This window comes from Giraffa tippelskirchi, chromosome 9 (assembly GCF_054371585.1).
Source record: "Giraffa tippelskirchi isolate mGirTip1 chromosome 9, T2T-mGirTip1v1.2.pri, whole genome shotgun sequence".
NCBI classification, from domain to species: domain Eukaryota; kingdom Metazoa; phylum Chordata; class Mammalia; order Artiodactyla; family Giraffidae; genus Giraffa; species Giraffa tippelskirchi.
In genome coordinates this window covers 87,563,493-87,707,671 of record NC_137283.1, presented here as the reverse complement: position 1 = coordinate 87,707,671, position 144,179 = coordinate 87,563,493, and the positions used below count along the sequence as shown (strand labels likewise).

Here is a 144,179-nt window from a genome sequence, read left to right as displayed (position 1 = left end):
AACACTTTTGCAATTGCATATTCTGTTTTCTGTAAACACAAACAAGAAAAGCAATTTCTTAATGCAATGCAATCAATATCCTCCAAAGATTTTCCAGTGTTCCAGTGATGAAATGCTTTCTGCATGCATAACTCAAATTTAACAATTTCTAGTCATTATTTAAATGAGAAACTTGAGTATGTTAACAATTTAGAAAGATATTTACATAAAAAGAAATCATTTCGACTTGATAATTATCTAGTCCATGAGAAAATTATGGGGCACTCCTCTGGGAAATACAGAACAGAACAAATGGAAAGAAAAAGAAATAGAATATAATGGAAATTTGGAAAACAAAAAGAGGAAAGCATGTCATCTGAAAAAGGACAAGTTGCCCTGATTAATGCAATAGCTTTTGGCTAGTTTGTGAGAGAGAATTCTGTGCCTGTTGGACCCAGGTACCTATTTTGGGGGACAGTTTTAGAACTAAACAATTCCCCCTTGGGATTCTTGACACTTTTGGTGATTTGGGGATAAAGTCAAAGCCCTAAGGTTATTAATGCCAAAGTGTAACTAAAAGTGGGGGTTGGGGAGCTGCTGCTCAAAAACCATTAAAGAGACTAAGTTGGTGGAAAGGGAAGTTTGCTTTATTTTGGGTGCCAGCAACTGGGGTGGGGAAAGGCAGACACCTGTCCAAAAGCTGACTCTTCACCTTCCCCCAACCCCCGCCCCGACAATCAGTGGGCAAGAGCTTTTATAGGCTGAGGGAGGGGTCTACATGCAGAAACAGCACAATCAGCTCTGACAGTCATCTTGAAATTGGTCATCAGTGGTCTGACCAGTGACATTTTGATTGTTTTAGGTACAGTTAACCTTCAGTTCCAGGGTCGGCTTGTTTCCATTTCTTTGAGGCCAATTCTCAGTATTGGGCTTCCCTGATAGCTCAGTTGGTAAAGAATCTGCCTGCAATGCAGGAGACCCCAGTTTGATTCCTGGGTGGGGAAGATCCCCTGGAGAAGGGAAAAGCTACCCACTCCAGTATTCTGGTGCTTGAGTGGCTGTGAGGAGATACCCCACATCCAAAGGCAGAGAAGCCCCAGCAAGATGGGAGGTGGAGCGGCAGCTCAGCAGTGCTAGAGCAACTTTGAGGAGATACCCCACATCCAAAGGCAAAGGAGAAGCCCAAGCAAGATGGTAGAAGGGGCGAAATCGCATTTAGAATCAAATTCCACACCCACCAGAGACACTCAGAGGGCTCAAACAAACCTTGTGCGCACCAGGACCCAGAGACCCCACAGAGACTGAGACAGAACTGTGTTTGAGTGTCTCCTGTGGAGGTACGGGTCAGCAGTGGCCTGCCGCAGGGGCAGGGGCTCTGGGTGCAGTAGACCTGGGTATGGCATAAGCCCTCTTGGAGGAGGTCGCCATTAACTCCACCATAGAGCTGCCAGAACGTACACAGGACTGGGGAAACAGACTCTTTGAGGGCACAAACAGAACCTTGTGTGCACTAGGATCCAGGAGAAAGGAGCAGTGACCCCACAAGAGACTGACCCAGACTTGCCCGTGAGTGTCCAGGAGTCTCCAGCAGGGATGTGGGTCAGCCATGGACTGCTGCAGGGTTGGGGCAGTTGCTACTGAGTGTAGCAGTGCATGCATGGGACCTTTTGAAGGAGGTCACCATTATCTTCATTACCTCCACCATAGTTTGGCCCCAGGTAAATAACAAGGAGGGAACACAGCCCCACAGAAAATTGGATTAAAGATTTAATGAGCATGGTCCTGCCCATCAGAATAAGACCCAGTCAGTCAGTCTCTCCCATCAGGAAGCTTCCATAAGCCTCTTAACCTTCTCCATCAGAGGGCAACAGAGTGAAAACCACAATCACAGAAAACTAACCAATCTGATCACATGGATCACAGCCTTATCTAACTTAATGAAACTATGAACCATGCCATGTAGGGCCACCCAAGACGGACAGGTCATGGTGGAGAGTTCTGACAAAACGTGGTCCACTGGAGAAGGGAATGGCAAACCACTTCAGTATTCTTGCCTTGAGAACCCCATGAACAGTATGAAAAGGCAAAAAGATAAGACATCCACCCCACCCCCCACCCCCACCCCCCCCAGTTCGGTAGGTGCCCAATATGCTACTGAAGATCAGTGGAGAAATAACTCCAGAAAGAATGAAGAGACGAAGTCAAAGCAAAAACAGCACCCAGTTGTGGATGTGACTGGTGATGGAAGTAAAGTCCGATGTTGTAAAGAGCAATATTGCATAGGAACCTGGAAAGTCAGGTCCATGAATCAAGGCAAATTGGAAGTGGGCAAACAGGAGATGGCAAGAGTGAACATCAACATTTTAGGAATCAGCAAACTAAAATGGACTGGAATGGGTGAACTTAACTCAGATGACCATTATATCTACTACTGTGGGCAAGAATCCCTTAGAAGAAATGGAGTAGACATCACAGTCAACAAGAGTCCAAAATGCAATACTTGGATGCAATCTGAAAAACGACAGAATGATCTTTGTTCGTTTCCAAGGCAAACCATTCAATATCACAGTAATCCAAGTCTATGCCCTGACCAGTAATGCTGAAGAAGCTGAAGTTGAACAGTTCTATGAAGACCTACAAGACCTTCTAGAACTAACACCCAAAAAAGATGTCCTTTTCATTTTAGGGGACTGGAATGCAGAAATAGGAAGTCAAGAAATACCTGGACTAACAGGCAAATTTGGCCTTGGAGTACAGAATGAAGCAGAGCAAAGGCCAATAGAGTTTAGCCAAGAGAACTCACTGGTCTTAGCAAACACCCTCTTCCAACAACACAAGAGAAGACTCTACACACGGACATCACCAGATGGTCAATACAGAAATCAGATTGTATTATTTGCAGCCAAAGATGGAGAAGCTCTATACAGTCAGTAAAAACAAGACCAGGAGCTGACTGTGGCTCAGATCATGAACTCCTTATTACCAAATTCATACTTAAATAGAATAAAGTAGGTAAAACCACTAGACCATTCAGGTATGACCTAAATCAAATCCCTTATGACTATACAGTGGAAGTGAGAAATAGATTCAAGGGATCAGATCTGATAGAGAGAGCACCTAAAGAACTATGGATGGAGGTTCATGACATTGTACAGGAGGCAGGGATCAAGACTTTCCCTAAGAAAAAGAAATGCAAAAAGGCAAAATGATTGTCTGAAAAGGCCTTACAAATGGCTGTGAAAAGAAAAGAAGTGAAAGGCAAATGAGAAAAGGAAAGATATACCCGTTTAAATGCAGAGTTCCAAAGAATAGCAAGGAAAGATAAGAAAGCCTTCTTCAGTGACCAGTGCAAAGAAATAGAGGAAAACAATAGAATGGGAAAGACTAGAGATCTCTTCTAGAAAATTAGAGATACCAAGGGAACATTTCATGCAAAGGTGGGCACAATAAAGGACAAAAATGTTATGGACCTAACAGAAGCAGAAGATATTAAGAAGAGGTGGCAAAAATACACAGAAAAACTATACAAAAAAGATCTTCATTATTCAGATAACCACAATGGTGTGATCACTCACCTAGAACCAGACATCCTGGAATGTGAAATTAAGTGGCCCTTAGGAAGCATCACTAAGAACAAAGCTAGTGGAGATGATGGAATTCCAGTTGAGCTATTTCAAATACTAAAAGATGATGCTGTGAAAGTGCTGCACTCAATATGCCAGCAAATTTGGAACACTCAGCAGTGGCCACAGGACTGGAAAATGTCAATTTTCATTCCAGTCCCAAAGAAAGGCAATGCCAAAGAATGCCCACTCTACCGCACAATTGCACTCATCTGTCGTCCCCTTCTCCTCCCGCCCCCAATCCTACCCAGCATTAGGGTCTTTTCCAATGAGTCAACTCTTCCCATGAGGTGGCCAAAGTATTGGAGTTTCAGCTTCAACATCAGTCCTTCCAATGAACAGCCAGGATTGATCTCCTTTAGGATGGATTGATTGGATCTCCTTGCAGTCCAAGGGACTCTCAAGAGTCTTCTCCAACACCACAGTTCAAAAGCATCAATTCTGCGGCGCTCAGCTTTCTTCACCATCCAATTCTCACATCCATACATGACCACTGGAAAATCAGCCTTAACTAGACGGACTTTTGTTGGCAAAGTAATGTCTCTGCTTTTAAATATGCTATCTACGTTGGCCATAACCTTCCTTCCAAGGAGTAAGCGTCTTTTAATTTTATGGCTGCAATCACCATCAGCAGTGATTTTGAAGCCCCCCAAAATAAAGTCTGACACTGTTTCCACTGTTTCCCCATCTATTTCCCATGAAGTGATGGGACCAGATGCCATGATCTTAGTTTTCTGAATGTTGAGCTTTAAGCCAACTTTTTCACTCTCCTCTTTCACTTTCATCAAGAGGCTCTTTAGTTCTTCTTCACTTTTTGCCATAAGGGTGGTGTCATCTGCATATCTGAGGTTATTGATATTTCTCCCGGCAATCTTGATTTCAGCTTGTGTTTCTTCCAGCCCAGTGTTTCTCATGATGTACTCTGCATAGAAGTTAAATAAGCAGGGTGACAATATACAGCCTTGACGTACTCCTTTTCCTATTTGGAACCAGTCTGTTGTTTCTATTTCTGCTTTATTGACTATGCCAAAGCCTTTGACTGTGTGGATCAGAACAAACTGTGGAAAATTCTGAAAGAGATGGGAATACCAGACCACCTGACCTGCCTCCTGAGAAATCTGTATGCAGGTCAGGAAGCAATAGTTAAAACTGGACATGGAACAGACTGGTTCCAAATAGGAAAAGGAGTATGTCAAGGCTGTATATTGACACCCTGCTTATTTAACTTATATGCAGAGTACATCATGAGAAACGCTGGGCTGGATGAAGCACAAGCGGGAATCAAGATTGCCGGGAGAAATATCAATAACAGATACGCAGATGACACCACCCTTATGCCAGAAAGTGAAGAAGAACTAAAGAGCCTCTTGATGAAAGCGAAAGAGGAGAGTGAAAAAGTTGGCTTAAAGCTCAACATTCAGAAAACTAAGATCATGGCATCCAGACCCATCACTTTACAGCAAATAGATGGGTAAACAGTGGAAACATTAAGAGACTTTATTTTTTTGAGCTCCAAAATCACTGCAGATGGTGACTGCAGCCATGAAATTAAAAGACGCTTGATCCTTGGAAGAAAAGCTATGACCAACCTACACAGCATATTAAAGAACAAAGACATTACTTTGCCAACAAAGGTCTGTCTAGTCAAAGCTATGGTTTTTCCAGTAGTTGTGTATGGATGTGAGAGTTGGACTGTAAAGAAAGCTGAGTGCTGAAGAACTGATGCTTTTGAACTGTGGGTGTTAGAGAAGACGCTTGAGAGCCCCTTGGACTGCAGGGAGATCCAACCTGTCCATCCTAAAGGAAATCAGTCCTGAATATTCATTGGAAGGACTGATAATGAAGCTGAATCTCCAATACTTTGGCCACCTGATGTGAAGAACTGACTCACTAGAAAAGACTCTGATACTGGCAAAGATTGAAGGTGGGAGGAGAAGGGGATGACAGAGGATCTGATGGTTGGATGGCATCAGTGGCTCGATGAGCATGAGTTTGAGCAAGCTTGGTTTTGGACAGGGAAGTTGGTGATGGACAGGGAAGCCTGGTGTGCTGCAGTCCATGGGGTCACAAAGAGTTGGACACGACTGAGCGACTGAACTGAAATGAACTCTAAACAACTTCCCAGGTGTCATAACCCAGCTCTGGGGCCTCAGAATGCCCCAGAGCTTGGAATTGGGGACAGTCATGTCCCCCCTCCATCGTGCTGTACCACTGTGTGACCTCTCTGTCTCTCATTTAGCGACAACTTGGTTAGTGCATGCCATCAAGCCCAGTCGCCAAGCAAACACTCATTCAGGAAACAAGAAGCCAGTTTGCCTTTTAAAAATAAGACTGCAGATCTTAAAAGTCATTCTCTAGGCTGGAGAATCATTAGAGACTTGTGTTGTAAAAAGACAGGGTGCTGGAGGGGTCCCCCCAGTGCAGACAGTGAGGCAGTACATTACCTGTGTAGGATTTAAAAACAATAGTAAACTGCATCTGAAGAATCTGAAAAAGAATGGATATATGTATGTGTATAAATGAATCACTTAGCTGTACCCCTGAAACTAACACAATGCTGGAAATCAACTGTACTCCAATATAAAACAAAAATTAAATTTTAAAAATTTAAAAAACAGTAATAAATTATCAGTCACAGTGCTTTTGATCATCACCATATATCACCAATTCTAAACAACATTAGTGACAAAATATTTTGCTATGTAAGTATCTTTTGTTGGTCTAAGTTCTAAACAATTATGATGCTTGTGTGCTTCAAACGAATATATTTTTATTGCTTTTTTTTTCCCGCCCCTGGCATATGAGATCTCAGTTCCCCAACCAAGAATTGAACCCATGCCCTCTGTAGAGGAAGCATGGTCTTTTTTCACCCCACTTATTTGTATTTTTATTCATCTGTTCAAAAAATAATTGAACCACTACTATGCGCTAAGCACTAGCGATTCACAAATAAGTTAAGATTATCCTTATGTACAAAGATCTTACTACAGAACGTCTCTTCTTAAATATTTGCGTTTCTGCTGAGATATATGATTGATGACACATATAGGATACATTCCCGTGGCTGATTTACAATTACAGGCTACCAGCTACCATTATTTCCTTCTTCACAATATGAGTTGACATGAGAATGTAAGTGGCTGAAAGTGTTATTATAAAGGTTAATCTTGAACCCATACTGATTAGTCTATTCAAAAATATCGGGATCATAATTACAATCAGTAGCAATATTCTTCACATATACCTCAGACATGATTATGACATAGAAGAGCTGATAATAGATCTAAATAATATAATCTAAACAAAAGACAGCTATAGACAAAAGGCAATAACTTATACTCCTTATTCAGAGTGTACTTTAAAAAAAAATTTTTGGAGTATACTTGATTTACAACATTTTGTTAGTTTCAGGTATACAGTAAAGTGAGTTAGTTATACATATACCCGTATCCACTCTTTTTAGATTCTTTCCCCATATAGGCCATGACAGAGTACTGAGTAGAGTTCCCTGTGCTATACAGTAGGTCCTTATTAGTTATCTATTTTATGTATACTAGGGTGTATATGTCAATCCCAAACTTCCATTTTATCCCTCCTCCTCTTTATCCTCAGGAAACCGTAAGTTTGTTTTCTACACCTATAACTTTATTTCTGTTTCATAGATAAGTTCATTTATACCCCTCTTTTAGATTCCACATATAATTGATATCATATGTATTTGTTTTTCTTTGTCTGACTTATTACACTCAGTAAGACAATCTCTAGGTCTATCCATGTGGCTGCATATGGCATTATTTCATTCTTTTTTATGGTTGAGTAATATTCCATTCCATTTTTTGGGCTCCAAAATCACTGCAGATGGTGATTGCAGCAATGAAATTAAAAGACGCTTACTCCTTGGAAGGAACGTTATGGCCAACCTAGATAGCATATTTAAAAGCAGAGACATTACTTTGCCAACAAAGGTCCGTCTAGGCAAGGCTATGGTTTTTCCAGTGGTCATGTATGGATGTGAGAGTTGGACGGTGAAGAAAGCTGAGCGCCGAAGAATTGATGCTTTTGAACTGTGGTGTTGGAGAAGACTCTTGAGAGTCCCTTGGACTGCAAGGAGATCCAATCAATCCATCCTAAAGGAGATCAATCCTGGCTGTTCATTGGAAGGTCTGATGTTGAAGCTGAAACTCCAATACTTTAGCCACCTCATGCGAAGAGTTGACTCATTGGAAAAGACCCTAATGCTGGGTAGGATTGGGGGCGGAAGGAGAAGGGGACGACAGAGGATGAGATGGTTGGATGGCATCACCGACTCGATGGACATGGGTTTGGGTAGACTCCGGGAGTTGGCGATGGAGAGAGAGGCCTGGCGTGCTGCAATTCATGGGGTCGCAAAGAGTCGGACACGACTGAGCAACTGAACTGAACTGAATATTCCATTCTATAGATATACTGCATCTTCTTTATCCTTTCCTCTGTTGATGGATGTTTAGATTGTTTCCGTGTCTTGGCTCAGTGAGAGATTTTATCTTTTTGGGCTCCAAAATTACTTAAGACGGTGACTGCAGCCATGAAATTAAAAGACACTTGCTCCTTGGAAGGAAAATTACAACAAACCTAGACAGCATATTGAAAAGCAGAGTCATCACTTTGCCAACAAAGGTCTGTATAGTTAAAGCTCTGGTTTATTCCAGTAGTCATGTATAGATGTGAGAGTTGGACCATTAAGAAGGCTGAGTGCCAAAGAATTGATACTTTCAAATTGTAGTGCTGGAGAATACTTTAGAATCCCCTGAACAGCAATAAGATCAAACCAGTCAATCTTAAAGAAAATCAGCCCTGAATATTCATTGGAAGGACTGATGCTGATGCTGAAGCTCCAGTATTTTGGCCACCTGATGCGAAGAGCTGACTCACTGGAAAAGACCCTGATGCTGGGAAAGGTTGGGGGCAGAAGGAGAAGAGGGCAACAGAGGATGAGATGGTTGGATGGCATCAGTGACAGTGGAAATGAGTTTGAGGAAACTCCAGCAGATAGTGAAGGACAGGGAGTCCTGGTGTGCTGCAGTCCATGGGATCACAGAGTCAGACACGACTTACTGTCTGAACAACATCAACAGTGTCTTGGCTATTGTAAATAGCTCAGCAATGAACATCACGGTGCATGCATCTTTTCCAATTATGGTTTTCTCCAGATAAATGCTCAGAAGTGGAATTGCTGGGCCATACGATAACTCTTTTTAGTTTTCTAAGGAACCTCCATACTGTTTCCATAGTGGCTGTACCAATTTACATCCCCACCAACAGTGTGGCAGGGTTCCCCTTTCTCCACATCCTCTCCAGCATTTATTATTTGTAACGTTTTTTGATGATGGCCCTTCTGACCAGTATGAGATGATACTGTATTATAATTTTTATTTGAATTTCTCTAATAATTAGTGATGTTGAGCATATTTCCATGTCCTTTTTAGCCATTGTATGTCTTCTTTGGATAAATATTTAGATCATCCACTCACTTTTTGATTGCGTTGTTTATCTGTTTGTTTGTTTTTTCATTGAGCTGCATGAGATGTTTGTATATTTTGGAGATTAATCTCTTGTTAGTTGCCTCATTTGCAAATATTTTCTCCCATTCTGAGTGCTGTCTTTTTATCTCATTTGTGGTTTCTTTTCCTGTGCAAAGGCTTTTAAATTTAATTAAAACTTAATTAAATCTGTGCCCTCAAACCTGTGCCCTCTGCAGTGGAAGTGCAGATTCTTAACTAGTGGACTGCCAAAGAAGTCTCTATTATTTATCTCTTAATAAACATTTATTCTGTGTGGAAGTTAATTTGAAGAACTCCCTGTTAATCAGCTGGCTCTCAACATACAGGAATTCTATTACTTGCATTCTTTCCAAGAGTAAGTTCAATTTATTTTAAGGTTCAATTTTGTCATAACCACTGTGGTACTCCATATTCCTTCTTTCCAACTAAATCCTTCTTTCAGTGATTCAAAGTTAAATAATGGTAGTTTGGGATTAATATATACACACTACCATATATAAGGTAAATAACCAACAAGGATCTACTGTATAACACAGGGAACTATACTCAATATTTTAATAAAATTTATAATTTGTAGTAATAATAAGAGAAAAGAATCTGAAAAGAAGGTATATATGTATATATAACTGAATCACTTTTCTGTACACCTGAAACTAGCACAACATTGTAAATCAGTTCAATTCAGTACAGTCGCTCAGTCGCGTCCAACTCTTTGCGACCCCATGAACTGCAGCACGCCAGGCCTCTCTGTCCATCACCAACTCCCAGAGTCTACCCAAACCCATGTCCATCGAGTCAGTGATGCCATCCAACCATCTCATCCTCTGTCGTTCCCTTCTCCTCCTGCTCCCAATCCTACCCAGCATTAGGGTCTTTTCCAATGAGTCAACTCTTCCCATGAGGTGGCCAAAGTATTGGAGTTTCAGCTTCAACATCAGACCTTCCAATGAACACCCAGGATTGATCTCCTTTAGGATGGATTGATTGGATCTCCTTGCAGTCCAAGGGACTCTCAAGAGTCTTCTCCAACACCACAGTTCAAAAGCATCAATTCTTCGGCGCTCAGCTTTCTTCACCGTCCAACTCTCACATCCATACATGACCACTGGAAAAACCATAGCCTTGCCTAGACGGACCTTTGTTGGCAAAGTAATGTCTCTGCTTTTAAATATGCTATCTAGGTTGGCCATAACGTTCCTTCCAAGGAGTAAGCGTCTTTTAATTTCATTGCTGCAATCACCATCTGCAGTGATTTTGGAGCCCCCCAAAATAAAGTCTGACACTGTTTCCACTGTTTCCCCATCTATTTCCCATGAAGTGATGGGACCAGATGCCATGATCTTAGTTTTCTGAACGTTGAGCTTTAAGCCAACTTTTTCACTCTCCTCTTTCACTTTCATCAAGAGGCTCTTTAGTTCTTCTTCACTTTTTGCCATAAGGGTGGTGTCATCCGCATATCTGAGGTTATTGATATTTCTCCTGGCAATCTTGATTTCAGCTTGTGTTTCTTCCAGCCCAGAGTTTCTCATGATGTACTCTGCATAGAAGTTAAATAAGCAGGGTGACAATATACAGCCTTGACGTACTCCTTTTCCTCTTTGGAACCAGTCTGTTGTTCATGTCCAGTTCTAACTGTTGCTTCCTGACCTGCATACAGGTTTCTCAAGAGACAGGTCAGATGGTCTGGTATTCCCATCTCTTTCAGAATTGTCCACAGTTTATTGTGATCCACACAGTCAAAGGCTTTGGCATAGTCAATAAAGCAGAAATAGATGTTTTTCTGGAACTCTCTTGCTTTTTCGATGATCCAGCAGATATTGGCAATTTGATCTCTGGTTCCTCTGCCTTTTCTAAAACCAGCTTGAACATCTGGAAGTTCATGGTTCACGTATTGCTGAAGCCTGGCTTGGAGAATTTTGAGCATTACTTTACTAGCATGTGAGATGAGTGCAATTGTGCGGTAGTTTGAGCATTCTTTGGCATTGCCTTTCTTTAGGATTGGAACAAAAACTGACCTTTTCCAGTCCTGTGGCCACCGCTGAGTTTTCCAGATTTGTTGGCATATTGAGTGCAGCACTTTCACAGCATCATCTTTCAGGATTTGAAAAGCTCAACTGGAATTCCATCACCTCCACTAGCTTTGTTCGTAGTGATGCTTTCTAAGGCCCACTTGACTTCACATTCCAGGATGTCTGGCTCTCGGTGAGTGATCACACCATCGTGATTATCTGGGTCGTGAAGATCTTTTTTGTACAGTTCTTCTGTGTATTCTTGCCACCTCTTCTTAATATCTTCTGCTTCTGTTTGGTCCATACCATTTCTGTCCTTTATCGAGCTCATCTTTTCATGAAATGTTCCTTTGGTATCTCTAATTTTCTTGAAGAGATCTCTAGTCTTTTCCGTTCTGTTGTTTTCCTCTATTTCTTTGCACTGATCGTTGAGGAAGGCTTTCTTATCTCTCCTTGCTATTCTTTGGAACTCTGCAGTCAGATGGGAATATCTTTCCTTTTCGCTTCTCTTCTTTCCCCAGCTATCTGTAAGGCCTCCTCAGACAGCCATTTTGCTTTTTTGCATTTCTTTTCCATGGGGATTGTCTTGATCCCTGTCTCCTGTACAATGTCACGAACCTCTGTCCATAGTTCAAAGAAGCAAAAAGAAAAAAGAAATTTTAATTCATTAATTTTAAAAAATCAAATAATGATAGCATAGCAATTGTGAAGAGAAAGAAATACAGCTAAAGAACTTCAATTCCATTATTTTATGCAGCCACTTAGAGTTTTTATTTTGTTTGAAATGTATAAGAGTAAAACTGCGAACTGCAAGGTATGATATATTTGGTTGGTTTGTGTAAATTTCAGTTTGCACCAGGGAATATTTTACTGAATTTGATTGCTATCTTTAAAAAGTTGAAATATAGTCTTTTTAAATTGCTAACTAAGGAATGAATCAAGAAAATAAAACATTAAATCAATGGTACTGATGAAGGAGATAGATGGGCTCCAGATTAGATATTTATAACTGGTCTCCTGCTTGTGGGGGCATGAAGAAGTGGGCTTCAGGCTGGATACTTACAACTGTTAGCATTTCTGAGACAAGAGATAGGTGGGTTCCTGTTAAAGCATTTACAATCAGCCTCCTGTTTGCCCTCTGAAATGGAAGTAACAATAGAAGCAGGTTAAATAGCCAGTGTATGTCTCTTATAAATACCTTACAGTAATCATCATGGCAATAGTCAAAGTAATATTTTTGGCAAGGACAAAGAGGGGCAAAACCCTGTTTGAGTTAAAGATTAAGGGATCTCCAGTCCCCCCTTTTTTAGGACAAGCGAGACACTACACATGGGCAGAAAGGCTCCTTGTGGGTCAAAAGTCAAGGAGTCACTCCAGGCCATAGTGAGTCTTGCTCCTCCCAGAAGCCTTCACTTTGAGATCCATCTTGGCTGAGGGATATGTGCACACCCAGGGGAGGGTCCCAGGGTTGGTCAGGTGTATTAAAAAAAAAACAAAACTGATCATTGGCCTGATGGAAGAAAAAGACCCAGAAGAGCTGACCTATCCAAGTGACTTAATTGCCTCTTTACTGCGCTCATCCTCATGAGGGGGCCACCCACAGCCTTGCTCTCCAGGTGTGCATCTTTGCCTTGCTTCTGTCTTAATTAGACAAACTATTTCTCTATGCGCTCTCCCACTTGTTGTGCTATGTCTCTAATAATAAACTCTGTACCTACATTTACAGTTTCTGCCTCCATGATAAATGCATTTTTCACTGGAGGCAAAGATACAGGAAAAAATAGCTTCCAGCCTCTAGCCCTTGCTGGTCTGGTGGCTAGGATTCCTGATTCTCATTTAGGCTACCCAGGTTTAATTTCTGGTCAAGGAATTAAAATCTCACTTCATGTCACCGCTCACTGCTGCCTCGCTGAAATCAGTACCACTTACTAGAGGCAGATATTTTAAAAGCACAGTGCTTAGGAATCATTGTTGCTACTACTCTCCATGTTTCATACACTAATCAAACTTGCAAAATGGTCATATACATCCATACTGAAGATGGCAAAGTTGAAATAAAAGAGTCATTCTTGGGTTCATCTGCTACTTCTGGAAAACTCATTGTTGAACCCACAGGAAGAGATGTTGAAACAACTGAATGGTGACAAAGCTGAAACTATGACAAATACAGTGGTGTCGGGCATCAATCAAAAAGCTACTCCCAATCCTGTATGTCTTATGTAAAACACTCTGAGCTTTTGCAGAGTTCTCTTCTTTTGAAAGTGTCATGATTCTTCGTGAGCTTTGGAAAACATTGATTCATTCATTCAGTTTCCCCCTCACTGGTGGAAAACACTGCAGAGTATATGTTGAACAGTGAAAAGACCTTCTCAGACTAGATGTCACACCCATTATGGATCTATACAGTCAAAACAAGTTTGAAAAATTGATTTCAATCTTCAAAGTACAATGCAATCCAAAAGAAAACGTGGACACAAGAGAATTAGCTTACATTTTCTCTCTGTTGCATGAAATTTTTTTTCTGAGTTACCTTTTTTACTAATGTGAAGTGTTAGATGAAGTTAATCAGGCCTTAAAATATTTGCAAACAGCCCAAATCAACCTTGAGTAACATATAGTGAAACAGCAAGTTTTAAAATGATTGCTTGAAGATCAACATCCAGAAATTCTGAAGAAGGCTGTAATTACACCACATTACATTGAAAGGAACAAAAGTCAACCAAAATGTTATCAAAGTGAAAACATCTGAGCTAAAGCAGAAGCAGAAAGAAATCGTACCTGAATTACAAAAATCAGCTATCATAGAGGCAATTGTCCTTAGGCACTGGAATATTTTTTTAAAAAATGGGTAAACAAGCCTCATCAGAATCTTCTTCCATCCTTTGATGCCCTAACTCAGCACCCCTTCCCATAAGGGGTAAGCTGGTATAGAAACTTTTACCCTCAGGTGTCTCTGTAAAGTACTCCCACGTGTATAATACATTTTTGTTCCTGTTAATCCGTCTGTTAATTTTTGTCCTGTTAAGTTGCCAATTAATTCGCGGGCTCCTGACCATACAGTCCTAAGGGGGTAGAAAAAAAGTTTTCCTTCCCAATAAGATATAAGAAAATTGATGTTTACATAGAAAAAAATTAAAATTTAAAGAAGAATGCCAGGAGGAATAGCAAGAGATGCTAGTCTTATATTACTAGAATATATTAAAAACAGCTAGAAAAGGTCCATCTAGTCAAAGTTATGGTTTTTCCAGTAGTAATGTACAGATGTGAGAGTTGGACCATAAAGATGGTTGAGTGCCAGACAACTGATGCTTTCAAATTATGGGGCTGAAGAAGACTCTTGAGAGTCCCTTGGACAGCAATAAGATCAAACCAGTCAATCCTAACAGAAATCAACCCTGAATATTCATTGGAAGGACTGATGCTGAAGCTGAAGCTCCAATACTTTGGCCACCTGGTACAAAGAGATGACTCATTGGAAAAGACCCTAATGCTGGGCAAAACTGAGGGCAGGAGGAGAAGGGTTAGACAGAGGATGAGATAGTTGGATGGCATCACCAACTCAATGGACACAAATTTGAGCAAACTCCGGGAGATGGTGAAGGACAGGGAAGCCTGGTTTGCTGCAGTCCATGGGGTTGCTAAGAGTTGGACATGACTGAGCAACTGAACAACAACAATAAAGGATTGAACCACCTCATTGTCTACCAAGAACTGGACTTTTGTTCTAAATTGAAGGATCAAATAGCCTCTCTGATTTTTTCAGAAGAAATAAAAATATGAAAGTTTGTATTAAAAAAGATGAAAATGTATGTTGAATTTACTGGCTGAAGATATTGTAATGAAAAGGTTTTTGATGGAGATGTCTGGGGAGTATGTAATTTCCTCAGTTCTGTCTCACTGCAGCAAAAATTTGGAGTGACAGATGGACCAGTGTTACAGCTCCGTGTTACAGCTTAACTTTATTTGGCAAGCAAAGTAAAATACATCCTTGAGGTATGAGGGCGGGCTGACACAAAAGAAGAGAAGAGAAGACAGAGAGAGAGAGAGAAAGAGAGAGGGGCTCAGTTTTTGGCTCTTCTTTTTATATGTTTTTTTCTCCTCACCCTGAGCTTGCCCCATATAAATTGGGCTAGCCAAGAGGGCTGTTTGCTTTACCTGAGGTTCTCACTCAGGTCCTTGGACCTTCCTTTGTTCTATTTTCATGGGTTTTTTCCTTTCTTTGTCTTTGAGTCACTGATATTTTGGACTCCTTTTTCCTATTCTAGCTACCTAACAGAGACATTTGAAAGCTGCCAGAATTAAGTCCAGAGAAACAATGACATGCGCAGGACTCCAATTTTTTGAATTTATTGTGAAATGCAAATTTTACAAATCTCTGCCAAATTTACCCTTTGCTTAAGACTTTTCACTCTTATTTGTATATGTAATGCACCATGTGGAAAAGCTTTTGAAATTAAAATGAATAAAAAGTAGTTTTTCAACCAATCATGAGGGAAGATAGATGGACAAAGGCAGCAAAATATGAATATGTGAAGAAGATCCATTTTGAAAACATGAAGGCTTGAAAATAGAAACTGCAACATTATTCATTACTGTGCTAGACCAATATAAGGAATAAATTTTTCCTTTTTTCAAGAAATGTGTTAATAAAATTAGAATACATTAAGCTATTATTTTTTACCTTTATCTGCAATATTTTGTTAATTTTTTATGTTTTTTTTTTCTGGCATGATTGTAGTTACAGAAATTAAGGACACACTTTTCACTGTTTGCATTTCTTTTCTGTCCGTTATTATGTGCTTGTTTCAGCCTGTGATAATTACTAAAATAATTTTAAGATAGAGGGTATGAAGAAACTATCAAATACCTTAGGTGACCTTTAGATGTACCACTGCTTGAGCCCCCTCTTCAGTTTCCCCCCACAAACTTGCCTCCCATCCAGCCTCTCCTTCTCCCTCTGGGCCATCTCATCTCAATCACAGAGGCTGAGGTAGAAATGCAGGCTTTGAGTCATTAAGGAAAATCAACAAACCACAAACCCCCTCCAACATCCCTAATCATTCTTTGAGCTAGAATGTCGGGTACTTAGTACCATTTGTTCTCAGAATTGCTTTTCTCTTCAATTCTGGAAAACAGGAAAGATTTTGATCAGCCTTCACACTACCACCCATTTTAAAATAAATAGATCAGTTCTTAAATCAATTTCTTCTGTTGAACTTGATCGTACCAGACTGGCATTGTTTAATATGAATATAAAATAATTTTAGTTTAATGGGATAATTTTGAGACTTTCCCTAACAATTTTTTTAAAAAAATTCTCATCTTTAAGTATCTGACATCATTTAGACTTGTTCAGTTCAGTTCAGTCGCTCAAGCAATCTGGATTCCAGCTTGTGCTTCACCCAGCCCGGCATTTTGCATGATGTACTCTGCATATAGGGAGAAGGCAATGGCACCCCACTCCAGTACTCTTGCCTGGAAAATCCCATGGACAGAGGAGCCTGGTAGGCTACAGTCCATGGGGTCGCTAAGAGTCGGACATGACTGAGCGACTTCACTTTCACTTTTCCCTTTCGTGCACTGGAGAAGGAAATGGCAACCCACTCCAGTATTCTTGCCTGGAGAATCCCAGGGACGGGGGAGCCTGGTGGGCTGCCGTCTATGGGGTCGCACAGAGTTGGACACGACTGAAGCGACTTAGCAGCAGCACTCTGCATATAAGTTAAATAAGCTGGGTTGTCGTGGTCTGGGTACGGGTTGGAAAAGAATTTCCTGACATGAGACAGAATGAGAGGGAAATTAAGTTTACTAGAGTGAGAGATGCTATTAGAACAACAGGCCAGCTCAAGGGGGAACCAACGTTGAACAGGGGTCCTTAGTCCACTTTTATACCCAGGGTACAAGGAGTGGTGTAGGGGTCTTGCAGGTCATTTGCTGACGGGATGAGTCACATATACTGGGTAGGGGGCGGGGCGGGGAGAGCAAGGCAAATACCTTCTCCCTATGGGGTAGGAGGGGAGACAGGTTATACTGTTCAGGAGGACCTGAAATCCATTAATAGTTACAACATAGGGGAGGGAAGGAAAATAAGGGTCTGGTTTTTCCGTTCCTGCATTCCGAGACCCTCCTTGGTTTTATCTGCTCTTTCGTCCTTGGGTCACCACAAGGGTGACAATATATAGACTTGACATACTCCTTTCCTGATTTGGAACCAGTCTGCTGTTTCCTGCCCAGTTCTAACTGTTGCTTCTTGACCTGCCTACAGATTTCTCAGGAGGCAGGTCAGGTGGTCTGGTAGTCCCATCGCTTTAAGAATTTTCCACAAATATATTTCACAAAATAGAAAGGTAGAAACATTTAAAATATGTGATCATACCCCTTTAATGCACAGGAGAAAAAATCAGATGAATTCACTTCTTTGCAGCTGCTGCAATACTGACAGGATCTGTCGGTAATGGAAACTTTGTTTTTCTTCCCGGTTGAGAAAGACAAAAATTGTCCTGATATGCATAGCCAGTTATTTTGCAAAAAGTATACTTACTACATTAAGTTTAAAATTTTGAGACTATGTTTCATAAATCCTCTCCGCAATTGTTCAGAGCTGCTCTCAGGCAAGTCATCTTCCAGTTTCTTATCTGCGTTTGTTTCTCCAGGCTGCAAAAATGAGAGTTTGAGGGCAAATGATCTGTGTGGTTCCCTCCTGGGGAGAAGTCATCAGTGCAGGACCGACTGAACGTGAGCAGCGAGGCTGTGTTCCTTGGAGGATGAGCCAGAAGCCTGGGCAAACGGAAGACGGCTTTTGTTTCTTTTTCTTCCTGTAATGGTTGGCGATTTAGGGTCTTGAGATCAGTGTGTATTTGACTTTTCTCTGTGTAAGCAAAGCCCTTCAGGTACAGCTCTTGGAGTAACACTGCAGAAAGGGAAAAAGAAAAACAAACAAGTCAAGCTTGTGTGTCTCTCACTTTGTAGTTTGTTTAGTGACTTCTCTACAATATACACTGCACGTAAGAAGAAGGGTTTTTGAACCTCTACTCTCCATTTACAGAGAATATGGGTTCTGGTTCACTGACACAGAGGCAGGAAAGTTACTAAGATGAATTCAGTCAACATAATTGATGGCTTCCTGAGAAAACCTTTAAAATCATGCATCTTTTTTCTTTTAACAAGAGAGGCTATCTAGATCTGATTTTTTTTTAAAGTCCAAAAATGTTTAAAGACTGGGACTTCGAAGGAAGACAGCTTAATCATAATGGTCACAGTATGGTCTCCATCTAAACAATAAGGTCATTTAATTGGGCCATACTACCAGCATTAGGAAATTTCCTTTTTAGCATTCTTTGAAATAGCAGTACTTCAGTAAAATACACTGGGACCTGAAATAAATATTTTCCCAAGTAATTAAGTTTGGCTTCCTGTCCTGTAAGTCCCAGACTGCTTGGGTTGGGTGTCTAAAACCTTTTTGAAATGCCTGTAGTGTTCTCCCATTGTAAGAAAAACAGCTGTGAAACTCTAAATAGATGCTCACTAGAAAGAGAATACTGGACATGTCAGTCTTACTAATGTATGGTTAATGAAGTTGACTAAGCCCACGACTGGATTTTGTCTTCTCAACAAACTTGCCAATTCCATTCTTCCCAAAACACAGGGCTAGGATGAGCTAATTAATCCTCATGCATTTTCTACTTTGGCAACTATTTTGATCAAAGTGTGTCCTTGTCCACGCAGGGCAACTCCTTCCCTGGAGTTGACAAAGAAACACACAGAGGAAGTGGCTAATGGCTCAGTGGTAAAGAATCCTCCTGCCAACACAGGAGGCGTGGGTTCTATCCCTCATCCAGAAAGTGTCTACATGCCACGAAGCAGCTAAGCCCATGCCCCTCAACTACCGAGTCTGTGCTCTAGAGCCTTGGAGCTGTAACTACTGAAGCCCATGTGCCCTAGAGCTCCACAATAAGAGAAACCACTGCTATGAGAAGCCCTGGAACCTCAAAGAAGAGTAGCACATGCTCGCTGCAACTAGAGAAAAGCCTGCACAGCAACGAAGACCCAGCACAGCCACAGAAAAGCTAAAAAAATAATATTTTTTAAAAATAAATTAATTAACAAACACACAGAGGAAAAAAATTCTTTCTTTCTGCTAAATTAGGACTGCCAGGGGACAGGTTCCCCTGCCACAGGAGATCAGTAGGAGAGGACGACCATGAGTAGAAGACCCGAAAGCCAGATGCGAAGAAAGAATGGCCCCAGTGACCCAGGTTCGTCTCTTAGCTCTGGTTCCTGAAGCCCTGCTGCTAGGTCTGTCAGCTACCACAGGAGCTCATCCAGGCTACCTGAGCAGTCAATCAGCTCTCTCTTTTTTTGTTTTGCTTAAAAATCATTTGCTTCTGGACGTCCCTGGCTGTTCAGCGGTTAAGTGGTTCAGTGCATGCTACCATGCAGATAGGCGTAGGTTCCATCCCTGGTGGGCAGATTATGATCTTACATGCTGTGCAACTCAGCCAAAAAATTTCAAAAACAAAAACAGAATCATTTGTTTTTGCGACTTGCAACCCCGAAGTCCAGACTCATACATGAGCCATTTTTACAGCATTCATTTTTGCCCTGTTTTTTAAATTTAGGTTTTAGTTTACATACGGGAACGTGCCTAGAGTCATGTAACAACCACTGTAACAGAACACAGAACAATTCCATCAGGCTCCAAAATGTCTTTAAGCTCATCCTATATGGTCACTCCCTGTACCCAAGCCCAGCCCCTGGGAATCAGCAATCTGTTCTGCATTCCAATAATTTTGCCTTTTCCAGAATGCTTGGAAGCATAGAATATGTAGTCCTTTGTGTCTGGTTTCCTTCACTTAGCACAGGAATTGGCAAACTTGTTCTGTAAAAGGCCAGGTAGGAAATAGTTTTGTGAGCCATATGGTCTCTATTGCAACTATTTCACTCTGATATAGTAGCATGAAAGCAGCCACAGACAATACATAAATGACTAGGTGTGGCTGGAGTTGGCCTGCAGACCAAATAGTTTGCTGACTCCTGACTTAGCATAGGGCTTCCCTGGTGGTTCACTCAGTAAAGAATCCACCTGCAATGCAGGAGACTACCTGCAATGCAGGAGACCTGGCTTTGATCCCTGGGTTGGAAAGATCCGCTGGAGAAGGACATGGCTACCCACTACAGTATTCTTGCCTGGAAAATCCCATGGACAGAGAAGCCTGGAGAGATACAGTTTATGGGGTCCAAGAGTTGGACATGACTTAGTGACTAAACCACTACCAACTTAACATATTGCTTTCAAGATTCCTCCATCATGTTACCTGTTTATTCATTTTGATTGCTGAGTAATATTCCATTGTGCGAATGTACCACAGTGTATCTATCCGTTCAACAATCAAAAGACACCTGGATGGTTTCCAGTTTTTGGTGATTATGAATAAAACTACTATCAACTTTTGCATAGCATACATGTTTTTGTATGAACTTGTTTAGTTTCTCTGGGGTAAAATATCCAGGTGTGAGATTGCAAGGTGGTTTGGTTTTTGTATGTTTAGCTTTTATTAAAAAACTGCTAAACCATTTTCTAGAGAGGATATACCATTTTGCATACCCTCTCACAATACATGATGATTTTATCTGCTCCTTGTCTTCCCTAACACTTGATACTGCTAGCTGTTTTCTTTTTTTAATTTTTGCCATTCTAATATATGAGTGTAATAGTATCTTATGCTTTTAACTTGAATTTCCCTGTTGAGTATCTTTTTAGGTGCTATCCATCTATCTTCTATGGTAGAATGTTTACCCAAATATTCTGCCCATTTTTAAATTGGGTTTTTTGCTTTCTTGTTATTGTTGAATTTTAATATTTTTTCTTATATTCTGAATACTAGTTCTTCCTCATATGCAATTTGTAAATGTTTCTCTCAATATGTTTCTTTTCAGTCTCTTGAAAGTGTCTTTCAAAGAGCAAGTTTTAAAATTTTGATGAAGTCTGATCATTTTGTTGTAGTCATGCTTTTGGAGTCATATCTACGATTTCTTTCTCCAATTCAAGGTCACAGAGCTTTTCTGCTATCTTTTCTTCTGAACGTTTTACAGTTTCATATTTTATATTTAGAATCATGATCTATTTGGTGTCTATTTCTTTCTTTATGGCTGGACAACTATTCTTTCTCTGTTTAATTGCCTTTGCATTATTGCTAAAAGTCAGTTGACTATATTTGAGTGAGTCTATTTCTGGACTTTCTGTGTCATGGAACTACACGTCTATCACACTATCTTAATTACCGTAGCTTTATAGGAAAAAAATCTTGAAATCAGGTATCATTCATTCTCCAACTCTGTTCTGCTTTGACAGAATTATTTTGGCTATACCAGTTTCTTTGCCTTTCTATATAAATTTTAGAATCAAATTTTTGCTAACTAAAGAATATTCTGTCAGAGTTTCTATTAAGATTTTTTTGTATCTATAGATTTGGCAAGAATTGACTTCTTAATGATATTGAGCTTTCCATTAACAAGGCATATGTCTCTAACTATCTAGTTCTTCTTTGATTTTATTCGTCAGTATTTTATAATTTTCAGTATGGAGAAACAGTGTATGTTTTGTTGAATTTATACTGAAGTATCTGTATTTTTTGGAAAGAATAATTTCTTAATATTACTAGTATATAAAAATACAATTGAGTGCTCGCTTTGGCAGCACATATACTAAAATTGGAACGATACAGAGAAGATTAGCATGGCCCCTGCGCAAGGATGACACGCAAATTCGTGAAGCGTTCCATTTTTTTTTGAGAAAAAAAAAATACAATTGATTTTTCTGTATGAACCTTGTATCTTTGAAATGAACCTTTGAAATGGTCATTTGAAATGACAACCCACTCCAGCATTTTTGCCTAGGAAATCCCATGGACAGAGGAGCCTGGTGGGCTACAGTCCATAGGGTCTCAAAGAGTGGGATATGATTTAGCAACTGAACAACAGTAACTAAGTACTGCTTTAGTTAAAGTTGGAAATTTTGATCTTCATTCAGTTCAAAATATTATATAACTTTGAGGTTTCTTTTTTGACCCATGTATTATTATTTAGAATTGTGTATTAAATTTCCAAATATTTGGGGATTATTAAAAAATCTTCTTCTTACTGTCAAATAGGCACATGAAATGTTACAAAACCATCTAAGCTTTCATAAAATGAAAAGTCTGAAAAATTGTGACAACAATTACTAACACATGGAAATGTTAAGAGTAGACAAAACTGTTAGTCACCTTTAGTTCTCCTCTCTTCTTCCCCTGCCGTGTTTTTATACTTTAGAAATTTAGGTAAATGTTTTCATACAAACGTTTTCATACTCGATATATGGTTAGCAACTTGCTTTTCCCTTCAGTTTAGCCTGAGGTTGATACCTGCTGTTTCAGTTTATTCACATGACCAACTCTATTGTTAGCCTTTGAGCAGTGACTGATAGAAGCATTTATTTATCCATTCTCCTCTTGGTAATGCTGTTTCCTGACTGGTGCTATTGCCAACAATAATGTCTTGTTTGGACCATCTTGTTTCATATTTTTTTGTTTATCTTCATTTTTATTTTCTTTAGTTTTCCCTCTTTCGATTTGGAAGCCGTGGCTTGCATTTTATGCACAACAAGTTACCTTTAACTTTTAAATATAAATATTTAACTATATATTTTTCAAACAGTACTTAGAGTTTTTCAGTATTTTGATTATTTTCCTAAATAGGATACAAGCCACAGCATGCTTCAGCTGTCCAGTGAACAACTCCTTCCTTCCTGTTATTTTTATCTTTTAATTTTTTGACACAAAAAAACAGTAGAAGCTGTATTTTCAGTAGCTAATTTAAGACCTACTTTAATCTCTTTTTGCAATGAATTTTGTTTCTTGTAATTCAAGACGTAGGAATTCATTTCTTTTTGAACAGTGCATTCTTTAAGAATCCTTTAGTGGGGTTATGGGTTAAAAAATATTTCGCTTTGGTCTGAAAATGTCTAGTTTTGAATTTCATTCTTGAATAATAATTTACCTAAGTTTAACAAAATTCTAGGTTGATAGTTATTGTCTCTTTCGCACTTGGAAGATATTAGTGTATTGCCCTCTGTCATTCTTTGCTGCCTGTAACAAATACGCTCTCAGTCTAATCATGACTTCTTTGTCATAATGGCTAACACTCCTCAACTGCCTGCTCTGTACCAGTGTGCTAAGCACAAATAGGAACGTACACCTCACAGCAACCCCCTGAGGCAAGCATTGTTAATATTTTTGTGTTATACACGGGGAAACCAGAGCACCGAGAGTTGAAGCATCTCGATCAGGGTCCACAGGCAGTTGGTGGTAGAGCTGAAGAGTGTATTGATCTTTCTCATGCTCAGTACTCTGAATGTGCTGTGGGGTTAATAAATTGTGTCCTTCAACGCTGGAAAATCCCCCATTCAAATCTCTTCAAACATGTGTTTCCATTATTCTCTTTTTGTTCTCTTATCAAGTTTCTGTATTGATAAAGCTTGAGCAGGTAGTGCACTGCACAATTCCAGGGGCACCATTCACATCAGAGGTTATGAGCCTTTAATGTTTAACTCATTTCAGTCAATTAGCATAGAGCCTGTTTTGTCATTTCTCAAAGAACTGATGCTTAATTCAGCAATTTTTACTACATGTCTGTAAAATGGCAACTACCTACGTACTTGGTGCTCCAGAAAAGAAGACTGTTTTTGATGACAAATTGCTAAGTCATTCAGAACTGTCTCAAATTTTAAATAGCAATAATAAAACAATATGTGTGTGTGTATGCTCAGTCATTCAGTGGTGTCCAACTCTTTGCCACCCCATGGACTGTAGCCTGCCAATAATGATGATTATAATGTTAATGATAAAACCTTCCTCATGTGTCACGCTCCACCATCTTAAAAATGATTCACGTCCATTATTTAACCTGATTCTCATTGCAATCCTGTGATACTGGGATAGTTTGGGAGTATGGTATCATCACCCCCATTTATTAAATAAGGAAACCAGATCTTAGTGAAACCAAGTGGCTTACACAAGCTCACAAGGTTACAAAGCTTTGAATGATGATGGGACTCAAGTCTTCGGAGTCTAAAACAGCACTCACAACACTCTCAAAGAAATAGTGATGTGTCGACTTTTCTGGTGGTGCAGTGGATAAGAATCTGCCTGCCAATGCAGGGGCCATGGGTTCAATCCCTGGTCGGAGAAGATTCCTCATGCCTTGGAGCAGCTAAGCCCGTGTGCCACAACTATTGAGCCCGCATGCTGCACCTACAGGAGCCCATGTGCCTACAGCCTGTGCTCTGTGACAAGAGAAGCCACCACAGTGAGAAGACTGACCACTGCAACGAAGAGTAGCCCCTGCTCTCCACAACTGGAGAAAGCCATGAGCAGCAACAAAGATCCAGTGCAATATATATATATACACACAAAGAAATGGTGTGTGTAGTATGGTCCAAGACCAAAGGAAGTCCTGTGGAAATCAATGAGGTCTATTGTACCACCCTTAACTTGTCATTACTACTATTAACTTTACCATAAAATAAACCACATTCAGTAATACAATTAACTATGGTATAGGGTAAAAGCTTTTGATGTGACATACAATTATTTAACATCAATATCACCCAGAAGTTTCCCATGACTGAAGGACAAAATCTAAGCCCCATAGCATGCTACATCTTGGCTCCTCCTTACATTTTTTTCTGGTCTCTTTGCTTATTATCCCTGTTCCATAACTTTTCAGCATTCCTGAACATCTCAAGCTGCTTCAGAGTTGATATTTCTCTTCTGATTTCTGCATCCTCTGCTCCTCTGTTTAGCCATGGAGCAGGAGACCACCTATGAGATGAGATAGTCATGGATGAGATCACCTTTCTGTGACTTCTTTACCAATTTCTTCTTTTCTGTGCCTGCATCTCTCCCTCTAAACTATGAGTTGCTAGAGAGTGGGAGCTAGTTCTTAGTTGTCTGTGAATACACATTTCTCAGCACAGCACAGTGAGTGCCTAACATTTTGCAGATGAATAAATTAATTGAAACACAAAAAGTAATTCCAGATACAATAGTTTCACGGTTTGAGAATCCTTTCATATGTAAAATACCTAACCTTTTATTTTCAAGCTCTCTGAAAAAATACTAAACATTGCATTTATATATGTTAAAAGAATAATCAGCAAATTAACTGATGAATAAATGACTGGATCATAGTGGTAAAATAATGCAATATCTTATTGTGTATTTAATAATAACTTTCACTTTAAAATTTAACATAGTTTCGTGTGCAATTAACTCTTAACATTTACTGACATGTAAATCTATAAGCTCACACATTTAATCTGTAAAATGAATGCAACATCAAATGTTTAAAGTTTGTCAGGGAATCTGAACAAAAAGGCACGAGCAAATACAATTTGCCATGTTAGATATTGATTTCATCATTTCTGACCTGGGACTATAAAATCAATGTTTAATATGGCAGCTGATGATGAATCTTGGGGGCTAGATGAGCTTCCTGTGTGTATTCATTCTGATGATAAGTGAAATAAAAAGGATCCACTGTGAATTACGTCTGCATCGAAGTTGATTAAACCTGCATGCGCAGTCACAGCGTGACTGAAATATCGTCGTATCCATGATGAGTTGCCCCTGCAGAGGCTGTTTGCCTTGAGGGAGCAGCAGGCAGCAGATCCTCCACAGTTCAGGGATTTTACTGCTTATATACGATTTCAGGCAAGTGCAACAGAAGATGCTCAAAATAAGGGCAGCACTGGAAAGACAGCCAAGCCATAAACGACAAGTTGGTTGTTTCAGAGACCCCAGGAACAGGGCAGTTTGATAAGCATTAAGAAAGGAGCAATGGATGCCTGGCATTTCATTCCACCGTCAAAGCCAGACTAGAGAAAAATCTTGTCTTTGCTGGGTTTGTAAGCAGGCTAGGAAGGAGAAAGACAAGCAAATATTCAAGGAGAGAAAACTGGAAAAGCACTCTTTTCACAGATGGCCCAAGTCCACTATGCTAGATTAGAAGAGCAGTTTAAGAACTAGAGAAGGAGGCGTGACTGCAGGAAAGATAATTCCATCATGATGTTGTCTGTGCGGGTTGACTTCACTTTTCATTCAACAGATATTAATAAGGATCTTGTTAGGAAATATAGAAAATGCAAAGGGAACAGGTCACATCTGTGCTCAGGTGGCCTTGCTTGGTTAACAATGCCCTTTACCATTATGGATGTGATTGTAGTTGGAGGTTACAATGAAGAACATCTTGTTCTTGCATGAACACATTTTCCCAGAGTCCAGTGAATTCTTTATTACACCAGATCCCATTGTTATTATGTCATCTTAGAGACATTTACTTTGGGAGGTGTTTAGCATCTTTGGGGCCATTAGAATGTTGTTTGGGGAGTGATTTCTTCAAGTGCCTGAGCATTAGGATCTATTTCAGGAAAGGGTAAGAGTTAGGGGTGTTTTATTTATTTATATGCTCAAATTCGGCAATTTATTTCTACCCTAAACCTTTTTGTTAATATGGTATTTTCCCAGGTCATTTTAGAAATTTCTATGAGGCATGCCCATTAAAACTGAATCTTACTTCCTCAGAGGCTAGATAAAGTATTAAGTCTAAGTGTCAGTTACTTGAGTTTACCAAATGGCACTCCTGCCAATGCAGGAGATGTAAGAGATGCAAATTCAATCCCTAGGTCAAGAAGATCCCCTGGGGAAGGGAATGGCTACCCATTCGAGTATTCTTGTTGGAGAATCCCAGGGACAGAAGAGTCTGGCGGTCTATAGCCAATGGGGTCACAAAGGGTTGGACGTGACAAAAGTGACTTAGTGTGCATGCCTGTTAGTTACTTTTACAGTCTTGTCAGCTTTTATTCTAATATAATCTTAAAATGAACATAGATTCAGAAGCTCATAGGCTAAAATAACTGACAAAGAGGAATTGCAGGATGGTCTGCGTTTGTGGGTTTTCAGAAGAACTGGATGTTAATCACTTCACAAGCTGACCTGAAGGAGAAAACATCAGCAAATGTGAATACAAAGCATTTTGGGGGTCTTTTTCTATTTTCTTTATTTTTTAGGTTTATTTTTGGCTGTGTCACATGACGTGTGGGATCTTAGTTCCCTGACCAGGGATTGAATCTATCCCCCTGCAATGGATGTGTCTTAACCACTGGACTGCCAAGGAAGTCCCTGTTCTGCTATTTTAAATAATTCTCTGAAAAATTATTCTAGGCTTCCTAATGACAAGTGGCCTTTATCAGTCTTGACTGTATTTTTTCAATTATTTGGCATTTTGAACAAGCACCTCACTTTCCATTATGTTACACTTGTTTAATTCAATTCAATAAACACTTTAAAGCTTCTACTTGTACCCTTTTTAACTGAGAAATGTGTATCCCAAGGGCCGCGTGCTGGAAAGTCTAACTAGCTAAAAAGCAAAAACTGCGAGACAGTTTCTAGAGTCTAAATTTTACACAGGAGTCAGTTTAAACATTTTTTTCATGAAAATTACTAATATTATACGATAGATTTGAATGTAAAATTTACTTGAATTTTTAAGATAAAGCACAGCTTCAAAGAAATTTTATCCTAAAGCAATATGGAGGCACATACTCCTTTGCTGTGAGTAATACCTGGGGGGAAATGTGAGAACGTTCTATGCAAGACAAGGAATTAGTCCCGTAGCACTGAGCAGTACAAAGAGTCATTTCGTTTTAGTCTTGGAGCTTATCATTAGGAGGCAGAAAATACATTGACAGTGAACACAAACAGAAACTGTGAAAAGACATGAGGGAAAGACCAGTGTAAGTGCCATGTAGGTGTGAAAGTTTGAAAAGCCCTGGAAATTCTAACAGAATTCCAACAGGTAGAATGTTGTTGTTGCTCAGTCACTCAGTTGTGTTTGACTCTTGGAGACCCCATGGGCTGCAGCACGCCAGGCTTCCCTGTCCTTCACTGTCTCCTGGAATTTGCTCAAGCTCATGTCCATTGAGTCAATGATGCCATCCAACCATCTCATCCTCTGTGGCCCCCTCCTCCTCCTGCCTTCAGTCTTTCCCAGCATCAGGGTCTTTTCCAATGCATCAGCTCTTTGAATCAGATGGCCCAAGTATTGGTAGAATGTGGGGAAGGGCATTCCAGGTGAAGGGATCAGCCTGTGCAAAGGCCCAGAGGCATGAACCAGGATGGCAGATTTAGGAACAAGAAAATGTGTCACTCAGCTGGAATGTAAGTACAGGACACAGGAAAGAAGGTGTATTGAAAGTTATGCTTAAGTGTGTTTTTTCTGTGTTATTTCAGATAAACCAACATCTAGTCTTTAAAGGAATCTTCCTGGGAAGAATTAACTTTGTAAAGTAAAAATAATGACCCCCATGTATCTGCAAGAAGATTGGATTTTTATTGTATTTTTTAATTTTAATTTTTTTGCCCATGCCACACAGCATGTGGGATCTTAGTTCCCTAACCAGAGATCAAGTCCTCAACCCTTGCCTTGGAGGCTCGGAGTCCTAACCACTGGACCACCAGGGGAGTCTCTGGATTTTTAAATACATTTAGAGAGGGGCACAGCTGCATATTATCACTTTTATGACAGGGTAGGTGAGCATGATTTTTTTCATTTACCCACAGAAGGATTTTTCTTTTTGATTTCTGAATATAGTGATATAGTGCCTACCATTGCCATGTGGAGTGCCAGAGCTAACTGCAAAGGATGCCTCTCTCCTCTAAAAAAAAAGAAAAAGAAAACCTTCTCTGAAAGAAGACTGAGCAGGTCTGCTGTCTTCCTTTAACCAATACTTCTCATCTGAGGCCTGAACTTAAGTGCACAAGAAAACCTACTTACCATGGGGCCACAAATGACAGGCAATAATTTCCAATATTCCCACAAACTTGGAAAAAAGCGAATAAATCACATTATTTAACTCAATACCCATTTTTCCTCCCAAGAGTTGGAGGACTCCCCTGGAGGCTTTCCCTTCCTTTTGCCCTCACTCAGAAGTGTAACCTTCTATTCCTATGAATAATATTGAGAAAGTTTATACATTGTGAAAAGCCAGGAATAATGGTCACAGTTAAAACTTCTCCTCAAAGTGAAAAGAACAGCTGCTGAGATGGAAAATTATTTCAGTGTTGAGAAGAATATTAACACTGACCCACATTAAGGTCATAGAAAGCAAAATAACATAGAAAGCAAAATAACATAGAAATAGCATAGAAAATAGCATCAAAAATAGCATAGAAAGCAAATGACATAGAAAGCAAAATAAATTCGGATCTGGTCAGAAGAATTCCATGCTGCCTGAGACAGATTGAGAGGGATGAGGTAGAAAGACCGACCAGGCCAGAGGACAGTGTGTATGTAGTGTGATGAGTCCTTGTTATGGTCACCGTGGCCAGCATCTATGCACCAGCTCCCTGGGGTCAGAAACTGAATTTTTCCAATGCTCTCAGAAATATCAGGCTCGAGTGATATGAGAAACAAAAAGCCAAGCAAATCCTTTTATGTGACAATGTCAATTTATTAGTACAGAGATCCATGGACAGGACAATCCCTGGTCCTACATTTCTGTCACAGGAGAGCCCCCTTTGCCACCAGGATCTGGGGAGGATCAGAAGGATACTTGGTGAGCATAGAACTGGAACAAAAGAAGGTGGGAATCAGAAGGCTGAGTCACTCAGGTCTCAGCACAGCCTCACGAAGGAAATGGTCTCTGTTGCTCGGGAGGAAGTGTCGTAGTGATGGGTAGATGGGCTGGGGAGTCAGATCTGGGTTTTGGCTCAGCCCAGCCATTTACCAACAATCGCCCCTGGAGAGTTAGGCAGCCTCTTTATTATTCTAGTTTATTTATGCTTAATTGGAGTATAATTGCTTTATAACACTGTGTTAGTTTCTGCTGTACAATGAACTGAATCAGCTGTATGTATACCTATATTCCTTCCCTCTGAACCTCCATCCCTCCCATCTAAGTCACCACAGAGCAATAAGCTGAGCTTCCTGTGCTTTATAGCATGCAAAAATACAATAGTCAAGACAAGGAAGCAATGTAAATGTCCATCGACAGATGAATGAATAAAGAAGATGTGATATATTCATCAGTTCAGTTCAGTCTCTCAGTCGTGTCCAACTCTGTGACCCCACGGACTGCAGCACACCAGGCTCCCTGTCCATCACCAACTCCTGGAGCTTGCTCAAACTCATGTCCATTGAGTCGGGGATGCCATCCAACCATCTCATCCTCTGTCATCCCCTTCTCCTCTTGCCTTCAATTTTTCCCAGCATCAGGGTCTTTCCCAATGAGTCAGTTCTTCGAATCAGGTGGCTAAAGTATCAGAGCTTCAGCTTCAGCATCAGTCCTGATATATTCATACAATGGAATATTACTTGGCCATAAAAGGAACAAAATTGGGTCATTTGTAGACATGTGGATGGGCCTAGAGTCTGTCATATAGAGTGAAGTTAAGTCAGAAAGAGAAAAACAAATGCTGCATATTAACACATATACATGGAATCTAGAAAAATGGTACAAGTGAACCTATTTCCAGGGCAGGAATAATTATGTAGACATAGACAACGAACATGTGGCCACAGGCGGGGAGGGAAGGGTGGGACGAACTGGGAGATTAGGATTGACATACATACACCACCAGGTGTAAAATAGATACCTATGCAGCTTCTCTTAAAGCTGCAGTTCCATCTGTGAAATGTTACATGGATAGTAGTGATCGATATTAATAACCCTTAGTGAGCACTCTGGACCTGGCTGTGTGCTCACCGCTCTGCAGACTTCTCTCAACCAACAACAAGCCTCAGAGGTGACTGATGAGGAAACCAAAGCCTTGCTGCTCCCTGCAGAAACAGTGATAGGCCAGCCCCACTGTGACAGCTCTTAAAACTGTCCCATTTCATGGTGAAGGGCTTGCTACTTCTGCAGGTTTCTCCTGGCTCCCAGAGGAGAAGTGGGTAAACTGCTCTCTGTTCCCTCTGACCCCTTGACTCCTGGGGGCCCCTGGGGTCTAGAAGGGAAGCGGGAATCCTAGTTACGTGATACCAAGGGAGGAGGGGGGCCAGTGGGATCTTCCAATCTAGCTTGGGCTCCTTGTCTCCTAAAACAGCTAAAATCAAACACTCATCACACCGAGACATACAATTTTTTTCTGTCCCACCCTTCAAGTCTCCATCTTGCCCATGAGAGTGGTTCATATTTCTTTCTTTTTTAATTGGAGGATTGCTTTACAGGGGCTTCCCTGGTGGCTCAGACGGTAAAGAATCTACCTGCAATGCAGGAGACCCAGGTTTGATCCCTGGGTCTGGAAGATCCCCTGGAGAAGGAAATGGCTACACACTCCAGTATTCTTACCTGGGAAATTCCAAGGACAGAGGAGCCTGGTGGGCTACAGTTCACGGAATTGCAAAGACTGAGCGACAACTAACACTTTTTTTCTGCTTTACAATGTTGTATTGGTTTCTGCCATACAAAAATGTAAATCAGCCTTAAGTATACATATATCCCCTCCCTCTTGAACCTCCCTCCATTCCCCCACCCCCCTCCTATAGGCCGTCACAGAGCACTGGGCTGAGCTCCCTATGTTATACAGCAACTTCCCACTAGCTGTCTATTTTACATATGGTAATGCTTATGTTTTATTGTTTGTCTCTCAATTCATCCAACCCTCTCCTTCCCTTGCTATGTCCACAGGTCTGTTCTCTATGTCTGTGTCTCTATTTCCACCCTGGAAATAGGTTTATCAGTACCATTTTTCTAGATTCCATAATATATGCATTAATATATGACATCTGTTTTTCTCTTTCTGACCTACTTCACTCTGCTTAACAGGATGTAGGTTCACCAATCTCCAGTTCAACTGACTTGAATTCATTCCACTCAGGTTAATACTGATATTACTCATGGCTGAGTAATATTCCATTATATACATAAATATATACACCATGTATACATATACTACAACTTCTTTATTCATTCATTTGTTGAAGGACATATAGGTTGCTTCCTTGTCCTGGATATTTTAAATAGTGCTTCAATGACCATTGGGCACATATGTCTTTGAAGTACGCTTTTCTCAGGGTGTATGCCCAATAGTGGGATTGCTGGGTCATATGGTAGTTTTATTCCTAGTTTTTTGAAGAATCTCCATACTGTTCTCCATAGTTGCTGTGCCAATTTACATTCCCTCCAACAGTGCAAGAGGTTTCCCAAAGCAAGGGATTAATCTCCAAAATGTACAAGCAGCTCATACAGCTCAATATTAGAAAAACATACAACGCAATCAAAAAATGGGCAAAAGACCTAAACAGATATTTCTCCAAAGAAGACATACGGATGACCAATAAACACATGAATAGATGCTCAACATTGCTCATTAATAGAGAAATGCAAATCAAAGCTACAATGAGGTATCGCTTCACACCAGCCAGAATGGCCATCATCAGCAAATCTACAAACAATCAATGCTGTAGAAGATGTTGAGAAAAGAGAACACTTACATTTCTTTTATTTACATATTTTTACCCTTAGTTTGTGCAATACTTTTGACTTTGATTTGTTGACTGCGTTCGTTCCTTCCTCCCCTCTGGTGCATCCTTATGTGTCCACTCACTGGCCAGCCCTGAACGGGCTTGTGCCCCAAGCACCTTTCTTCTTTGCTTCCTCCCCTGGCTACAGAAGAAGCTTGAATACCATTATATTTCATCCACTTCACCCAACCCACAGGAATTCTTTACTGAGTGGCCAGAATAACATCATTTGCCAGATCACGTGTTTTTCTTCTCTAGGCAGTGTGGAAAGAACACTGTCAAGGTCTTTAGAAATGTGCATCGCACATCCAGAGAAGAATATCTGGCCAAGGTGGCATTTAGTCAAGAGAGCTTCTGACCTGGTCTTCCCACCTAGGGTACCAGAATCTGAAGGGTCATGATCGCTCATTATAGAATACAGGTTTTATTATAATTCAGATAAGGCAAGGTCAACAGATTGAAACAAGTGCCATGGAAGAGAGAGTCTGTTAAACTCATAGATTCTAGGAAGAGAGGACATGCCATGTCATGAGGGGCCACACAGGAATGCACCAGATTAAACCAGGAGGCAGAGGGAGCCGGGGCGAAATGTGGGCACGAGCCTTTATTTTAGTTCCTGTGAGAAGAAACGGGTGAGGCAAGCTGGACTGGCTTAGTATTCACTAGTTGGGATAATATTAGCAGACTCTGAGGGTACAGGGGCCATCTCTGGTGTCTGACACCTGACCCTGGGGTGATTAAGGCAGGTGGGTAGTGGCCCAGAGTGTGAGACCCTGATAAAGGAGGAGCTTGAGGGGCACGGGCTCTGGATTGGCTGGTTTCCCTAGGAAAGGTGCGTTCATTCACAGGTGAGTTGTTTACTATCTCTGGGCAGTCCCACCAGGGTCAGCAAGGTCTCAAGATGTCAAAGCATCAGGAAAGCAAAGGTCTGGTTAATACACCAACTAAGATCAATCAGATACAGACTTCGGTACTAGAGACGCTCATTAACGCAACCCTTCCTAGAGCTCACAAAAGGAGTAATTGAGGATAACTTAATGAAGACCATGTGGAATAAGAAGTATAAACACATTACTCTGAATTAGCTTGGGCATAATTCTTCACTGCAAACTGTAAGCTCTGTGCACAGCGGTGTTTATAATAACTTCCAGCGTGGTCTCATGGCGAATTCCTAGAACCCTTAGGGGCATGGCTAGAGGAGGTGTTTAGCCTTCTATCTGACTTACCTCAGTCCTGATATTTCCTCATATGCTGACCCTCTCTTTCATGATTCTCACTGTCGTGTAGGAACGCTCATTTTTTAGTATTCTTCATAGCTAATCTCACAACTTTTTATTCTCTTGATCTGTAAGCATTGAAAATTTAGATTTTAGGAAGGCAAATTTTCTCCAATTGTATTTCTACAACTTTGTGAGCCTGTCACTAACTTAAAAAATATTTTTCAGGACTTTCTCATGAAAGGCCCATTGACAGTTACCTATGTGAGAATCATGCGGATATGCAGGTAGAATTTCATTGTTTTTTTTGCTAAGAGACTTTTCATCTAATATTTGATCATGAAATAAAGTAACATTTTCTTCATAATTCAGTGCATCTGTTCATTCATTGTCCCTTCAAGTTTTCTGTCTCATGTTTAGGTTTAATCCATTTGAAGTCCACCCTGTCTGGGTTTCTCCACAAAGTTCCATTCGGACTATCTGGTTTGGAATTTTTGGGGGTTTCCTGCATCTGAGAATTTGAGTCTTTCCACAATTTTGGAAATTTTGAGTATCTTTTTGGATATTTCCTTTCCTCTATGATATTCTCTTTTTCTAAAACTCTGGGTTGAATATAGTTAAAACTTCTTACTAGAGACCTTTCTTTTATATCTCTTGATCTTGTTTATCTCTAATTTAATTGAGTAACTTCTTCAGATCTATTTAGCTTCCAGTTCACAAATCTCCTTTATCTGTGGAGTTTCTCATTTCAATAATTATACATTTTTTCATTTTCCACAAGTTTTATTGTTTTTTACCCTACCCAGTCATTTTGTAAGTCTCTTTGTCCCACTCATATTCTCAATACTTTTCATATAACTTTAAGCACAGTAATACTTTATATTCCAGTATCAAATATCTCCAATACCAAACCTCTACTTCTACAGTTTGCTGTTTCTGCTAAATCTTGGTTATGGTAGCTTATTTCCTCTTGCATTTAAGAGGTTTTTGATGAACTTGTGTTTCCTGGAACGTCTTCTGTAAGGATTTTTTTGTGTGTTGGGTTTACAGCTCTTACAGTAGAGAACAATACCATCTCCTACTATTGTGACCTTGTTTGGAGCAGCTGGTCAGAGCTAATGCCCACCTCTGTACTGGCTCAGTCTCTCCAGGGCACCTCTATTCCATGAAGGTTATCTGGTCACAGCATCCCGGGGAGAGAGTAACTTTCAATGTGGCACCTCCGCAGTGACTGAAATCTCAAAAGCCAGGGAGTAAAATTGAGGAAAATGGAATTAACATTTGTTAGGTGATTATTGTATGACAAGATCCAAAGGGGGTAGTTTCTTATTTAAAGCATTTTTGTTGTTGCTGTGAACCATTTTTAAAGGCTTTATTGCATTTATTACAATATTGCTATTGTTGTCTTTTATGTTCTGGTTTTTGGGCTTCGGTGTTTATGAGATCTTAGCTTCCCGAACAGGGATCAAACCCACACCCTCTGGGTTGGAAGGCAAAGTCTTAACACTGCCTGTGTGCATTCTGTGCTTAGTCTTTTCAACCTCATGGACTGTAGCCCTCCAGGCTCCTCTGTCCGTGGGATTCCCCAGGCAAGAATACTGGAGTGGGTTGCCATGCCCTCCTCCAGGGGATCTTCCTGACCCAGGGATTGAACTTGTGTCTCCTGCATTGCAGGTGGATTCTTCACCGCTGAGCCACCTGGGAAGCCCTGTCTTAACCACTGGACCAGCCCAAATTGGTTGCCTATGTTTAATCTGTCTTTTAATCTGGAAAGTAGCTATCAATATCTCACATTTTGAACCCCACACTCCTACCACTTGCTAAGTGACTCAAACAACCAGGAAAGACTAGAGATAACTGGTGTCCTGAAGACGCTGGCCCTCTTAGGCACCATCTTGTTTTGATTCATAATTTTGGAATGAATTCCTACACTAATTTAGTCTCTAGGGTTATAGACCCAAGCTTCTCCTAGATCCATATGGATCTGAATACTACCCTCTCTAGCAGAATGTTCCAAGTGACGTGGTAACATAGATTCCAGCTTGCTATAGAACACAGGTTCATTATATCCTTGGGACGGTGCCAAAAGTTTGGCTTCACTTCCAAAGGGACTGTGTTTATCTACAGTGATTAAAAAGTATTCCTTGACATTTTTGAGAAACGTCCTAGCACTATTTCAAAACCTTCCTAATCCAGGTAGATCAATCCTCCTGTGTACAAACTATCAATATTTCCATAGGATAGTTTCCATATGGATCATCCCCATGTTAACATATTAAAGCAGTATTTAAAATGAAATATTTTGCTTAAACGGAGAGGTGTTAAAAACAAAGACCAGCTGTTGTGTCTATGAACTTGGTGAAGAAACAGCTGGAATCAATATAGCATTTGGACACATGGCTGAAGATGTGTTCTGTGTGAGGAATATGCCCTTGGGGGAAAAAAGCCTTTGTCTTTGTATGCAACTGAAGTGGAAAATAGAAGAGAACCTTGAAAGCCAGGGACTTTCTTCAGTTACATGACAGAAGTGAAGAGTGAAAGCTTCAAACATTATTGATTACAAGGCAGCCATGATAAACCATGGAATTTTAATTAAATCTTGCACACTGGCAGTGAAAGCCCAGTCCCAGATTTGTGTTAAGTTTTAGGAACTGAGTATTAACAGAGCCTCGAAGGGAACCTTAGTGGCCTGCACATGGTAGATTTGTGCTGTTCAGGTTGATAGCAGTAGCCATGTGTGGCTGTTTACATTTAAATTAATTTAAATGAAATACAGTTTAACATTCAGTTCCTTGGTCTTTCTAGACACTTTCAAGTGCTCAGTAGACACAGGTGGCCACTATGTTGAGCGGTGAACATTTTCCTCATGGTGGAAAGTTTCTTTAGACCGAACTGTATTAGACATTCAAGAAATAAATTTGATACACAAATTGAATGAACAAATGAATGCCCAAAGTTCAAGAGGAGAAAAAAGGTACCACTTTGGTAAAAAGTTGAACCTGTCCTCTTATGTGCTGTATGTGTTCAGTCATATCTGACTCTTTGCAGCCCCATGGACTGTAACCCGCCAGGCTCCTCTGCCCATAGAATTCTCCCAGCAAGAATACAGGAGTGATTGCCATGTCCTCCTCTAAGGGATCTTCCCGACCCAGGGACTGAAACTGTGTGTATTGCCTCTCTTGCATTTGAAGCTGGATTCTTTACCACTAGTGCCACCTGGGAAGCTCCCAGTCTTCTTAAAGAAGACATATTTATTGGGGGTGGGGGTGGGAATAGAACTCAATGGTGAAGTGATAGAACCACCTTTTAAGAGTATAATGTCATGGGGCTTCCCTGGTGGTCCAGCAGTTATGGCTCTGTGCTTCCAATGCAAGGGATGCAGGTTGGATCCCCTGTTGGGTAACTGAGATGCCACATGCTGCATGGCCAAAAAATTTTTTTAAAAAAAGTATAGTGTCATGATCCTATTAGATATAGCTTAGGCTTGTGGCAAATTTCTCCTCTGAAATCCTCAGTAAAGTCTGTTTTGTTCAAGAAGGCCTCTGCGGGTGGGGACTTTTTTGAGTTGCTCAGTAAAGGGGCTCTATTTCATAGGAGGGTCAGCAGGGTGTAGAGTAGAAGCCTGAAATGAGGAAGGAGGAGCCAAGAGGTTTGAAGGAGTCATGTATTCACCAAAAATAGATGGGAATCTTAGGGACAGCTCTGAAATCCTGAAAGCCGAAACTGGGTTCAAGCCAATTTTGCCTCTAATCAAATTACCCTGGCTGATGTCTAAGCTGCACTTTGATATACTATATCAGGGTTGGCAAGCCCAGTCTGACCCACCATCTGTATCTGTAAACCCCACCAGCTAAGAATCTTGTTTTATACTTTTTAATGATTATAAATGAAAAAAGGATATTTTATCACACATGAGAACAGTATGTAATTCAAATTCCCAAGTTCATAAAAAGTTTTGTTGAACCACAGCCATGTCATTTGTTTATATATATATTGTCTATTGCTGATTTCATGCTCCAGTGGCAAAGTTGAGTGGTCTCAACAGAGACCACAGGGCATGCAAAGCTTAAAATACTTATGCCCTGGCCCTTTATAGAAAAAGTTAGTCAACCTCATCCTCTATGATCAATAGTGAGAAAAGGGATTTGTCTACCAGACATCACAAAACACAGAGGCCAGGAATGGGTGTCACTAAAACAAGGCTGTCTCATGGGGAACCAGAATGAAAGAGAAGTTTTTAAAAGATTAGAGATGGTGAGAGGAGTGGAGAATTACTTAACTGGAAAAAAACCTCTCCATTAAACATAAACTGCTAGATTTTTATTGATAAGAATCGCAGGAAACTAGACACATAAGCATAAGACTGTGTGACCACTGAATCAGCTAGCCTTTCTGAGGCTCAGTTCAACACCAGGCAAGTACCCATCTATGAGACAGTAAAGTCCAGCACCAGAAACTACCACTTGTTTGGTCAAGAGGTGCCTCTTTAGTGCCTCCCATGGGAAGGCCCTGTGCTAAAGTCAACGGGAAGGAAGGATGGGAAGCCTGAATGTTGGCCCCTGTTCTCCAAAAAATATGTAATCTCCTTGGGGAGATAAGAAAATATGTTGGATTATTGCTGATAATCAAGTGACAAATGGGAAATTTTGGAAACAAATGATGGAACCATTCAGAAAGGAATGAGCTACAAATCAGCAGGAGTAGTCAAGAAAGTCCTTCTAGGGAATTCCCTGAGGGTCTGGTGGTAAGGAATCTATTTTGCAAAGCAGGAGACGAGGGTTTGATCCCTGGATAGGGAACTAAGATCGCACAAGCCATGGAGCAACTAACCCCGCGCACCACATCTAGAGAGCCTGTGTGTTGCATAGAAAGATCCCGCATGATGCAACTAAGAAACTAAGACCCAAGGCAGCCAAATAAATAAATAGATTAAAAAACAAAAAGCCCTTCTAAAGAAGGAAGGGAGGAACTAGGTTGCAGCTTGCAGGCTGGTTGGGCAGAGGGGAGGGGAACAAAGTCTGGATGGGGAAATTGACAAGCGATGGCTCAGCATTGCGGGGAGAAGGGCACCCTTCCCCAAATGGGGAGATCAACCAGGCTGAACCAGATCAGTCTGATGGGGAGAAGCCCGAGACAGAGGAGTTGGGCAGGGACTGGGGTTTGGGAGGGTTTTTGAAAGCCAGGATGAAGGGTTTCCCAGATTGATAATGGAGAAACTTAGTTTGTCTACGTAAAAAGGAAGGAAAAGAAACTAGTATTCTTCAAAGCTATAGCACAGGGAAGAGTTATATAAACATAAAGAAAACAGACAAGTCTAGTAGACTAGATAGTCTAGTAGATATTCTAGAATATCTAGTAGAAGAGAGATGAGCAGTAAGCAAGACTGTGCGTCTCAGGTTTTACAAGCTGGGAAAGAGTCCTAATGGACACAACATCTAGAGCTTCTGAAGACAAAATATCACAGGAGTCCATGAATAGGGACTTCCCTGGTTGTCCAGGGATTAAGGATCTGCCTTGCAATGCAGGGCACGCTGGTTTGATCCCTGGTTGGGAAACAAAGATCCCACACACCACAGAGCAACTAAGCCCACACGCCACAGCTACTGAGCCTCTGCACTCTGGAGCCCAAGCACAACTACAGAGTCCTTGTGCCCCAACAAAGAGCCCATCTGCAGCACTAAGAACTGACACAGCCAAGTAAATAAATCAATATTTTTTTTAAAAAGACGACTTTGGCTGCCCCATCAGTGAGCCCTGATTTGAGCAGATCAGGCAGGCTTGGGATAGATGACCCAAAAGTCATATTCATCTGACATGGAGGTTCTTGTCAACACTGGCCATAAATGCACTTATTGTTTGCGTGAGAACAAAGGCAAAGAGTTTGCATGAGACTAGGAAAAAAATATCATAAATAAAAATTATTTATTCCATGATTAAGATGGGTCCTTGTAGATATGAAATGGAAGATAATCAATTATCAGATTGACCTTATGTACTTGAGGAAATTGGCTTGGAAAAAATTTAAAACTTTAGACCACTATTTTTTGATGAACAGAATTAATTATTTGTATGTAAAAGTAGATATAATATAATAGTGAGAAAATATAGACTATACAGTTTTATATTTAAAAAGGTGTCTGAAACATCTAAATCTTTTGCTAATTAATTTACAACTATATGAGTAACTAGAATCGACAGGAACTGACAGCACTGATAGTGAAACATGTTTCTAGACTAATTTCGGTAAAATAGGGTGATTGTATTGTGAAATGAACTAAATTCTATTAAGAATAAAAGGGTATCACGATCTAATTTTGCATGATTTATGTCTACCAACAGAGAGGGAAGGTAAAGAGTTAAACCTGAAAATAAAATGTAACTGGTTTATTGTAAAAGCTTTTACATTTTTCCATTTAAAAATAACTTCTGGATTAAATTCTTTTTACATTGTAATGTGATTCTTTAGGCAATTAGAATTAGATTTTAAACTCGAGGAAATGCTTCCAAAAGGAAAGGAAAAACAAAATTTCAAAAGACAAATTGCCAGCTCAGAAAAAAATCATTTGTGTACCTTTCAAATGAAAATAAAGCACATTTCAATGTCTGGTTTCTTTAAAGTTTATTTTAAAAATCTTGAAGTTCAGGTCAGTTTCTGTCATGAATACTAATGAATGGTGAAAACTTATTTCAGATGCTTTCTCCAATTCCATAAATTTAACAATGGTGCAATGTCAAAATAAAAGAATATTTTTCTCATTTGCTGGGAGAACCACCTCCTGAACCGTAATTAGAGGGTGATGCATAGAACATTTTGCTAACATATTTGGAGTCGAGATACTGCCCAGGGAACATACGTTCAAATAAAGGGAGAGCTTATTTTGTGTAATGATTACTCTTGATTATTACATGTCTTTTTCTTCTCTGCTTAAAATTCAATTGCTTTGAGAGAAATATATATGCTTTTTCAGTTTTTAAAGTTTTTATTTTATATTAGAGGACATTGTGGTTGTTCAGTCACTAAGTCATGTCTGACTCTTTGTGACCCCATGGGCTGCAGTAGGCCAGGCTCTCTGTCCTTCACTATCTCCCAGAGTCTGCTCAAACTCATGTCCATCGAGTCAGTGATGCTATCCAACCATCTCATCCTCTGTCATCACCTTCACCTCTTGCCCTCAATCTTTCCCAGCATCAGGGTCTTTTCCAATGAACTGGCTCTTCACAGGTGGTCAAAGTATTGGAGCTTCAGCTTCAGCATCAGTCCTTCCAATGAGTATTCAGGGTTGAGTTCCTTTAAGATTGACTGATTTGATCTCCTCACAGTCTAAGGGATTCTCAAGAGTCTTCTCCAGCACCGTAATTCGAAAGCATTAATTCTTGGAAGCTCAGACTTCCCTATGGTCCAAATCTCAAATCCATACATAACTACTGGAAAAACCGTAGCCTTGACTATACGGATTTTGTCTGCAAAGTGATGCCTCTGCTTTTTAATACACCATCTAGGTTTGTCATATCTTTCCTTCCAAGGAGCAAGTGTCTTTTAATTTCATGGCTGCAGTCACAGTGTAGTTGATGTACAATGTTGTGTTAGTTTCAGATGTACAGCGAACGATTCAGTTATACATTTTCATTGTAAAGAAATGTTTATTTTAAAGAGTAAATAAGGAAAATGAAGGTAAATACAACCAAGTTCACTGCTTATGGGGCAAAGATGTACTTATAGATGAAATTTAAATGTAAAACAAGACAACTTATCTAAGACTCACTTTTTTGCTAGGAAAAAAAAAAGAATCAAGATGTCCCATCTTTGTGTTCAAGTAACTAGTGTTTGGAACCCAAATTAAGTGGGAGTGCAGAGGTAGAAACCAGGGCATTTGGCACAACTGGTTGACACACCTTACCTCAGCACAGAGCAGGGGTAGCCACTGAGACAGCTGACTGTGAACCTGCGTCAGGGAGGTCCCACTTGCTCTGACAGAATGCAGAATTCAACAGGCTAGAACTGTCCCTATCCGAGACTTGAACAATCCCTAGAATAGTTAACAAAATAATGCTTTCCAGTAGATAGGCCATTCCCAAATAATATAATACACGGTCTACACAGCCTGGGAGCCTTGCTTTCTGCAGCTACAGCTCTTGTAAACAAGTGTCTGCAGGTCCAGAGGGCCATCTTGGACCCTCAGCCTCACAGCATAACAGGAAGCTGTTGTTCTCCTGGGACAACAGGCTAGTCTTATCTGGCTGAACTGATGGGGATTTTCTTCTAGTGTTCAGAGGTGCATTCAAATTTTATGGAGTTTCTATAAGATTAGGTATGAAAATAAACATTGGTTAGGGTGAGGAAAGGGGCTTCCCAGGTAGCACTAGTGGTAAAGAACCTGCCTGCCAATGTAGGAGATGTAAGAGACACAGGTTCAATTCCTGGGTTGGGAAGATCCCCTGGAGGAGGGCATGGCGACCCACTCCAGTATTCTTGCCTAGAGAATTCCATGGACAAGAGGAGCCGCCTGGTGGGCTATAGTCCATAGGGTCACACAGAGTCAGACTGAAGTGATTTAGCATGCAGGCATGCAGAGTGAGGAAAGATAACACCTAAAATTATGAAATAAAAAAGACTGACAAGTACTAACATTCCCAAATGCAAAAAGAAGCATGTCTCTTATAATTAAGTCCCTAATACATCTAGCATTTTTTACTGTATATTCCTCGATCACTTCATAAGAAAATTAAAATTATTTTTATATCCAGTTTTCTGGAGACAAAACCACTCATTCTTTCATCTGACAGGCTTGATTGAACTTTTAAGAAATTGTTGATAGCTTAGGAAAGTTTATTGGAACTTCACATCTCATTATTGTTAATGGGTTGTATGTTTTTAGGAAATTTCTTCTAGGTATGTATTGTAAGATTTCAGGGCATTTCAATTGTTTTTTTAATACAGTGAAAAATCTTAAATACTATTTGAAATAGAAGTGTCAGTTGTGGAACAGATAAAGCTATAGAATTACTAAGTTAGAAAAGGCATATTCTTGACCAAAGCGGAAGACATTGTGGGACTTCCCTGGTGGTCCGTTGGTTAGGAATTCGCCTGCCAATGCAGGGGACACGGGCTCGATCCCTGGTCCGTGAAGATCCCACATGCCTTGAAGCAGCTAAGCCTTGGAGCCACAACTCCTAAGCCTCAGCTCTAGAGCCTGTGCTTGGCAACAAAAGAAGCCACCACAACGAGAAGCCCATGCCTCACAACTAGAGAGGAGCCCCCGCTCACTGCAACTAGAGAAAGCCCATGCATAGCAACGAAGACCTAGCGCAACCATAGAGAAAATAAATTAATTAACATTAAAAAAGATATTCATATACTTAATTTTTTTAAAAAAAGAAGGAAAATGTTGTGACATTCTGCACTGTTTCTGAGCAGTTATTTCACAAAGTGCATCTAGCTTTCACGTAAGAGAGAAATTTCCACGTCATTTAAACCACTGTAACCAGGGCTTTATCTATTAGTTGCAGCCCAGACTATCCTTAACTGAGAGAGCGGAGTATCAGGATCCCCTGGGGAGGTTTCCAAGTGACCTCCTCCTCCATTCTGCTGTCCTCTGGTGCTGGGAGGGGCAGAGTGTGAGGCCTTCTGCTGAAGAGGATAAAGAGAGAGAAGACATGGTGTATTTCAGCTGTCTACTGCACTGAAACAGGCCACACGAAAGCTCAGTGGATTAAAATAGTAATTTCTTATTTCCTGTGATGGTGTGAGACGGATTGGCTTGGCTGCTCACATAGTGATTATACGGGTAAGATGCATTTAAGCAGACCGTTAGCTCAGACTGAAACACCCAAGATGTCTTCACTTGTGTCTGGACCTCAGGTGGGGCTGGCTGGTTCGCACCACGTGGTCTGCCATTATTCAGTAACTTAGACTAAGCCTGTGGCTTCCCAGGTGTCTCAGTGGTAAAGAACCCGCCTGCCAATGCAGGAGACTTGGGTTTGATCCCTCGGTTGTGAAGATCCCCTGAAGAAGGAAATGGCAACCCACTCCAGTATTCTTGGCTGGGAAATCCCATGGACAGAGGAGCCTGGTGGGCTACAGTCCCACCAGGGACTGTAGAAAAGACCATGTGAGGACACAGGAGTCGGACATGACTTAGTGACCAAACAACAACAGAGTAAGCTTCTCTACACAGGAGCTAGAGCTTTTGCCCACTTTGGAAAGCCGGGGATTAGTGCAGCATCGCTCCCACCACGTTGTGCTGGCCGAAGCAGGTCACTGAGCCTGCCTGGATTCCAAGGCTGGGGAAACGGGCTCTGGCTCTTGGTGGGGCAAGTGGTCTGCAGGTACAAGAACAGAAAATGTGTTAGCAGCCATCTTTGTAGACAGCCTATGTGCAAAGAGATGGGTAGAGAAGTAAAATGATTTCTAAAAGGGCCAAAAAGTAGGATGGAATGGAACCTATCCTTTTGGTACCAAGAATGCAATGCCTCTGTCAGATTTCAGCCATTCGGTCATTTCAGCTATCAATCACTTGTCCCTACTGAAAATGGATATTGGTTGGAAAAAGTATGCTGCTTGCTTTCCTGGATGGACCACCCAGGATGGAGTAACCATTGGAACTATGTTCCAGACTAAAGCTTTTCAAACACATCACACACAAATACACACACATACACAGATTGCAAAACTCAGATTGCCAATTTATTAACTAGAAATTAGAAAATAGCTGCTAAGCAATATAGCATATTGTGTTTTGTGATCAGGAAATTTTTCTTAAGAAGTTGGACAATCTACTTGAAAATATAAATTCTTTCCAGAGGTTGTAAAAAGAGAACTGAAATCAGAGTGGAGGAATTAGATTATCTTACTATGGTATCTGCTTCTATAAGGCTTGAAGGAAGTACCTGCCAAGTGGGCAATTGCCCAGATCTCCACTGGTTAAATCCAACCTGTGGTCTGTTTGTGTATGAACTTTGAGCTAAGAATGAAAGTGTTATAAAGAAAAACAGAGAGAAATATACAACAGAGACCACATGTGAAGCTTAAGTGAAGCTTAAGATACATTTTCTGCGGTCCTTTACAGAAAAAGCACACCAAGCCCTGAGCTGGACAACTATTTGACAGAAGGAACCCTCTGTTTCTCCTAGAACAGAGTTTAGGAACTGGATGTCACAAGCCAATAAGGGGCTGAAATTAAGTTACTGAGTAGATATCAGGGCTGAATGCAATAGACTAGTGCTATGTTTTGAACATTTCAGTTTAAATCTAATAGCTAGTAATGATAACCCTATATGCGAGACAGAATAAGACACACAGATGCATAGAACAGTCTTATGGACTCTGAGGGAGAAGGTGAGGGTGGGACGTTCTGGGAGAATAGCATTGAAACATGTATATTTTCATATGTGAAACAGAACACCATTCCATGTTCGATGCATGAGACAAATGCTCAGGGCTGGGGCAATGGGATGACCCAGAGGGATGGGATGGGGAGGGAGGTGGGAGGGGGGTCCAGGAAGGGGAACACATGTAAACCCATGGCTGATTCATGTCAATGTATGGCAAAAACTACTACAATATTGTTAAGTAATTAGCCCCCAACTAAAATAAATAAATTTATTTAAAAAATAAATAAATAAATCTAATAGCTAAGTAGAAATTTTCTGTTTTTTTTTTAATTGCAATGTTTGAGACTGAGATGAATACAATTCTTTGTTACAAAGTAGCATCCCATTCATGCTCCATTTTAATTTCCCAACTTCTGTTGATGCTAACATATCTAGATGAAGCAATGATGGTGATGATGATATACAAGCTTTTGCAAAGCTTGTATTATTTTGTATGCTAAAGAATGAAAATGTAAAATGTCACACTTAAGAGTTTTATGACCCAGTCATTCAGAGAGAGCATCCCTGAACTGGTTACTTGTCAGGATGGAACAAAGTGATCTCAAGTTCGAAAAAAAAAAAATCAGGGTTGAAATGTTATAGATAGGATGACTTGTGTCCTCCAAATTCACATGTTGAGGTCCTAACCCCTAGGACTGCAGAATGTGACTGTATTTGGAGATAGGTCTTTAAAGAGGGAATTAAGCTAAAATGAGGCCATTCTGGTGGGTCCCAATCCAATATGACTGATGTCTTTATAAGAAGAGGGAATCTGAATACAGACATGTACAGAGAAAAGACCATGTGAGGACACAGGAAAAGATGGCTACCTATTAGCCAAGGAGAGAAGCCTCAAAAGAAACCAACCCTACTGACACCTTGATCTTGGACTTTTAGACTTCAGCACTGGGAGAAAATACATTTCCACTGTTCAAGCCACGCAGCATGTGATACTTTGTTACGGCAGCCCCAGAAAACAAATACAGAGAACTTTAGGAATAGACTGCATGGAAAATCTCAGGGAACCTCTGGATATAGAAAGTGTTGTTGTTTAGTCACTAAGTCATGTCCAACTCTTCGTGACCCATGCATGAACTGTAGCCCACCGGGCTCCTCTATCCACAGGATTTCTCAAGCAAGAATACTGGAGTGGGTTGCCATTTCCTCCTCCAGGAAATCTTCCTGACCAGGGATTGCACCTGTTTCTCCTGAATTGCAGGTAGATTCTTTACCACTGAGTCACCTGAGAAGCTGATTGAAAGAGTAAATATTGTTTACTATAGCTCTGAGGAGTGAGTGGTGAGAGCCACAGATTGGACACCCCCGTCCTGGGGTTCTGTGCAAGGGAGAAGAGCCCCCCTGGGTGGTTGGAGGACCCCGGGGACTAACAGGAGGAATGTGGGGAGCCCTGGTGTGCTGGCCTGCCTCCAGGCAGGGTGAAGAGAAATCTGCTCTGGGGTAGCTGTGTCTCCTGTGACCACCTCGGCGCCAAGCCAAGCCAAGCCAAGCAAATGCTCCAGCCCCGCTCACCCCATGACACAGTGTTGCCCCGGTGCTGGGATGGCCATGACCGGGAGAAACGCAAACAGATACAGAAGCAACTTGGTCCCGGGGCAGAGCCTGGGTGGGCCGGTGGTGGCCACTGTCGGCCCTTAGTCAAGCAGCTCCTCAGAAGCCCAGATCTCTGACAGTGGTTGCTCTACCTCATCTCCTCCTACAGGTCAGAAGTCTATGCGGGCCCCACCTGTTGCGGCTTGAGGCTTCACAATAGGGCTGGAGAGGCAGGGGACGGTGGTCGCTGTGAGGGCTAAAGGGGACTTGAACCCAAGCTGCGTCTGAGCAGAGAGAGGGACACAACTGCAGGTGTCTGCACAGGCAGCTCACCAGAGACAGCCTGGACCTCTGTCTGCGGCTGACACAGGCCCCGCTTGCTTCAGCGCTCTGGAGTGGCGGTCCCAGTGTGGGCAGAGGAGAAAACACACACTTAAAAGCGAATAAAGCCAGCTCGGGCCTGACCTTCAGGGCTTCTGCTCCAGTCACGTGGGATTAGCTCCTGCCTCTAATGAGGCAGTGACAGCAACTGAGCAGACGGAATGTCCCGCCTCATATCAGCTCCAGCTTAAGCATCTCCATCTGCAAGCTCATCCCCTCCCAAGATGATAGCTGCCAGCAGCCCCTGACAAAAGACACGCCTTGGCATTCGTGTCAGATTCAACTCCCCTCCCTCGATAGCAATGGGCATCTGCAGTCTCTATAAGGACATTCCCACATAAGAACACTCCTTCCTGACTGTAATAAGTAACTGTTTCACCTAAATGCCTAGAGGCAGAGAAAGTTAAGCAAAATGAAAAGGCAGGGGAACTACTCTGAATTGAATGAGCAAGAGAAAAATCCCTGAAAAAAATAAATAATGATCTAGAAATAAACACTTCGCCAGATCAAGAATTCAAAGCATTGGTAGTAAAAATATTAACTGAATTGGGGAAAAAAATAGATGTACACAGTGAAAATTGTAATAAGGAACTAGAAAATATACAAGAGACCCAATCATAAATGAAGAATTCAATTCAGTTCAGTTCAGTTCAGTCGCTCAGTCTCAGACTCTTTGAGACCCCATGGACTGCAGCACACCAGGCCTCCCTGTCCATCACCAACTCCTCGAGTTTACTCAAACTCATGTCCATCGTGTCAGTGATGCCATCCAACCATCTTATCCTCTGTTGTCCCCTTCTCCTCCCACCTTCAATCTTTCCCAGCATCAGGGTCTTTTCAAATGAGTCAGTTCTTCACATCAGGTGGCCAAAGTATTGGAGTTTCAGCTTCAGCATCAGTCCTTCCAGTGAACATCCAGGACTGATCTCCTTTAGGATGGACTGGTTGGATCTCCTTGCAGTCCAAGGGACTCTCAAGAGTCTTCTCCAACACCACAGTTCAAAAGCATCAATTCTTAGGCGCTCAGCTTTCTTTATAGTCCAACTCTCAAATCTGTATATGACTACTGGAAAAACTATAGCTTTGAGTAGATGGGTCTTTGTTGGTAATCAATAGCTGATATCAAAAATCACTAAAAGGAATGGCTAGCAGAATGAGTGATACAGAAAAATGACCTAGAAGACACAGTAATGGAATTCATCAAATCAGAACATCAAAAAGAAAAACAAATTTTAAAAAATGAAAGTAGTTTATTAAGAGATCTCTGGAATAATATTAAGTGTATCAACATTCACCCATGGGGTCGCAGAGACAGTCACGACTGAGCGCACACACACACACATCACCATTCACACTACAGGGGTCCCAGAAGGAGAAGAGAGGGAAGCCCAGAGGCCCAAACAAGATGAGCCCAAATAGAGCCACACCAAGACATATCATAATTAAAATAGCAAAAGTTAAAGAAAGAGAAAAGAGTCTAAAGGAAGCAAGGAAGCAAGAGAAAAACAAAGAGGCTGATACAATGGAATCCCCATAAGTCTATCAGCTGATTTCTCTACAGAAAAACCTACAATCTAGGATACTGTACCCAGCAAGATTATCATTTAGAATAGAAGAAATAAAGAATTTTGCAGATAAGCAAAAATTAAAAGAGTTCATCAATACTAAACCAACCCTAAAAGAAATGTTAAAGGTCTTTTCTAAGTGGAAAAGAAGTAAGAATTCATATAAAGGGAAAATCCCAATAAAAATTAAGACAAAAATGTAATAAGGACTGAGAATCAACCACTTAAATAAGCAATATGAAGCTTAAAAGACAAAAAATTGTAAAAGCAACTACAATAAACAAGGGATAGCCATGAGGATGTAATATACAACATCAAAAACACAAAATGTGGGGGAGGGGAGTAAAAATGTAGCTCTAGTAGAATGTGTCTGAATTTAAATGACTACCAGTCTAAAACAAGTGGGTACAGTTATGTCAACCTATATGAACCCCATGGGAAACATATATCAAAAACCTACAATAGACACACAAAGATAGAAAGAAACGAACATATTGTGTAGCATAAACAGTCAAAGGGGAAGCTATTAGTTAAGTAAGACAGTGGCAGGTCTATTTCCATAACATTGTGCTGTTAATGAAATAGCACAAAATTGAAGAAAGTCTTAGTGACCACAGTTTAAAAGTCACCCATCTAGGCTGATTCATGTCAATGTATGGCAAAAACTACTACAATATTGTAAAGTAATTAGCCCCCAACTAAAATAAATAAATTCATTAAAAAAAAAAAAAAAAGTCACCCATCTCAATTGCTTATTTCCAGCATTCTTCTCTGCTTTCTTTCTGTAAAAATCATCATACCTCTAACACCTCTGATCTCCATTTTCTCCATTTTTCTTCTCATTTCTGGGCTCCCCATGCTTCAGCTGGCTCTTATAAGAATTTTGCTGAGGCACTCTGCTTTCCAAGTGGCTTGTCTGTTTCCACAAGAGTCCTTAAAATCACACCTGCTACGACAAGTCCACTTGTCCTAAATTAGATTTTTTTAGTGACTTCCCTGTACGCATCCTGTTTCATTTCTCTTCACTTTCTCCTAATTTCAGCAATTCATTCCCTCATTTTTTGGCATATAAATAATTAAGAAGCTCACCAAAATTTCCAAAATGTCAAATCCAAAGGATATACTTGAGTGTTTGTCTGATCTGACTTTTCTTTGAGACAGCTTTCCACATAATATTGAATCCTTTCTCCCGGCTTTCCTACTTCCCCGGGTGATCCTTCATTTTCCGTTCTCCAGGACTTGCTGAACATCACAGCCACTGTGTTGTCTTATGTTGAATTTAAGCACCTGGGTGTTTCATCTCCTTCTCAAATTCACAGTGGCCAAAGGCAGTGTCATTATCTCCCCCATTTTAACTACTTCCACCAATCAAGTCAGAAAATGTGGGTATCACCATCCCTCTCGCCAACAGCTAATAAGACATCTCCTTGGCCACGACCCTTGCCCAAAGCCTTATCATCCCTGAGTTACCTTTCTCCCAGCCTCTATTCTTTCCAACATCACCTTTCCCTTCCTTCCATCTTCTCCTCTTACTGCCAACTCTATGATTTTTTGAAAATGTAAATATGAGTCTTTGACATTCTTGTTTTCAACCCTTTAATGTCTTCAGATCTCTACAGCAGTGCTTCTCAGACATCAGTACGATCAGTCACCCGGGAGCTTGTTAACACGTGATTTTGATGGGGTGGGGACATAGCCGGCTCCCTGTGCTGCTATAGCTCCTTGGATTACACTCTGAGTAACGAGTTCCAAGTTTATGTCCAAATCCCATAGCCCCTACAGTCTGGTTCCTGCTTGACATGACATCTGTGATCCTGACACTGCCCAGGAATTACCATCAAACCTTAGTCACTTCAAATCTTCATTCCACCTCGATCCAGGGACCCTCAGAGTTTCTAGATACATTTCCCATTTCTTTTGTCAGCCAGTAAAATAAGCACCAGCTAGAGATTGGTCCATATTCAAAAGATAAAAATCAGATAAAATTTCCATAATAGCAGGGCAATACATGTTTTACAAGCTCTTTAGTGTGAAATGGTTCAATAATATCACATTTGTTTCAAATTTCTTAGCAATTCACCTTTGGGTCTTTACCACAGTAATCTTTTTTTTTCTTAATGAAAATCTCACTAAAATTTTCATGTGGCTAGTGGTAAGAGAACAGAACTATATTGAATCTTATGAAAAATATATGATACATCTTCTTCTAGATATTGTCTTTAATATTTTCATGAGATGATAAATTGCTTATCTTCATTCTAGCTTTATAGCTTCTTTTGCTTTTATCATTAAAAGTGTCTAATAAAAAGGTAGATTAAAATACATTCGGCTGCTTAACCAGAGTTGAACATACTTTCCTAACACCATGAATGTTGGGAAGCAGCTTTTTTTTAAAGTTTTTTATTGGAGTATAGTTGATTTACAATGTTGTGTTAGTTTCAAGCGTACAGCAAAGTGAGTCAGTTACATATACATACATATATATATACATATATATGCACGTGTGCATGTGAGTGCTAAGTCACTTCAGTTGTGTTGCACTCTGTGCAACCCTATGAACTGTTGCCCACCAGGCTCCTCTGTCCATGGCATTCTCCAGACAAGAATACTGGAGTGGGTTGCTATGCCCTCCCCCAGGGGATCTTCCAGACCCAGGGACTGAACCTTGCCTCTCCTGCATTGGCAGATGGTTCTTTGCCACTAGCGCCACCTGGGAAGCTTATACATACATACGTTCTTCTTCAGATGCTTTTTCATTGTAAGTTATTATAAGGTATTGAGTGTAGTTCCCTGTACATTACAGTATGTCCTTATTAGTTATCTATTTTATATATAGTAGTATATATGTGTTAATCCTAACCTGCTAATTTATGTGAGAAAAAATTAACTTCCTTGTTCCTTGAGCCCAAAACAGAACCTACTATAGAAAAAAATCTCGCATCACCTAGTTGAGCCGTTAGGTTCAGCCTCATCTCTTCCCAAGTCCAGCAACACAACCCAACACTTCATTAGTTGTGAAAACTGCTCAGCTGTTTTTACACTCTTCTGTACTTTTGCATATGCTACTTGATCTGCTTAAAATTCCCTGTCTCACTTCCATAGCTAACTCGTCCTGATCTTTCAGAATTAGGTCAAACATCACCTGGATCAGGAAGCTTGAGCTGCTGGCCTTAGCTGAGCTAGCTTCTTACTGAGTTACCTATGAGGACCACCATTTGTAATGTGGAAAATCTGATTTGTCTGCATGATCCCAGTCCCCACTCCATTAGAGGCAGAGACCTCATACGTCCTGGGCCTGGGGGCACAGTGTTGAATTGCGTGGTGCTTATGGTAGACAGAAGAATGCCCTCTCCTCTCAAAGATATTCATATCTTAATCTCTTGCACCAGCTTTCCATTGGTTAAAGTGACTTTGCAATCTTGAAATGGGGTTTTTCCTAGATTATTATCTGGGTGGATCCAATGTAGCCACAAGGATCCTTCTAAGAGGAAAGATATGTCAAAGTCAGAGAAAGAGACGTGAGGTTGAATGATGCAGCCTGGAGCTAAGGCCTGTGCAAACTGAAAAGGCAAAAAAAAAAAATCTCCAAAAGTCAACGGAAAGGAATGCCAACACCTAGATATTGGTGGGTGAGACCCATTTTGGATTTCTGACCTCCTGAACTCTAAGATGGGCTTCCCAGGTTGTGCTAGTGATAAAGAACCTGCCTGCCAATGTAGGAGACTCACGAGACATGGGTTCAATCCCTGGGTTGGGAAGGTCCTCTAGAGAAGGGCATGGCAACCCACTCCAGTATTCTTGCCTGGAGAATCCCATGGACAGAGGAGCCTGGTGGGCTACAGTCCAGATCACAAAGAGTCAGACGTGACTGAAGCTGCTTAGCACACATGCATGAACTTTTTGAAAATCAGATTTTCAACATTACCGATGGTGGTCCTCATAGGTAACTCGGTAAGAAGCCAGCTCAGCTAAGAGTCTGATTCAGTCATCAGACTTTCCAGGAGGCCCAATAGTTAAGACTCTGTGCTTCCAATGCAATGCAAGGGGCAAAGGTTTGATTCCTAAGGGATATGCTGCTCCCATATGCCAGCACAGTGCTGCAAAAAAAAAAAAAGTGTTTTTACGCAACTACATTTGGGTGATTTGCTGCAGCAGCAAAAGGAAACTAATATAGTGCTCAATTAATGTTCTTTAACAGAACGCAGGAATAGAAAAATGCCTCTGGGCTCATCTCCTCGATTTTGTGCTCTGTCTCCTCTTTCTCCCTGAGCTGCAGGTAAAGGTGCAGATGATGGCTCTAGGACCTTAGCAAGATACCTTTCACACACATAGGTTTACTGCACACCCCTACCACCATTTCCGCCCTCCCCCTGACCTCCACAGTGTTCTGTTGGTCCAGATGGGGCAGGGCTGGGAGGGGAATAATGAAGGGCTCCACCAAAATGCAAAGTCCTGCTTCATTAAATATTTTCTGTCACTTAGTGGTGCAAGGCCCTGTGGTTGGTGCTGTAGGACATCTTTATTTGGTTTCTAGTTTAAGATTCTCTAGCACTCCTTGAGAACTGCAACAAGGTAAATTCAAGCATACCACTGCCGTTGATCCTTCGCCCTCCACGGGGTCTCTCCATGCTCCCCTTCCCCAGGAACACAGGATGGCTTACCTCCTTGGAGAACCTAGGTTTCTTGACCCACTTAGGTTAATCTTCTGAAATACTGCAAACATTACCTCTCCTTAGGCCTTTATTTCCAATGTAAGGTATGTAAATATATACTGGAAAAGACCTTTTTTGAAAGGTAGCTTTCATTTTCACAGCTATCTTCACAAATCTTTTAACTGCAATGGCAATGGTTAAAATGCAACAGCGATGAAGTCCACTTTGTAACTTGCAATCAGTCATCAGGCCTCTAGGTGTCGCCACCACCCAAGTCCTGTTATCAGAGGGCGCTGGCTCTGCACAGAGGAGCTCAGAATTCAGTATTGTTTCGAGATTATTCAGGAAAAAAAAAAAGCATAAAATATACATTATATATATTATACATACAATGTATGGGTTTCCCTGGTGGCTCAGATGGTAAAGAATCTGCCTGCAACATGAGAGACCTGGGTCAGACCCCTGGGTTGGGAAGATTCCCTGGAGATGGGAGTGGCACCCACTCCAGTATTCTTGCCTGGAGGATTCCAGAGAAGCCTGGCGGGCTACAGTCCATGGAGCCACCAAGAGTCGGACATAACTGAGCAACGAACACTTCCAATATACAATGTTATATTTGCACCTATATTACACATATAACAAATTTTTTGGCCTAGATCTTATGTACATTTAAAGAACATTGGCATTTTCCTCCACCCCATTCCAGCTCGTTTTCTGTGCAAAATTCAAATAAGAGAGTAAAAGTGGTACAGTGGTAAAGAATCCATCTGCCAATGCAGGAGACTCAAGAGACACGGGTTCGATCCCTGGGTCAGGAAGATCCCCTGGAGGAGAAAATGGCAACCCGCTCCAGTATTCTTGCCTGGAGAATGCCATGGACAGAGGAGCCTGGAGGGCTGCAGTCCATGGGGTCGCAAAGAGTTGGACATGACTGAGCACATACACCCACAAGAAAGTAAATGATGTACCTGGCTATTTTAAATTTTATTCTTTTGTTCTGTTTTCCACATTAGCACTGGAACATCCTGGATTTTGTTTGACTATCAAAATATTCATTAAAGATGCACCCACTTCTACAGATAAACACAAAAAATTGTTCATTTCATATAACATAGTCGGCGTTTTCCCTTCCTCTGGATTCTCACCTGTTTTTGGAGACTACTGTGAGCTGGTTTTCAAAGCAAGGGTAAAGCGGCAGACATGAAAGCATGGAGGCACTTGGAGCTCTAAAAATACTCCACAGTGTCACTAGTTACTCACTAATGTTCGGTTCTTTCCCATACGTACATGGTATGTGGAATCTGAAATAAGAATGGTGGGTGAATTCAGAAGGGTTCAGAAGAGTTGCAAGTCTGCCTTCCAATTCTGCCCCTCTGTGATCTTAAGAAGGTTTTCTCTAAGTAGCCACTTCAATTTGAAAACATATGACAAACTTTTACAAAAATGATCAGTTCAGTTGTTCTACTTTTCCTCTTTATGCTAGACTTGCCTCCTTTGTTTCCGAGTCTTTATTTACACCGTGGCAGGGCTATGGCTTCTGTGGTTTTGCTGGTCACTCTCACCCTAGGATTTCTCTTGCTCCTGACTCTGTAATTATTGCATTTTATTTCTAATAGCTGATGTAGGTCACATTTCATAGGCTAGGCCAAGACAAATAATTAGAAAGAACATTGTGTTTAAAGATATTCCTTGCGTTTCCTTTTTTTAAAAACTAAGGTTTGGTAGAACTAAAGACTGATACAAATCTCCATCAAGACATGTATGTATGTATGTGTATACATGCGTGCGTGCACACACACATAAATAAATCCACATCTTACATTTCAGATTTAGACAGCCATGTTCTGAGAACTTTGAATATAACCAAAGCTATTGTTAGGCAAAGAACTTTGACTGTAATCAAGGTTATTGTAAGACAAGAGAACATGCTGTTTTTATCATCCACCCCCTTGTTCTACCCAAGAAAAATACTGAACAGCAGTGAGCTCATATTAAGGCCTATGTCTAGTTACTGCTCAACTGGCAGATTTCTGTCAGGCTTCTGAAAGCAATTCACATTGATTTCTAACTTTGGAGCTAAAATTAATAAGAAGCCCAGGAAGGCCAGGGTTTTTCCTTGAACAGAGAAACAACCCAAAGGCTATGTTAGTGAATGAATTGGCTGTGCTCATGAAGTCTTGTTGTTTTAAAGTGTGTATATAAAAGAATAGCAACCAAATTGAAAAGGTGGGGCAAACTACTACACACAGAATGGATAAACAACAAAGTCCCACTGTATAACACAGGGAGTTCAATATCCTGTGATAAACCATAGTGGAAAATGAAAAAAGAGTGTGTATATCTATAACCAAATCACTTTGCTGTACAGCAGAAATTAACACACACTGTAAATTAACTAAACTTCAATAAAATAAATATTTTTAAAAATTGAGAAAGTGAATAATTACACAATAAAAGTATCATATGTGGGTCTGCTTTCATTGTAAGTCAACAGTGACTCTTCTACTTGACTACTGGGGAAATTAGAACATTTACCTAATACTTTTGTAAAGTAATAAAGTCTCAAACCTCCCTGGCATACCTATTAACAGTTGACAAATCTGGGCTTGTGGGTAAAGGAAATTAATTCCTGGAACTAACACCAATGTTGCCACTGATTTACTGACACCTATAGAATCTACACCATAGAACCTAAGAATTAAGAGTGCAGAGGCTGCCCAGGGCAGCTCCTCAGCACCCCAGAAATCTTTTCTACAGGTGGGCTTTGTACCACCAACAGTGACATCAACACGGTAAGCTCCTAAAACTACAGAGCCACAATGGAAGTTACTTTTCTTTTCCCAACCAAGTCCAGAACGGTGCTGGTTCTCTGAATATCTGTTACTCTTGATTTGGTACATATGGCTTGATGGCACACAAACCCCTCCAATACTGTTGAGAAAATGAAATCAAAGACAAGCATTCCAGCAGCAAGCTGAGAAAGGCATTGGGAAGGAACAGAGAATCCTGGACAGGTCATCTCGTGAAGCCAATTACTTTCTCAGTAAAATTAATTTTTCTTTCACTTCAGGCTCACTTAAAAGTTAATAAAGGAAGGCTATCTGGCAAGATAATCTATCTCTCCTTGACCCATCCGCTTAATCACTAGCCACCACGGACTGCAAGTCTAGGAAAGTGCCTAATCATTGGATTTAATTGGACCTGGCACCTACCGTTTCCGAATAACTTTCTCTGCCTTGTCTTCCATTAGAGGTAGATCTTTTAGGGTGAGTAAATAGGTCAGACTTTACAGAGAGTCTTTTCAATTTTCTGTTCACCACAGGAGTAAATTAAAAACAAAAAGAGAAACAGCCAAAAGCTATGCCCTTTATGCAAGTATTGGGTTCTTGGTATTTATTGTTTGGGAATTCAAGGGAAATTCTAGTGCTAGGCTAAGATCAATGCTCTAAAAATAGGTTGATGTATATCGTCTAAAGAACTGATTACATGAGCAGTCACTTCTAGAAACTTTAAATATATTCCTCAGCATCATGTTTTTTTTTTTTCCTTTAAGTTAAATTTCAATAGCTTTATAAAACTGAGAACCACAAAGCAAGGATGACTGGAAATCAAGGTTACATCCTGAGCTTCGCATCTTCCTGTAACATTTATATTTGTGACAAGACGCTCACCAGTAGCAACTGAGCGGGCCAACTTTCCATATTTGACAGCCAGGCCTCAAGTACTGCCTGAGATGCAAATTTTCACTTACATTACCTATACTTCACAAAACACAGATCATCCTTTGTTCTTAACGAATATGTGCAATTCCAGATGAGAAGTTACAACAAACAGAATCCTTTTATGATATGTGCCAGGTATCACTGTATTGTGTCTTAGCTCCAAATTCACCTGCCAACACATGTTCTGTAAGGATGGACAGAACTCCTGTAAGCATCTTTCCATCACAGTGAGCACGATGTTCCACTTGTTCAGACAGAAGGTGCTGGAGGGACAATGCAGGAGGGAGGGGGTGCTCCTGTGAGGCTGCTACATGGTGGGTCAGTGGGTTGGGTCTGATGGTGCTGCTTTAACTCCAGGTCCTAGAATATGTAGTGTCTTGGTGAACTTGTAGCTCTGGCCTGGCCATGCTCACCTGGTGCCCCCACCCCCCACCCCAGCCCCATGCAGGTAGAGGTGTTTGCTTCCTGTTGCCAAGCAACTGTAGGCCTGTCCTGCCCAGGGAAGCCTGTTAACTTCTCTGCCAACCTGTAGACTATAAATACAACTTTTCCAACAAACTCTAAAGCCCAACCTCCCTTCCTCCCAAGTTTGTCCTTCCTTGGACGTTCTCTGTCAGCCACAGGGTAAAATGCAATTTGTCATATCTGAGAGTCATCCTTTCATCAAAGTGTAATAATTCTTGATATTTAACTTCCCTTGTTTAAATCACCATGTGGTGTGTATCTTCTGATTGGTCACAGTCTGATAACAACACATTTCCCACTTAACAACCAGTAATTGTCAGCAGAAAAGACACAAGGCATCAAAGTTACTAGTGACACAATAAGAAAAAAATTCAACTTTTCAGGACATGGTCATACATTTAATTATCAAATACACCATTAACACATGCTAATAACCCATGTATTTCATCTGCTGCTGCTAAGTCGCTTCAGTCGTGTCCGACTCTGTGCGACCCCATAGACGGCAGCCCACCAGGCTCCACTGTCCCTGGGATTCTCCAGGCAAGAATACTGGAGTGGGTTGCCATTTCCTTCTCCAATGCATGAAAGTGAAAAGTGAAAGTGAAGTCGCTCAGTCGTGTCTGACTCTTAGCGACCCCATGGACTGCAGCCCACCAGGCTCCTCCGTCCATGGGATTTTCCAGGCAAGAGGACTAGAGAGGGTTGCCATTGCCTTCTCCAATACAAGTTAAAAAGAGGATATATATGTAATTCCTCTTTCTTAATACAAAGCTGACCCAGACCAAATAATTTAAGATTAAAAAGATGAAAAAAAGAAGCTTTTGAGATACTAAAAAGTACACATTTATGCTCCTAGATAAGGTACGAAGAGCACTGTGCTGTGCTCAGTCATGTCTGACTCTTAGCGATCCTATGGACCATAGCCCACCAGGCTCCTCAGTCCATAGGATTTTCCAAGCAAGAATATAGGAGTGGGTTGCCACTTCCTCTTCCAGGGTATCTTTCCAACCCAGGGATCAAACCCACATCTCCTGCATTGCAGGCAGATTCTTTACTGCTGAGCTACCAGGGAAGCCGGTACAAAGAGCACTATATCATACAAATGTAAATATCTATACAGGTACCAATGTAGGTATCAACAAACTCCAGGTGATAGTTTTAATATAAACAATATGGATCTGGTTTAATAACATCATGCTTGAGTTTGACTGGTGATTATGCCATTTCTGAAATAGGATAGGGCATATTCTGTCCTTTCTCAGATGTTTACCAGAAAAAAGATACAGAGGAGCCTGTGGGCTACAGTCCATAGGGTCACAAAGAGTCAGATGTGACTGAAGCAACTTAGCAGGCATGCAAAGGGCTATTTGCAATGAGAATGACTAATACACAACTTTCAGTAACACTGGAGAAAACTTAAAACCCATTCTCTGTTAAAATGACCCGTATTTAGGAAGATAGCCCTCTCCCTGGGTAGACACTGGTACCACTGAAATGTCCCTCATTCACTTGTCATCCCGCCTGCACTACCTGACTGCAGCAATAGCTGCCTCTCCTCACTGCAGATGCAACTGTTTACACTTTGTGACTTGGGTAAAGCTGTCCCTAGAGAACTGGGTCACTCTGGAATGGTCTCACTAAGAGGCAACCTGTTCACTGAATGAGTCCATGATAGGGAAAAGGTTGGGCTTTCCTGGTAGCTCAGTGGTAAAGAATCTGTCTGCAATGCAGGAGACACAGGAGGTGCGAGTTTGATCCTTGGGCCAGGAATACCCCCTGGAGGGCATGGCAACCCACTCCAGTATCCTTGTCGAGAAAAATCCCATGGACAAAGGAGCCTGGCAGGCTACAGCCCATGGGGTTGTAATGAGTTGGACAAGACTGAGCATGCATGCACAGGAAAGAGGTTGCTTCCTGTCATTATTCAGAAACTACCCACCAGTCTGAATGCTATAGTCATTTTACCTGGTGAATACGTAACCGATAACATTCTCTGTGCCCCGTCATTTTTCAACTAGGACGGAGATCCTGTCATATCTGATTTCTCATTTACGACTGGGATACAGTAGAATAAATATTTCTTAGGCATGTAAAACAGTACAGGAAGGGAAGCAGCTGTCTGAGTCCTTCCTTCTGGTTGCCAATCTGGGGAGTAAAAATATTGCTGTTGTCATCACTTCTGTTCCCTGTACTTGTTGGTTAGGATGTGGCTAGGAGCGGATTGTTTGAGTGGTTTACCATGAAGACAGGCAAAGGAGAGAGAAAAAGACAAGTCTGGGCAAGAGGAAGAGAGTCAGCGCTGAAATGCTGGTCTTCCTGCCCCAGCTGCTGAGCTCAGAGTGGTCTCTGAGCCTAACCGTGGGCTGTCCTGGAGCCCAGGATCTTTATTTCAACCTCGTGGTACTATTAACACACGACATGAAATGGATTGACAGGGAGAAAATTAAGACAAAAATATGATCTCAACTGAACAGATGGGACAATAGTAGCAATAAGCTAAATAAAACCAGCGTGAAAATGTGTCTATCATTTATCTCAGACAAGTTGTGCCACCCATTTGTGCTCAGTCCCTCAGTCGTGTCCGACCCTTTGTGACCCCATGGACTGTAGGCCACCAGGCTCCACCGTCCATGGGACTTCCCAGGTAAGAACACTGGAGGTGGTTACCATTTCCTCCTGCAGGGGATCTTCCCGACCCAGGGATCGAACCCTTGTCTCCTGCATCTCCTGCTTTGGCAGGTGCAGGAGCACTTTGCCACCAGGGAAGCCCAGAGACTAAATCTTGTCTAAGGGTGGGAGCTCATTAGAATGAGAAATCAAGAGCCCCAGAGCAGCAAGCAACATAGACAGCTGGCATCTCTGGGCTGGCAAGGGCTGTATTACAATCTTTCTCTTATTTCAGAGAAGGGTCCTAAACGAAATAACCTGAAGAAACATTCTTCCGCTTAATGAATACTGTTACCATCAGTTATATTCATGACAAAAATAATACATGTTTTCCCCCAAACTATTTTGCTAAGAGAGTAACAACAAGAAAAAGGTTAAAAATTCTGGGCATGAAAAGGAAGCTATTCTCCCTTAATACTCACATTCTGTTTTAATCTTTGACAATGAGATCAGAATGCAACTTTTAAAAAGCAGATGATCCATATATTCTTCTGAGCTCAAATAAGTTTTACAGATACAGAGAACATTTTAGGAAATCTAGGACAAAAATCCTATTAATATTCATCACTGTTCTGCAGATTATAGATGGGATCTGTGATTCATTAAATTCCCTCCTTTAAAAAAAAAAAAAAACACAAAAATGCCACCATGACTTAGTTCACAGGCGTGAATTGATTCAACAGGGGACATCAACGTGATTATGATAATAAAGGAAGAGGCTGGACACAGAGATGTCCTATGTTACAAGACATACACATTACTCTTTTGTTTCAGAAAAAAAAGAACCTCTGCCTTGAATTGTTCAAGCTAGAGGGACAGAAAAACCAAATGAGAAAAGCATTTATCTTGGCAGCATATTAGAAAATTATATTCCAGAAGATGTTCACCCTTCCTTTCATATTATAAATAAAGAAAGGAGATATTTTGCCAAAACTCAAAAACCCATTTAAGGTCTTTCATTATTATAAATTCAAGTAAAGAACAGTACTGTCCAAGAGAACTAAAGCCATATACGTAATTGAAAATTTCCTAGTGGCCATATTAAAAAACAGCAAAATCAGTTTTTAACATTTAAACCAATATGTCCAAAATATTATCATTTAAAATATAATCAATATAAAAATTAAGATGTTTTATTTTTTCATAAGTCTCCAAAATCTGGACCGTATTTTAAATTCACAGCACATAACAAGGTCAGCCAAGTACATTTCAAGTGCCCAATAATTCTATGTGGCTTGCTGGAACCACACCGAGCAGCTGTTCTGTACTATTGAGCTTTTGTTTCCATTACATTAATGATGATAGATATTTGCGCTAGAGTTTTTTCAGTGGAAAGTCTGGTGACAGTTAAGTTTATGATTATAGAACCCCAAAGGATGTATATTACAAGAGTGTGGACTGCTGTTTTAATAAAAAAAAGGTCCAAATCTTTGTGCCATTCATTGTAAGCAGTACCAAGTTTTCAGTTAGTATGCTTTCAAATGCCAGGGTCCTCAGCCTATGAAAAACACCGCCCCCTGATTAGCAGGAGCCTCGGAAGACTGCACTGTAGTTTCCTGTTCTTACAGCTGCCAACCAGGTATGAAAACATTCACATCACTTAGCTGACAAAGGTCCATACAGTCAAAGCTATGGTTTTTCCAGTAGTCATGTACAGATGTGAGAGTTGAACCATAAAGAAGGCTGAGTGCAAAAGAACTGATGCTTTTGAATTGTGCTGGAGAAGACTTTTGAGAGTTCCTTGGATTGCAAAGAGATCCAACCAGTCATTCCTAAAGGAAATTAACCCTGAATATTCATTGGAAGGACTGATGCTGAAGCTGAATTTCCAATACTTTGGCCACCTGATGTGAAGAGCCGATTCATTGGAAAAGGCCCTGATGCTGGGTTAAGATTGAGATCAGAAGGAGCAGGGGGCGACAGAGAATGAGATGGTTGGATGGCATCATTGACACAATGGACAAATGAACAAACTCCGGGAGATAGTGAAGGACAGGGAAGGCTTGCTGCAGTCCATGGAGTCACAGACTTGGACACGACTTAGTGACTAAACAACAATCACAACATACTGGGTTTATTCACACGATAGTGATATTTCATTCAGCCTAAAAATTATTTAATTATGAGTATAGGTTCAATACCATCTCCTTAAACTCAAAAAAATCATTCTGGTGGAGAAGGGGTGAAGTAGAAAAGAATAGCTTTATTCCTTTGCAGGGCAAAGGGGGTCTTAACAGGCTAATGCCCTTTTGTGCCCCACAAAAAAATTATTTTTTAAATGTCCTTTTAAGTATAACATCATTTTGGCCTATTCTTGTAAGCCTATTCTATATTGACATACAAAGGAAATGTGCATAAATAAACATGCAATCTACATAAAGATTTCCTTTTGGTTGTATTCTGCAGCAGAAAAATAAATCACATTAATTTTCTACCAAATAGCTGGAATTGATGATCCTTAAAATTGCCTCAAAGAAGGAACACTTTGAGAGCATAGTTGGTGTGTATGTCAGTTGTTAAGTCGTGTCCAACTCTTTGTGACCCATTAGATTGTAGCCCATCGGGCTCCTCTCTCCAGGGGATTTTCCAGGCAACAATACAGGAGTGGGTAGCCATTTCCTCCTCCAGGACGTAGAGAGGTTTCCAAGGTACATTTTCTCTTGGCTGAGATGCTGAGGAGGTGAAAATTAGCACATAACACATAATTTACACGTTTAACTTTATTTCCTCCAAATAGAATAAACTTTCACATGCTTTTTTCATAATTTTGGAAACAGTTTCAGAAGAATTTTTACTCTAAATGTGGTTTCTACTTGAATAGTTAAGCATTTACCAATAAAAGTAGAAAGAACTTTCAAAATTTAATTAAAAAATAAACACAATAGAAAAAATGGTAGAAGACCTTAGAGGGATTTCCAGGGAGAAGAAACAGGAATTCCCATAGTAAAACGTATTTGTCGTATTAGTAATCAAATATATGAAACCACAAGATACCATTTTACACTCCTCAGCTTGGCAAAATGTTGAGTCTGATGATCGTAAACCTGGGTGAGATCTAGAGTACCAGAAATTCTTGTACCCCAGTAGGAGTGTCAGTAGGTACCATTACTTTGGAAAACAACTTAGCCTTGTCTATTTAGGTTAATGATGTGCCTTATAGCACGTGTAATATAACAACTCCATTCAAGGTATACATCTACTTGTGTATGTGCCCCAGAAATCACCAGAAGAATGTAGCAATATTTCGTTTTTCTATTTCAAAGAAAGGTGTGTTTCCATATGGAGAAGGGAAAAACTGTGATATATTTATACAGTGAACTAATACTTAGCAGTGAAAATAAACAAGCTAGGGTACTTGCTTCAAAATGATTATGCCCAGAAGCAATGAACATAAAAATGAAGGCGACAGAAGAATACGGTTTAATTCCATTCATTCAAGATATGTACATTTAGGTATCTACACAAAGGTAAAATAATAAAGAACAGAAAGGTTACGATCAACACAGCGTTCAGGACGGTCTCCCATTATTAAATGGGGATGCGATAGGGTCAGGGAAGATCCCATGGTGCCACAAAGGAATGGCAGGAAGCTGCTGGCAGACACTACCAGGTTTGTGTAGTTTTTGTGTGTCAGCGAACATATTATATACGTGTGTGTGTGTGTGTGTGTGTGTGTGTGTGTGTGTACGTGCATGTTGATTCCACTGCAGGTATGAGATAATTTAAAAAACCAGAATGGTTGAAACATACAAAGAAAAAGATTATACACCATGTTTCAGATGAACCCTCACCTAGAACACTGAACTTACCTCTCGAATCACCACCCGCTGTCCTTGCTGTGAATGTTTCTCTGTTTCTCTCCTCCTGGAGGCCTGAGACTATTGTCCTGCTCAGACAGTCCCACTCACACTCTAGGGGCACAACACATACTGATTAACCGGATGACCAATCTAACCTGGCCTGCACTGCCAGAACACTAGCAAGTTTGAAAATCTGGGCTACAGGTAGGCGGGGGATTTACTTGGCTTCCCTGGTTTCACAATTTAGCACATTTCTGGAAACTGACAGCCTGTTCTCTTTATCTCCTCCTTCGCCTCCCTCGTCTTGGTGTCTAAGGTTAGAAACAGTTCAGTGACGGGCTTAACTTCAGACGCTGCCTTCAGAAATGTCTTCTGCCTTCAGAGGTGGCTGCGGCAAATGGAGCCCTGCTATTACAGATTGCAGCTACACTACTTTTTCTTTTTGCACTAAATTAGGGAAGTGATGGAGAAGGAAATGGCAACCCACTCCAGTGTTCTTGCCTGGAAAAATCCCTGGACAGAGGAGCCTGGCTGGCTACAGTCCATGGGGTTGCAAGAGTCAGACATAACTTAAGAGACTAAACCAATCAACCAACCAAGGGAAGAGAATCCACAGCCCAGCGCTTCAGTGTACCCATGAAACCACTGTCAGGTATTTGAACCAAACAAGGGATGAGTGATTTAATGCCATTCTTGGTCCTGGTCACCGAGATGATTCTGCAGTCACTTCCAATACACACACACACACACATGATTCTGCAGTCACCTCCAATACATGCACACACATACACACACACATATATAAGTGTCTCTTTGAGTGGTCAATGAGCCATATGCATTTTTACAACTAATCTACAGCTTTCGTATGGGCTGAGCAGCCCAGTTAAATAGGAAGGTTCAAACACAAAAGTAAAATTAGAAAAGGTATAAGACATGGTAGGGAACAAACACTCCATTTTCAGACTGTGTGTTTTCTGGAATTTATTCCTCTTTAATGCTGAATATAAAATCTGAGATTTCACCAATGCCTTTAGAGACAAATGCATACAAATTGAAATCTAAAAACAATAATTTTGCAGATCAAAGTGGGTCTTGACACTTTAGAAAAGATATTAAATGAAAAGCATCTGTAGAAAAAGAAAAACCCTATATAGCAGAATCAAATTAAAAACAAAACAAAACAGCAAGAGGCTTTGGTACCCTTCAACAACAGAGAACAAATAAGTTTAGTTCATTATTAAATTCATGTAATATAAAAACATCTATGTGGGAGTATTGGATAAATCTATAAAACAGAAACAAATCTAAAATATATTAGAGCCTGAGAGAAAAAAAAATCTTCCTTTCCTCCTCTTTGATTTTAATAGAACACCAGAATCTGGAAAAACAAGTACTTCCCCAAATAAATTTTCTTCTGGTCTGCATATACCTAGCAGGATGGCATTCTGTATTGTCTAATTTTAAAAAGGCGTAATCTGATTTTCAGCAGCACATTTCCTTTGCTCCAACAAGCCTGCTATAGGAAAGAAATATTCTGTCTTGAAATGCTCCTGATATAATATCTATGTCTACAATTCCCATCCACTTCTTTCCTAGGTGATTATCCAGATCTAAAGGCAGCTAGTTAAAGAAGGGATGAAGAAAATCATTACATGTTTGGAATTTAGCTGCTAAAACATGACAATTAAGGGCATATTATCTGAACACAGTGTGGCTCAGGTAAGCCCAGAGAGCAATACCCTCTGGACTCTGCAGAGCCTGGATACCACAGGAAATACCACACAATGTGCTTCTAAGCTCACTCGTAACAAGCACAATACCAGCTCAAGCTGGTCTCTCCTATTTCTTTGCTGATCAAAAAAAAAAGTACAGGTGAGGGTAGATGGTGTGTAACTGTGACAATAATTTAGCTCTCCTATTCATCTAGTCTCCTTAGGAGAATCTACTACAATCAGAGTAATTGAAAGGTTTTGAGACAAACAAATCTGAGTAGCTTTCTTGGTCTGGCAAGTATTGTATTGATCCTATGACCCCAGAATTTAACTCCCAAAGACTCAATCTTACCAAGGTGCTTCTTGGTACTCACTGGCAAGAGCAGACAAAATGTAAGTTAGATCACAGTAACATTAATGTTTTAAACTGCTGCATCTTAAAAAGAAATACTAAGTCTTATCAGACTTTAACACAATACCCAGTTCAAAAACAATTTCCTGGATAGTCCCTGGGATTTATCAAGTGGAATGTGACCTGGATTGTATTTAATGCCAGCTACGCAGTCATACTCATGATTTCACATCAGCTTTCCTTGGAGAGAAAACTGTGGATTATGTGTCTGTTCCAGTCAAGTAGGAATCAGTGGAATGCCTTCCTTCTGGTTGCAGTCCTGGCCTGCAAACCTCAGGCTGGGGATGTCAGCATCAGCATTCAACAGGTTCTTTAGAAGAGTCCACCTTTAGCAAGGTGGAGGGAGAGAGAACACAGGTGATAGGAACTCAATTCTTTAGTTCTTTTCCTTTCTTACAAACTTCCTGCTCAGAATATAAAGGGCAGGTCCACCATCAGGATGCTGAGAATAGCAGAATATCTTACGCAGTCCTCTGAGAGTTTATCCTATGCACGACTATTCCCAGGTTTGGCAACTAAAAACTCTTACGAAGTGTGAGCGGGGACAAGGATACAGTAAAAGCAGCCTCTGCCTTAACGAAGTAGACAGGTTCAGTACTTCTCTGCATCCACTTCAAAGGGAGCAGAGATTTCATATGGCATGTACAATCCAGAGTGAATCTCTGACAACCTCTTTCTTGTATGTACTCTGTTCTGAAAAATCACTGGTGCTCATACATGGAATAAGAACATGTACCTACATTACTCTGAAACTCTGGGACCGTGCACTGGCCAGAAATATGACGTGGCAGAGTGAGAGGACCAATGAAAACTGACACAGGAAAAAAAATGTATAGCAATATTAGTTATTTTTTAATATGCCTCATCAAGGGCTCCCAAAATACATCTAACCAAGATCTTCCTTTCTCAGAAAATATAATCCTTTCACAAAATATATAAGCAGCTACTAGTTAGGGGAGCTGCATTTAAAAATATATGTGTGCTTATGCATACTAAGTTGCTAGAGTGGAAATGCTTTCAGATATGAGTCAGATAACATCCCTTATAAATTTACTATCTAATTAGCGCACCTCTTGAAATATATCTTTTAAGCAATCTTATGCATTAAGTGAGACTTGCCCCTTGCAAGAGCTAAAGAAGCATGTATTTTTCAAAATAGCAATTCTTTTCATCCCTATAACTCGGTTCTGATCATATACTGTAACCAACTATGATTTCTGGACACATCAGGAGGAGCTTGGAGGATTTATGGGGGTAAGAATTTCCATCACCAAGAGGAGGCTAGAGCATCTAACTTTTTTCTACAGTTATGACAAAGCACTGGAATATTTGTGATTCTGCAGCAAAGACCTTCAGCCCTTTATCAACCAACATTGCTATTTTTCTTTCTGATCAAAATATTCTAAAAGCCTGGCAGACTAATTTCAAGGATATCACCTAGGTAGTTAGAAGAGAAGCAGGTTTGAGCCATACTGGCATCAACTACAAACCAGGGCAGATCCAGTATTTTCTCTCTGATGGTGCCACCCGCTTATCACTCAGTCATTCAGGAAGCACACCTGAAACAGGTGACCGTTCCTCTGGGTAAAGTGAGGCAACTGCAGGTAATTCCGAAAAGAAGAAAAAAAACCCACCACAGTCCTGATTTGGTTTAAAGCAATCATGCAATCCCATTAGACCCAAGTCTTCCCCAAACACCTTTTCCATGGCAAGCAAAGTTACTGATAGCGCATGTGGCTTCCGTCACAGTGATGCACTAGGTGAGCAGGTGTGCGCCGAGTACCAGAGGGGACTCTGAAATGCATCTCCATCCTCTTCCACTGGTCCTCGCTAAGGCTCTGCCTATTTATTTAAAAAAAAAAAAAAAAGCTAGTTATTGCATTACATGGGCAACAAAATTCACCCTGGCAAGTGATCTATATTATTTATTCATTTAATTTGTTTATTGGCCGCACCATGTGGCACGTGAGATCTTAGTTCCCCGACTAGGGGTTGACCCCCACGCCCTGCACTGGGAGCACCGAGTCTTAACCACTGGACCCTGGCATTGATATCTGAAATGTCAGGGAACAGAGAGGTTGGGGGTCACAATAAATCACCCTCAGGTGATGGATAAGAGCGAATCCTAGGTTTCAGGATCGGAGCCCAGATTTAAGTCACACCCACCTGATCTGCCAAATAGAAAAGGGGAAAAGAAGTCACCTGTTTCCAACACTGATGAAATGCCTCTTGCACCTGAGTAAGTGGAGTGGGGGTCAGTTACCTCACTCGGGGGCCCCACAGAGGGTAACCCGAGGGGAAAAACACCACACCTATCGGTAAACAGCAGATACCCCAATCCCCCCAGAGCCACCATGATCCAACCGCTGGATGGCTGACCCCTGGTGTGGGCGGGGGTGGGAGCTCTGGGATGAGCCCTCTGTTGGTTCAGTGCCCAGGGTTTACTGGGGTTACATGTTTTCAGTATTAGCCCTGAATGGGGGAGATCCAAAAGCAGAAACTTTCATTCCACGCTCTGTTTTGAGTCTATTATGAGAATGAGGTTGATGATTTCCTTTGAAAATTATTGGTGAAAACGTCTTTTCTCAGAGGTTGGTACCACAGAGAGCCCCAGACATCCATAGGAGGGTGTGCCCCCGGCATCCTACTCCCAACCAGAGTTTGGACAATTCAAGGAATAGAGAAAAGTGGGAAATCTGTATTTTAAGTATCAGTACTCACTTGAATTCTTTAAAAATGTACATGCAACAGTGTGTCAGTAGCTACAAGCATGTTTCTGGGCACTACTAAGAAGGCAAAAAATTGGAAGCAAAGTTGGTGTTCAATGTATTCATCATTATGCAGGGCACATTGGCTCTGGATGTGTCTGTCCTGCACGGGTGTTTTTTTTCTTTACTGTAATTAAATTTTATTCTGAAGCATGACTATATATCATCCCATTATATATACGTACACACACACACACACACACACACACACACACACACACACACACTGACACACTATATGGGATGGTGGCCCTGCAGGCCACCATTCTGCGACCTTCTACCGTCTGGTCTCCCGTCCACTCTGAACCCTGGCCAGTGTCTGCCCCCGGGTGCTGAATGTTCTTTTCCTATTGAGCTTCTCTCCCCTCACTGTTCCACAGAGCCATCAGATGCTAATGGAGCCTTTATGTCCCCTGGTGGGCTAGCTCGCCCTGTCCTTCACATGCTTGTGCTGCAGAGAGGGTAGGAAAGAAGACAGGAAAGGAGGCTTCATCGTATAGTGTATTACACCCATGAAGGCTCCATCTAGGCCTTAAGAGGGTAGACTGGATAATGAATTACCAAGGTACAAAATAAACAGCAATTCCCAGGTGGCTCAGTAGTAAACAACGCAGGAGACACGGGTTTCATCCTGGGTCAGGAAGATCCCTTGGAGGAGAAAATGGCAACCCACTCCAGTATTCTTGTCAGAAAAATCCCAAGGACAGGAGCCTGGAGGGCTACAGTCCTTGGGATCGCAGAGAGGGACATGACTGAGCACACATAAAATAAATAACTAGAAAGGGGGGAGATGCTGATTTGCTCTTCAAGCACCTCTCTCCTACGGAACTGAAGTACGAGTTGCTATTAATGCTTAAGGCCTTGAATGCTTCATGAGAGTAGCATGTATACAGCACCACAGCCTTCCGCCTTGGCTCCATGGGCTCCTACTCACGTATGATTCACTCATGAGTCTGAAAACAGGGGTAGGAATGGGTGGGGATGCCCAGAGCCCTCATTGCTGATGGGATGGTCTCCTGAAATCAAGCAAATCTCAATGGCATCAAAACCAACTTTGGGACTTCCCTAGTGGTCCAGTGGTTAAGACGCCACGCTCCCAATGCAGGGGGCAGGGGTTTGATCCCTGGTTAGAAACGGAGATCCCACATGCTGAGCAGTCAAAAATAAATAAATGAACTCTATGCCTGTGGTGATAGTTACACAAGCCTGTAAATATACCAAAAATCGTTGAATTGCAAAAACAAGTGAAATGTATGGTATGTAAATTATAAATCCATTAAAACATTTAAAACACAAGACCAACTTTAATCCCATGACCACAAGTTATGGGAGAATGCATATTTTACAGATCATAGGTTTCCTAAAAAATTTCTAAGAGAATATAAAGATTTTCAAAGAGTAAAAAGAATCAGCCCACACTGTCTCAAAGGAATCTACATCTTCAGGGAAAATGAAAACAAAGACGGCAAGCACACAGTATTTTTCAAAGATGTTTGCACAGACACTGTCCACTGGATTTATGCATCCGTTAGACTGCTCTTATCCCAGTTTTTTCCAGTTCTTTGAAGATAAATCTGGATTGTTTAATATCTTTTCATGAAACATGTTATAAAAATACTTTCATTTTCCCAAGTATTCCAATGTTCCATCTTTATAAAAATAGCTTTAAGAGCCTTTAAATATTTTATGTGTGGGTTTTGCCTCTGTTTAAAACATGTGCACAGAAACCACCCACCACCATCTGTGGACTTACTGATGTATAACAAAGCACAGTTTCACATTGGTGAGGAACTACAGGTGCTGGGGTGTAATTTATATTATTGATAGTCTCTGCCTTCCTCCCACAGGTGTTCCAGAAATGGTACAGATCCCGGGTGGCCTCAGAAGACCTATTACTTATAGACATCAAAGTTCCCAGTAATGCTGTTTCATTTCAACTCAGTGTTAAAAATACATGCTTTAGAATTCAGTCTCAGTTTGAAATACAGTCAAAACCTCCATTGCCATGTACATAAAGACTGCAAGGAAATACACCAAAAATGTTTATGTGGTCTTCTCTGGTGATTTTTTATTTTCTATATTTTATACATTTTGCATTTTCCCAATTTTTTAAAATAAGTCTAGGCTATTTTCATAATCAGAAAAAAAAAGTTTTTTTGAAGGGGAAATACACTAAAAATACTACCTTATTTAACAAAGAAATGGTATTTTTTATTTTGAAAATGAATTTATATGCTTTACAAAGTTACAATAACATATATCATCTATAGTTCTAAATGTTAGAAAAGCTTGAGCCTTTTACATTTTCTAAAAGACATTTGACACAATAAAGTGGCTTCAAAAACACTTGGACTAGTTTAGGAATTACCCTTTTTTCAAGATTGACCATTTGTTATTGCAAATCATGTTCCTTCCAATGTAAATGATTTAAATAGGCAGAAGACCTTAAAAGCATGGTTTTGATTCTTTTTCAAAAAAGGTAAAGTAATGTGAGCTTGCACTTTAAAGTAAAAAGCACCTATGATTTTTTGCTACCTTAAATTTTTCTTGGAAGAAGGAAGTCCAAATTATGAATAAACTGAATTTTAAATAAAGATAAATTCTAATATACAGCAACAGTTAAAAATGAGAAAGAAAAAAAACTGGCATCTTTGTGTGGCTTTACCCTGGGCAGTCCTAACTGTGCACCTGAGACAGCAAAAGCTGAAAATCTGGAAGACTAGCTATACACTCCTTTGACTTCAATCCCTAAGAACAACTCAAGAAAGATACGTTTTAAAACAAGAAAAGATTAACCTACCTTTGATGCCAACTGTGATTTCAGGCCTAAGAATGAAAAGACTGTGTTGCTCTCCTTGGATTCAAAAAAACTGTCATAATCCTAGAAAAAGGAGAAGGAGAAAATAAACAAAAGCAAACAACCATCTTTGTACTTGGTGCTTTTGACAAAGTCTTTATGTCAATAAAAAAATGTACCGCTGTTCCATCCACGCCAAGGAAAAGCTACATAAATCTACTGGATTTCCTCTGTTTGAGTCTGAACAGATGAGCATGATGATGAAGGTGACACATTTTTAATCCAAAGCCTGTGACAGGAATTAAAATGTAAACCATCGACAACGGAAAGGAAGTCAGAACATGCTCACTCGCATGTCAAACTAACATTTATTTGTGTGGAGTTTAACTCTGGCCTAAGATTTTTACTTAAGCATTTCAATCTGGAAGGCAGCTTCCCAATTCTACTTGTGATATTTTGTTATCGAGGGTTTAAAAAAAATATCACTGCGTAAACAGAAAAGTTGTAAAGGTTTCCATGTGTCAACGTGCGTGCTTCTATTCTGCTTTTGAAGTTTCTCCACATTCTTTGAGACTATGTCTTCAGAGAGAAAAAAAAAGATCAAGTAAAACCTCAAGGAGGAAATATTCTCTTTAACATTTATCTATGCCTCAGACACAGAATCACTTTTCTCTTCCTACTTTCAAGAGAGAAGCCATCAACGGGGTTCTAGCCAATGTGTTCATCGACTATTTTCTTTTCCAAAGTCTGCCTGTATAATACTACACAGTTGCTAAGCGGATGTGGAGCGGGGGGTCTTAAAATCTCACAGAAGTCCCGTGGGTCACTTTGATCAGCATCACTGGTAGCCATGTGCTTTGGGTTCGGTGTCTTCTCATCAGCACATCATTCAAAGGTTATTTCATAATTTTTAATGGGAGAGGTTTTTGCAAAATTATTATTTAATTTTCAGCTGTGCTGGGTCTTCACTGCTGCACACGGGCTTCTTTCTCCAGTAGCAGCAGCGTGCGAGGGCTCGTCTTCGTCAGGTGCACAGCTTTCTCACTGCAGCAGCTTCTCTTGTTGCAGAGCACAGGCTCTAGGTCGCCTGGACTTCAGTAGCTGTGGCGCATGCGCTTAGCCGCTCCATGCCATGTGGAATCTTCCGGAATGGAGAGGGAACTCGTCCCCCACCCCGCCCCTACCCCCCCCACCCCTACCCCCTCACCCCACCCCACATTGGCAAGGAGGATTCTTAACCACTGGACCACCAGCTAAGTCCAGCATATTATTTAATCCCCACCACCAGGTTAGAAACTGGCTCAGAGCAAAGAATTATGGTAAACAGCAAGCTCGACAGCCCATGCATAAGAGGACTGAGATTTGGGCCCAAGTGTTGAAATCAATGCTTTTTGTATTCTACGACGCTTCTTGCCCAAGAGGAAACCAGGTATGGGGCACCCTGTACATGAGTCACTGAGCCCTAATGAAGCCGCTGCTGAGCTGGGTCAATGGCATTACAAATACTTTTGAAACCTGTCTAGGAATCTAAATGAGAGTTGATGACTCAGAGTGGAGATCTGAATCTTGCAAAGCAGGCCTCGGTGGATGAATAATCTTTAAATGATTTGACTTTGCACAGAGACTCTGTTGTCCAAGCGTTTCAGTAAGTTGAGTCTCATCTGGTTTGAAGGCAGCTTGATTTTTTTGTGCCCAGTCATCCCAGCTCCAGGCCTTGCGTGCACACCTTCTTCTGTAGATCTTGCAGCAGTCACTCCTGCTGTCATTTCGGATCAGCCCTGAGGCTAGTCACCCCCAAAGAGTGGCCTGCCCTGACCATGCCAAGAAGGAGCAACACTTCTGAAGAGGGAGACTCTTCAGCAAATACTTCCCTGAAAAATGGTGTTTTAAGCTGAAATTTTTTAGAATAAATAGGACTAGCTAAGAGAAGGGCTGGGATAGGAGCCTTTGGGACAGGAAATAACACCAAGGAAGAGCAAAGCTGGCAGATATGACCGCGATCAGCATGTGTCAGACTTTGGAAAGCAAGAGAAAGATTTTGAATTTTACCTTAAGTACAAAAGGAAATCATGTCCGGGTTCTGAGCAAGGGAGCAAGCACAATGATCTATATAGTAAGCTCCCTACATACGAACCTTCAAGTTGTGAACTTTCAAAGATGCAAATGTCTGCTTGCATGTGCAATCACGTAAGTTCACATGTCTGGTGTACACTGTCATAAGTGTGCATCCTCTACAACTGGCTGTGCTTCTGTGTACTTATATGTGCTTTTGTGTACAGAGTACAGTAAGTACAGTATCTTTATTCCAAGCACAGGATGTCTGGAAGCAAGAGTAAAAGCAGTGGTACACAGCTGATTGTGTTAGCAGGGTACCTAGGCTAACTTTGTTGGACTCATGAACAAACTGGACTTATGAATGTGCTCTCGGAACATAACTTGTTCGTATGTAGGGAACTTACTGTATTTCCTTTAAGAAAACCCCCATGTCAAGCATGTGGAGAGTGGCTCAGAGGGACGAAAGCAGGGAGAAGTGAGGAGCACACTGTGGGGACTCAGGAGGCCGTCTGAACCAGAACAATGGTAACAGAGACAGGGATGGACAGACTGGGAGGAGGAGAGACAAGGAGGAGGAACGGATCACACTCAATCATGGAACTGGTGTAGAGGTTTAGGGAGAATTACGAATTAAAGCAACTCTCATACAACTCATCAAACAATCTGGTTAAAAAACGGGCAGAAGATCTGAACAAACATTTTTTTTCCAAAGACATACAGATGGCTAACAGACACCTGAAAAGATGCTCAACACTGATAAACATCAGGGAAATGCAAATCAAAGCTACATGAGGTATCACCTCAGACCCATCAGAAGGGCTATCATCAAAAAAGACCACAAACAAAAAGTGTTGTCTTGGATGTGGAAAGAAAGGGAACCCTCGAATACTGTTGTGGGGAATGTAAACTGGAGCAACCACTGTGGAAAACAGTATGAAGATTCCACAAAAAAGTAAAAATACAACTGCCATATGATCCAGCAATTCCACTCTCAGGTATATATTCAAAGAAGACAAAAACTTTAACTCAAAAAGATTTATACACCTCCATGTTCACTGCAGCACTATTTACAACAGTCAAGATTTGGCAGCAACTTCAGTGTCCATCAACAGATGAATGAATAAAGAAGATGTGGTACATATATACAATGGAAGAGTACTTAGTCTTCATTGGACTTGGAGGGTATTATGCCTACTGAAATAAGAGAGAAAGACAAATACTGTATGATATCACTTACATGTGGAATCTGAAAAATAAAAGACTGTGAAGTGTGAAAGTCACTCAATCATATCCAACTCTTTGCAACCCCATGGACTGTAGCTCACCAGGCTCCTCTGTTCATGGAATTCTCCAGGAAAGAATACTGGAGTGAGTTGCCATTCCCTTCTCCAGGGGGTCTTCTTGACCCAGGGATTGAACCCAGGTCTCCTGCATTGTAGGCAGGTTCTTAACCGACTGAGCCACCAAGGAAGCCCAAAACATACTAGTGATTATAACAAAAAAGGAACAGACTCACAGATATAGAGACAAAAACTAGTGGGAGAGAAATGAGAGACAAGATATGAGTAGGGGATAGAGGGGTACAAAATACTATGTATAAAATAAATGAGCTATAAGCATATATTGTATAGCACAGGAAATAAAGCCGATATTTTATAATAACTATAAATGAAGTACAGACATTACTTTGCCAACAAAGGTCCATCTAGTCAAGGCCATGGTTTTTCCAGTAGTCATGTGTGGATGTGAGAGTTGGACTATAAAGAAAGCTGAGCACCGAAGAATTGATGCTTCTGAACTGTGGTGCTGGAGAAGACTCCTGAGAGTCCCTTGGACTGCAAGGAGATCCAACCAGTCCATCCTAAAGGAGATCAGTCCTGGGTGTTCATTGGAAGGACTGATGTTGAAGCTGAAACTCCAATACTTTGGCCACCTGATGTGAAGAGCTGACTCATTTGAAAAGACCCTGATGCTGGGAAAGACTGAGGACAGGAGAAGGGGACGACAGAGGATGAGATGGTTGGATGACATCCCCGACTCGATGGACATGAGTGTGGGTAAACTCTGGGAGTCAGTGATGGACAGGGAGGCCTGGCATCCATGGGGTCGCAAAGAGTTGGACACGACTGAGCAACTGAACTGACTGAACTGATAAATGGAGTAGAACCTTTAAAAATTGTGAATCACTGTTGTATGCGTGAAACATACAATATTGTAAAAACTATACCTCAATAAAAAAAAATTTTTGGAAAAAAATAAAAGAAGGTCTGAGCTTTGTGACCTAAGGGGAAAGACCAGAGGAAAAAAGCCGGTTTGAGGATAAGGTTGAAGTTGACTTTCAAAATGTTAAATATGACAAATCGTATGAGACACTGAGTCAAGAAGATCTCAGTGGAGCACGTGGAAGTTTCAAATAACTCTAGGTACTACAGATTTCATAGAATTTTTTTTCACAGAAAAGTTTTAATAAAAATTATATCTCAATTTGATGTAGAATTTAGGCAAAATCTCATGAACTGAAAATGTTGTTACTGATATTCTTTGTAACAAAGGTAGTTCTAAATACTTGAGTAGCATTTCATTGGCCTTGGTTCAGGAGATAATTCTGTTTGACACATACTTTCTCTACCTGATCATTTATCGCTTATATTCAGTGTGGTAAAGGGAGGACGAAACTACATCCAGCTTATCTCATCCTTTTAGATATCTACCATGTGAAAACTGGTGGACTTGTTTCTCCCCACACCATATTCTGCCACTACTAGAGCTAAATTCTTTCCCTAGGGAATCTCACTCAAAGCCATGGTTCTAATTAAATTTAGCTCCCTAGCCCTGATTCTCCTCTCAGTTCTGATTGCAAGTAAGCAACTCTTCATAGACTCTTTAAAAAAATATTTTTTTTAATTTAAAATTCATTTATTTATTATAAATAGATTATTTATTTATAAAATAAATATATTTTATTAAAATACATTTATAAATAAATGTATTTATTTCTAATAAATAAATAAAAATTGTTTATGTTTGGGTCTTTGTTGCTGTGTGGGCTCTAGCTGTGGTGTGCAAGCTTCTCATGGTGGCTTCTCTTGTTACAGAGCACGGACTCCAGAGCGCAGGTTTCAGTAGTTGCGGCTCACGGGCTTAGCCACACTGTGGCCTGTGTTATCTTCCCAAACCATGAGTCAAACTGGTGTCCCCTGCATTGCAAGGCAGATTCTTAACCACCGGACCGCCAGGGAAGCCCTGTTCATAGACTCTTAAACGTAATGGTTCTAAAAGGCAATTCATGCTCTTCCTTCCATCCCAGAAGCCGGATCTCTCAGCAGAGTGGCATCGCCATCTAACAGGCTCTACCAGTTGGAAACCAAGGCATCAGAGAGCGCCGCTCTCCCCTCAACCAATAACTATCTTACATATCCTTTCAACCTCTCTATTTTTCTACATCAGTCTTATTGCCCTAAGTCAAGCTAGACATCTGCAATAGCACCTCAACACACCAACCATCCTCCAGTCTAACCTATCCCCCCAGTCATTCTCAAGTGAGGATATACTTATCCTTTAAAATTGTAAATCGGAGCTCTGTGGTAACCTAGCGGGGTGTGATGGGGTGGGTGGGTGGGAGCGAGGTTCATGAGGGAGGGCATATATGTAGACACAGAGCTGATTCACTTCGTTGTACAACAGAAACCAATACAATATTGTAAAGCAACTATACCCCCAATTAAAAGGGGAAAACCCCAAACAAACAAGCAAATGCAAATTTGATCATATCACTCTCCACTTAAGTCCTCTCCTTCAAGACTTACTGCTCCTTGGGGAGAAGAGGGGATTGTATGAGAGTTGTGTGAGAGCCGCTTTAAATTAACTCTCCCTAACCTTCTACATCAGTTCCACAATTGAGTATGATCACCTCTTCCTCCAAGATGTATCTCCAGTCTATCCATCCCTGTCTTCATTACAATGGCTCTGATTGTATCTGCATCAACCCAACGTCTGTCTCAGCTTTGTTTCTGGGAAATTGAGTGGTACATACACTCAGACAACTGGAGATGTGATGCCTGGCAACGGCAACCTACTAAGTCATGATCACGACCAACTCATTTAGCCTCCTCAGACGGCTTCTTATTTCTTATCAGACATGACCAAAGCCCCTTGAAGCTCCAGAACTCGATAAAATGATGGAGCATTCAGTGAAGTTGCTCTTCAAAGGGCTGTTAGCTGTTGTCCAGATGTAAAGTCTAGTCCATGTATTCCAGTTCCCAGAGATACCTGTTTGAAGAGTTTACCCCTCTCTGAACAGGAAACAGATTTAACAGAACAGGTAAGGGAAGGGCCAAAATTTAAAGAAAAAAATGGAGGGCTAGTGACTTTGTTATCAAAATGTTATTGCTGCTCTTAATTCAGAAAGATCTTTTTACCTGTTTCTACCTGATGAATAATCTCTGATGGCAGCGTGAAAACAGGAATGAAAAAAACTAATAAACTTAAAAAATGAGAAACAGTGCCTGACTCAATTTCTACAAATGTGGTATGAATTTTCTTTAAAGACCGAAGTGCTAACATGAAAATACAGTGCATGCAAAAGATCAAAAGGCAAGTTACAATAAGACTTAATAAGCTTAATTCAGGTTTCAGTTTATATTAAAAAACTTAATCTTAAAATGATTACAGTTCTCCACATCACAAAACTAGAAATAAAGTCAACTCTCACAAGCGAGTTTCATACATATAAAACAAGACACAGACTACATACACATAGAGAAAAATATGTAACATTATAAACAATCCATTTAACCACACTGAACCAAAACTATTCTTAATAGGGGGTGATTTTAAAATTTCTAATACTATTTTACTCTTAAATTAGATCAGTCATCAACAAAGTTATTTTAGAAATGTCAGACACTTAGAAATCTCAGAACAGCAACATTACTTATTTATATAAAAAATTCTCTTAAACTGTATTTCTCTCATAAAAGTTATAACCATTACTTTTAGTTTATGAACCTTTAACATATCACACTCTGGCCAGAGGGCTTCTGACCTGAATATTAAATCAGGTTTAGAAATTGTCACCTAAGGTAATTAATTCCTTCTGGAGTGATGAATACAAAATTTGGCAATTAACTTTAAAAGCAAAATAATTCAAAGGAAGCTATTTTTAAAAGTCAATGTGAGAACAGTACCTGACACACACCAGGCAAAGAGGGTGATGAGCTGTGTCTGTTAACAAATGACCAACAGATCATGTTTTAGGTAATCTCATGCTAGTAATGTAATTTGAGCAAGTTCTGTTTCTACTCTAAGTTACTTATAGATTTTAAATCATTATGTAAAAAATTTACCTTCTGACATATAAAAGCTTTTGAGTGTTCTGATGAATCTCAAATTGTAAGAAGTTATTTTCTTTGTCATGTTGAGACAAAGAGTAAGTGATTGATAATTTAAAATCTAGACCTTCTTAATACCTTCTTTTAGAGATAATAAACAATATGATCTAATTTGAGTAAAACAGTATTAGAAATTTGAAAATCACCTCCTATTAAGATAGAAGTTCTTATATTATGGCCTTAGGCATTCCCCAATAAAAGAGAAAGATTGGCTTTCTTAACAAAATTCATTTCTATTTAAAAGAAAACACACTAGGGCAGATAGTGCAAAAGTTAAAAGTACTGCATTTTTAAAACTCACTATAAAGTTTCTAAATGGGCTTGCTGAATTTCTTATACTCAAAAACACTATAAAGTGTTTGTAAATACACATCTGCAAACTGCACATTTTAAGACAATTCCTGTGACAGAGAATATAATAATCAGTTAATATCACCTTTGGAGAAAAGTACAAGTACATAAAGCATATACAAGAAAAAAAAAAACCATTCAGTTTCAGAAGCTGGTACATTTAAAACAAAGGCTGAAAAATTCACTATGCTTCTGGTGCCAACTACTCAGGAAAAGAAAAAAAATCTGGGCTATAAAGATATCAGCATAACCGAGCACTGTTACAAATGGGATATTTATCTAAATGCTGCTATTTTAAGAAGAATAGAGCTTAAACAGCTGTTAAGAAAAAGGGAGGGAAAAAAAAAGCTTCCATTACCTATACTTGGGTTTGCTTTTCAAGTGAAAACCAATGTTAGAGACATTTATAAGCTCATGATAGAATCTACAACAGGTAGAGCTCACAATAGTTTCATTCATCCACAGAGCTTACTTAAGGACATTACCCGTTCACCATGGTTAGACTATTATGGACTGGACAAGCATTTGAGACAAAGGCCTTAAAGTTCTTTGCCCTTTAAGCGTTCCCTAAGAGGATGGCCAGGAAAACCCACAGCAGCCACTCTGAAAAGCGGTATCGCTTCCCACGCTAAGTCGATGACAATTATGTGACAAACCCGTATTATTTCTACACTCCAAGGGCCTTTCCAAACAGAAGACCACAGGGAGTGCAAACAACACGTGGCCCACAAGGAAACAGTGGCAGCAACCACCTCTCAATGAGCCAAAGAGAATCCGGTTCACCCCAAAGAAATTATTTTAAAACATTCTTGCTAAGACTACAAGGGTTACTGCTGCTGCAAATGCACACAGACTCCTTCCTGAAATTTCTTTCGAGTCTGAGGGTAGCCTCTGAGCAGCATGTCTTCATTCAGTGGTTAAGGACCACTAATGCTATAGTCTATTTTGCGAAATCTTGTTATAGAAGGAAAAAATAGTTGACAGCTCCAATCCTGGAAGGACAGGCAAGATGCAATGGTCTAAAATAGCTTTATTCAACAACTTTTAGGCCAAATACCAAAAATATGAATAAGCCCAAAGCTGAAGATTTAAGATCCCTAACTTACGTTTAACATTTCTGACCGCTCTGATACAAGAGGGCAGAGCAAGCAAATACATCTACCCAGGCGCCCATTGAAACTGGGTGGGAAAAAACTTTGTGCTAAACATAGCAAAGGCAAACAGCAACAAAGTTTAATAAATACCCAGAGGAGTAAGTGCAAAGGCTAAAGTCGGCTACCAGAATCTCTCATTAATAAAGTCATTCTTCCTTAAGCCACAGGAATTTAATAAAATAGGATTATATACCCTCCGCTACAACTGCTCACACAACTAAACAGTTCTGTAGAGAATAATATGTCTAAAACAATATAAATGTGACGTATCTACATAGTATAGCATAGTTATTACAGGCACAGAAGGCAATGCCACTGTTCTAAACTTAAGCAATGCCATATGTGTGTACCCACACATGTGTGTATGTGTGTGTATGTGTTTGTAAATCAAAATGGGGGAGAAATGAAAGAAGCTATATAAATTCAAATTTCTCATCCTCTAAAGAAAAAAGCGAATACTGTCCAATTTAAAATCAACGAATAGAGATACTAGTATCTCTAGTGTATAGAACATAGAGAGAAACACGTGAGAGAAACATACCTCTGTTTCTCTAAACCTCTATACCTCTGTTTTCAGAGAGGTGATAACTTCAAATCACAAAGCAGCATATCTCATAAAAGAGGCTATATCTTGGGAATCTGGGGGAGACTGACCTTTCACTATGGACCCTCCTGTCCACAGACTTTATTATCTTAACACTGATATTAACATGGTCTTAGTGTTTTACAGTTTTGTTTTCTTTTCATTAACTGCATAGGCTCAGAAAAGAGGAAAAATTTAACAAAAGGAAAACCGCCAGTATGGATATCTATTAAGATACACTGCTAAGCATATAACTGGGGTGCCCTGAATGGATGGAGATGTTCAACATTCAGAGCACAAGCCATCGTTTTCATGAAAGACACGTCCCAGGGATGTGTCACTGTAGAATATTGAGACAAACATCTCAGCAAGGTGAAAATGGGAGATTAAACATTTATAGAGAGAAGAATAAAAAACAGGGTTATACAGAAGAGATAAAACTGCAAAGAATATCTAATTAAAATGCTACGCTTCTGGGCATCCAGTAATAAAGAGGGGTTGATATCACCCTTCCCCACCACCCTCTAGTATCTGTGAGGATGTTGCATTAGATCATTTACAGTAGAACATTTGAAGAAGAAGATTCCCTTTTATTAGATCTCTGATCTTTTAGACAGAAAACCTTGGAATACAGATTTTCAAATTCAGATCGAAAGGTTTCTAAGAAAATTCTACCTGCGGTGCAGGTGAGCTTCTAATAGAAGTGATTTCCCCAATAGATTTCATTGTAAAATTTAGAAGATGGTTCAATAACCTTGCTTTTGAGATATTTGGCTTTGGCTTTGAGTTTTATTAATGAACAGGGATGCAAAATGCTCAGGACCTTGACAAGGCAAGATCCAACAGACTGGGTTAGCTATCCACTTGACTGAAAACATCTGTGGAGCTATTCACTCATTCCTAGAACCAATTTTTCTTAATATGTTCTATGTTCCTAGTGTTCTCGTAGATACCAGGTACTAAGACAAATATGCCACAGAGTCGCTGAGGGTGAGCACAAGGAACTCAGAGACTGGTTGAAGGCAGTCATGAAAAAAAATTCTTTGAGCTAGAGGTCACATTGAGAGTGATGAGACACAGGTTTTGGGCATGATGTGGGGGATGGGGAATAACCAGCATCCTAATTAGAAAGAGTCAACAACAAGGCTTATCTGAATTGAGCTTTGAAAGAGAAACAGAATTTTGTAGGAGGTAAAAATCACAGGACTTGTTCATCAAAGGCATATGGAGATGAGGAAAAGGGGTATGGGATGACTTTCAGGGCTTTGCCTAGAATCTAGATAAATAACATCCATGGATGTTGTAGCCCTGAACCTATATAAACAACATCCATACTTTATAGAGACAGACCCCATCTCTTGTGGATGATGAAAACTGGACTTTAACTTTCCTTTTTATTTTTCTTATTGACTCTAACAAAAATTCTATTAACTCATAATTACTGCAGACAATTGGAATTCAACAGGGGCCAAGCTGCTCTCCATCACTCTCCAACCCTATGTTCTACGCCATTCTGCCAGACAATACGCTTAATTTTCCTGAAGGAAACTTGAAAAGCTAATTCTATGTTTCTCCAGTGAGACCCTGACTGAACTCTAGGAAGCACAGGGAAATGTGAGTGGGTCATGGAGGGGCCCATGAGCTAGGAGATTAGAATGGTCTGCCAGTTACAAACTGTTGTTTCAAGTGGCTGGAAACAAACTAAATAGGCCACGGCAGGTGGGAGGACAGGTGATGATTAACTAAGTTCTAATAATCTTTCTAATAATCTTCCCAACCCAGGGATCAAACCTGGGTCTCTTGCATTATAGGCAGATTCTTTATCGTCTGAGCCACCAATGAAGCCCTCTAATAATCCATCCAAGGAAATAATATGCAACATCTAAAAAATTAAGTTTGCAATGACATGGAAGCTATTTTTGTTGGAGAAACAAAGCAGGGCACAAAATGGTAGATACAGTATGCTCATTCACGGTCCTGGAAACACTCCCCTGCAGACGCCAGTTCAGTTCAGTTCAGTCGCTCAGTCATGTCTGACTCTGCGACCCCATAGACTGCAGCACGCCAGGCCTCCCTGTCCATCACCAACTCCTGGAGTTGACCCAAACTCATGTCCATTGAGTCGGTGACGCCATCCAACCATCTCATCCTCTGTTGTCCCCTTCTCCTCCTGCCTTCAATCTTTTCCAGCATCGAGGTCTTTTAAAATGAGTCAGTTCTTTGCATCAGGTGGCCAAAGTATTGGAGTTTCAGCTTCAACATCAGTCCTTCCAATGAACACCCAGGACTGATCTCCTTTAGGATGGACTGGTTGGATCTCCTTGCAGTCCAAGGGACTCTCAGAAGTCGTCTCCAACACCACAGTTCAAAAGCATCAATTCTTCTGCACTCAGCTTTCTTTATAGTCCAACTCTCACATCCATACATGACCACTGGAAAAACCATAGCCTTGACTAGACAGACCTTTGTTGACAAAGCAATGTCTCTGCTTTTTAATATGCTATCTAGGTTGATCATAACTTTCCTTCCAAGGAGTAAGCATCTTTTAATTTCATGGCTGCAATCACCATCTGCAGTGATTCATGACTGCAGTCAAATAAAATTCAGTAAAATAAAATTTGGCTGCATTCCCATTTCAAACTCCCAACTTTTTAATAAAATGAAAGAATGACTAAACTTATTTAGCAAAGTTGCAGAACCAAAAAAAAAAAACCAACACATAAAATTCACTTGTGTCTCTACACACCAATAATCAATAACTGGAAAAGGAAGTTAAGAAAATAATTCTATTTATAATAGCACCAAAAACAAAAAAAAAACCAACACTTAGAAATAAACCTAACCAAGAGGTAAAAGACTTGAACACTAAAAACTACAAAACATTGCTTAAAGAAATGAGCAGAGACACGTAAAATGAAAAGAATCCCATGTGAATAGATTGAAAGACTTAATACTGTCAAGATGTCAATGCTGCCCAAAGCAATCTAAATATTCAACATATTCCATATCAAAATTCTAATGGCATTTTTTTTGCAGAAATAAGAAAAAATTCTAAAATTCATATAGAACCTCAAGCCAAAACAAGTTTGAAGAAAGACAAAGTTAAAGAAATCACACATCCAAATTTCAAGACATATTACAAAGTTACAGTAATCAAAACAGTGTGGTACTTGCACAAAGACAGGCATATAGACCAGTGAAACAGAATAGAGTTCAAAATATAAATAAATAAATAAGCCCTCATATATACAGTCAAATAATCTTGGACAAAAGTGCCAAGATCACTCAATGGGAAAAGCACGGTGTCATCAACAAATGGTAATAAGAAAACTAGATAACGACATGCAAAAGAATGAAGTTGGACCCTTATCTTATATCATATAAAAAAATCAGTGAAAAAAAAAAAGAATTACAGACCTAAACATAAGACCCCCAAACTACAAAATTCCTAAAAGAAAACATAGGGAAAAAGCTTCTTAACATTGCATTTGGCAAGTAATGATTTCCTGAGTATGACTCCAAAAGCCGAGGCAACAAAAACAAAAACAGACAAATGGGTCAATATCAAACTTATAAAGTCTGTTCATCAAAAGATACAATTAAGAAAAGTGAAAGGCAACCTAAGAATGGGAGAAAATATTTGTGAATTACGTATCTGATAGGACGTTAATATTCAGAATATACAAAGAAATCTTACACTCAGTGACAAAAAGTCAAATAACCCAATTAAAAACTGGGCAAAGGACTTGAGTAGACATCTCTCCAAAGACAATATACAAACAGAAAACAAAGTATAGGAGATGTTCAACATCACTAATCATCAAAGAAATGCAAATCAAAAGCACAATGAGATATCCCCTTACACCCATTAGGATGGCTACTCTCAAAAAAAAAAAAAAAACCCAAAGAACAGAAAATAACAAGTGTTGTAGCAAGTGTTGGTGGAGATGTGGAGAAGTTAGAACCTTTGTGCACTACTGGTGGGGTTATAAAATGGTTCAACCACCGTGAAAAACAGTTTGGCCATTCCTCAAAAAATTAAAAACAGAATTAGCATATGATATGCAGCAATTCCACCTTCACATATGTATCCCAAATACTGAAAACAGTACCTTGAAGAGATATTGCAAACCCATGTTCATAGCAGCACTATTCACAACAGCCAAGAAGTAGAAGCAACCCAATGTTCATCATGGATGAGTAGAAAAACAAATTGTGATATACACATACAATAGAAGCCTTTCAAAATTCATACATTGCAATGCTAATGCCCAGAGGTCTCTGGGAGGTGATTAGGTCTGCAGAGCCCTCTTGGATGAGATTACAGCTCCATAACCCCTTCACTACAAGAGGATACTACAGTAAGCTGGCAATGTGCAACCCACAAGAGGGCCTTCACCAGAAACCAACCCTAGTGTAACCCTGATCTTCCAGCCTCGAAAACTCTGAGAAATAAATTTCTATTGTTTGTAAGCTACCCAGTCTGTTGTATTTTGTTACAGCAGTCTTAATGGATGAAGACATACATGATGAATGAACCTTGAGGACACTGTGCTATGTCCTTTGACATAGCACAAAGGACAAAGACTGTACAATTTCACTTCTAGGAGGTCTCTAAGGTAGCCAAATGCAATAGATATAGAAAGTAGAATGATGGTTATCAGGGGCTGGGGGAGAGGACAAACAGGTGTATTTAATGGGTATAAGAATCTCAGTTCTGCCAGATGAAAAACCCTGGGGACCTATTTTACAGCATTGTGAATATACATTACTCAATTGTACACTTAAAAGTGGTTAAGACAGTAAATTTGGGGGCCTTCCTGATGGTCCAGTGGGTAAGACTGTGCATCCACTGCAGGAGGCACAGCTTCAGTCCCTGGTTGGGGAACTAAAATCCCACATGCCGAGTGGTGCAACTAAAAAAAAAGTAAATTTAATGATAAATATTTTTAACAAAAAGAATATATAAAGAAATCTAAATCTTTCTTTTTTTTCTTTTCCTTCTGAATAGGGAGGGAGAAAAGAAATGGGAGGAAATGTTTTCATTTTGTGCAGATGTGTGCATTTTCATTTCTGGTGCATTCCACACATGCCAGTTCCACAGACAGAGAACAGAGTTTAAACTTTGAACATGAGGATCTGAGCTTTCTAAAAGGAGAAAAACTTACATGTTGGGATGTTGACCTTTAGGACTTCATTTCCAGAGAAGAATCTTGCTCATGGTAGGACATTCCAGGAAAATAGCAAGAGCAACCAGTCTGCGTTAATAAGTGCTCTTGCCCACAAACAACTGAAATAGACACTGGCAACTTGAAAGAAATATATAAAGGTATGGTGGGAACTCACAGAATCCATGAGGGCTAGAGATCCAGTTTAGAAAACAAGAGGAATTTCCATGTCTAGGAAGCCAACAACACATCCAGGCCACACTCCAGGATCAGCTTCCTTAAGGCGCCAAACTTAGTGTCCAGCCACCAGGCTATACCTGGCCCCATCACTCCCTGATACTCACTGAGCCACCTCCAACTGATGCTATTTCTGCATCATTTCCTTGATGTCCGAATCTAGGGTGGGAAGAAGCCATGCCAGGCTGCATTCATCTGGTGGAAAATTTCAAATGCTAAAGGCAGGATTTTCAAAAGCTAAAGCAGAGAGAGGGCAATTGTCCACACTGGTTAGCAAATAGCTTAGCAGCTATGAACATCTCACACGCCTAGCTCATCCAGTTTAAAACAAAAGTAGTAAAATTTCCAGCCAATTCAGGAAACAAGAAATCTTCATGCTTACTGGGTCCTGTCATTTGCAATACGGCAGGTTTCCACAGGTTATCCAACCAGATAAGACCACTCATAAACTGTCACTAGGCAAAGGAAGGTGTACAGGAACAGGTGGTTTGAATGAAGCCATGGTTCACTGCCCTCTAATTCTTTTGTTTTTGTCAAAGTCGAATTTATTGGACCTTGATAAAAGCAGACACTGTCTTCAAAACTGCTGCCAGAACAGACTATAAAGACACAATGCACACACAACACTGCTGTCACCAGCATTGTGGGACTGTGCTCAAGCAGAGAAGATGCCATTTATCTGGCACAGTTGATAAATATGGAAGCCTCTAGCCAGCTGCCAGCCTACCTGAAAAAATTCCATAGACTCCATAGGGCAAAGATATACAGAGATTTAGAAAGTCATAAAGAAGTGAAGATAAAGAAAAGGAATTAACTTTATTCCACATCACGTTCCTTTTTATTCTTTAAACACATTCCTCTACTCAAAAGGGCCCTGTATACTCTGGCTTTTATGGTGACAAAGCAAAGATGTCTCTACCTCCTTCCTCTTAATAGAGCTATGAAACAACAAGGATTAAAAACAATTCCACTTTTAAAATAAAACTAGGAGACACCAATAGTCCTGAACCACATAAGCAGCAAGTGGGTAGAGAAATGGAGAGACAAGTCCAGAGCAGAGGATGGTCACACTTCAGTGTCTGAAGAGGCAGCATCAACAAGAAATAAGCTGCATTATTATATAAGAATAAAGGTTACTATTTCTGTGGACTTTTTGGTGTCATGATCACATATTTTATTAGGGAAAGTATATGGTAACCAAGGGTGTATCCCACTCATGATTACAGAGTCTAGAAAATGTATCAATACTTTCATGCCTGCAGGCCAAAATGAGATAATAGTTGAAAATTTGTGTAAACTGTACAATTCAAAATAAAGCTGCTAGGGACTTCCCTGGTAGTGCAGTGGCTAAGACTCATACTCCCAGGTTTGATCCTTGGTCAGGGAACTAGATCCTACATCCATGCCACAACTAAGAGTTTCCACATGCCACACAACCACAATGAAGACAGAAGATCCTGCATGCGGCAACTAAGACCCAGTGCAGCCAAATGAATAAGCAAATATTAAAAAATAAAAGAAAGCTATTAGTTAGACAGTGCAAGAAAACTTAAAACAAAAATCCAGTGGTTTTGCTGGATTCTGTTTCTCAGATTCTATTCCTCAGATTCTGCAGCTGTGAAAATGCCTTTATTCTGGTCTTGTAATTGAGTGGTAATTTGGCTGGGTATAGAATTTTAGGAGTACTTTAGAAACAGTCACAAATATCCTGGGAAGTAAGATAGATATCACCATCCTTTGTGTAAAGATGAGAAAATTGAGGTATAAAGAGATAAGGGACTTTCCAAAGGTGTCAAGCCAACACAAAGCGGTACTAGAACTCAAATCGGTGTCTAGTACCAGGTTCAATTTTCTCTTCATGACATGTAAAGATGCTGGGCACAATCTTTATGGCTTGATGTTTCAACATCTCATTCTCTCTCATGTTCATGGAGACCCATTTCCTTTCGAGCCACCAAAAGCACTCTTATCTCATTTCTCCATTCTAATGACAACCCAGTTCTTTATTTCACCTTAAGTACCTCCACACTGTAGCCCCTCCCCCGCTCCAGGCCATCCTTAAAGAACTGCAATGCAGGTCTCAAAATAAACACTGACTTACATACTTAGAGGTCTGGCAGAAGGCAAATCCTAACTACTCATTAGAGAAATTTCTCAAAAAAAAATTTTAACCTAAGGAATGAGAAGGAAAATAGATAATTAGTTGAAAATGCCTTCATTTTCTCAATGCCACATACAGCAAGAAGGCATCTGATATATTTTAGCTGTTCATAATGACCGAGAAGAACCTGGCAGGCTATAGTCCATGGGGTCACAAGAGTCAGACATGACTTAGCGACTAAACCACCACCACCTCTAATGATCCATCTGGCTCATGACCATCAAAAAGCAAACGCTGACTTATAATCAGGTATTAGCAGTTTTAGAGAAATAAGTATTTAAGAATAATTACCCTTTCCATCTGTCCCCCAAAATGTATGAATCAAAAAATATGCTTTAAAATGTAGAACACAATAAACATGAGTATACACAGCTTCTCTTCCCATCCCCTTGTCTCAAAGCAAACTGGAAGACATAGTCTGTGACCTTGGACTCACACGCCCACTTAACTTCCCTCTCTGCTAGATTTGTGGACCTAAACAGGTACTAGGTGAGGAGGTCACAGTCTGCACTGAAAAACCCCAATTGCACCCCAGGCAAAGAAAATGATGTGGTAACAACCTAGCTACTTACTCCACAGTATTGGTCATCATTAAATATCTGAGGTGGCAGAGGGTTGCCCTGAGCAGGCTTCTTCTCCGGGGAGATGTTCTTATACATCCATTGCCTCTGCTCTTCTGACATTGTGATGTCCACCTCCTCAAACTCTATCTTGTTGGCTTCCAGAAATCTAACCACATCCTGCTGTTTCTTCTTTATCTGCAGAGAGAAGACAAATACATAAGCAGAAATGCTCCTCTGAAACCATATATACAAGTTTCCCATGTGAACTAGATTTGACTGCTCATTGTCAAAGGCCACTGAGCCACCTGCCCCCCAAAAAAGAGGTGATTTTTGCAGACCCCACACACCACCCACTCCCTGGTTATCAAGCGGATGGCTAAGCAAGTCGTGACACAGTGATTTCTGCACAGAATTCTGGGGCACGTCTCAGATAGTCTGGGAGGCACAGACTGGGTCTGAGGTGGGAGATTCACTTAGCTTTCTGGGAGCCACAGCCACTTCCCCTCCCACCCCTCGAAGTTGACATGTACAGTCACAGAGACTCCCCTGTGCCCCCAGCCATTTGAAAACCACATACAGCCCATCTGAGATGTTGACACTTCATTGATTCCTGGGAGTGGCAACATTTTTATTCGCCTCAGCAGCCTCTTCCAGATATTCCACAGCTGAAGCCACTGTCATGAAAGCATCCTTTCATCAACTCACAAGAGGAAAACGTTCTCCACTTCTGAGGTGAGAGTAAACAGCAAGCACCACTGTCCTCTGAACTCCCGTTCTTAGCCCTTCTTTCTCTGATCTCTGTGTTTCCTTCCAGTCACTAGGGGTCAGGGGCGCTCTTGAAGAGCTGCAAACTCCTCTGCAGCTTTTCCAACTGTTACAGGTCTTTGTCGTTTAAGGTATGTATTAACAAATTAAGATGGGGTGACAATATTCAGTATCTTCAACACAGCGTATAAAACATGAGCAAACAGGCATGCTTTTTCTAAATGATTCTGGGAAATATGCATAAAAAACAAACAAGGGAATTCCCGAGCAGTCCAGTGGTTAGGACTCCGTGTTCTCACTGCCGACAATGCAGGTTTGATCCCTGGTTGGGGAACTAAGATCCTGCAAAGCCGAGATGCAGCCATTAAAAAAAAAACAAAAACACCTTAAGAGGTGAAGTAAATGTTATAATGGCCAAAGGAAAAAGAAACATCTTGAGAAGTGAACCAGCTGGAAAGACCTCTCGACACAGAAAATAAAATCCTGAAGAGCAAACCTTCACATACCGATAGCCTCAACCAATCCCTCCCAGCTCCCCGCCCAGTCCAACTCCTCCCCCAAAGCTTCGGTGACACGTTTCTCTGAGGTGGAAGTCTGTTCAATGCCATGAGGACAGAGGCATTGGGAAGCCTGTACCTTATATACGGAAACCCAGATCACTGGGTTCAAGTCTATGAATGAATAAGGAGATGGCATAATTAGTACCGACAGAAATAAAAGGCTGGCAAAATATGACATCTTTAAGCTCAACATTATAAAAGGAGAGAATTGCCATGTGGTTGTAAATATAAGTTGAAAATGCCATTGTCTCAATTTCTTGAATTAGGCCATTTCTCAAGTCTGAAAAAGTTAACTTTTCCTCCTCACTCATACTATTTCAGAATATTTGTTATTTTGTAACTCCAATGTGCAAAACATTATCAGCCATCCTACTTAATTTTCCCTTACAACCCTACCAGGTAGAGTTCATCATCCCTGAGGTTTAAAGTTTTCACCTATCTTGATCAAAGTCCTAGTGGGTGTCCTTCTCAAGACAATCATGTCACTGTCCTAAAATCCTTGTTCAGTGGATCCCCACTGATCTTTGTAGAACAAACAAAAAGTTACCTACAATTCTACTATCCAACAGCCACTGCCAAAATTTAAACAGAGAAAAGGGTATGGATTTAATGTCCCTGTTTGGAGCTCTACGTACCCAGCACATCTCAATCACTCATGAGTGTGATCAAAAGTGAAACTTATCTTGGTTTTCCATATATAAGGTATGGGCTTCCCTGGTGGCTCAGATGGTAAAGAAACTGCTTGCAATGCAGAAGACCTGGGTTTGATCCCTGGGTTGGGAAGGTCCCCCTGGAGAAGGGAATGGCTACTCACTCCAGTATTCTTGCCTGGAGAATTCCATGGACAGAAAGAGTCGGACACAATGGAGCGACTAACACTTTCACTTGTCACATGTAAGGTATAGACATGTAACATCCACCACTACCCCAAAATGTGGGTAAAGGGTCAAATATTTTCAGTATGAGGATATATCAAGACATATACACAACTTCTTTACTCCCCAGCCTCCTGACCCTAAACATAGAAACACACACACACACACACACACACACAGTATTTACTGCTGGACTATAATCCCCTACAGCCCACCTGGTCTTTTCTTTCACACAATCACACTCAGTAAAAATAGCTGCACCCGCCCATTTCATTCAAAAATAAATCATGAGCACTGCCCCGTCATTTAAAACTTTTTTCAAAAGCACAAATTTTAATATCTTCCTGGCAATTTCATCATGTAGATGTATAGTTAAAGCTATTACTCTATTGCTTAATACTCAGCACCCTTCTAAGTTTCACCACTAGAAATCATATCACGTGAACATCTTTATAAATCTTTTAAAAATATTTTAATTATTTTTGGCTGTGTTAGGACTTAGTTGCAGCTCTCTAGTTGTGGCTCATAAGCCTGGTTGCCCTGAAGCCTGTGGGATCTTAGTTCCCCGACGTGGGCTTGAACCCCCATCCCTTGGATTGGAAGGATTCTTAACCGCTGGACCACCAGGGAAGTCCTTGTAAATCTTTGATGGTATCTCTCAATACTATTTTGCTTCCCTCATAGTTTAGTTGGTCAACAATATGCCAGCAACGCGGGAGACCAGGGTTCAATTCCTGGGTCGGGAAGATCCTCTGGAGAAGGAAATGGCAACGCACTGCAGTATTCTCACCTGGAGAATCCCATGGACAGAGAAGCCTGGCGGGCTACAGTCCATGGGATCACAAGAGTCAGACACAACTTAGCAACTAAGCCACCACCACCTCAATACTATTTTAGGACAAAGCCCTGTGAATGAAAGCCAGGTAAAAGGGCAAAGACATTTTTCAGACTCCTGAAGGACTCAGGTTAAAAATGTCTTTCAACATGGCCACCTCAATTTGCATTCCTAATTTACATTTCTCAATTTACATTAGCAATGTCTAGGAGTGTCCATGTCTCAACATCCCTCTTCCTTAAACCAGGATCTGCAAGCTGTATTGTAGAATATTAAAATTCAGATGGCATGGGGTGATGGATGTTAACTAAACTTATTGTGGTGATTAACTTACAGTGTATACATACATCAAACCATTATGCTATACACCTTAAGCTTATACAGTGTGGTATGTCAATTACACCTTAATAAAACTGGTGGAAAAACGGTCATTACTCTAAGAAGAAAATTCAGATGCATCATTACACCCTATCAACTTTCAGGAAGCAAAGGACAGGTCATCACTCACACTGGCAACGGCTGATGGATGGTAGCATCAGGAGCTAAATGCAATTATATCTGTATTTTAAGAGAAAATCAGGAGAGGCGTGACCAGGTTTATGTGCAAAGAGGCCACTTTAACACTATGCTTCTTAGAAAGAAATAAGGAGGGACTTCCCTGGTGGTCTAGTGGTTAAGACTCCATGCTCCCAATGCAGGGGGCTTGGGTTCTACCCCTGGTTAGGGAATTAAGATCCTGCATGCCATATGGTGCCACCAAAAAATAAAATAAAACACCTAGATACTTTCTAAACAATTTTTTTAATCAATAAAAAGAGAAAAAAGGAGAAATTCTGTATGTACTCTTGACACTGCCATGAAAAGGTTCCCAAGATTTATAAGTGAAAAAAATAAAGCAGATTTGTGTGTACACTAAGCACTTTTTTAAAAAAGAGAAAAAAATAGGAACATATCTATATTTACCTGTATTTTCATTTCTTAGAAAAATGGCTGAAGGTTGTATAAGAAACTAACAAAAGTGGTGGCCTGGGGGCGGGGCATGGAGGGGGACACAGTGAGGGCAAGAGTTAGCACTCTATGTATGTCCACTTTTTTGAAAAATGTAAATGCGTCTATATTCACAAGATTAAATACAAGAAATTAATTTAAGAGAAAAAGAACATCCCATAGAAAACAACCTGGAGGGAGATGGTAGTCCACGTCCATAGAGAACTGGGGCATTTTATGTAAATCACGCTTCCTAACAGGGTGTGAAGCTGGCATCTGGGCATTTTGTTGCTTGCTGGCTTCCTTGACTCTTTATACGTATAAGAAAAAGGAGGGGAAAAAAAAGAGAGCTCTAAATCCTGGTTTCTTCGTTTATTTACTGGGTGAGTTTGAGCCAAGTTACCCCTCTATGCTCGGTTTTTCCATCTTTAAAATGGGAACAATAGTATTACCTACCTCATTGGATCACTGTAAGGGTTACATTTAAATTATGTGTAGCTTACAATACTGCCCGGCACATAATGTCTAATGTTTACAATTATTATTGTTGAGTTTGCTATTTGACATCACATAAAAAAAATCTTTTAGAATGCACTATCAGTTTTTAAAAAGTTCATTTTTTTGAGACAAGGTGAATCGAAATCTATTTTTTTACTCTTGTTGAAATTTAGAGAGAGCAAAATTTTTAAAAATAAAAAAGAACTAAGGTCACAGAAAATTGATATGATAGCAAATCAACCAAATAAACAAAAGGGAGAGATTTACCCCAGAGAAGGAAGTTTCAAGGGGATGTTTGCTACAACATTAGCCTCAGGAAGGAAGATGAGTCACGGCTCTAGGGCTGATTTTGAGATTTATCAGGTGAACGTGGTGGGAACACTGTGAGGCCAGGGATGAGCAGCAGGGATGGACAGGCCTCGGGAGAGGCTGGGGTACCAGGTAATGGAAAGGCTGTTCCCACAAGGCAAGAGGAAGCCATCAAGGGCACTGCACATATTGGCATAAACCCAGGGTTCAGATAACAATAACATACACCATCACTTCCTTGACAAGGAGCTTAGAATTATTTCAACTGTCCTGGAACAAAACATACCTTACAATTAATATTAAAGGAAATTGGGGAGAGAAACTTGTGGAAGAGAACAAGTAAATTGTGGGGTGTCTGTCGCTTCCTTCACCCCCATGTCAATTTAGCCTTGTAGCTGTTTTGTTTTTTCAACAAAAACACAAGCCATGGCAGACAATGCTAGTTATTTACCCAGCAGCTAATCTCCCATTCTTTCTTAATAACCAAAGGCTGATTTTATTTAAGGAAGCAATGTGCTCAGCTACAAAAACTTGTTGACTCAAACTCCTCCGTAGCTAGGGGCGATCACAGAACACAGTGCTGCCCAGTGAGATGTGAGGCAGCCGCTCCTTGGAAAGGCTCCACTTAATGAATGAAAAGACAAAGCCCATTTTGCACCTATTCATTGGAAGGACTGTTGCTGAAGCAGAAGCTCCAATATTTTGGCCACCTGATGCGAAGAACTAACTCACTGGAAAAGACCCTGATGCTGGGAAAGACCGAAGGCAAAAGGAGAGGGCGTGGCAGAGGATGAGATTGTTACATAGCATCACGGACTCAGTGGACAAGAATATGAGCAAGCCCCAGGAGATATTGGAGGACCGAGGAGCCTGTAGAGCTACAGTCCATGGGGTCACAAAGAGTTGGACGACTTAGTCACTGAACAACAACAAATTCTTTCTCTCTTGCAGAAATGCACCCATGGTGCCTGGAGGTACAGAAACTATTTGGCAAATGTGAAAACCAATGCCTTATGCAAAAATGGTGGTGGTCAAGCAGAAGAACAGAAACCTGAGTCCTTGGTATTTTACAGCTGCCACACTAGTTTTATGCAACCCAAGCTAACCTTTTCGCTATTAGACAAACAAACCCATAATTAGTTAAGCCACTCTATAACAACTTTTCTACAGCTTGCATCCCAATGCAATGCTATTTGGTAAAACTCTTAATTGCTACATAAAATGTCTTTGGCAATACTGTGGTATGATGGGTTGAAAATAAAAGTTACTATTGCACAGCAGAGTCTAGAAATAACAGCTGTAAGGCATAAATTTCACATAAGTGAAATGAGTATCTGTCACTAGATGAACGGATGAATTTTCCTTTTCTTCGTAAAGCAACAACAAAGCTGTTGGACCTAAAATAGCAAGATATCTACAGAAGCATGAAAGTTGCATTTCACCTTATTGTTAACCAAACACCATTACATGTCATCCAAAGCAATTAAAGGGAAGTTGTTGTTTTTGTTCAGCCACTCAGTTGTGCCCGACACTTTGTGACCCCATGGACTGCAGTACACCAGGCTTCCCTGTCCATCACCAACTCCTGGAGCTTGCTCAAACGCGTGTTCATTGAGTCGGTAATGCCATCCGACCATCTTATCCTCTGTTGTCCCCTTCTCCTCCTGCCTCAACCTTTCCCAGAAGCAGGGTTTTTCTAATGAGTTGGCTCTTCGTATCAGGTGGGCAAAGTACACTGTTACATCTCTCAGGCTCTAACATAGGGAGGCCCTCAGACTAATTCTAGCCCACTGACTGTGTGTGTATGGCCCACAGACAAAAACAGTCTTTATCTTTTAAGTGGTTGAAAAAATACCCACAAGAATAATAGTATTTCATGACATGTGAAAATTCTATGAGATACCAATTTCAGTGTCTATAAATACAGTTGTAGGCACCTTCCTGGGGGTCCAATGGTTAAAACTCCACATTTCCACGTCAGGGGCTGCAGGTTTGATCCCTGGTTGGAAGCTAAGATCCTACACGCCCTGCAGTGTGACCAAAAAAAAAAAATTGTATCGGAAGACAACTACATCCATTCATTTACATACTCTCCACGGCTGCTTCCACCCTAGAAAAATTAGCATCATTGAGCCAATAAAACAGAGGTTGTATTGTTCCCAGGTGGCTAGGTGGTAAAGAATCCGCCTGCCAATGCAGGAAATGTGAGTTCGATCCCTGGGTTGGAAATATCCCCCCTGGAGAAGGAAATGGCAATGCTCTCCTGTATTCCTGCCTGGAAAATCCCATGGACAGAAGTGCCTAGTGGGCTACAGTCCACTAGTGCACTAGCGTCACAAAGAGTCAGACACGGCTGAGCACGCAGGCGCACCGCATGGTTCCCAAAGCCTACGGTATATCCCAGCTGCCCTTTTCAGAAAAAGTTTGCCAGCTCTGCTCTAGGTCACAGATCCTCATTTCCGGCTCAAAGCTCACTTTCTCGGTGAGGCCTTCCCTGACCACGTGATTTTGTATTTTCCCCAGGCACCACCTTGCCCCCACCAACCCCACAACCCCGTACTCTTCCTTCAACGCTTTATTTTTCACCATAGCACGTAGCATCTGACGTATTGGTCCGTTTTACACGTGTGTTTGTCCACCTCTTCCTATCAGAATACAAATTCTACCAGGGCAGGGTGTTTTGCCTGCTGTTGTGCTCACTGCCATATCCCTGGGTCTAGAATGTTATCTGGCACAGAGGAGACACTCGGCAAGTGGTTAATGGGCAGCCAGGACTTTCACTGATTCACTCATCATGAGGATGAGATACCGCGGGTACCACCCTCCTTGGAGAGCCCTCTCTAGCTTCCTCGGCTGAAGTTTTATTATTTACATTTATTACAGTTTTATTTCTCTGTTTGTTTTTATGTTCACTTCTCCCTCCACGGTGTCGGCTCTCTTTAAGCACAGGGCCTGGTGCACAGGAGGCGCTCAGAAAATATTAACTGAGTGGATGATTAAAGAGTTATGGCCCCAGTGCTGAACATCATAGCTTTGCAGGTGACATTCAAGAGATCACACAGAATTGATAATTTAATTTAGGAACAAATGGAATTGAAGTTTAGCCAAACCGGAATGTAGATCAAACACCAATATTTTTCTTTTTTTTTTCCATGGATATTTTGCAATGAATGCTAAAGCTGAATGACTTTAAAAAGGTCTACCATGCTACTTGGAACTGGAAACAGCCTAAATAATTCAGAAGAATCTCTGGACCCTGAATGTGAAAAAGGCGTCCCTCCTAACATTGACACTGACCTTGAAGCAGGAAGTTCGATATGATTCTATGTTTAAAAAAATGCTACAGTCAGTTAATTTTAAAAACTGAAAGTGCATTATGTATCATAGTATTTTGTTTCGCCCAAATGGTTGTTTGTTTGTTTTTTTTATATAAGATTGCAGATAGATTCTTCCCTGCTGGTCCAGTGGTTAAGAATCCACCTGGCAATGCAGGGGATACAGGTTCAATCCCTGGGCCAGGAAGATTGCATATGCTGCTGAGCAGCTAAGTCCAGGCACCGCAACGACTGAGCCCACGTGTTGCAACTACTGAAGCCTGCACATTTAGAGCCACACTCCACGGCAAAAGGAGTCAACACAATGAGAAGCCTGCACACCGAAGCGAGAGAGCAGCTCCCGCTTGACGCAACTAGAGAAAGTCCACGCACAGCAACAAAGACCCAGTGCAGCCAAAAATAAATGAATATATTTTTTCTTTATATATATATATATATATTTGTATTTTATTGAAGTATAGTTGACTTACAATGCTTCAGGTGCACAGCTAGGTGATTCAGTTATACAGGTACACATACATTATTTTTGAAATTATTTTCCATCATCGGTTATTACAAGACATCGACTGTAGTTCCCTGTGCTACACAGTAAACCTTTGCTTCTTGTCGCTTATCTAGTTAATTAAAAATTTAGCATTCTATTCATATTAAGTCAAACAAGTGAATCAAAATTTCATAAATTTTTTAGTTAGGCAAAAATTCGTTAAGTTTTTAAAAATATATATACTATACATATTATTTATATATATGTATACAAAAGCTTTTCTACTAGGGTTGATAAAGGCTTGAGAAAGAACATTAAAAAAAAATGAAGAGATGGAGAAATTGTAAAACATAAACTAAATGAAATGCGAGCACTGGACATGAGGTAGAAAAAGTGAAACAAACTAGATAAAAGTAAAACGTCATCATATAGTCCAATTGTTTTTAAACATGACTGCTCATTAGAAACATATCTGGAGCTCAGGTGAACATTTTTAAAAAGGTTTGTTGACATACCTGCTAATTGATGGCAACTGAAAACTAAGCGAATATGTTGGTATTTCCCTGACCCTGCTTCCAACTGCTACCATAGAATTCTATCGACATCACCTCTAAACCCCCAACCCCTTTTCCCCCCACATCTCCCGGAACTCTGAAGCGAGCTCCCCACACGTGTTTCAAAGCAGCCTTCTCGGCCACTGCACTGGTAAGTGCTGCGCCCTGAAGGTGTCACCCCCACACTCGTACGTGGAAACCCCGAAGATGACAGCATCGGAAGATGAGGTTAACAGGAGGTAATCAAGTGATGAGGGCGGAGTGCTCTTATCAAGGAGGCCCGGGAGCTCTCCTGCCCCTGGCCAAATGTGAGGACACAGCCAAGAAGACAGTCTGCTCCTGGTATTGGGATTTCCCCAGCACCCAACCATGCTGACACCCTGTTCTTAGACTTCCAGCCTCCAGAACAGTGAGAAACTTCTGTTGTTGAGGAGCCACCCAGTCTGTGGAATTTTCTTATAGCAGCCTGGATGGACTTAGACAATAAACCTTTTACCCTTTCAACTCTGGGGAGCCCCGCAGGACCCAGATCTCAAGCTTTCAAGCCCTGACGACCCACCCCTAGAGAGAAGGTGTCTGGGCTGGGGCTGCTGTATCTACTGACATGGCATGAACCCTCAATGACTCGCAGACATCCTAGTGAAGAGCTGGTGGTTTCCACTGGCAATCTCCTGACTCCAGGAATCCTTAGGGTTTGGATGAGAGGCCAGGCTAAATAAATGACATCGCACTTGACTTAAACTTACCCCTATTCTGAGGCACTGGCTTATAAGTAAACTTGCACTCCTCCACTCTCTCTTTGTGTAGAATTAGGTCTCTCAGAAGGCTGCCAGTTAACTTACATAATTAAGCAGCCCCTGCCAGATTTCTTCCATACGCTTCCAGACGTGTCTAGTCATGTTTGAATTCCAGGCTGAACACAGCCGAGGCTATATCCTGGGACCTTGGGAGTCTACTAGTAAATAAAGATATTATCAATTAGAACAAGATAGGGCTTTTTTTTGGCTTTTGCTTTTTAACTAAGATTTAATGAGAGCAATTGTGGGAAAGCAAGTTGACAGAAAAAGCACACACACACAAAGAATGAAATAATGCCACCTGCAGCAACATGGATGGACCTAGAGATTGTCATACTGAGTGAAGTAAGTCAGACAGAAAGAAACAATTATCTCATGATAATACTTATATGCAGAATCTTAAAAAAAAAAAAAAGATACAAATGAGCTCACTTACAAAACAGAGTCACAGACATAGAAAACAAACATGATTCATGTCAATGTATGGCAAAAACTATTACAATATTGTAAAGTAATTAGCCCCCAACTAAAATAAATAAATTTATTAAAAAAAAATAAAAAAAAATAAAAAAAAAAAGAAAACAAACATGATTACCAAAGGGGAAGAGGGAGGGAGATAAACTAGGAATTTGGAAGGAACATAGACACACTACTATACGTAAAATACATAAGCAACAAATACCTACTGTATAGCACAGGGAACTGGAGAAGGCAATGGCACCCCACTCCAGGACTCTTGCCTGGAAAATCCCATGGATGGAGGAGCCTGGTAGGCTGCAGCCCGTGGGGTTGCTAAGAGTCAGACACGACTGAAGTGACTTAGCAGCAGCAGCAGCAGCACAGGGAATACTCAATATTTTGTAATAATCTATATGGGAAAAGGGGCTTCTCTGGTGGCTCAGACAGTAAAGAATCTGCCTGCAATGCAGGAGACCTGGGTTCGATCCCCGGGTTGGGAAGATCCCCTGGAGAAGGGAATGTCAACCCATTCCAGTACCCTTTCCTGGAGAATTCCATGGACAGAGGAGCCTGTGGGCTACAGTCCATGGGGTCACAAAGAGTTGGACGCAACTGAGCAACTAACATACATACACACATAAGGGAAAGGAGTCTGAAAAAGAACATATGTCTTATGTTCTTACACATGTCAGATGTTCATACACATCTGAATCACTTTGCCATACACTTGAAACTAACACAACACTGTAAATCAAATATACTTCAATGAAGAAATTAAAAAAGGAAAAAGACAAGGCACAGGTGGAAGACAAGGAAAAACTAAAGGAAAAATAAGTATAGTTAGACTGTCCTGGTTTTAACCCTGGCCCTGTCAGTAGAGGAGACTTGCTGGTATTATTAAGCTTACCAGTGCTGGTATTATTAAGCTTCCCTTTCAGCCCTAGTTTTTATATCTGTGAAATAAACTCAGTATCTTTTGTCATAGGTTTATTGGGAGGATTAAGAAAAGAGCTAAACCGCATTTTTGCCTGAGACATCCCATGGACAGGGAGCCTGGTGGGTGATGGTCCACAGGGTCGCAAAGAGTGGGACAGGACTGTAGTAACTTAACACGCATGCAAACAGTAACAGGCATTGCTCAATTATTTCATTCATTCAAGCACATTAACTTTTCTTCCTTTACCCTAGATAGGGCCTTTGGCAAAAATACAAAGTAACTTTTGAGAACTTTCAAAGGCTTTAGGAATTGGATGCAATAGTTCTTCATTTCACCTCCTCTGCACTTCAAATACACAGATTTCTTTCTTTTGACTTGAGGCAGATGTAAGGCTGGTTAGGGCCTTTTATGTCTCTCAAGAGGAAAAAGTCAAAGGCGGGCAGAGGAAGGACAGAGAAGACATATTTTCTTATAACTTGATGAGACCTACAGAGAAGGGGCTGGACTAAACTAGGAAGTGGAGGGGGCCTGAGGACAACTCCTCTTTCCAACCAAAAAGGCAGGAATGGGCTGATGATCCTTCCCTAGTCAAAGACCCAGGAACTTTCCCGGGATTAAGTAGGGTGCCTCAAAGATCAATCATTTCGTGGCAAATTCTTTAACTAATACCACACTGTCGGACTCACTAGGCATTATATTCTCATAAAGAGGATGCAAATGTCAGATTTATGAATTGGATGCAAGCTATTCTCTACTTCTCCCATGAAGCCTGGAAAGTGAAAACCACATGTTCCCAGCCATCCGTGCAGCTGGGCAGCCACGGGACCCAGAGGCCACAGCTGAGCAGGGGCCCATGTCCACGGGGCAGGGCTTCTGAACAAGGCTCTGCTTTCCAGCTGTAGCTGCTCTTCCTTCCTCTTCTTGCTCAAAACCTCAGCATGAGGGCTGGAGGTGCAGGGGCCACCTTTCCACTGTCAGGCAACAGGCATCAGGAAAATGCCAAGAGAATCCCAGAAACACAGGTCTGAACAAATCAGTCTCCTGATTTACCAACAGAGACCAAAACACCTGCTCATTTAAGCTTGCGTGACTCAGGTTTTACCTTCAGACAGACATACTCCTTCCTGAAACACCCACTGGTATGTTTCCTTTCTGGAGAGCAGAGCAGGGGTGCAGACTACACCCCAACAAGCCATCAACTCACTGGCACCATTCAAACGCTGTTTAACTCCACATGCGATTACACATGAAGGGCTGTGTCTCTGGTGTCTATTTCAGTCTGTCTTACTAGAAAGCAAATACCAGGTCACCACGCCAGAGAGAAGGAGAGAGGCTGTCCTGCAAGAGATTGAAACTCGAGTTTCAGGGAATCAGAGTGTCAGAAAGGGGAATTGTGAACCACAGGGCAATTTTTGAAAGAATCACTATTATATGTTGTAAATTAAAGCAACACATTTTCAATGATGGAAAAGATCATGCTTTTTCATCTGTGTATCATTAGCAAACTCCCTGGTACTTATGAGGTACTCCATATGTTTGCATTAAACAAATAAACATTACTGAGCTTGAATAAAACTATTAACATACTTCCTTTTTAACCAGTAAATTTTTTGGATCCTGTTTCCTTGCATTGGTTTCTTTCCCCCATGTTCATAATGTTAAGTCATCTTTTTAATTAAAAAAAAAAGCCCATAGTATCATCCTGAAGTAATTATTTTTCATGTTACTTTCCAAAGATTCAACATTCATTAAATAGACTTTATATGGCTGCCACAATAACATATATACTTGAGGTAGAATGTTTCAGATGTATTACAAAAATTTTCTGCTTTTGTAATCTTCACAGTTATCTTACCACACGATGGATTCTATTATTTACTCTAATATTTAGAACATTATCCTACCATTGGAAATTTAAGTATATACTAGAGATATTTTCCTTTTATATAGAAATGTTCTAAATGGGCTGACATTTTTCATGGTGACAAATGCTATCAACAGTAAGCTACCTAACAGATATTAAAACACAAGAGTCACTCAGACACACACACAGACCCTCTTCTTTCTTTATTTGCTCCTTCAAGGTAAAGATGATACTTTTATCAAGTAACTGTTTCACAAAATGGATTTTAGGAAATGTTTGATATTTTTATTTTGTTACTGTAAACAGAGCTTGTCATCTATAAAAACTGTCACTATGAAAACCTAGAAACATAATTTTCTAATCTACTAAGTCTTTCAAATGAAAAACTTCAGTGCTTTTTTTTAAGTGTAGAAATCTAACAACATCTTTCAGTTAGTTTTCAGGAACAACTAAAAAATATCAGGGAAGACAGTATGATTTTAATGATAACATGTTTACCACTTCTGCACTATTGATGAATGGAATCAGAAAAATGATTATCACTGTCCTTTAATTCTAATGATGCTTATCCTCCATTTGCATTGACATTTTTTTAGGAGTTACAACTGCTGGACTTCCCTGGTGGCCCAGTGGTTAAGAATTCAACTTGCCAACGCAGGGGACATGAGTTCGATCCCTGGTTCGGGGAGATTCCACATGTCTCGGGGCAACTAAGCCCATGTACCAAAACTACTGAGCTGGCGCTCTAGACCTTGCATTCTGCAGCAAGAGAAGCCACTGCAATGAGAAGCCCATGCACCACAACCAGAGAAAGCCCTTGCACGGGAATGAAGACTCAGCCAAAAATAAATTAGTTAATTAAAAAAAAAAAAAAGACAACTGCTAAAAACAGACTTTCAAATCGTAGTACTGATCTTTGGCTCTCATTGTTCTCATTAAGAAAAAAATTTTTTGATGAAAGATTTTTATCATTAAAAATAAAATTAAGAATGCGATTTTAACTGTATCCCATTATTCTATAACTATAACTGCTTTAACTGACATTTAAAAATGCATGTACTTTATTAGTATAGTAGTGTATACATAAAATTCATTTAAAATACATACATATTGGGGAAATAGGCTCAAAGAATTTTTTATCATTGGGATACGTGATCAAAAAACTTTGCAGACCACTGTACTAGAGAACTGTGGGGACCACGAGAAACCTGAGTGTGCACATCAGAGGATTTTACATTATTTTCTTTTGTAATATAAAATAATTTGTCTAAACAGCTTCCAAGTCAAAAGGCAAACCTCTTTTCCAAACATTTGATAAACATTAAATTATATTACTCTAATTTTTTAGTGTCTTATGTCTTAGACTATGTTTGAAGATCAGCTTGTAAATTCCTATCTTGCAAAACCAGCAAAAATGGAGGGAGGTGAATTCCACCATATTCTCTAAAAGTTCAGAAAACTAACCAGAGTCTTACTGTAAATATATAAATATACTATCCTGCTAATATATTTTCTGTTGAGTTAACATATTGAGACATAGTAATATATCTAGAGGCAGGAAAGACAGGAATATAAGCACATACTAATATAGCTGAATCAGGCAATACACTCTTGAATCATCACAACATCTTACAATGTCCTTTATAATCTGCTTGCTCATCACACTACTGTTTTGAAGACATCAAACACTTCCATAACTTCAACTAGCCACTCTATGGAAACCACATCTAAAATCTGCATTTCAAAATAGGCTTCTTTCACAATGGCCAACCCACAGTTCCAAAGCCTTTCTCAAAATGTATGCTCACATGTCCCACCGTGATCTCAAACTTGACTGCTAAAATGCAACAACAAAAATGATAAAAGCTTGTTGTCACAAGATTTACCTACCAATCTACCTCCTCCTAACTTCTCTCTTTCTGTTTAGGATACGTCACTTTGCTGATGACTCAGCAAGACCACAGACCTGCCTATCAGTCCAACACTTAACCTTAACAATCTACCTAAACGACAGCCTTCACTCTCTCACACTCTCCTCTCTTTTTTTATTTTTATCGAAATATAGTTGCTTTACAACATTGTGTTATTTTCTCCTGTACAGCAAAGTGAATCCGTTATATGTATACATACATCCTGTCTATTTTAGATTTCCTTCCCATTTAGGTCACCACAGAGGACTGAGCCGAGTTCTCTGTGCTATATAGATGGTTCTCAACAGTTTTCTATTTTACATTAATACATAGCAGTGTATGTATGTCAAACACAATCTCTCAATTCACCCCTCACCCCCCTTCTCCCCTTGGTATCCATAAGTTTGCTCTCAACATCTATGTCTCCATTTCTGTTTTGCAAATAGGTTCATATGTACTATTTTTCTAGATTCCACATACAAACGATGTTACACAATATTTGTTTTTCTCTTTCCAAGAAGAGTGTCTCCGAGCTCAGTGTGGCAGTAATGGAACAGGAACAGTGTAGAAAAGGGACTGGAAGAGTGCCTCTGAGGGGTCCTGGCTCATCTGTGACTTCTTCCTGGATGGTTAGAACATCTGATGATGATGTCAAGGGCAGTGGCCTGATCCTCACTTGGGCCACTTAACTTTGATTTATGTTCTCGCTCTAGATAACCAGCAAGGGATGGATCTGTGTCACCTCAAGCAAGTTACTTCTTCTATCAAAGCCTCGGTTTCCTTATTGGTAAAATGCAGATCAAAATTTAGGGCAGACAGTGGCAGTGAAAATTTAAATGACGCAATCAATCCTCACAGTTCTTAAGCCATAGCAGGCACCCACTGAAAAGCTCAGCACACTTAGTTACTATTATTGCTACTCTTTTTTTAAGGCTATTTTGCTGTATCTATTTATTTTGGCCGCTCCCTGTGGCAGGTGCGATCTTAGCTCCCTGACCAGGGATCGAACCCATGCTCCCTGCATGGGCACCGCAGTCTCAATCACTGAACGCTGGGGCCAAGGCCACAAACCTCATTAGCTATTCTGTTCTTCGGTAAGTGTACACTCTCACTAGTCACTGAGAACACAACACCATTCATTCGGTGAGTCACTCATCTGCTCTTTCCAAAAGGGCATTCTGAGGGTTGAGCAGGTGTGAGGCACGATACTAGGCTCAGGGGGTAGGCACCCGCCTTCCTTCAGCTCGCCCCCAAGAAAGCTGGGAGTTTCAGGGAGTCACCAGTCAGAGCAGTGACAGTGCCTGGACTATAAAACTAGATAATGCAGAGAGGACTGACGACAGAAACGTTCATGTCTGAGAGACAGGGAAGTCACTGTGGCCTATCCATGAGTTCACTTGAATTGCAGGCTAACGGAAACAGCCTGTTTATGGTCTATCAAATATACATTGTACATCTGCTCTAATTATTAGAGAAAAGGACACACTGATCAAAAGTAAAGACTGTCCATGTTAAAAATAAAGATTAAATGCCTCTCTTCCTGGGACGCCAATGCTGGTCCTCCTTTGAGAATAAGACTCCCTTCCAAGGGACCAAGGCCATGCTGACTTGCCGTGAACTTGTTGGACTGTTCTTTTTTTGAAACCTTGAAAAAATGTATCCCTGACTTGTTTAATGTTCTTTGTTATGACAGGAAACAAAACTGCCTGAAAACCCTGCTTCTCTGGAGCAGTTTAGCAGAATCGCCTGGAAAGCGGGCTTCTAGGCTAGTCCTCAGTTTGGCTCAAATAAAACTGCTTTCTAGTCTTAGAATTGACTGTTATATTGATTATTTCTGTCAACAGGATCCACTCCGTGGGAATATGAAGTGAAGTGAAGTCGCTCAGTCGTCTCCGACTCTCTATGACACCACGGACTGTAGGCTACAAGGCTCCTCCGTCCATGGGACTTTCCAGGCAAAAGTACCAGAGTGGGTTGCCACTTCCTTCTCCAGGGGATCTTTCCAATCCAGGGATCGAACCCGGGTCTCCCGCACTGAATATACCCATTGGTAAAAATGGGTTTCTCTTTAGATGCAAGTGTGACTGCTGTCACACTAGCATAGGTTCTGTGAGGCTGTATTCTCATGCTAACACTGCCATGCTCCCATCCCGGGAAGCAGGCTAGGGCAGCGTGAAAGTGATGAGGGAAGGAGGGGGTCTCCTTGGGCGTCCCTGCACAAAGCGCATCACAGCAGAATGCGGCTCAACTGCCCTGGCCAGACTCACCAAACCCAGGAACAGGCAGGCGCTGCTCCTTGCTGTCTGTTCACAGGAATAACCTTTTTGACTTTCCCACCTCTGCTGCATACAAGGACTGAGAAAATAGAATGCTAGAGTTAAAACTAGAAAGTGGGGGTGGGAGGAGAGGGAAGGATTGGGAATTTGGAGTCAGGAGATGCAAACTGTTATACAGAGAATGGACAAACACCAAGGAACAGGGAACTATATTCAACATCCTGTGATAAAGCAGAATGGAAAGGAATATAAAGAAGAACGTTTAAGTATACGTATAACTGAATCACTTGGCTGTTTAGCAGAAATTACCACAACACTGCAAATTAACTAGACTTCAAAAAAATAAACTAAAAAAAAAAAACCTAGAAAGTAGAACAGAGAGAACCATAAAGTAAAGAGTAATTAACAAATGTCTCCAGAGCTGTCCTCTAGGACTAAAAGTCCATATTTTTAAACCGATAACCAACATCAGTTTAAACACCTGCTTACCTGGAGTCATACTCAGTTTTAGAAACGAAGATTAAGATCAAGCAGTTAAGATGAAATTAAATCCAATCACTTCATTTAGTTCCCTGACTGAAACTTTGGCGGGTGTTGAGTTTATGGTCTACAGTTCTTGAGTTTAAAGAAATATTTCAAAGAGAGGTTCCTGCTGCCCTGAAGCTGGCAACATGACTGTTCCCATGAACTTTAGTCTAATCCGTCACTAATGAAAATTTATGTATTTTCTGATTGGGAACTGGTATTCTCAGAATAGCTTTGTTGTTGTTTAGTTGCTAAGCCGTGTCTAACTCTTTGTGACCCCATGGACTGTAGCCTGCCAGGCTCCTCTGTCCATGGGATTTCCCAGGCAAGAATACTGGAATGGGCTGGCATTACAGAATAGCTTGGGCAAGTCCTTTCACACTCCACATCATAGGTTACTGAAACAACATTTGCTTCTAATTCTTGGTATAATTTTAAAAGATAGGCTAGTAGGACCATATGAAAACCAAATTATAATGAAAAAGATAAAGCAGTCAATAAAGTCTGCTATTTTAAAGATTTAATTTTCAAACCCACACTTAAATTTATTTAATTCCATGTGAGTACTCACTCATGTTAAAAGACAATCACTGTCTGTCTCAGCTTTCCTCTCTAAGTCCTCCATCACAAGTTATGATGGGCGTAAGATCTTTCGGCTTCCTAGAAACCATGAAGTCACCTCCTTCTTCTCTTTGTTTATTCCTTTGCTTTTTCCTATAGCAGCTGAAAATTCTACCACTCCCTCCATCTTGTCAATTTCCCCCCATTTCCACAGCGCTTATGCTGCTCTCAGCCTTACCCCCAGGGGTTTTACTGTCTTACCCATGCCCCTCTAAAAGCCCATAAGAATGTTCTTCTCAAGCACACACTACTACCTTTCCAGACTTTCACAATTCCTCACTGGCTCTTGACTTTTAAAAAAATTTTCAGACAGTTCTACTGTCTCCTGCCCCTAGATTCCCAGGCCTCTCAGCAGCCACGCCCTGTTTCCATCTTGCCTTCAGAATCCCGAATCACATCCCTAACAGCCAAGCACCTCCCCTCATCCCGGAGGCTCTTCCAGAATTAACCAGAACCTCGGTCTCTTCTCTCCACTCATCAAACACTCCCATCTCTTCTCTCTAAACTATGGAAATTCACCTCATGTGCTTGCAAAGACACACGCCTGAGTCCAAACACCTTGGTTACACCTTTATTTTCTAACTTCTCAGATACTATTTTTATATAGTTACACACAATAGTATTAATATTATGGTTCTAGATGTATAGGTGTGTCTCCTGAGTGTTTTCCGCATAGTATGTACTCAAGTCATCTGATACATTGTCCCCAAGGTTTGCTTGAAAGAGTAAATTCCAGGGGGAGGAAAAGAGACTAAGATTTACCCACATATTAGAAAACCAGAAAATTCAGAACATCTAGTGATGGTACCAACAACACCCACACATCTGCCCAACCCAGAAACCTGGATTCTATCTTTGACTTTACCCCAATGATACAATTAATCAATGGCATTAACCATCAAGTTTCTGCTTTCGAATTTTTTCTTGAATCCATCCATGTTTCTCCATTTTCACCCCCACTTGTCCATGCCAAGCTATCATCTCTGGTCTTCCTATATCTTCTTCAAGCCAGATTTCCCCCGAAGCTATTTTTTACACAGGAGCTAAAATGAGACTTTAAACATTTTTTTTTTAATGTTTTTATTTTTAAACAATTTAAAAGGTTACTTTCCAGTTACAGTTATTACAAAATATTGGTTACTTTCCAGTTACAGTTATTACAAAATATTGGCTATATTCCCCGTGTTGTACAAATAGTACAGAGTGAGTTGCTCAGTTGTGTCCAACTCTGCAACTCCATGGAATACAACATGCCAGGCTCCTCTGTCCATGGAATTCTCCAGGCAAGAATGCTGCCAAATGAAACATTTTCATCTGAAATTTTTTAAAAAGTATAAACCTAATGGTTTTACACCTTTGTTTAAGAACCTTCCAGAAACTTCCTATTATCCTTGAGATGAAGGTAGAAATCCCTGCCCAAGCCCACAGGGCCCACCTCTCCAGCTCCCTGCCCCTCGGGAGCCCTGGCTCTCCACCCCAAGGACACTTGAGTCACCTGGAGGGCTTGTCCAGGAGGACTCCAAAGTTTCTGATTTGGTAAGACTTGGGTGGGGCTTCCTTGATGATCCAGTGGCTAAGATTCTGTACTCCCAATGCAGGGAGCCCAGGTTCAAATCCTGGTCAGGGCATTAGATTCCACATGCCGCAACTAAGATCCCGCATGCTGCAAGTAAGACTCAGTAGAGCCAAAGAAATAAATATTTTTTTAAAAAAGAATTTGCACTTCATATCCATCAATGAACGAAGTATCGATACTCACCACAAAATGGAAGAACTTTGAAAACATTATGCTAAAGTGAAAAAAAGCCAGTCACAAAGGATCATATATTGTATAATTCCATTTAAATAAAATGTCCAGAGAATAGACTCATCTACGGACAGAAAGGAGATGAGTGGTTGTCCAGGGCTGGAGTGAGGAGGCTGAGGACATGGCAGGTGAGGGTAAGGGGTGTGGGATTGGCATTTGTGGTCCCAACTTCTCCACGCAATCGATGACCTCTTCTTTCTTTCCTACACTTATGTCCTCAACACACTGATAACCCTCGCTTCCCATACCTGGAATGCCCTCTTGCCTCTCAACAGTGAAATCCTACCCCCTACAAAGCTCTACTTCAAGCCCACCTCTCTCACACAGTACCACCCCAGTCCAGAATATTCTCCACTTACTTCCCCTGAACTTCCAAAGAACATGACCCACATACACTGTATGCCTAAGAGCTACTGGGTCCTGTCGAGTCAAGTAACTTTCAGTCCTGGAGGGCAGGGAACTTATGCTACGTCTCTTTGACTTTAAAGTACCTTGCACGCTGCCTCAGCAAATGCTGAAGTTGCAGGAACAATGGAAGTGAAATTGCCAACGCCTAGATGACTGTGATTCTGAAATGAGTCATTTATTCTACACCTATTCAACCTACTCTGACAAAACAGTAAAACAGAAATACAGGTTAATTAAGTAATTTACCCAGCAGACAGGGATGGAATCCACATCTCCTAATAAGCAGTCCCACATTCGCTTCCCCACCCTGCCAAGTGATTTTTGTTGTGTAGTTGCCAAGTCATGTCTGACTCTTTTGTGGCCCAATGGTCTGCAGCCTGCTGGGCTCCTCTGTCCGTGGAATTCTCCAGGCAAGAATACTGGAGTGGGTTGCCATTTTCTTCTCCGGGAGATCTACCCAACCCGTAGATCAAACCCCCGTCTTCCACACTGCAGGTGGATTCTTCACCACTGAGCCACCAGGGAAGTCCTGCCAGGTAATTTACGTTCAGGAACTGGGAAACTGAGAATTCTTGTCCCAGACTATTATCCCAGATGAAAATACAAAGCTTTGAGCTCTATGTATTATTTCAAGCAACTAGTTTCAAGCAAGGAAGAGTTTAATATTCAAAAATTAAGCATTCTAGAAACATACAATGCACCATGAGTCAGGGATGCAAAATAAAGAAGGGAAGGAAAAAAATTCATGAACACTTTAGATCTTAAAATTATCAGATATGGAATATAAGTAAGTGCAGTATGTTCAAAGAAAGAAAAGAGGGGTAATTTAAAAGTAAGTGGCAGAAGGGGGTGGGGTGGGGAAGGAAGGATTGAGAGTCTGGGATTAGCAAATGCAAACTATTAAATATAGACTCTGGATAAACAACAAGGTCCTACTGTACAGCACAGTGAACCATATTGAATATCCTATGATTAACCATAATAGAAAAGAATATGAAAAAGAATTTATATATATATAAAACTGAATCACTTTGCTGTACAGCAGTAATTAACACAATGTAAATCAACTACAATAAAACTTAAGAAGAAAAAAAGTTCAAGCAGCAGGTGGAATTTCAAAGCAAACTAAAGTTCTTCAAAGCTTCTTGGGAAGACAGAAGCAAAGGACCACAGCCATAGGCTAAACAATCAGCCTTCTCAACCCTACACCCACACCATCCACGGGTCCAAACAGGAATTCAAATTACAAGTGGAGAGGCACATCCCACCAATGCCACTATAAAAACAGTGCCAAGGGCACAGACCTTTCTCCACTCACAGAAAATGCAAATTCGCCAAAACACATTCTCCTTTCTTTCCTTAAGGAATGGCCTTAAGCACTGGCAAATAATCACAAAAATGACTTTCTGCCAAAGACACTAAATTGTTTACAAATCCCAAGAGGGAAAGACACACAAAAGGTGAACACCAAGTCTAAAATATATCAATGAAAGTTCCAAAATCATGGTCCCAGGGCAAGCAACTAGAAAAGGTTTCTAAGTGGGAATAATCAGATGACTGAAGACTAAACCCAGAGACAGGCCAAATGACAAACACCCTCCTAAACATCACTCCTGTCTCAAAAACATCCATTGGGTCCCCCTGCCAAGATCCACTGCTCTTGGGGTGGAGGTTTTCCAGGCCTCATTCAGTCATCCTGAAAATACTGAGTTATCAGGTCTAAGATGTGGCAAGCACCCTGTAAGGGCTCAGAAACCAGTCCAACTCCATAGTCCACATGGGCCAAACCTAGCCCATCTTATTTCACACTGTGCATCCTAAGTCCAGTCTGGTCAGAGTCGCAATGCTTCTAGAGCGTCAGTGGTAAAAGACCACTCTGCTATTGTTCTTACTGTTTTACTGTTCCCATACTTCAACGTTCCAATGTTTTTTAATGTTCTGAGACTGTCAGAAAATGAATTTCTAGAAAAATGAAATGATTAAAAACATACAAAACAGAAGCCTAAAGTTTTCATGATTACAGTTGAAAAACCATAAGTTAATTCTGTAAACTTGCCATAGAAGTTGCTAAATGTTTACCCTCGATTGCAGTACTTATATCGGCACAAGGTCCAGCCCACTGATGTTACTCTGAGCAGGTTGCTCCAAGACTGACTGGGCCTGGGGGTGGGGGGATAGGGCTGGGGGAGGAATAAATTAGGAGGAGTTTGGGATTAACATATACACACTGTTACATACAAAATAGATAAACAAGGACCTACTGTACAGCATGAGAAACCACCCTCAATATCTTATAATAATCTATAATGGAAAAGAATCTGAAAAAAAGAATATATATACATATAACTGAAACATTTTGCTGTACACTTGAAACTAACACAATATTGTAAATTCACTATACTCAAATAAATAAATCAAAAATCAAAACAAAAAATTGACTGGGTCTTTACATAATGGTGTCTGATAACTAAATCATCTCCAAATAGTCCACATTTCCTATCTAAGTTCTATTTATTCTTTAAGATTCAGCCCTAAACCCACACTGCGCTCAACTATGCCTACCCAGTGGTTCAAAGTTGGAGCAACTTTGTTCCCCCTAGGAAACAGTGGTCAATATCTGCAGACATTTTTGGTTGTCATAAGGGATACAACTGGCATTTCGGAGGCAAAGGCTAGGGGTGCTACTAAACATTCTCTGATGTACGGGACAGCCCCCCAAAATATCAACAGTGATGACGCGGAGGAACCCTGACTTATACCAACCACTGCCCTCCCAGCTGGTCTCCTAACCAAACTCCCATTATACCCACAGTCACCAGCAACCTAGAATTTAAGGATATACAGCCTGGCACTGTTTACAACAGTTGTATGTGTATCTCTTTCCCCAACTTAACTGTAAATTCCTCTGGAGGATGCAGACCATGTGTGTATCGTATCTGCGTCCCCCACAGGACTTGGGAGAGTGGCTCCAGTGAGCTGCTCATCACACACCTGTTAGCTGACCTGTCTCCTTTCCCACGTGCTTGATGCAATAGCTACAGCTCTAATTTCTTAATTTCTCTATCAACTCATACATTAAACTACTTTTACTCTGCACTTTAGCAAAAAAAAACAAAACAAAACAACTTGTGTTACTTAGTAATGGGAAGCCATAAAAAACATTAGCAAAAACCTGGAATGAAAGATGTGGGTGGTTTGAAGCTATTGTTTTTACATTCCCTGTCAAGATTACATGTTTATTTCCTCAAAGGAAAAAGTCAGCCAAGTATAAAATACCAACTTAGAATGCCACTATTTTGCAAGACTACCTAAGAAAATTATATACTACTGTTCTCACACACATTTCCTGTTAATTAGAGGATACTCTGTAGAAAAAGCTGCTCCAGCAGAACTTGCTGTAATAGTCCAAATCCTCTGCAGTAAGGAGGAAATCCTGCTGACGATGGTATTTTCCACCAAGTATGACAGGACTGCAGCCAAAAGCTAAGCCTTTATCAATGACCACAGTGCTACACTGCAACAGTGTTTTTGCAACACGGTCTTCCCATTTCTATGCCAGTCCATCCTCAGATGCGCAAAAAGAGATCCTAAGAGGTAATCTAGAAATGATATCTATTCACATTTGACAAAGAATACGGGGACAGTAGACTGTTCTCACAATTACATTTTATGGGAGATCACACAATGAGTTCACATTTCCATAGTGAGTACACACTGATGCCCCAGAGAAATTCTGCGCATTCTCACCCACATCCCATTGGCGAGGTCCCATCAGCTTTCTCCTCCCTCGGTGGGCTACTAAGCCAGGCCAAGGGGCCCTCTCTGCTGAAAATTCCAACTATCAAACTTCATTCACGGGCTTCCTGGGTGGGTGGCTCAGTCGGTAAAGAATAAGCTTGCAATGCAAGAGACCTGGGTTCAATCCCTGGGTCAGGAAGATTCTCTGGAGAAGGAAATGACAACCCACTCCAGGATTCTTGCATGGAGAATCCCATGGACAGAGGAGCCTGATGGGCTACAGTCCATGGGCTCGAAAGAGTTGGACACGACTTAGTGATTAAACCACCAACAACTTCATTCAGTTGGATTCTCTGTTCTGTTGGATTCTCTGTTCTGTTTAGATCCCCAAAAAACCACCACGAGGAGCTTTCAAAGTCTGCTTGTATCTCCGGAGGCACTCACCCTTCCCACAGATGATCCTGATTCCTGCAGCCCAGATGAGATAAAATCTGTCTTGAACAATGTCTCCAAATTCTTGAAGAATGTCCTCCAATTCCTCTCTATCTTCAACCGTGTCATTTCTGAATTCCCTCTTGATTCCAAAGAGTCAGTGGAAGAAATTAACAAAGAACTAGAAATTAACACAACCTTATAAATCAACTAGGAAAGTGAAAAGTCAAAGTGTTAGTCGCTTAGTGATGTCCGACTCTTTGCAACCCCACGGACTGTACCCTGCCAGTCTCCTCTGTCCGTGGAATTTCCCAGGCAAGAATACTGGGGTGGGTTGCCATTCCTTTCCGCAGGCGATCTTCCTGACTCAGATCTGAATCCATATCTCCTGCATCACGGGCAGATTCTTTCCATCTGAGCCATCAGGGAAACTCAAGTAAAAAAATATTATAACTGAAAAGAAAAAATTTAGTGAGAGGGCAGAGGGTTGCAGCACAAAGGCAAACCAAATTCTCTAAAAGGTCAAGGAGCCATGGTTCACTCGACAGGCTTTACAAGACCTTGTGCAGACCTTGCAAGGTTGTAAACGTTGCCATGGGAACTAGAAAAGCACAGGTGACAAAACAAGGCCTCCAATTTGATGCGGTGCATTGTCACTGGGGTGAGAGGATAAAGTCAGGGCTTGTCAACAAGCAACTTCCTTATGGAACTGGCAGTAACTCAGGAGTGCCCACAGGGTCAGGACAGCCCAAAGACAGGGGCTCTGTGGGGAAGGTACCAGGGATGACTGTCACACTACAGCTAATGTGTGGATGGGAACAAAAGCACAGCAGGAGAACTACAGAAAGAAGGAATAGAAAATAACTGGCTCTGAGCATAAGGAAAAAGAGTCAACATCTATAATACTGAAAGACAGAAAGAAAAGTCGGAGGCAAAGAGCAGGTGCCATGCGGGTACAGAGTTAAGAGTAAGCAAGTTACTCTCTCTTGGGATTGGAGAGTGAGGTTTGCTGTATACGCGAAATTCAGCCCCTTAAGCACAAATTTATGACCATCTTTTTCCAAGTGTGCAAGTGCTAAGTGGCTTCAGTCGCGTCCGACTCTTTGAGGCCCCGTGGACCGTAGCCCGCCAGGCTCCTCTGTCCATGGGATTCTCCAAGCAAGAAGACTGGAGTGGGCTGCCATTTCCTGCTTCAGGGGATCTTCCCAACCCAGGGATCAAATCTGGGTCTCCTGCATTGTAGGCAGATTCTTTACCATCTGAGCTACAAGGGAAGCAGTCAAGAATCCACCTGTGATGCAGGAGGAGATGCAGCTTCAACCCCTGGGCAGGAAAATCTCCTGGAAAAGGAAACAGGAACCCACTTCAGGATTCTTACCTGGTAATTACCATGGACAGAGGAGCCTGGCAGGCTACAGTCGCAAAGAGTCAGACACGACTTAACAACTCAACAACAACCAAAGTTACTTTCTCCTGGGATTGGTGCCTGTGTAACTGTATAACTGAAACTGAGGGTTTCTGTATAACTGAAACTCTGGCTCTTTAAGCACAAATTTATTACTATCTTATTTTAAGCCACTTTTATTTTAGACATCTTTTTGAAATGCACCACACATGTTCCTGCCTTGTTCAGCAGGGTACATCAAACCAAAACATGCCAACTTCGATTTGATCTCTCCTAGACTGAGCGTTATCCTGCTGACCCATTTCTGTCCTTTGATGTGGTGTGCTGACATTCTCAGAGTCCACTTACATGTCAGAGCCTGCTGGCTTATTTTATGCCAAACAGAACCCAAAGCTGTGGGTTCTGGCTTCTGGAATTCTCCATGTCTGCCTTCAGAAGCCGACTCCCCTTCTCAGAGCTTCCCCTGGTGACCCCCCTGACCCCGCGGGGCCAGGACTGCAGAACCCCACTGCATTCCCAGTCATCTGGGAGAGGACAGCCCCCCGACCGGCTGAATGGAGACCAGCCGACTGCGTCTCAGAGGTCTCCCTGCTTCCTTCTGAATGAAGATTCTAGAATCCTGGTATCGGGATAAGAGAAGTAATACTGTAAGAAAATTATCCTTAATGACATGGATTCTTCACGCCATCTATTTAAGAAGCAGTGAAATGAATCATGCCCCTCGCAGCCTTTCTGTTTTCCAACCAGACTTTCATCTTCCTACTCCACGCCAGGCCCACCCTGGCAAAGTCACTAACTCTTATTAGCTTTCCTTTCTGATGTGGAAGCTACAGAAACAATATTTCTTTTCCATGTTGTTCAATAAATACAACATGCCAAGTTCTCTGACGTGCACACTCCGTCATGTCCAACACTGCGACCCCATGGACGGTAAGACAAGAATGCTGGAGCGGGTAGCCATGCCCTCCTCCGGGGAATCTTCCCATATTTCTTTTCCATGTTGTTCAATAAATACAACATGCCAAGTTCTCTGACGTGCACACTCCGTCATGTCCAACACTGCGACCCCATGGAGGGTAAGACAAGAATGCTGGAGTGGGTAGCCATGCCCTCCTCCGCGGAATCTTCCCGACCCAGGGACTGAACCCAAGTCTCTTAAGTCTCCTGCACTGGCAGGTGAGTTCTTTACCACTAGCGCTACCTGAGAAGCGATGACAGGGAGCATGGGGGAATAAAAAGATGAGTAGAAAACTGCATATGAGAAGGAAGGAGATATATGGGAAATCTCTTACTTTGTATTCACTTTTGCTATAAATCTAAAATTGCTCTTAAGAAAATAAAGCTATAAAAGCACTTGTAAAGCATACTTTCCTTTAAAGAAAAAAACAAAGATGAATAGAACCTGACCTCAGCGAATTTAGAACTTAAAGAGTTCAAATCACCTGGGTACAAAATCACTGTAACCAAGGGTGAAATGGGCTTCCCGGGTGGCACAAGCATAAGAATCTGCCTGCCAATACAGGAGATGCAAGAGTCTTGGGTTCGATCCCTAGGTTGGGAAGATCCCCTGGAGTAGGAAATGGCTACTAGTATTGGCTCTAGTATCCTTGCCCAGAAAATTCCGTGGATGGAGGAGCCTGGCGGGCCACGGTCCACGGGGTCACAAAGAGTTGGACACGACTGAGCACACAGGCACAAGGGTTGCCCGTGTTGAGGCCTCAGGAGAGCAGTTCCCCAGGGTGGGCTTTGTGGGGCTGGGGAAGCAGCGTCCTCCTGATTTGGAAGGTGAAGGAGGGAGATAGGGTGGGTCGTGAGGCGGATGTACTGGGAATAGTTACTGGCACGGGCTTCAAAGAAGGAAGAGGACTAGTCCCACGGCAAGGTCGGCACAGTCAAGGGAAAGAAAGCGGCACGAGAAAAGGGCCAGAGGGAAGGATTAAAAACGCCTGGCTTGAGGGCTTTCCTGGTGGTCCAGTGGCTAAGACTCCTGTTCCCAATGCAGGCGGCCTGGGTTTGATCCCTGGCCAAGGAACTAGATCTCACATGCCACAACTAAGAGCCCATGCAGCCTCTAATAAAGAGAAAAGACTGGTATGTGTATATAGTTGGAGAAGGAAATGGCAGTCCACTCCAGTATTCTTGCCTGGAGGATCCCTTGGGCAGAGGAGCCTGGTGGGCTACAGTTTATAGACAAACAGTCAGACACGACTGAAGCAACTTAGCACATACGCACACCAACAAAGGTCCGTCTAGTCAAAAGCTATGGTTTTTTTCCAGTAGTCATGTATGGATGTGAGAGTTGGACTATAAAGAAAGTTCCAGTTCACAAGCTCGTACAAAATATTTTGGAAAAAAATGTCTCTCAATTTTCCACTAGAGCCTTTTGTTTAAGTAACACTTTCCAGAATCTTAAAAATAGTCATCTTCCCAGTTGAAGAGACGCTATCTTTCTGTCTAGTTCAGAATATGGCTTTCTTTGCCCTCATCCAGATAAATCTACCTGCCCTGGAGGCTTACTGACAGGACAGATCATTCTAGCATTATATTTCTAGGGCTCTGTTTTCTGTGCTTATCTTTTCTAGCTATCTGGAGGAAAGGATCATGCCATGTATTCATGCTGTGTCCTGAACATGGGTGACCACTGGGCAACAGAAAGTACTCATGAACATATGAGAACGGATTAACTCAATTAATTTTAAATCTTTATCTTTCTTACCCATGGATCAAACGTTCATCTCTGGTGTCTCCTACATTGGCAGGTGAGTTCTTTATCACTAGCATCACCAGGAAGACTAATATATATAAGTAGAGAGAGAGAGAGATCCCTTAAAGACTCAAGTCTGTCATATTGGTCTAAGTGTGGAATAAAAAAAAAGTGAGTGTTACTTGCTCAGTCACGTCTGATTCTCTGCAACCCCATGGAGAGAGGATCTGGCAGACTAGCCAGGCTTCTCTGTCTATAGAATTCTCCAGGCAAGAATACTAGAGTAGGTAACCATTCCCCTTGCCAGGGGATCCTCCCAACCCAGGGATTGATCCCGGGTCTCCTGCATTGCAGGCAGATTCTTTAACATCTGAATTAAAAAGTTAGAGTTAGCTCTGGGGGAAAAAAGATCTAAACCAGTTCTTAAGAAATAACAGCAACAGTACTGGTTGCAAGGGACATACAAATCAAAACCATAGTGAGATTCCACCATATACCCACTGCCCACAAACACCTAATAACCATTTAGGACTATTATGTCCTTCCTTCCACAAAAAAGACTTTCACTAGCTCCATTCTTCATGAAACACATTTAACCCTCTCAATAGACTCTCAACCTTACCTACTTTGATAGTCATGGATGTCAAGAAATATGTTCTAGTATAAGAAAAAGAGATGGTTGGATGGCATCACCAATTCAATGGACATGAACTTGGGCAAAATTCAGGAGATGGTGAGGGACAGGGAGTCCTGGCGTGCTGCAATCCTTGGGGTTGCAGAGAGTTGGATACGACTTGGGGACTTAACAACAATAAATATGAAAAAGAACAGCATGAGCTCAAGAACAAATGGCTCAGAGCTGGAAAGACAGCACGAATGATGGCGAGCTTTGGAGACCCCAAGGGTATATGCCCCGATGAAGGTGCTACCACTAGCCAGCTTCAGTGGATCCTTGCCTTGATGGAGGTCAAAAAATCCTTAGATGTCTCAAGAACAATGGGAAATCCAGATCATGTGTAGGGGGTGAGAAAGACATCTCCCAGGATTTAAAATCTTTGCTCAAAAAAATTTAAACACAGTTAAGTCAAAAACAAAGGGGTTCTTTTTCATGTCTGAGTAATACTCCATTGTATATACACACCACAACTTCTTTACCCATTCATCTGTCGATGGACATCTAGGTTGCTTCCATGTAAACAGTGCTGCAATGAATATTGGGGTACAGGTACCTCTTTCAATTACAGTTTTCTCAGGGTACATGCCCAGTAGTGGGATTGTTGGGTCATACAGTAGTTCTACGAACAAAGCTAGTGGAGGTGATGGAATGCCATCTGAGCTATCTCAAATCCTAAAAGATGATGCTGTGAAAGTGCTGCACTCAATATGCCAGTAAATTTGGAAAACTCAGCAGTGGCCACAGGACTGGAAAAGGTCAGTTTTCATTCCAATCCCAAAGAAGAGCAACGCCAAAGAATGTTCAGACTACTACACAATTGCATTCATTTCACAAAGTAGCAAAGTAATGCTCAAAATTCTCCAAGCCAGGCTTCAACAGTATGTGAACAGAGAACTTCCAGATGTTCAAGCTGAATGCAGAAAAGGCAGAGGAACCCCAATAAGCAATGTCAATTTCAGGTCTTCCTAGGAATGTGCTCCATCAAATACAGGACCTACTGTTTGGTTATAAGAACAATTCCTCTTCCTTAGTTAAATCTTAATAGTTTCATTTGAAGTTGAAAATTTACCAAAGACCAGAGAATTATAGTTAACTTAAATTTAAATGAACTCATAATATATTGACAGATGCCATTTCTTGAAACTCCCAACAACTTTGATAAATGGGAATGCTGAGGTCCAGAGGAATAAAAAGACTTGCTAAACTATCCTGCTAAACTCTACCGCCAGTTAGGGAACTAGAGGCATAATCTGAACCCAGGTCTTCCTGCGCTGAAAATCCATTCTCTCCACTTCCAGTGGCTACCAGGCCAAGTTACTTTAAGGAACACAAATAACAAAGCCCTGAGTACTTCCTGCACATGCTGTGAATGACAGTTATTATTATGAAAGATTAGCTTTCCATGTCAACCAGACTTAAAACATTTTTTTTATTTTAAAAACTTATTTTTATTTTGGCTGTTCTGGGCCTTCATTGTGGTGCAAGGGCTGAGTTGCCCTGCGGCATGTGGGATCTTAGTTCCCTGACCAGGGATTGAATCCACATCCCCTAAATTAGAAGGCAGATTCTTTACCACTGGACCATCAGGGAAGTCCTTCAATCCATAGCATTCCTTATAGCTTTTATCAGTCTCTAAAGAAGCAAAGCCATTGTTTCCACAAGCTCTGAGGACACTGTGACTAAAATGACCTGCCCAACAGCTGAATGGAGTCCCCTGGAACAGCTCTGTGGAGTCCTGTCCCTCCCGCTTCGTTAGCTTGGACTCAAACACTGTTATCCTAGCAAGTTTTCTGGGTCAGCACGACCAGGTTCTCACTGTTCTCCAATCAGGGACTTTTCTGGTGGGCAACGTGGGGTAACAAAAAAATGGGACTAGACACAAAACCAGAAGACATGGGTTTCACTGAGCTAAATGATGCTGGGCATGTGACTTAACTACTCTGTGCCCCCAATATTCTCATCTGCAAAATGGGTATAATAGTCTGCAGTCCGTAGGGTGACTGTAAGGATTGAATTACCTGCAGAAAAAAATCATCCAAGACTGCTGGGCATGGGTAAACACTCATCATTCACCCGAACTTTCAATGTTCCAGGCTCAGCAGGGTGGGCAGGCTGATTCTCGAACCCAACAATTGCAGTGTTTTCCTCCCTCTCCTGTCTCCACCACCTTGTTCCACAAAGCCCCTGCTCTCTTTGACCACCATCCCTCTGCCATCTGCCAGATGTGAAAGAACCCTGCCTAACTTTCACCACATCAAGGTTCGGTGTTCAGTATCACAGTCAGAATAATCATTATGTTTTTTTTCTGAAAGTATCACTCATCTTCATTAAACACAGAGATCCTGACCTTTCTCTGCTGCCACCCCCCTATTTAAGGGTAGATGTTTGCAAAGGATACAATCCATCAATTCAGTCCCCTGTCGAATATTTCTCTTCCCTCTTACTCACAGACTGAAAACATTCTACATTCGGTTACATGGATCTGAAATGAGCACAGAGTCAGAGACAGGGCTGCCAAGTACGTGGACCAGCCCTGGGCTGCCTCCTCTGGTGCCAGGGCAGACATCAACAATCAATCACACTGTGTGTTTCCCAGCTGATCCCAGACAAGGCTCCCAAACCCCTCTCCCAGCTCTCTAGGCAGCCACCACCCATCAGACAGGGCTGTCATTTGGGATGAAATCTACTTGCCAAGTTTAGGAAGCCTTAAATCCGATGAGGACTCTAAAATCACATACTATGTACAGCAAAGGACAGTGCCCATTTGCATCATAGTAAGCACTTCGTAGGCTGTGAATAAACATGGCTTAATGACTCGCGCACAGCATGCTGTGTCCCTATATGGTGTTCACACATTACACAAGAACTCTAATTAAGTGATTTGCTTGGGGAATGACCTCAAATAATAATATTCTTAATTTAAATTTCAGTTGAAAACTGAACTTAAATTTACTAAAAGCTCTCTAAAAATTATACCAGCATGTACCCTTGGTTTAATAAAGTATTATGTACTGAACACAATCTTTTTATGATTAAAGATCTTGTACGATCCAGGGTTATAATTTTTCATGTTTTTATTACTGCCATTATTACTACTGCTGCTGTTAATGATGACACAATGAACATAATAGATAACAGGCACTGAATACTTCCTGTGTACCTGGCACTCTACATGGAATACTTCACAGAAGAAATCTTTGATGCTCACAGCAATCCTATACAGAAGGTACCACTCCAGTCCCATTTTTACAAATGAAGGGGCTGAGACTCCTTGTCTAATGCCACATCCCTCACCAATGGCAGACTAGGATTTGGATCAAGCCCCGCCTTAACCATGAGGCTACACCAATGTAGCCAATGTGCTTACACTGGTGATATCTACCTAATGGTAGATAATCCAAAGATGAGGCAGAAGTAGGCACTTGAGTTGAATGTAAACTGACTCCAGAATTAAATAAATCAGCAGATATTCGATGCAAAGATCTACTGTGGCAAATATGTTGTTTATCATAAAGAGATAGTGCAACCCAAATCTCCTGTCAAGGGGGGAATCCAGGCTTATGCAAATGGCCAATTCTTAGGCAAAGGATCTGTCCTAAGGAACATGATTACTAAAGCAGAGAAGCTGGGAGCTTCCACCTACGTGGGAATGTCATGGATGTAGACATACTCCCATTCCTCGCACAGCCCACAGAAGGAAAACAATCTGACTCAAAAGCTATGTTGGTTGTGTTGCTTTGAGGGTTTTTGCTTTGCTTTGTTGTCTTGTTTTTCATTTGAACATGTTCAATTTGAAATCGGATGGTATTCATAAACCAATTTAAATCAGATATAGTCACAAGTTGCTTCCCAGCTTCACATGCACAACAGGTGGTGTATATTTTTTAATTTACTTTTTTTCTCTTTTAATTGGAGTATAGCTGATTTACAATGCTGTGTTAGTTTCAGATGTAAAGCAAAGTGATTCAGTTATACACATATACATCTATTCTTTTTCTGATTCTTTTCCCTTATAGGTTTTCACAAGACACTGATACAGTTCTCTGTGCTATATGTAGGTCCTTGTTGGTTGCTTTGTTTTTAATACTAGATTGGTATGTAGCAATAGCTACTGACTTTAACTGCATGTATTTGCATTTACTAAACACCACTGAACTGACCTGTCAGGCAAGTCACCTCTTACTCTTAGCCTTCCACTCCCAAAGGCACTAAAGCCAAGGTGACAACAAGCCATTTCCAGATATGGACTACTCATCACCAGTAGGAAGTGGAAAATGCATCCTGAAGTAGCAGAACTGTCTGCCCATAGTCAGAGCCAAGTTCCATTTCCGGCTTTAAGAGCTCGGCTGTCATGTTGGCGCAGAGCCCACAAAGGTCCCACAACAAGGCAGACACACCCTGACACACACCCTTCCACTGTCAAGGGTCACTTCCAGGAAACTCCCTTTGGGGTTTTGGCAGTTACAAAGGAGTCAGGTCCTCTCAGGAATAAATAAGCTGTCAAAGCTAACACAAGGGATCAGATGTAGGAGACCAGTCAAACTGCTCCAGCGCCTCCCAGGGGCCATACCAGCCTAAAAGACCCTGGGGTTATAGGTGGGGGGCCCCCCTGCCGGCATCTAGTTCAGCTGTCAGTTTACAGCAAAGCTGTCACAGGTCCAGAAGGGAAACATTCAACGAAGTACTTTTCCTAGGTTGATTTCTCTTTTACCATTTGAGAAAAAAAAAAAAAATCAAAGGTAAAGGAAATTACAGCACTAACTTTAAATTGCTACAGTTCTGGGACTTCTCTGGGGGTCCAGTGGTTAAGACTTCGTGTTTCCACTGTAGGGGGAGTGGGTTTGACCCCCGTTTGGGGAACTAATATCCCACATGCTGCATGGCCAAAAAAAAGATATCTGCCACAGTCCCAGTCCTGAGGGACTTGCCTGTACTGGCGGACAAACCCAGATAAGCCTCTGAAGAGGACAGAAGGGAAACCACCGCTTTAAACTAGCCGCTTAGCTGCAGCAGGTGTCAACTTCCAATCTCCGACCCCGCCCACCCTTGCCCCCGCCCCAGTCATCCCAACCACCAATCAGAAACTTGGCAATGTTAGGTACTGATCCCTATTGGTTTAAAAACACCCAACAGAAGAGTCCGATGACTTGTTGTTAAGCTACAACAAGAGGACCCCAGAAGACTAGTGTACATCATCAAAAGCAGAGGGTTTCCCTCACAGGTTAACAAGCATTCACCATTTCACAGAAAGAATACATTTTCAATAAATTTCTAATTTGGAAAGCTAAGCTCCTTCCCTGCAAAATGGATAAACAAAACATAACGTTGACCACAGAAAAACGAATACAGGAATGTGATTTAAATGATAACTTAAGTTTCTAACTACGCTGCAGCTAAACTAACACCTATTAAAGCAGTCTGTACTGAAAAACAGATGAAACCTAAAAGGGTATCCTTCTGAGTTTAGAGTTTGGGGAGCAAATTTTTTAAAAAAAATTAACATTTGGCAGCTAAACTAATAATTTCTTTATCCCATTTTTTTTCCAAATCCGCATTTCAAAAAAGTGTTTCAAACTTTCACATATAACAATCATGCTAAATTTTTATGTTAAAAGTGGCACAGTGGATAGGAATTAGAAGCCCACACACCTCAATGAAGAGGAGCCCCCACTCACTGCAACTAAACAAAGCTGTGCAAAAGCAGCGAAGACCCAGTGCAGCAAAAAATAAATTATTTTTCTTAAAACGACACATTCACTAAGAATCTTGCTGTTGTTCACTCAGTCGTGTCTGCCTCTTTTCGACCCCATGAACTGCAGCACACCAGGCTTCCCTGTCCTTCACCATCTCCCGAATCTTACTCAAACTCATGTCCATTGACTTGATGATGCCATCCACCCACCTCATCCTCTGTTGCCCCCTTCTCCTGCCCTCAGTCTTTCCCGGCATCAGGGTCTTTTCCAATGAGTCGGCTTTTCGCATCAAATGGCCAAAGTACTAGAGCTTCTACTTCAGTGTCACTCCTTCCAATGAACATATTCAAGATTGATTTCCTTTAGGATTGAGTGGTTTCATCTCCTTGCTGTTCAAAGGACTCTCAAGACTCTTCTCCAGCACCACAGTTCAAATGCATTAATTCTTCAGTACTCATCCTTCTTTATGGTCCAACTCATATCCATATATGACTGCTGGAAAAACCATAGCTTCAACTATACGGACCTTTGTTGGCAAAGTGACATCCCTGCTTTTTAATATGCTGTCTAGGTTTGTCATGGCTAATCTAGATTTCTTCTATTCTGTCACCCATTTCTAACTTTACTGACAAAAGAAAAGCATGGAATTCATTTCTGAACTGTTTAAACATGAAAAATCTAAGAAATGTTCTCTAGTAGTAGTGGCTCGCTGCTTCCTGCAGAATTGTTGGGGTTTGTTTCACAACAGTTATTCTCTGGTTTTGATCAAAAAATTGAAAAACACAGAAAAAAGCAAGACGAGACTTACATTCCTGCAACGTGGAAACCACCTCATACTTTTATAAACAGCTGTCAAAATTTAGTTTCCTCAAATAGAATGGAATATTTATTTAAAGTGTCCTAATGCAAACATATTTTTAAAAGTCCTTAATTTCATAAAGGAGTCCATGCCCTTGATTATATTTACAAATTTAAAATATCACAGAGTGGAAAAAAATGTCAAATTTGGGAAATATTAGAATGAAATAGAAAAACTGAGGTCAGGTCTTCACTTGGGATGATGATACATCTCCCTCGCTAGCAATGGACCTTAGTATATACAATGACTAAAATTTCATAGCCAGCTGCTGACTTTAGGATTCAGGAAATTCACCCATAGTCTTTCCAATTAAAGGTGGGAAGTGCCATCAATTAGTACTTCTAGTTCAACCCTCAACTTGCATGCTGTTATGGAAACTGGATTGTGTCCCCCCAAAAGATGCTGAAGTCCTAGCCCACAGTACCTGTGAATGTGACCTTATTTGGAAATAGGAGCTGTGCAAACGATCAAGTCAAAATTAGGTCAAAAGGGTAGGCTGAAGTTCAATGTAAAAAGAGGACATGTAGACAAAGACATACACACAAGGGGAATGCCATGTGGACATGAGACAGATATAAGGGATAATCTACATGCCAAGGAACACCAAAGACTTCCAGCAAACCGTCAGAAAGTAGGCGAGAAGCATGGAGCAGTCTCCTTCACAGCCCTTGGAAGGAAGCAACCAGACCAACACCCTGATCTTGTCAGCTTCCAGCGCTTTGAGACAAATGTCCGTTGCCTAAGACCCACAGTTCTTGGTACTTTGGTGATGGCAGCCGTAGAAAACCAACACACAAGTCTTCCCAGCCTGACATTCTCTTTCAACTTTGTCCCTGTGCCCCCACCTTATTCCTGTTTCTTCTAATCATTTCTCACATGCTCCCACCAATTCCCTGGGGGTCATTCCAAACCCCCAGCCACCAAAGCCCTTCAGAAATAGTTCTTGCCGGGTACCACTGGCATTTTGCATGGGGCAGCTCTTTTGGGCAACTGTCCAGGACACTGCAGGATGTTGAGCATCCCTGGCACTTCCATTCCATCAGGGACACGACAGTGCCCACAGTGCAGAAACTCGGCTCCAGAGGCTTTAGAGCCACCTGCCTGCCAGACTCTGACTCAAGGTCCCACCATCAACTGCAAATGATCTCAATCAGGTCAGTTACCTTCAGCCTCTCCACCTGTAAGACGGGAATCAACCCTGCCATGCGGCTCAGGATTGAATTAAATATCCTAGCAATCCCAGGCTTACCCTCACTAGCTCTTTCTGGGATTAGAGTCACTTAGGAATTAATGCTCAGTCTGTTTTACATGGTCACATCCTGACTTACATTAGAACTCTTTTTGGAGGTTCCCTTACACAAATAAAGCTTCACGATACATCCTGTGGAGATGGAACAGATCACTCCAAATTTCAAATAGTTATAAGTCAGGCAAAACAAAACGCCTTTCTAAGCGAAGAGCAGGACAACTCTGAGCATAGTTTCTACATTTCCCCTCCACTCCCACTCTCACTTGAAAACAGCGTTGCAGCTGTGGGCAAAGCTCCACATCTTCCAACTCTGCTTCCCATTTCTTTGTATCTTCTCCTCCCAGTGACTGTCCCCTCCAACATCCAGCGATATACTACTGCTGTCTGGCTCATTTCACCTTGTCCCATGGAAACATCCCCCAGGCCAGCATCAGCTCTGTATTCTCCTTGGAGAAATGGTTTACAGTCCAAGTCTCCGAGCTGTGGGGCGTCAGCACTGATTTATGCTGTGAAGGCAGTCTGTGTCTGTTCTCCTGACCATGGTATACACCTAGCACCTAACAGCACCTCACAGAGCCTGGTAGTTTAGTCACTCAGTCGTGTCTGACTCTGCAACCCCATGGACTGCAGCATGCCAGGCTTTCCTGTCCTTCACCATCTCCCAGAGCTTGCTCAAACTCATGTCCATCGAGTCGGTGATGACATCCAATCATCTCATCCTCTGTTGTCCCCTTCTCCTCCTGCCCTCAATCATTCCCAGCATCAAGGTCTTTTCCAATGAGTCAGTTCTTTGCATCAGGTGGCCAAAATATTGGAGCTTCAGCATCAGTCCTTCCAATGAATATTCAGGGTTGATTTCCTTTAAAATTGACTGGTTTGATCTCCTTGCAGTCCAAGGGACTCTCAAGAGTCTTCTCCAACACCATAGTTGGAAAGCTTCAATTCTTCATTGCTCAGCCTTCTTTATGGTCCAACTCTCACATCCATACACAACCACTGGAAAAGCTATACAGCCTTTGTTAGACAGAGCTTGGTACTCAGTTGGTTTTCAGTGATTAATATATGAATGAGTCAATCAAGGCATGAATACATGTGGGGCTGAATGAACACAGGAATGAACACATTCAGGAGTCAGGTGACTGGGATTCCATTTAACCCTCAGCTCGGCATTGACTGACATAAAGGACCTCAGAACAGGTCACTTAGCCTCTCAGCCCATATTTCCTTCTCTGTGACATGAGGCGGTTGGACTTCACAAGAAAATCTCTCTCGGTATTCTGCCAGCCCCAACACCAGAGCCCAAGGACTTTAACAAAGAGTGAAAAGCTTTCCTTCCTTTTGGAGAAATTTCAGTCAAGACAGGCAGGAAGGTAAAGAATCTTCTGAAATCACATCCCGGGGTCCCTCCCCATCAGACCACACCTTCTTCCCTGGGGACAAAGGGTCCAGACAGCACATCAGCTGCAGATTTTGAAGACATCTCTGGGACGCTAAGCACTCTGGACATTGTTATCATGGCTTCCCTGGTGACTCAGACATAAAGAATCTGCCCGCAATGCACAATCCCATGGTAGGAAGATCCCCTGAAGAAAGGAATGGATACCCACTCCAGTCTTCTTGCCTGGAAAATCCCATGGACAGAGGAGCCTGGTGGGCTACAGTCCTTGGGGGTCACAGAAACAGACACGACTGAACAGCTAACACTTCAAGGACTCAGAGTCTACCCTGTCCTCAAGAGAAGTCCATAGGGAACCCTGCAGCCTGCCTCCTCCCATCTAAGGCCCCCGCTTTCCAGCCTGAACAAGGTAGGCTCGGGCACTCTCCCCTTGGTTCCAAATCCAAGTCAGTCCCTCTCTCCGCCATCTGCCTGAGGCTCCCACATGCATATTTTATGACTTCTGGCACATCTCCTCCTTATCTGACATCCTGCAATGCATCCCTCTGCTGCCTATATTATTTCTATCTCTGGTAAGAATGTTCTCCTGGTAAGAATGTTCTCGAAAGAGGCATGTGTCCTTGGGTTGTACTTTATTACTGGTGGTTTCACCTTTCCTATCTTATCTCCCAGCCTGATCCCCACCTGAATTCTTTGAGGACGAGGGAAACCACACCCTCTGGTCTCCTTCAGTTCCCACAAGACCAAGGACAGAGCTGGACAAGCAGAAGACACTTAGAAAATGCTTGCTGAATGAACAAGGAATATGAAATAACTGGCTGATTTCAATGTTTTTCAATAAAAGACACATGTATATGTATGGCTGAGTCCCTTTGCCGTCCACCTGAAACTATCACAGCACTGTTAATTGTCTATACTCCAATACAAAATAAAGTTTTTTAAAAAGTCATATTAATAATACATTTCCTGGATAAAGTTACGAAGATCACCCCTGCTTGGTATACAACCAAAATAAATCAGGATGTTTTAAAACAGCACTTCTATGACAGTATTTTCTTAGGACTGAAATAAAATGCCCTTCACTATGATATGAATGACAGCTGGGTAAGAAATCTGATTTTCTGGTAGTCACAGCATAATAATGTGGCATGGCTTTTATTTCCTATAAAAGCAGATTTTACCTTGAGCTGAGGAAGAGAAATGGGCAATCACCTTTTGGTGTTAATTATTCCAATTACCACTGTTAGGTGTTGAAGCTGGAGAGTTCAGGGAAATCAGAACAAGATATGAGGGTTTTCCCTAAACAGTTCATTTAAATCTATCGTGGATGGGGGCAGAGCATCTTTTTGGAAATTCCTGGGACGTACTTAGCCAAGTCTACTTCCACTCACATTATTCCCTGTGGTTTAATCAACTTCAGCAAACTGACTTAGGAATCAAAATATTCTTTCTCCCATGCACTTGCTGGTCATGGTTGGCCACCGGATAAACCAGAGCCAATGGTCAGTGCAACACTGCTGGAGGGAAAGCCCTGCTATGCCCTCACAGTTCAGTACAGCATAATGCCATATGCCCCAGGGAGCCTCTACTGCTCAGTAGCTGACCTAAACAATTTCATTATCTCTTAGAAATCACAATTCTTGCATATAAGCAGAAACTTTCCATTATCAAAAGTATCGATGATATATTAATGACAGAAAAACCGTGCAGGGATACAGGAGATAATATTACAAGTGGAGAGATTCAGTAACTGAGGATTGTCTGAGACCCAAAAAAGATCAGGTACATTAAAATAGGTAATTAGTGTTTATGGGCTGTACATATGGTACGTGATAACAGAGTACATCTTCCAGCTCGAACCTTATCTTGTTAGAACACAAACTGGGTGGGGCAGTGAGGGGATCCCAGTAAAACACCAAAGGGAAAAAAAAATTCACTTTGATACTAGCATGTATATTGTTAATGTGAAAGAAGCTGTTATGAGGATTTATCTGCATTTATCCAACTAATTAAGCCAAAGCACTTTAAAGCTAGAGTGCAATGCTGAGTTTTTCATCACCACTCTTCACTCTATCGATGAGAAACTCAGGCAGAGATGAGGTACTTCAACCAAGCTCACACGGCTCATTAGAGCCTGCCTGGGTTCTCTCAGGTCTAGCTTCATGTGCAAAACACCCAACATTAAATTTAAAAATTAAAAAGGCACATAGCAGACAGACAATAAATATCTGTTAATGGAAATAAGCAAACAGAGATGCAGGGTTCCAGAACTCTCTTGATATACTACCTACTGAAGGATAAGCCAAGTAATGACCTCAGAATTTTAACTGTGACTTGTCCAACACAGGCTTCTCAATGTCAATACAATATAGCATCCCCTCCCAGTCAATCAAATACTATTGCAATAATTATGGGAGCATGGAAGTTGATGGTGAAACCAAAAGCTTTGTAGTACTCTTATGAAGGAGTGACCGTGAAAAAAATCTATCCAGGAAACTGTATGGGTTTCCAAACACATGAAGTGTAGCTTCCGTGGGAGGTGGAGGGATCTATAAAAGGCAGGTATGACTAAGCAGCCCCAGAGAGCAAGCAACACCAAAACTATCAGAAGTCTGGGGACCAGAACGTGCCTGCATAGAAAGATAAGTTGGAGTTTCCCATCTCCTGTTACTAATACACAAGGGGGCCTTTTTTCTACCACAAGTTAATTCTTTTTAAAATAAAAAACTTCAGTGTTATGTTGCAAACAACATTTTCTTCGATTCTCCATCGAACCTGCCTTCTGAAACAAATTTGGGGAAAACCTAGTTGAGTCTTCGGGCAGGCAACCAACTGGCCGGACTAAATTTGAAACAATCACTACCGCACTTTTTGATGTATTTAACTCTATATCTCACCAGAGAGCCCCTGAAATCTACAGTTTAACTCAGCTAAAGGTAACCACATCTCAATAATCATGTGAAACACACTGCTACATGTCCCACTCAGTGAACTACTGAGTGTATCACTGAATTTTTCCTTAAAGTCTGACATCTAGCTATGTAACTTCTCCCTAAAAAAAAACAAAAGAAAATTCGAGAACATCGGACCAAACAAAATAGCTTAAAATAATTAGAGACCTCAATTTACATACCCCCAAGATGAAATTGAGCACAGCATCATAGGGGAAAATGAACCAAACACACCATATTTACATATAGATGTAAACATATTTACAGCACCTTAGGCAAAAACTAAAAAAAACAAAACATCCTGGCACAACAGGACAAACCTGTGCAGGTTTAAAACTGAAGTAACGTGCTTGGCGGCGGGGCACAGAGGTGGAGAGCAAGTTCCACTTAAACTTGTTCCATTCAGGAGCTAGGTGAGCAAACCAAGCAGCTTAACAAGCTCCCGTACCAAACGGAACCAGGTTGAATGTCCCAAATCGGTCAAGCCCATCAAGGAAAGTGGGGACCCCGGGACCCCCGCCCCCCTCCCGAAGCTCTCCGACCACCCTCTCCAAATCCCCGAGCCTCCCAACTAGAGCCGGGGGCTTCCCGCCGAATCCATTTCCCGGTCTCCCTCTCGGACCGTGCAGGGTGGGCATGTGGGGTGAGTCCGGGGTCCCCCCCCAACACACACACCCTGGCTCCCCGCCCCGTTCATTGTCGTCCGAGGGAGATGGATCACCTGCCGGGCGCGGGCTCCAGCCGCCCGCCGCGCCGAGACGCACAGGGGCGAGCGCCCCCCGCCTCCCGCGGGACCCGCGCCCCGTTTCCCCGCGGGACCCGACCCCGGCCCGCGGCCGGTCCCCTACGTGCTCACCGCCACGAAGCCCGAGGAGGAGGCGAGGAACACGCGGATGACCATCCTCTCGCCGGGTCGGGACGGACCTTCTGCGCCCCCCGCGGGCTCCGGGCTGGCGGGGACGCGGAGGCAGAATTCGGCTGGGAGCCGCCGCTTTCGCCGCCGCCGCCGCTGCCGCCCTGCACAGCGCTCGCGTCTGGGGGAGACGGCAGGGACCCGGAGCCCGCCCGGCCGCCCGGTCTGCAGATAAAAGCTCGGCGCTGACCGACCGCCGGCCGAGGTAGGGAGGCGGGGCCGGGTGGGCAGGGAGCCGGCTGCGGGGCGTGATGGGAGTTGTAGTCCGGGCCGCTCCCGGGAGTGGCCGCCGCCGGGCTCCTTCTCGCAGCCCCGTCCCTGAGCCTGAGTCCCGGGCGCGCGCAGGTGCCGGGAGGGCCACCAGAGGCCGCGGGGAGACGCTATGCCAGGGGTGGCGAGGATCCTGACGAGACGAGGCCGGGGAGAAAAGAAAGCTAGGCGAGGGTAGCTTGGTTCGGTGTCCGAGCTGGGGTTCTGTGTGTAGTGGTTGACTGGTTTGGAGCATTCCCCACACCCAGACAACAGTAATGCCTCAACAGACAACAGTGATGCCTCGGAGACCCACCGTCTCCCGGTCGCCCGTGGGCTGGGCTGGGCTGCTGGGAGGTGGCCGCGGTGAGGACAGGGTCGGGGGGCGCGGCGGGGCTGTACGCTCCTGTTTTCCCAACGGCTCAGCGGATTGCAGAAGGGTGGTTCTTGGGGAATAAATACGAGGTTTTCTTTTTCGGTAGACGCTGAAAATTAGAAACCCAGGTGAGAGCACAACCGATATTTTTTTTCTAGCGAAACTGTAATAATTGTCGTAGGAAAGAAAATAATAAATCCCAAGCGAAATTAGAATCCTGCTAATCAACATCGAGAATCAGGACCCCACCCCGCTTCACTACACAATGGGTTCGGCTCTGTGCACCTAATATTTACATATTTGAGCCAAATCTGTGCCGTTCTCAGACCTGCTGCACATTCCAGCGCAGTCCCCCAGGAGGATGCTGTTAAAATAAAAAAGCTTTTAGGTAGTTTCTAACAGTTCAGGAATAGTTCTTCAGCAAGTGTTTTCTGTTTCACAAAAACGCAAGCCTCTCACAGTTCCGAAAGAATGAACCAGTTTTCTCTGCAGTACTGTATTTACTTTCTTCCTTTCAGCAGGGGAGTTTTAGCAGAGTTCTGGGAACGATGTTAATTAATATTCTAGGAAGAAAGAGATTAGATGATGAGGTCTCTGGCTCTTTGGTAAAATTCTTGCAGAAACATTAATGGTTTTGGAACATTTGTTTTTTAGAGCGATTTTGATTACTTCACGTGTATAACCCTCCCTATTATTTATCAGAAGTCATGTGTGTGGTATTCTGTTTTTTATTTAGTACGGTAACAGAAAAGACAATCCTAATGGCACTTTATTTCTTCTTACTATTAGACAATTTTAAATATACATTTTGCTGGCTGTAAATAATCCTTCTCTGCACATGTACTTTAATTTGGCTACCCTAAATGTGGAAATGAATGTTTCTATCTTGAAACATAATTTTCTTCAAGGTAGATACCATATTTCCTGTATCGATGCAACTTCATAAAGTCTAAATTTCTTCTGTTTGGAATTATTCAGCTTTGAGGATATGGTTAAACTCAACAAATGAGAACTCCAAGCCTGTGCTCTGACAGGTACCAGAGTGCATGAAACGCTGAATAAGTCTTTTCCTCAGTCAGCAGAGCATCTATTGACTGCAAAACAAAAAACTCAGATACAGAAATAGCAATGAGACAAGACACACTGTACCAATAGAGTTGTGTGGATATAAAAAGGGAAGAGAGGGCAAAGAGGGCCTTCTAGAAGAGACTTTAAAGATGAGTAGAATTTCTGCTAGTAGGAGGAAGGGATACAGGATGGAATATTGGAGAAGGAAATGGCAACTCCCTCTAGTATTCTTGCTTGGAAAATCCCATGGACTGGGGAGCCTGGCCAGCTGCAGTCTATGGGGTCACAAAGAGTGGGAGGCGACTGAGTTCACACATCCATGATGGAATATGCAGGGTCCATAGGAACAGCAAGCATTTCGTTTTACTTCGAGAAGGAATATCAGGGTTCTAATAGACAATGCTGAAAATACAGCTTTGGATGAACGCAGACAGGGACTCTCACTGACTTGTCTGCCGAACTCCTTGCCCTCTTCTGGAATCTGTTCTTCTGCTTTGATGTAAGAGATTTTGGGGGTGGGGGTCCCAACACCCTCCTGGTTCATAAAGCACGACCCAAACTCCTGGCCACAGCTGATTAGTCTCAGGGTAAGTACCTGACTCAAAAAAGGCTTGGCCACATCTCTGCCCGAAGAATTTAGAATGAGGACTAAAAAAGAGAATGAGAACACTTGACCTTTAGCTTGTGACCTGAAAGCTCAGTGCTTTCAGAAGCCATTTTCCAACATGAGAACCAGAGATGCTAAGGATGGTAGTCGGCAGGAAGAGAACAACAAAGCAGGGGTGTGGAGGATGACAGAGATGTTTCAGTGAGTTCTGATAATGCTTGAGCCCAGGGACCCTAAAACTCTGGCCTGTGTGTCAAATCCAGCTGGTTGTCTATTTTGTAAATAAAGTTTTATTAGAACACACTACTTTTCCTATTGTCTCTGGCAGAGTGCCAGAAACCAGATAACTTGCAAAGCCTAGCACATTTACTCCATAGTCCTTTACAGAGAAAGTTTGCCAGTCTCTGTTTATGGTTCAGCCTGTTCCTGACCTTTGCTCTGGAGGCCTGTGTAATATTCCTGTATCCATGTTATAAATCTGACCTGAGTCACCCCAAGTAGGGTTCTGTTTCTTTACAACCCTATCTGCCATAACCGAGAAGTTTGTACTTAATTTGTAAGCATTCTGAGGAAGAGAAGGATATGATCAGAACTATGCTTTGAGAAGATTACTCTGGTCAGAGCGTGCTCTGTTTTTGAACACCCTTGGTGAAGAAGGTTGTCTCCAGAGCTTGTATGCAGGACCAAGTGTTAGCAGTCCAGCAACCCAAAATAGCCAGGATGGAGCTGAGACCCAGAGAGTGACAGAGTAAAAAGCAATCTGGGATATAATTTGCGTGTCCAAGATCAGCCCCAGGGTATCATAGCACAGAAAGGATTCACTGCCGATCTGGCAAGGCAGGTCTGCAAATAGTGCAGGAGGCTGAAACTTAAAAGACAACTCAGAAAATGGAGTATGCCATTAGACATCACAGAAGGTGCTCCCCCATTGTCTAGGACTTGATCGCTTTTACAAGTCATGGTAGACCATCTGGCGAATGTGGGTTTTTTCCTTAGTTTTATTGACATATGATTGACATATAACATTCTGTAAGTTTAAGGTGTATAATATCTCTTTTCCTGGCAGCTACACAGTCCCAACCAGAATATCCATGTAAAGCACTGAGAGTAAATACTGCTCGTATAGGAAGTCAGGCAGGTGACATAAAGGAGAGAGGTGGGATAGATCCAAGTGTACACATATTCACCGTGAGGACTATAGCAAACTGGACAGCATCGCTCAAAATACAGATTTTTGTCTAAAATATTCTGATCTTTTAATACTGACTTGATTTTTAAAAATCCAGCCAACAGAGCCAAAACCATCTGCAAGTCCAATACAGCCCTAAGGTTCTCCTGGTTTTTCCAGTGTAAATAAAGCTCCAAGCCTGGGCTGGGGTTTGGAGCCCAATAAATCCGCAGGAACCACTGGGTATTATTATAATGATGGTCTGTTATCATTGCTGACCTTTGGGAGAGTGCTTCCAGCAGGAGGCTGGGGCCCTGATGGCTAATGAGGCAGTAGAGGCAGCAATCTAGTCTTTTCTAATTGGAAGATGAGGAGTAATAGGGGATGAGTGAGAACAGAAGCTTGCAGGGGAGCAGAAACGCTCTTCATTAAGGTTCCTCTACAGATTAAATGAAGAGCTCTTTGAAACTGTCTGGAGTCCCAACTGTCCAGATTGTATTTTTTAGAGTAGAAGTGCATCTGATTGATAATTCTGTGTTATCAGGGCTGCCCTGTTCTTTTTTTTTTTTTTTTTTTTTGGCTGCACCATGTGGCAGGCTTGTGGGATCTTAGTTCCCTGGCCAAGGATCAAATCTGCATCCTTTGCATTAGAAGCACCGAGTCTTAACCACTGGACCGCCAGGGAAGTCGAGGACTGCCCTATTTTTAACAGCACTTAATCCAATACTAATCTGGCTACCCAAGAATTTCACTTTTCAAGGAAGGTCGTTCACCACACCATGCCTGCCACGATCCGTGCCCTGCTGCAGGCAGCAGCTGCCATGAAAGCTGAGTGAGTGTATTTGGCTGTTAGTAGCCAATAGATTTGTGGGAGAGGAAGTTATAAGCCAAAGGGCAGGAGTAGGTCAGAGTGGTTAAAGAACCGGCCTGGCCTCTGAGTCCGACCTGGATTGGTGTCACAGCTATATGAGCTTCCTGAGGACCTTCCTAATGTAGGAGACATGGGTTAGATCCTTATCTGGAGAATTCCATGGACAGGGAAGCCTGGGGGCTACAGTCCATAGGGTTGCAAAGAGTCAGACACAACTGAGTGACTCACAACTAACTAAGGAAGGTTTATGTAACTTGCCAGTGTCTCCCCTTCCTCACTGTTGTTAGGAGACTTCATGGAGAAGATTAAGGAAAGTGCTTTTCACACAATGCCTGGGACATAGTTAGGACTCAGGAAGTATTAGCTGTTATGAATCATGCAAAGTAAATCAAGGAATGGCTTGTATTTGCAGAAAGTGTGTGAGTCCTATAAATATTTCTGTCTTAAGTCTGTGATTTGAACTTGCTAAATAACAAGAATCTGGTTCTTATAAGCCTCTTTGTACAGTGCCATGTTCTGTTAAAGTGCTTAACAAAATCTTTTTGATGTTAATGAAGTTTAGAGGCCATACTTAAGATAAAAAAAAATTAGAGAAATGAAGCAGCCATAAAGTCAAATCATGCAGCTTGGATTTCATGAGAGAATTCATCCTGTGCTTTTGTGTGGCTTCATCAGGCCCATTCTGTCTATTCTTAATAAAGTAAAATCTTAATTAACAGAGTCATACTGAGCAATCCCTGAATTGGATGGAAGTTTCAGCCCTTATGTTTAGGAACTGGAGGTAAATCATAAAGCAAGGAATTAGGCTTGAAACCAACATTTAGGACATATTCTTTTTTTTTTTTAATTGAAGTACAGTTGATTTACAGTGTTGTGCTAGTTTCAGGTGTACAGCACAGTGATTCAGTTATATATATATATATAAAACTTTTATATTTATACATATACGCATATGCACATGTATTCTTTTTCAGATTCTCTTCCGTTATAGGCTATTACAAAATATTGAGTATAGTTCCCTGTGCTGTACAGTAGGTCCTTGTAGGTTTATCTATTTTATATATATGTAGTAGTATGTATATGTTAATCCTAAACTCCTAATTTGTCCCTCCCCCACCCCTTTCCCCTTTGGTAACCATACGTTTATTTACTATGTCTATGAGTCTCTTTCTGTTTTGTGAATAAATTCATTTGCATGTTTGGAGGTTTTTTTGTTTTTAGTTTCCACATATAAATGATATCATACGATATTTGTCTTTCTCTTCTGGCTTACTTCACTTAGCATGATAATCTCTGGGTCCATCCATGTTGCTGCAAATGGTAACATTCTTTTTTTTATGGCTGAGTAGTATTGCATTCTATATATATACACACACACATATGTGTGTGTGTGTGTGTGTGTGTGTGTACCACATCTTCTTCATCCACTCATCTGTCGATGGACAGTTAGGTTGCTTCCATGTCCTGGCTGTTATAAATAGTGCTGCTATGAAAATTAGGGTGCATATATCTTTTTTAATCATAGTTTTCTCCAGGTATATGCCCAGGAGTAGAACCGCTAGGTCACATGGTAATTCTAGTTTTAGTTTTTTAAGGAACCTCCATACTGTTCTTCATGGCGGCTATACCAACTCACTTTCCCACCAACAGTATTAGAGGGTTCTTTTTCCTCCACACCAGGACTTATTCTTGAATCAGTTAATATTCAACCAAATCAGCAGGGTTTCCCAACCTCTCTAACAAGGAGAAAACTCTTTCATTTCCCCAATACCTTATTCCCACTAGAATCTGAATAAAGGAGAAGAGAGGTGAATGGCACAAGCCACCATCTTGGAGCATTATTGTAACTATACCAAGGAAGCTTTAGGTCTGCTGGTAACCACAGGAAGGACTGCAAACCTTGCGTACAGTTCATTTCTTTCAGCTGGAGTCATTCAGTATGTATCAGATGCTATGCTAGCTGCTAAGGATTCAGCAGTGTATCAAACATAGTCCCTACCCTCATAGAGATTATGGCTAATCAGGAAGATGAAAAGTGAACAAGAGTATGCTAGGTACTTGATGAAAAGAATCTTTTTATTGTGTTGTTTTGTTTTATAATCTTATAAGACTCTCCTAATCAACTGTTTTTTCATGATACATGTATACATATATGGCTTTCTTGGTGGCTCAGATGGGAAAGAATCTGCCTGCAATGCAGGAGACCTGGATTAGATTCCTGGGTCGGGAAGATCCCTTGGAGAAGGGAATGGCTACTCACTCCAGTATTCTTGCCTGGAGAATTCCATGAATAGAGGAGTCTGGCAGCCTACAGTCCATGGAGTCACAAAGAGTCGGATACTACTGAGCGATTAACACTTTCACTTTCACATAGATATATATATACACACATCCCAGCCCCACCACACCCCCTCAAGATTACATTCCAGATCAGGAGTAGCAAAATCACCATAACAAAATAAAGGTTAAAGTTAATATTGCTTAAGTAATTCTAGGCAGCACTGTTAGAGGAACTCCCAACACACTAGTGTTTTGGTTATTAGCTGACTACTTTATAAATGAAAACCATATTGTAATAAACAAAAGTTTACATGTAGGCTGTTGTTGAATTCTGAAATTATTTTGATTCCTCATGAATACATTGCTAATGAGTTTTCAGTTCATTACAGTTTCTCATTATGCTAGGCTTAAAGGCCATTTAGAATAATTGTAACGGAGCAAGTATAAGAAAATGTTTATGTATAGCTATAACTAGAGAAAATGAAAAAGCTTAAACAAATTTAAAGTGGTATTGTAGCAATTGTTATTTTTTATTATTACTTTCCCTAGGATTCTGAAGGGTCTACTGAATGGAAATGATTAACATTTGCTTGTAGTACTTTTAAATACCTTGAGCCATAATGATTTTAAAAAGAAAAATGAGATCTTTACCTTTAAATTTTGCAACTCTTTCCTGAAAGTAAAATTAAAGAGCAACAAAAAATATAGAGTACTTTATTAGGTTACCATTTCTTTTCCTCAGTTCTTTGCATCCTTCTCAAGTTAGTTTCTTTAAAAGCAATTTAAGTTGCAGGCATCACTCTACCTTGGTCTCCACTGCAATGAGAGCCGTTGGGTTTAAATAGCATCTTTGAGAGAGAAGGCATTTTTTGCATTAAGTGGAATTCCATTTAACAACGAAGTCAGGGAACTAGACTTCCCTGTGAATGCACTCACTGTACTGGGAAGCTGTGATCTGGCCCAGGTATCATTAAGTTTATGACAAAATGAAGCACTTAATGATGTAATGAAGCTCTAGTCCTTCTAGTGTTAATTGCTTTCTGGTTATAAGCCAAACATATTTGAAAAATCCATTAAATTCTTCTTGCCCTGAGAACAATGTGGTGGAAATGCCTGATTTTACTTGAACCAAATTTACACTTCCCAGAGCATGTAGCTTTTAATTTTTTTATTTAAAAAAATTTCATTGGGGTATAATTGATTTACAATGTTGTGTTAGTATCAGGTATACAGCAAAGTGATTCAGTTATACATATACATATATTCATTCTTTTTGAGATTTCTTTTCCATATAGGTTATTAAAGAATATTGAGTAGAGGCCCTTGTCATATACAGTAAGTCCATATTATCTATTTTATATATAATAGTGTGTATATGTCAGTCTCAAGCTCCTGATTTATCTCCCCCACTTTATTCCCCTTTGGTAAGTTTGCTTTTGATAGCTGTGAGTCTGTCTCTGTTTTGTAAATAATTTCATTTGTATCATTTTTAGAAAATTAGATTCCACATGTGAGTGATATCTTATGATATTTATCTTTCTCTGTCTGACTTGCTTTACTTACAGTTTGATAATCACTAGGTCTATCAGTGTTGCTGCAAATGGCATTTTTTTGTTCTTTTATATGGCCAAGTAATCCATTGTATGTATGTACTATTCTTCTTTATTCATTTCTCTGCTGGTGGACATTTCATGTCTTGGTTATTGTAAATAGTGTTGCAATGAACATTGGGGTGCCTGTATCTTTTTGAATTATAGTTTTCTCCAGATATATGCCCAGGAATAGAATTGCTGGATCATATGGTTAACATGTAGCTTTTTAAAAGCCAATCTGTTTAGTTTAGTTTATTTGTTGAGCACTTGAGCATTGGCTGTCTATTAGCAGCTTATCAAACTTCCTCTCCTCAGCAATTTGCATCTCTTTAAATGTTTCATAATTGTAAGAAATCATCTCTTAGAACCTGGAAAATATTAATATGTCTGTAATTGTTGAGATGCATGTGACTTTGATAACTGTTCAATAGAGAATATAATGCAATTTTATTTCCATACCACTGGTATTTATCAAAAATCTAGTAGACACCAGGCACTCTACTAGATGCTGGGAATATGAAGATTCATAAAACAAAACATGTGTGTTGGGGACGGAAAGAAACAGTTTTCAGTTCAGTTCAGTCGCTCAGTCACCTCCACTAGCTTTGTTCGTGGTGATGCTTTTTAAGGCCCACTTGACTTCACATTCCAGGATGTCTGGCTCTAGGTGAGTGATCACACCATCGTGATTATCTGGGTCATGAAGATCTTTTGTGTACAGTTCTTCTGTGTATTCTTGCCACCTCTTCTTAATATCTTCTGCTTCTGTTAGGTCCATACCATTTCTGTTTTCAGTTTTAGCACCAACTAAAGTCCTAGATGGCTCAGTGGTAAAGAATCCACCTGCCAGTGCAGGATACCCTGGTTTGATCCCTGGGTCATGAAAATCCACTGAAGAAGGAAATGGCAACCCACTCCAGTGTTCTTGCATGGCAAATCTCATGGACAGAGGAGCCTAATGGGCTACAGTTCAGTTCAGTTCAGTTCAGTCACTCAGTCGTGTCCAACTCTTTGCAACCCCATGAATCGCAGCACGCCTGGCCTCTCTGTCCATCACCAACTCCCGGAGTCCACCCAGACCCATGGCCATCAAGTCGATGATGCCATCCATCCATCTCATCCTCTGTCATCCCCTTCTCCTCCTGCCCTAAATCCTTCCCAGCATCAGGGTCTTTTCCAATGAGTCAACTCTTCGCATGAGGCGACCAAAGTATTGGAGTTTCAGCTTCAACTCAGTCCTTCCAATGAACACCCAGGACTGATCTCCTTTAGGATGGACTGGTTGGATCTTCTTGCAGTCCAAGGGACTCTCATGAGTCTTCTCCAACACCACGGTTCAAAAGCATCAATTCTTCAGCGCTCAGCTGTCTTCACAGTCCAACTCTTACATCCATACATGACTACTGGAAAAACCATAACCTTGACTAGATGGACCTTTGTTGACAAAGTAATGTCTCTGCTTTTTAATGCTATCTAGGTTGGTTATAACTTTCCTTTCAAGGAGTGGGCTACAGTTTACAGGGTTGTAAAAGAGTTGGATACAAGTTAGCAACTAAACAACAAAGTCCTAGATAGAAGCACAACTGTGAACATGGGTAAGCATGTGGCTCTGTGTGAACAATGCAGAGAAAAAGACTGTGGGTCCTTGGAAAGAATGTCTGTAATATGAACTGAAGTTTACCTGCAATATGTGTCATTATTGTTCTGGTTTTAGTAGAATAAATTTTCAGTAGTTCAAAATCTCATCAGTGTGTAGTTTCCTACAATTTGCTACATTTTGCCTTTGTTCCTTGCTTAGAAATAACAACTGTGTATGTGAAGTCAAGGTTGAGGGTAGAAAGTGTTGTTGGAGATAAAATTCTGGGATTCAGTTCAGTTCAGTCACTCAGTCGTGTCCGACTCTTTGCGACCCCATGAATCGCAGCACGCCAGGCCTCCCTGTCCATCACCAACTCCCAGAGTCTACCCAAACCCATGTCCGTAGAGTCGGTGATACCATCCAGCCATCTCATCCTCTGTTGTCCCCTTCTCCTCCTGCCCACAATCCTGCCCAGCATTAGGGTCTTTTCCAGTGAGTCAACTCTTTGTATGAGGTGGCCAAAGTATTGGAGTTTCAGCTTCAACATCAGTCCTTCCAATGAACACCCAGGATTGATCGCCTTTAGGATGGACTGGTTGGATCTTCTTGCAGTCCAAGGGACTCTCAAGAGTCTTCTCCAACACCACAGTTCAAAAGCATCAATTCTTCGGCACTTGGCTTTCTTCACCATCCAACTCTCACATTCATACATGACTACTGGAAAAACCATAGCCTTGACTAGACGGACCTTTGTTGGCAGAGTAATGTCTCTGCTTTTCAATATGCTATCTAGGTTGGTCATAACCTTCCTTCCAAGGAGTAAGAGTCTTTTAATTTCATGGCTGCAGTCACCATCAGCAGTGATTTTGGAGCCCCAAAAAATGAAGTCTGACACTGTTTCCACTGTTTCCCCATCTATTTCCCATGAAGTGATGGGACCAGATGCCATGATCTTAGTTTTCTGAACGTTGAGCTTTAAGCCAACTTTTTCACTCTCCTCTTTCACTTTCATCAAGAGGCTCTTTAGTTCTTCTTCGCTTTCTGCCATAAGGGTGGTGTCATCTGCAGATATGAGGTTATTGATATTTCTCCCGGCAATCTTGATTCCAGCTTGTGTTTCTTCCAGCCCAGCGTTTCTCATGATGTACTCTGCATACTGAATAGCAAACTATTAGCCTAAAATAGAAACAGGCTTCCTATGTCCAAAATCCACTTCTGTTCCCACAACAGTTGATATACATGCAGCTGTAGGTTTGGCTAAATGTAACAAATTTCCAGCAGCAATCGTTTACATTTGATGTGAAATATCACATAAGAAGAAGAGGATAGGGAGGTGAATCCAGGTTTATCATGACAATCTAGCAATATCCTCAAAATGCAGGACACATTGCACTTTTCAATCTACCATCCTCAATGTAGACATGTTTGTCCTTGGGCTTGTTGCCTCATGGTTGCAGGGTGGCTGCCTGAGCCAAAAGGATGACATTGTTATTGATTATCACCCTAAGGAGGAAGAAGGCAGGCAGAAAAAATGCTTTCTTCTATCACAGAGGAGGGCTTCCCAGGTGGCTCTAGTGGTATAGAATCTGCCTGCCGAAGTAGGAGACCTAACTGTCTCAGGCTCAATCCCTGGGTTGGGAAGATCCCCTGGAGAAGGACACGCAACCCACTCCAGCATTCTTGCCTGCAGAATCCCATGTACAGAGGAACCTAGCGGCCTACAGTCCACAAGGTCACAAAGAGTGGGACACGACTAAAGTGACTTAGCACGCACACACATCACAGGGGAAAAGTTTTCTCAGAAGCCCCCCAGTGGACTTCTGTCTAAACCTATTTGATCAGAACTGGGTCACATGGCCAACTACAAGGGAGACTGGGAAAATATATACCAAGAAGGAGTGTGCCAGAGGCAAGGTTGGTGTAGGTCTTTTTCCCCAGGGACTGGGGTGGAGCATGGGCCTATAGTCAACCCAAACTACTGGGGTTCTGCTAGCAAAGAAGACAGCGGTGGTGGGAGGGGGGCATGACAGCAGTGACTGCCATTTGCTCAGTGTGACCTTGGCTAAGTTAATTAGCATCCTTGCCTCAGTTTCCCCAGTAGTAAAGTTGAGGTA

General features: G+C 41.3%; 1 protein-coding gene, 1 long non-coding RNA gene and 1 other non-coding gene across 3 annotated transcripts; 2 read left to right on the top strand and 1 right to left on the bottom strand.

Moving 5' to 3' along the window:
• The first annotated feature begins 21,831 nt into the window (after positions 1-21,831).
• Positions 21,832-21,938, top strand: LOC145522164 (U6 spliceosomal RNA). The gene has a single exon (XR_014065962.1). It is a non-coding gene; the product is annotated as a U6 spliceosomal RNA (small nuclear RNA).
• A 43,132-nt stretch (positions 21,939-65,070) lies between these two features.
• SH3BGRL2 (SH3 domain binding glutamate rich protein like 2) lies at positions 65,071-134,512 on the bottom strand. Its single transcript, XM_081530871.1, has 5 exons — positions 134,413-134,512; positions 132,219-133,009; positions 89,463-89,648; positions 71,795-71,875; positions 65,071-68,068 (listed from the first exon to the last, which is right to left on the bottom strand). Exons 1-5 carry the CDS (start codon positions 134,510-134,512, stop codon positions 68,057-68,059), a joined length of 1,170 nt encoding a protein of 389 aa, XP_081386997.1. The 3' UTR covers positions 65,071-68,056.
• Positions 115,129-116,722, top strand: LOC145520235 (uncharacterized). The gene is made up of 2 exons (XR_014064328.1): positions 115,129-115,396; positions 116,112-116,722. It is a non-coding gene; the product is annotated as an uncharacterized LOC145520235 (long non-coding RNA).
• Positions 134,513-144,179: the final 9,667 nt, after the last annotated feature.

Coding starts and splice junctions, on each gene's coding strand:
- SH3BGRL2 (XM_081530871.1), bottom strand. CDS start 134,512: ATGAACCAGGAGGGTGTTGGGACCCCCACCCCCAAAATCTCTTACATC. Junction 133,010..134,412: donor GGAGTTCGGCAGACAAGTCA/GTGAGAGTCCCT, acceptor TCTAATTTTCAG/CGTCTACCGAAAAAGAAAAC. Junction 89,649..132,218: donor CCTCCTCGGGCTTCGTGGCG/GTGAGCACGTAG, acceptor TTCTCTCTGCAG/ATAAAGAAGAAACAGCAGGA.